Here is a 140,207-nt window from a genome sequence, read left to right on the forward strand (position 1 = left end):
TACATGATGATAAGTAGCTTTTATACTGATTGTTTGTAGTGTTTGAGAGAGTAGTTCATTTCACAAGGCACCCTAAATCCTATGGAAGTAGAACCTTAGATGAGTCTTCTCTGAGTTATATTGGATGAGAGTTTAAAACGTCATGTCTCGTGGACAGCTGTGGCTGGGGCAGTCACCGGCACAAGGGCTCCATGGCTCAGAACAGTCCCATTGCTATTTCCACTTTACGAAGGAGCAAACCAAGGTACAAAGAGGTTGAATGGCCTGCCGAGGTTACACACGTAGTAAGTTGATGAAGCTGGTATTTCAATTTTCATATGTATCTGTACTTAAAGTATAGGGAAAAAACTAGTAATTCTGTCTCTTACAATAACCAACCCTTGCATATTACTGTGTGTGTGCGCGCGCAAAGGGCTATTTTGAGTGCTTTACGTATCATTTCATTTGTCTGTACGATAGCCCCATGAGACTGGCACTACTACTTAATCTCATCTCACCGAAGAGAGAACAAGGCCCCAGATCACTTGCCCTTGGTTATGCAGGTTCCAGTGGGTGGACACAGCCCCAGACCCAAGCATTGTGGAATGGTGCCCTGCCCCGCCTCTGTGCCACGGCCTCTGAGATCATGGTATCTCTTGTGTTTCCCATAGATGTAGTGATAATACAGCTATAATGTAGCATTTTTTTCTTAAATGGTCAAGTATTTCATTGTTGCTAACAGTCTTCCTAACCATGGCTGTGTAACAGGCCTTTGAGTAGTTCAGCGTTGGTTACCTAACCTGTCTTCTGGATTTATGGAATATTCTCATTTTCTTGGGGGCAGATTCCCAGGGTGGGAGTTATTCTATTAGAGGTACAGGGATTTTCATGCCATTTGACATGTAATGGGGCCCCCGCTCTGTCTAGTTAGGGTGGGGGGATGAAAAAAGACCCCCAGGATGACCACCAGATCCAGGGCTTTGCTCTAACACTCAGCTGAGACCAGCTACACGGGGTCCCCCAGAGGAAAGTACGGCACAGGACTGGGCCTTGCGAGGTGAGGTTCAAGAGTAGAGACTGGGGAAGAGCTGGTGTTAGGGAAAGCACTGAGTGGTATAAAGTTTCTGTATCGAAACAGAGCAAGACGAGCTCCAAGGGTGTGTGGGTCCTCATGGCTAGCCAGTGTCCCCACAGCCCACGTCCTGCCCTGTCGTGCCCCAGCTGGACCCCTCCGTGTGGGCCTGTTCAACAAATCTATGGAGACAGAAAGTAGAGGACTGATTCCTAGGCCTGGAAGCAGAGGGAGGGAATGAGGAATGGCAGTAGGTACAAGGTTTTCAGGGGGAGATGAAACTTTCTAAAATTAGACTGTGATGGTTGTTTAACACTATGAATGTACTAAAGAACACTGAATTGTATACTTCATTTTATATTTTTAAAGGTTTCTTTTACTTATTTTTAGAGAGAGGGGAAGGGAGGGAGAAAGAAGGACACAAACATTTGTCAGTTGTCTCCGATACGCCCCCAACTGGGGACCTGGCCAGCAAGCCAGGCCTGTGTCCCGACCGGAATTGAACCTGCAACTTTTCACTTTGTGAAGGACAGTCAACCAACTGAGCCATGCCAATCAGGGATGAATTGTACACTTTAAACAGGCAGGTTACATGGTATGTGAATTATATCTCAATAGAGCTGTCGGAGGTGGCCACACGTAACCAGGTTCTTGGTGATCGGGATAAAGATTTGAACCGAACACCCAGAGTTTATTGCAGAGGCCACGCGGTTTCAGCAGAGTGAGGACCCCCTGTTGGTGAGGTGAAAGAGGGAGCCACGTGGTTTTGGCAGGGTGCGGACCCCCTCTTTCCCAGGTGAAAGGGAAAAGCCACACAGCTTTGCCAGAATGGAGATCCCTGCAGCCAGGTGAAGAAGAAAGACACATGCTTTTGGTGGAGTGCGGACTCCTGCAGCTTTGGTAGAAGAGGCCCACGAGGCTTTGGGGTGCCCCCTTTGGCTGCATGGCCTAGAAAGCAGGAGAGACTTTGACTGGAACTGGGTACAAAGGACTCTTGCCAGTGGACCATGAGAGGGTGCCACAGTACTTTGGATTAACTCGAGATCCTGCACAGTGACACAGCTGACGGTGCCAGCAGCCTGCAACACAGACGTGTGCTCTTTTCCTGATTTACGGTACCCGGAGTTGGGACAGTGGGAGAAGGGAGCGCTGTGTGGGTGTAGGTGTATACCCTAAAGGACTTTGCTATTTTAGTGGTGGCATTAGGCCTGAATAGCATTAAATAAACATTTTGTTTCCTTTTCACAAATCTCTGGCTTTAAGAGATGTCTTTCCAATTGGCGGTGGACAGAAGAGCCCAGTAGATTTTAGTATTTTGTTTTTGGGAGGGGCCCCTGTTGTATAGCAGTTTTCAGCATCCCTAGGTGGGCCAAATATTGTATTGCCCCTCCCTCGGACCTCTTGTTCGGTAACAGTTTCACAGGCCTCACACCTATCCGTTCATTTTCCAGTTCCCTATTTTCTTTAAGAAACTGTTTTTCTTTAAATTTATTAATGAGGAAGAGAAACATCAATGTGTGCTTGCCTCTCCTGCACCCCCTACTGGGGACTTGGCCCAAAACCCAGGCTTGTGCCCTGAGTGGGAATTGAACCGTGACCCTTTGCGTCACAGGTCAGCATTTAGTCCACTGAGACACACCAGCCAGGGCTCAGTTCTTACTTTAAAAAGCAAGTATGTGCATTTTTTTAAAATATTTTTTTAAGATTAAAAAAATTTTATTTATCTTTAGAGGGGAAGGGAAGGAGGGAGAGAAATACCAATGTATGTTTGCCTCTCATGTGTCCCCTGCTGGGAACTGGCCTGCAACCCAGACATGTGCCCTGACTGGGAATCAAATCTCGATCAATGCACTGAGCTACACCAGCCAGGGCAAGTGTGCATTTTTCATGATCTTAAACACTCAAGGTAAATATTGGAAATACAACCTTTAATTCCACCCCTAGTCTCTATCCACCTAAGGCAGAAAAACTATGGCATCTGAGATAAATGCCTTGAGACTGGTGGCATTTGGTTAGGGTCTCCAGTGAGATTCCTCCCTGAGTTTTCAAGTGGGCAAAAAGTGGGTTTGGGCTGTAAGTTTTAGTTTTAGGCTACTTTGAGGCCAAAAGGCTTTATTTTTTCCAAGTCTATATGAGAAGTAAAACTGCCAGTAACTAAGTTGAACTCACATGGCCTCATCCTTAAAAAAAAATGTATTGTTATATCCACTGCAAAACGGCTTATATTATAAATTTGCTTATTTAGTTAAGAAAACCCCACGTTTTCTTAACTAAAAACCACTGAATTTCATACTTTAAAGGGTGAATTTTGTTAAATGTGAATTACATCTCAAAACGACAAAAGGCAAAAAAAGATTATGTAGCAAATATAGATGAAGCAACTTGCCCCAGGGCCTTGGCAGCTAAGGAAGCACAAAGCAAGCTCAAATTTGAACCTAAGGCGCCGTAACCTATACGAGCCCCTGACCTGAATCAGGAAGGTTCGCTGGCCCCCCACGAACACTGGAGTGGTTCCCAGGCACCCACCCGCAGCTCATCTCTTCCTTCCCCTGCCCCCCACATGCCCCTGCCGACTGGACTGTTCGCCCCACCAACCTGGAGGGAGCCCAGCACCATCAGACGGTCCACGAGTGTCAACCCTAAGCGCCAAGGAAAGCCAACCGCCCCGGGGGTCGCTCACCTTCCACGCATAAGTGGGGCACCTCAGCACCCGGGCAAGAGAGACGCAGAAAACGGAGCAGAGCGGCCTCTGCGAGCGCGGGGCCTGCGGGGGGCCTGCAGGGCCGCGCCCCCTCGCTGCCCACAGACCTGGCCTCAAAGCTCCGGGGATCTTCCAGGGCCAGGCGCGCCTGGGCCTGCGCAGTGGGGCCGGGCTGTGCTGGCGGCCTGGTCCGCCGCCGAGAGCTGCCTGTGAACCGGGGCCGGGGTGGCGGGCGGCGGGCAGGCAGTGCGCCGGGCAGCTCTCGGCGGACCGCCATGGCGGTGGCTCTGGGGGCGCGGGGACTGACGCGGGGCTGGTTGGTGGCGCTGCGCAGTTGGGGTCCCGGCCTCGCGGCCATGGTGAGTGGGTGCCGAGGGCAGAGGGAGGTCCAGGCTTCGTGGTGCTGGCCGAGGGATGGGAGGGACCCGCCCCGAGCCGCCCAGGCCCAGGCCCAGGCCCGGGCCCCGGCCAGAAGTGGGACTTTGGCAGCCGCGCTGGTCGGACGAGCTGATCCGGGACTAGCGTGGCCACAGCATCCTCCAGTTTCCCTTGGCTTAAAAATCCTTTCGCAGTCTATGCAATTTCCAACAGAAAACGAACGGGGACGATTAAAAAAAATATATGTAGATGTAAAAATATTTGATGTTTAGGTCACTTGAAGTGACTGAAGGTACAGTTCGGTCCTCTAGGCTGTACACTCGGTGAGAGCAGGGACTGTCTTGGCCGCGGCGCGCTTGCTGTAAATGGGGTGACCGAATGTTAAGTTAACTAATTTGTTTTGGTGTTATTTTTGAGAAGTTAATAAGTTTTGCTTTTGGTGACACATGCATTCTTTCCGCTTACGAGGGGCGTCTGTCAGCTATCCTGCCTGAGAAGTTAAAGTTTTGGTGGTAAATGAACGAGTGAAAGTTTTAACGTGCAGCACCACCTAGTGGGAAAGTGTTGCATTAAGCTGATTTTATTTTAAGTTGCTTGTTGGAGTCCGTTTGGCAGTTTGCAGTTTTTTGATAGGGATGGAGGAAGATAATATATAAAAATATCTCAGGGATGGAGGAAGATAAGCCACTTGCTTTGGGGACGGTAAGGTGAGAACAGAAGCCGAGTGCTTACTTCCCCCTAGGCACGTCTCTAGGTGGAACTCTCATCCAGGGCTGGTGATTAAAATTCGGGTGTTGGGGAGAAATGACTAAACAGATACGATTTGAGGGGCAAACAGATACTATTTGAGGGGCTTCCCTGTGCCAGGCTCTATACTGGGTGCCTTTGCATTCAAGACCTCTTTAATGGAAGCCTTTCAAAAATCTCGTCAGGTCGCTACTGTAATGTCTCCCACGTAGACACGAGGATGCTGGTGTGCGGAGAGGCTCAGTGATTTGTTCAGGGTCCCACAGCTGAAAGTAACAGAGCGAGGCCTTAAATCAAGTTTATGCTCTTCAGAGGCTATTCTTTGCCCTGTCCCTACCCCTAATTCCTACAGAAAAAAATTCAGCCCACCACAAAGGGTTCTGCGTGGGACGTGTCTCCAGGGGGGGCCACTTCTGTGTGTAGACGAAGGGGTTGTGGCGGGCAGAGGAGAGAGCTGTGCTTGTTCCGCAGACTGACTGCAGGTGACCGGTGCGTTACCTACAATGCGCTCAGTCGTTTTCTTTGCGGCCACTCAGGGTGAGTGCAGATAGTTGTGTTTCTTTTCCAAAATACTCTGAGTTGACTTAAAATATTGAAGTGTTCAATAAGAATTTTATGTTATTATTTGTAGTGGGTCTTTGTGAAAAGTTTCAGAAACTGTCATTTTAAAGAATGAACAGATTTTGGTTCTTTGTAGCAAATGTTTTTTATAACAAGCCTTTGAATGTTTTTATCTAATTAGAGATATTTTCATTTTTCTTTTTTGTTATAGGTGAGGGTATCTGACCTAATAAAGAAGGGAAACTAGAAAATTGGCTCATTAGCATATTTTTTCCTCTTCATAGACTGTTGTTTTTTTTTATCTTTTTATCCTTTTATTATTTTTTAAATATTTCAGTTAGAGTCAATGTTCAATTTTATAGTAGTTTCAGGTGTACAGCATAGTGGTTAGACATTAATATAATTTACGCAGTGACCTACTCACTTGACACTGCTCATAGTTATTACAGCATTATTGACTACATATTCCCTTTGCTGTACCCTACATCCCTGTGACTGTTCTGTAACTACCAATTTGTACTTAATCCCTTCACCTTGTCACCCAGCCCCCCATCTCCCCTCCTATCTGGTAGCCGTCAGTTTGTTCTTTGTTATCTATGAGGCTGTTTCTGTTTTGTTTGCTTGCTCATTTTGTTCTTTAGATGCCAACACAAGTGAAATCATATGATATTTGCCTTTACATGTCTGACTTGTTTCACTCAGTGTAAAATACCCCCGGAGGTTCTTCCATGCTGCCATGAATGGTAAGATTTCATTTTTTATGGCTGAATAATATTCCATTGTATGTACCATATTTTGCCATGTATAATGTGCACTCATGTTTTTGGCCCAAACTTTCAGGAAAAAAAGCCCTTTTGTTTTAGTTTTTAATTCAATTTTTTATTTCTTTATACTTAGAAACAAAATTGATTATCATATTCCAGGGTATTATTTTGCGTACAGATATCATCATTGCTTTCTAGAGTTACACTTTTGATGCATAAGCATAAATAAAAGAATTAAAACCATTTATATAGATACTGAATTAGTACTAGCCACAAATAATACACATCCTTATTTTTCCCTCAAAAGTTTTGAGCAAAAAAGTGCACGTTATACATGGCAAAATACGGTATGTACCACAGCTTCTTAATCTAATTGTATATTGATGGGCACTTTGGTTGCTCCCATATCTTGGCTATTGTAAAGTAATGCTGCAGTGAAATAGGGGTGTGTATACCTTTTCAAATGTGTTTTGGATTTTTTGGATGAATATATCCAGAAGTTGAATTGAGGGTCATTAGTTAGTTCTGTTTTTAATGGTTTTCTACCGTGGCTGCACCAATTTGTAGTCCTACCAATCCCACCAGCAGTGCACGAGGGTGCCTTTCCTCCACAGCCTTGTTTGCACCTGTTGATTTATTGATGGTGGCCATTCTGACAGGTGTGAGGTGATAGCTCATTGTGGTTTTAATGTGCATTGTTGAGGATTTTTTGCATCTGTGTTCTTCAGGAATGTTGGCCTATAATTTTCTTTTTTGAAATGTCTTTGGTTTTGGAATCAGGGTAATGGTGTCCATGTAAAATGAGCTTTGGAGCCTTCCCTCCTTTTGAACTTTTTGGAATAATTTGAGGACAGATGTTAATTCTTCTTTGAATGTTTGGTAAAATTCACCTGTGAAACCATCTGATCCAGGACTTTTGTTTATTGGGACTGTGTTAATTACTGATTTAATTGGCAGTTATCAAGTCTGTTCAGAATTTCTTTTTCTCCTTGATTCGGTCTTGGAATATTGTATGTTTCTAGGAACTTGTCTGTTTCATCCAGGTTGTCCAATCTGTTGCCATGTGATTGTTCATAGTATTTTCTTAAAATCCTTTGTATTTCTTTGGTGTCAGTTTTCACTTCTCTTCTTTTATTTCTGATTTTATTTATTTGAGTCCTCTCTTTTTTTCTTGATGAGTCTGGTTAAAGGTTTATCAATTTTGTTTATCTTTTAAAAGAACGAGCTCTTGGTTTCATTGATCTATTTATTGTTTTTTTTTTTAGATTATTTCATTTAAGTCCATTTCCATCTTTATTATTTCCTTCCTTCTACTCACTTTGGGCTTTGTTGTTCTTTTTCTAGTTCTTTAGGTGTAACTTTAGGTTGTTTATTTGAGATTGTTCTGGTTCCCTGAGGCAGGCCTGTATTGCTATGAATTTCCCTCTTTGAACTGCTCTCACTGTGTCCCACAGATTTGGGGTGGTTGTGTTTTTATTTTCATTTGTCTCAGTGTATCTTTCGATTTCTTCTTTGTTCTCATTGTTGACCCATTCATTGTTTAGTAACGTATTGTTTAGCTTCCATGTGTGTGTTTTTTCATGAAACTTTTTCTAATTTTATACCATTAAAACTTGTTTTGTGACCTATATGTGTTCTATCCTGGAAATTTTTTAAAAGATTTTATTTATTTATCTTTAGAGGGGACGGGAAGGAGGGAGAGAGAGAAACATCAATGTGTGGTTGCCTCTCATGTGACCCTGCTGGGAACTGGCCTGTAACCCAGGCATGTGCCCTGACTCGGAATTGAACTGCGATCCTCTGGTTCTCAGGCCCTCGCTCAATCCACTGAGCTACACCAGCCAGAGCTGACTGTGTTACTGTTGAGCTCTCTGTTTTTGTTCATCAATATTTGCTTTATATATTTAGGTTCTCCTATTTTGGGTGCATGAATGTTAACAAGGGTTAAATCCTCTTCTTTGATTGATCTTGTATCATTATGAAATGCCTTTCTTTGTCTCTTATTACAGCTTTTGTTTTCAAGTCTACTCTTGTCTTGGTGATGTGGGCATAAGCATGTTTCCCAAGCTTGGGGTGAGCGATGTAGGCAAGGTGATTGAGCTTGTGGCTGCTGCCCTCCACGATCTTGGGCCTGACCTCCTTGGGCTTTACAAGGGCCTTGAGAGCCGCAGCGTGTGTGCTCATGACCTCAGTCTCTTGGGCCTGCATCTTCTTCAGGCCCTTCTTGAGCTTCTTGGCAAAGCACGTGTTACTCAGGAACTTGAGGTCTACCCTCTGAAGAGATGTGTGGTTTTGTGATTGGAGTTTCTCGATGCCCTTTCTGGACCATTTTTGAGATTCATTGTATGTGCTGTGGTTCTTGGACTTGGCCATGTCTCCACCGAAGCCTGTGGCTCCCGAAGCACCGTGGACCAGCAGAGAGAGTATAGTTGAGTCTGGATCACTGTTGGCACACCAGTGGGTGGGATCGACCCTCAGGTGCCCTGGCTGTGAGGATTGGTCACAACCACAGCGAATGAGCTGCTGTGCTGGGGGCTGACCCCATGGAGTGGGATTCACTCCAGGGTGCTCTTTTGCCTGCTGAGATCTTCCTTTGGGTGTGCCACACTCGCGGAGCTTTCTGGGTGGTGGTCTGTTGTGATCTGAAGCTGGCCACCAGGTGTGTTGTTGCCAAGGTCTCTTGGGAAGCGCTCCAGTGCAGACCCAGGTCAGCAGTTGCCTGTGACTGGCCTGGGCTACCTGGCAGGGGCTACAGAGCTCTCTGTGGTTGTTAGCTGCCTGTGCTGGACACTGCAGACTGAGGCTGGCTTCCACTGGCTCCAGACCCAGGGCAGCTCAGCAAAAGGCACAGGGCACTGTGAGGCTTGCCACTCCCTGCCAGCTGCTCAGTCACTGACGGAGCCTCGGGCAGTATGCAAGTTGTGTGAGGTGGGGTCTCAGGGAGTCAGCAGGGTGGGAAGAGTGGTGTTCACCAGGTTAATGCGAATTCTGAATGGCACCAGTGCCAAACTTGGGTCCATTCAGCTAGGGGCACACTGAGGCCAGAAGCCAGCCCCGGGGCCTGCAGACCTATGAGGACTTTTTCTTTGAGATTTTATGTATTTATTTTTAGAGAGGGGAAGAGAGGGAGAAGGGGCGGGAGAGAAACACTGCTTGGCTGCCTCTCCTCCTGAGGACCTGGCCTGCAACCCAGGCATGTGCCCGCACTGGGAACTGAACCAGCGAGCGACCTTTGGTTTGCAGGCCAGTGGCCAAACCACAGAGCCGCAGCAGCTAGGGCCCTTGGAGGCTTTTTAAGAAAATTGCAGCACGGTCTGGCTGCCACTGCGAAGTAGCCTCCGTTGGTCCTTGACGTGGGTGTGGTGCCGCCTCAGGCAGTCGTCTGCGGGGAGGGAGTGCAGTTCCCTAGGCCACTACAGAGTCACTTTTGGCTGTGTCGGGGGAGGGCTCGGCAAAGTGATGATGGTGCCCTTCAGCTGTGCAGGAGGAGAGCTCAACTTGGGCAAGGGTGGCAGTCCCTCTGGCCCTTACCCCGACGCCACACAACTCAGTTTCTTCCTGTATGTCTCTGGTGCCTCCCAAGCCACTGTCCCTTTGCAGGAGCCTGGGGTGAGGGCCTGTGAGCAAGTGAGTCTGTGCGTGGGCCCTTTAAGAGGAGGCCTGGGTCTCCAGCAGCCTTCAGCACCACCCAGGTGGACAGAATCCCCACTGATTTTCACAGCCAGGTTTTGTGGGGGGTCCTCTTTTTGACACTGCTGTGGGGCTGGGGAGGCCACTGTGAGGCTGGGACCCCTTGCTTCTTAGCGGGGGGCCTCTATAGCCAAGATATCCTCCCGATTCTCAACGGACACACGTGGGTGTGGGGTCAGCTTGGTTTGCGTCTTCACCTCTCTTACCAGTCTCATCGTGGCTTCTCTATATCCTTAGTTACAGGGCTTCTGTTTTGCTAGGTTGCAGATGGTTCTCTAGGTTGGTCGTTCTGTGATTTACTTATAATTTTCTTTTTTAATTTATTTACTTGTACTTTTATAGAGAGGGGAATGGAAGGAGAGAGGGAGAGAAATAGCAACGCGTGGTTGTGTCTCACATGTCCCCTGTTGGGGACCTGGCCTACAACCCGGGCATGTGCCCTGACTAGGACTCGAACCATCAACCCTTTGGTTTGCAAGCCCGAGCTCAATCCACTGAGCCACACCAGCCAGGGCAACTTGTAATTTTGATGTGATTGTGGGAGGAAGGGAACACAGTGCTCACCTACCCCGCCATCTTGACCGGAATTTCTAGAATAAGTTGTCTCAGAGAAAGTCTCCTGCCTGTCCTCTTACATTAATGCCAGTGATAAAGGTTTTAGGATTTCTGAAACGGGAATGAGTTGCAGGTTCATGGTGGAGCATCCGGCTCAGCCCCCTGTTGCCCTTGGATGGAGAACTCTCACGTTAGCTTATTCTTTCTGGGTGACTGTCCCACTGTCACCTGAGCCTACAGTAGCCCTGCAGATTACAGGTAGGGCAGGAGGTTTGGGATGGCGCTTACGCCAGAATGAGAACAAAATTCTTCTGACTTTTACTGGAGTGCCTTCTCTTCTCTCTCTGGCCATGGTGCTTGGAGTTCTTTCAGTTGAAAAACAAGTAGTACGGGAGGCGCGGGCCTCTAAACGAGCAGCACGCTGGCTTTGGGAACTTCCTGGGCAGTGGGAGCAGGAGCGAGGCGGACAGTGCACACCGGTGCTTGGGACTGGGCAGCGCTCTGGCCAGACTGGGGGGAGGGCTTACTGGGGCCCCGAGGAAACGCACTCGGCTGAAGTAAAGGCTTTTTACCTGTAGTCCAGAGGGTGTGTGGACCCCCCAGAAGTTATTATCAAAATCCCATGTAAATATGCATTCGGCTTTTTTCCTCTCTGGGGTTAGTTTTCATCATACCTGAAAGGGATAGTGAACCCAGATAATTAAGTCCCACGTCAGCAAGCCGTGAAGGCTACGAGGTTTTGTGGGACCATCTGAAGAGCACTAGACCAGGAGTTTAGAGCCCTGGGTCCTAATCCTGGTCCCGCCAGTGGACTTGGCAGGGTTCCTTGGGTAGGCATGTCCCCTTCAGTTGCTGAGGAACTGGAATGCTGGCCATCGTTAGTGGGTATCGGCCAGGTGGCCAGTGGTCATGGCCAACCTCAGTTGTGGCTGTAAGACACCAGAGAAGCGTGAGACAGCGGCCAGCGTCAGTGAGACACTGCCCCGTGCAGGCAGCTAATGTGTGTAGAGCCAGCCTTGTTTTTGTTTGTGTCTTGAGAACTTTGTATTTTGAGACCAAAGGAACCAAAGAAGGTTAGAAATTGTTGCCTTTACGACTTTTTGTACATCTTTAATAAGGAAAAGAATTATGAGTAAATTTAGCTAATCCTCTATATTTCACATATTGAATGTGTTATTTTCACAGTCAGCAGATGCTCACTTGTTGACAGCAGAGGAGAAGAGCCAAGCTATACTTGACCTTAAAGCAGCAGGATGGATGAAATTACAAGAGAGAGATGCCATCTACAAAGAGTTCTCCTTCAAAAACTTCAATCAGGTAACCGTTGTATACTCTTGCTAGTACCGTGGTCTGTTTTCGTCCCCTTAGGTGGTGACTTCCTAATACTGCTGGTTGTCTGATCTCACGTGGATCGAAACCCTCTTCTGTGAGGATTCAGCCCTTGTTGACATTTGATATCACCCAGCCCAGGGAGTGACTCTCACTTAGCTCTAGTGGAAGAGGGTGTTTTATCATTTGGAAAATCAAATTCTGAAACCACTCTTGCTTTGATTTGGTGCTGGTGAGGCGATTTGGTTTCCTTTTAAATTTTAAGTAACGTGATAAGAGAGAGTGAGTTTATGTTTATCAGAAGGGAGCATGAATAACAACAGTTGAGAAACACACACCGACTTGACTGATTTCTCCTGATCTTCTTGGACAGTTGTCAAATTTTCTTTCTCTAGTTGTATTTCTGTCTCAGTCATCTCCTAAGCTGCACCCTGGTCTCTGATTGGCTCCTCTCCCCCAAGCCCATAGCCAGCCCTGGCAGCTTTTCTTAAAAGCCGATCTCCAGGTGGAGACTCAGCCTTAACAAGGTAACTGTTCCATTAGGGCGCCACCCTGTTTAGAGAGTCATCTCCCATGACTTCCTTGCAGTTCTTACTCCATTACGTGTGTATAAGGTGAGTGCTTTTGACTCTTTTGTGTTTGTTCAGTCAGTTTGGTAATCCTCTGGACAGATTTGTTGTTTTATTTATATTAGGTGTCAGCATCTAGAAGGCAGAGGCCATGTTTGCCTAAATAACTCTCTATTGTACCTAACGCAGTTCTGCATACAAACAGGCATTTGATAAATGCAGACACTGATCGTAGTGTTTGCTTATTTCTGGAAGGGTGTGTGAGGACCAGATTTCCACCCAAGAAAGCTCCGACATGTTTTCCCAGTAAATGCCATTGGCTCCACTGAGCTGCGTGCCTTGTTCTGCTCTCCGTCCATCTGGCTGCCCGCCTTCGGCTGTGAGTCTCCAACTCCCCTGGAAACCTGGACCAAGCCGACGGCCTGTCACTGCTGCCCCATGTGCTCAGAAGCTCTTGTCAGGGGCTTAGCGCTCTGTGGCTGGTGGCAGGGAATCCCATTGGTACAGTAAGTTCACGCATAAGCTGTAGGTAGCGTTTTCCAAGCTTATTAAAATTCTTACATGCATACAGCCTGACTTCTTTAAGCCTGGGCTAATTTATTGGGCTTGAACATGTGGCTTAAAGTACTTGGGTAGCGTTGCCTTGGGCTCTGCCCATGAGTCAGTCGTCCGGCCACACTCTAACTTGGTGCCATGGTGACTTCGGAAATGGGAGGGAAGGGAAGATGTCCAGGACAGCATCGGATTAGCTAGTCTTTTTCTCGTCACTTCAGCCAGTTTATAAGAGAAAGAGGCAGGTGACAGGAAAATCAGCTGATGTGTTTGGAGAACCAGCGCTGAGTTTATGCCCTAGAGTTGTGTTTCCAGCCGGGCTCCTGCGACCTCTGCGCGCGTAGTGGCCTATCATGGCAGTTGATGCCCTGACAGCTGTCACTTCCCACCAGGCAAAGACTATCAGGAACATACCGTCGGTTGAACAAGTTGGGCTCACTGCTTGGCGAGACGAGGGAGAACACACACCGTGGGGAGCTGCGAGGCATCTCAGGGCGATGCCGCAGGCTTAGTGCAGGGTCGGGGCTGGTGTTAGTGGTTCGGGAGAGTGTAGGGGCTTCGCTGTCAACATCAGAAACATTAAAACCTGTAGAGAATTTTTGTGAGTTTACTTCAGCCAAACTGAGGACAATTGCTGGGAAGCAAGAACTCAAGCGATTGAGAAAATGCTCTAGAGAATGGCAGTTCTGCCCCTGCTTTGTACATTCTATCAAAAGGGAGGAAGTAGGTGGGTCGCATGAAATCCCGTGAGAATAGATTAGGGAGTCGGGAGGAAGCGAAGCAGGGAAACTTCTGGGATTGGATACAAGGAAAGATGATAGACAAAAAGTTTTTTTACATTGCTGGGTTCAGAATAGTCAGCAGTCAACAGTTAACCAATAACAATGAGGGGATTTGTCCTCTGTGCTCTGGTGCAGAGTCTGTGCTTTGAGGGGCCCAGAACAAAGAAGTTACTTTGACAGTCCAAAGGTGTGTTATCATAGATACAAAGAGACAGTAGACAGGCTTAATTAAGGTAAAGATTGACTTTTGTTAGGGAAGATTCTAGCCTAGGACTTAAACTGCTTTCAGTCAGTTAGTTTTCATTTTAGACCAGCCTTTGTGCTTACTGCAGGTCTCTGAGTTAATAAGGCCGCTGTGCGGGCCTCCCCTGGGCTTGGCAGGCTGAGCATGTAGCCAGCCCCCTTTTTGTCCGCAGATGGATGCTGTCAAAATGTGGGCAACTCTATAATTCAGTATGTTTTCCCCTTAAATTGGGGAAGTGCTTTTATAAAGAATTTTAAAATTTAAGTATAGTTGGTATGCAATATTATCTTAGTTATATTAAGTTCAGGTATACATATAACTCAGTGTTTTAATAAATTTTACCTATAGGAAGAAGGGACTAAAGTGGAAATGAGTAAAAACCGTAGTTACTCGTGAGCTGGGGGTGGGTGGGTCATCGTTTGTCCATGCTCAGATGTCACTACAGGTCTTATTTTTGTCTTAATTTGCTAGAGGCGATCTGGTCACCTCCAGTGTAGTGTAGGACTTGACCAGGCAGATGCAGAAGTTGGAGGTGACACGTGGCCCAGCACCCCACTCGGGACTCCTGCAGCTTTCTCTGAGGGGTCTGCTGGGTCCTGGTGGCATCGGGAAAAGCGGTGTGTGCTCCGCAGAGTGGTGTTGCCTCACATTAATGTTTACAGTCAACGCCAAGGCCCAGGGGACGGCCCAGGCCAGCTCCTGGGGGTCAGGGCTGTTTTTCTCAGAATCAGTGTTTAGAGTGGTGACCCTCTGCACTGGCAGATCCTCCCTTATGTTGCACTTAGGGTAGAAACTCTGTTTTTTAAAATTATAAAACAGTAACATAAAACATTAAAGTAGGCTGATAAATAAAAAGATTTCCCATTGTAACTACTTTCACCTTTTTTACTATTCTCTTTTCTTCATAGGTCCAGTTGTTTACAATGTGGCAATTGTACATGCAGTTAAATTTTTAAAAAATTAGTTTTTTACTGTAAAAGTAATATTCATGAACTCAGTGGGTATTTATTAAGCATTTTCCCTGTGCCAGGCACTACAAGCTCATGTCTACAGCTCCCATCCGAGGGGAAAGGGGGACAGAGCGCAAGTGAGTAGACAGCATGGTTTTGGGCAGTGATGAGTGTCATGAAGGAGATTACAGTTGGCTTTGCCGTGGAGTGGATGGAGTGGTCTGGCAAGGCCCCTTTAGGGAGGGGACATCTGAGGCCTGAATAACGTGATGGCGCTCAGCATGTGAAGACCCAGAGAAAGAGCCTTCCGGCAAGTCCGGAAGTACAAGATTCCTGAAGCAGGCATGATCTTGGCATGACCGAGGGAGAGCCGGGAGGCTGGTGTTCTTGAGGACAGGAAGGGGACGGGGCTGGTGGGAGATGAGGCTGTGGAGAGGGAGAGGCGAGCGCACTGAAGCCTTGTAAACGTGGTGAGGAGTTTGGATTTTCTTCTGTGCAAGAAAGCGATTGGAGGATTTCCAGCAGAGAAGTACTGTGATTTGTGTATGTTTAAAAAGATCACTCTGGGGGCTCTGCTGAGAATAGACAGTCAGAGGGCCATATTGCATGGGTTGCCATTGCAGCAGGCTAGGCAAGAGGTGATGGGAGACTGGAGGGAGCAGTTCCCCACGTATTCTGGAGTTGGAACAATTGTGACTTCCTGTTAGAGCGCATGTGGGGAGGGTCAAAGGTGACCCTAAGGTTTTAGATCAAGCTGTAGGGTGGAGGGTGGTCCCGTTGGTGTTACTCACTGAGCTGGGGAAGACGGTGTGGAGGGCAGGGCAGGGAGTTGAGAACCCCGTTTTGTACACATTAGGTTTGAGGTACGTGTCAGTCACCCAGGTAGCTCTCGGGTCAGCAGGTGGAGACTGTGAGGTTGGCGTGCAGGCTGGAGGCACCAGTCTGAGAGTTGTCGAGGGGATGGTTGTGAGAGCACAGTCCTGGACCAGCAGGGGGTGGGCAGGTGGAGGTGTGGGGCACGGTGTGTCCCTTGGAGTCGGAGAGAAGGCAAAGTGGGTGTGCGTGGCTGGAGTGGGTTGCTGTGTTTGCCTCCAGAAGGAGAGAGAATTCTCTCCTGATTTTCCAGTGAGGTCATCAGTTGAGAACGAGCAGGCGTGAGAGGGAGCGTTGGAGAGCTGGAAAGGCAGGGAGAGGAGCGGAAAAGTTCTCTCGGACGTGGAGATGGTGACAGTGAACCGACTGAGGAAATGTGGCCATTTGCTGGTGGTTCTCAGTGTCATTGGAGGTATGGTCAGACATTTATTTTTTAAGATTTTATTTATTCTTTAGAAGGAAAGGGAAGGAGAGAGGGAGAGACATATCAGTGTATGGTTGCCTCTCATGCGACCCTCACCTGCTGGGAACTGGCCTGCAACCCAGGCATGTGCCCTGACTGGGACTCCAACTGCCATCCTTTGGTTCGAAGGCCCTCACTCAATCTGCTGAGCTACACCAGCCAGGGCTGTGGTCAGACATTTAAAGTGAAGGTTTTGAGTGTTTTGTCTAGCCGTGTTCAGCTGCTTGGGCACAGGCCTGGAGCAGGTACTGAGCTGGGCTTAACAAGAGGCTGAACTTTTGCCAGATGAGTGCAGTGGAGGAACACAGGGCAAGAGAGGTTGAAACGTTGGACCATGGAGTCTAACCTGCTGAGGAGGGCGGGGCAGCTGTGATTTGGAGACAGGCCCTGGAAGGGTGGGAGTGTCATTTCCTGTAACCTTTTTGGAGGGCAGTTGGCAAAGTCTGTCAGCTTTTATAATGCACATACCCATTGTCCTAATCTAGAAATTGATCTAAATTTAGTCCTGCATGAGTGACAAACGGATATGTGAGGACATCTGTTACAGCTCTGGGGGCCTGTAATTTTGCGTTGGGGCAGGCATTTCCATGTGCACACACACCCCTGGGGACACCATGCCTCCCTCGCTGCAGCTCCAACCCTGGCCACGGGCAGGCGGCCGGGAGGCCCACTGTGCTCTGTGTACTCCTGGCTGCACGGCACCCGTTCTGGCCTCAGCTCTGTAAACCAGAGGGAGCCGCTGTCAGAACTGGTCCCCACCCTTGAGAAAGTTCAGCCCACACTGGGTGGTGGTAGCATATATATTTTTAAATCTTTGCAGAACATATAGATAAAAAACATGTTGTGTTTCATTTGTTCCCTAGATCATGAACACTTTTCAGTTCTTTAGTAGTCTTTTCATCTTACCTACAGTAAATCTGCAGGAGTAATCTACACTTGGTTGGGTGTTACGGTATTTAAATGGTTTGCTTATGTCGTGTGTGTAAAATGGTATCACAAGTTTGCTTTAGAATTCATTTCTTTTATTACTGTAGAAAATGAACCATACATTTTAGAAACATTTTCAGTGATCATGGATGAAAAACCTGTTGCTCAAAGCTTTTGGGTTATTTTAGATTTACCAGCAAAGTACATATGAACTTTTTTCTCTTTGAGGTTTTATTCCAGGCTATAATTAGTTCCAAATAGTCCACATGCATTTGATAGCTCAGGTGGGTGCATATACCGGGAGAATATAAATGCAAAAGTTCCCCAGGAATTCTAACTGTGTGGGTGGCTGAAGTGGCCGTGGGCTTCGTCCCCTGCCTCCCCTCGGCGGGCAGTGCGGTGGTGACGCGGAGGCTCTGCAGACAGTCAGAACCTGGCAGCGCCAGCACGCCAGGCAGGAAGTTCCGTCCTGGGGGCGCTTGGACTCGGGTGGGGTTGGTATTTGTAAAGGAGTTGTGCACTGTGCGTGTGTGCGTGAGTGTGGACATAGGGAGTGGTTTCTGAGTGACATACAAACTTACTCTTAGGTGTTTGGCGACTGCAGGTATTTGTCTGCATTGAAAGAAGAAAATGTCAGAAGTGCGAGTGTCCCATAAAGACAAATATTACGCGTTTTCATGTGTGGGAACAAGTGGGAAGCTTACCAAATCAGAGGAAACTTTAAGCTATTCAGTGAGTGCACAAGGGGAGGCTTTGGAACCCAGGAGGCAGCAACTGCAGGTGCCAGCAGGTGGAGCCCTCCAGGGCAGGAGTCCAGACCCACCCGAGGCAACACCACCTTCCCTGGAAGGCTGGCCCCATTCTCGCTCTGGATGCCTGGCCCACCCTTGTTCAGCATGGAAATATTAGCTTAATATGAGGAATAGGTGAGCAGTCGTGGCGGGGCACCTGGCCTGGTTTGCTGCTTTTTGGGTAAATGAAGAACTCTGGGTGGAGGATGTGAGTTTCCAGGTGGTAACGGAGAACACTTGCGATTCAGAAGCGGACTGAGCTTCGTGAGAAAGAACCGAGACGCCCTGCCCTCCTTCCTGGAGGCTCCTGGCTCTTGTCCGTCCTTTCTCAGGCGGGCCTGCCTGCAGGGCATGCAGTGTTGTTAGATGGAATGGTATGAAATGGCTGATATTCGGCCAGTTTTGACTTGCTGTGTGTGGTTTAGTCTGATAGCCCGTCAAAGTGCAGTGTCTGTTGCAGAGCAAGGCCCAAGCTTTATTTAGCACATACCTTCTTCATCACATTTTGGCTGTTGTAACTGCTGGGGTGGGAGGAGAGTTTTAGAGCTGGTGGGGGGAAGGGGCCTTCTGAAGGCCAAGGCCGTGGTGGTGGTGGCAGTGATGGTGGTGGGGTGGTCTGTGCATCCAGCAGCGGGAGCACCGTATGCGAGTTGGGGGTTTGTACAATGTTTTTCTGCCTGTGCCCAGAGCTGCTGCTGTGGAGCAGTTGGAAGTTGCTGCTGCTGACTTTCTTTGTAAATGTGTTTTAGTGAGGAAGTTGATAGTAGGCTACAGTTAGCACCTTGAAACCCCAAGTGAGGTCAGAGGCTTGATGATACTAGGAGATAACTGCTGAGGGAAACATCAGTCCCCTGCAGGACGTGGTGGAGGTCTCAACAGCTCTTACTAGGAATGAATCAGTTCAGGTTTTATTGTGTATTGCTGTGCACCAAAGCTGCCAAGCACATCCGAATTATGAATCAGAAATGCAATAATATAAGTGTCACATCTGAGCACTCTTGAAAGCAAAAACTCACTCTGCCTGGTGAGGGAAGGGATGTGCTCCCTGAGAGGATGGTCCCCAGGCTTAGGCAGTGCATAGGTCAGAAGGTGTCTGTGTTTTGCTTTGAAAGTATAGGCTGATGTCTGTGTTGGGAGCCAGGAAAAGTGAGAACTTGGATTGTTATCACACACAGTAACCTGCGCTTAGCACATGTCCACTGTAACCACAGCAACCTAGAAACCTGAGAAAGTGTCCGCAGTGGTTGTCATGTATGGAGACTGGAGACACTCAGCATTTTAGCAAACTTTACCTGAGGTATGAGAAGCAATTAGAAAGGCCTGGGTGGTGTGTCCATGTTGGCGTTCACTTTGGAGTTACTCTAGTGTCCCTGTCTGGCTGGGGCCCCACATCTATGCCAGACCTGCCTGTTGGGTTGCCCAGCACTAGTGGGGGCCCACTCTCCTTGGCATTGCCTGGAAATAGGTTGTACCCAAGTGAAACAAAACAGGGTGAGAGGTGGGGACAGGCCCATGCTCACCTCATCGATGGGGGCGGGGACATCAGTGTTGGTGTTCACCTCCATGGAGGAATTAGAGTCAGAAATGCTGTTGTGGGAGCCTTGCTTCTGCCATTTAGGTTACAGAGCGGGTTTGGACCTGATGTGTGTTTGTGAAAACACGTGCATTAGATAGATGAGGGGAAATGTAAAACAGGTGTCAAAAATGCAAATAGGACACCGCACGGCAGTGGGGAAATGCTGCGGTCGTTACACCGCCTTTAATAAAAATGGACTTTTAACTGCATCGTTTTTTCTTAGTCATATAGTAAATCTTCTGTTTACAGAACTTAGCCTGAGTATTTTGTAAAAGTCAAACAGCCAAGAAATATAATTTCCTCAACAGTCTTTGTCTTGCCCTTTTACAGATGGTGTAAAATCGGGTGTGTAAAAAATAGAATGCAGTTTGAGCTGACGTGAAAGGTATTTCAGATTTATGCTTTGCAGATGATATTGGTATGATTAATGCATTCGTTGCTTTTTTTATTACTTTTCACAGATAATGCACATGATGCATGAAAAATGTGGGTTTAAATCTTTGCCAGGTTTAGACTGTGAATATCAACAGATGTTATCATATAAGTACTATAATCATTATAAAATAAAAAATTTGTCATGAAATGCATTGACATAAATTTCGTTTATGTAAATTGCCTTCATTAGCGTAAAACCTTAGTGTGGCTGTTAGGGTTTGTGAAGCACTTTAGATGAGATTAACTTGGTATAATGTGGTCACAAATGGGTTGCTTTAAATTCAACTGACAAGAAAATAACACTCAGAAGTGAGGAAATTGCCGAGGCGTTTGTTTTCAGCCTGCGTTGCTGGTACTGCTTAAACAGGTTGGACGTGAATGAACAACAATGGACTGGCTGGCTCAGTAATTACAGACAATAATTTAAAGGAGACTTTAAATAACTTAAAAGTGTTTTGGTCCTGTGCTTTTCTGCTCTGTGTCTGGTTTTCCTTGGTGTGCCGGCCCCTTGCTTCAGCGCGGCCACTGTCAAGAGTGTTCAGGTTTGCACAGCAAGTGCTGTTGGTGGGGTTTTGGTGCGTTACGGCTGTGACATAGAGACTTGCACTGGCTGTTTTAAATTATTGATGTTGCCCTGGCTGGGTAGTCGGTTAGAGTGTTGTGCTGATAAGCCAAAGGGTGTGTGTTTCACCCCAGGTCAAGGCCCAAACAAAAATCAACTGATGAATATGTAAATAAGCAGAACAACAAATCAATGTTTCTCTTTCTCTCTCCCTCCCTCTCTGTCTCTAGAAATCAATTAAAAAAATTGAGTATTGGGTCCTGATGGAGTGGCCTTATCAGCTTCAACTCCTCCCAGCAGCCAATGCAGTGTGGCACTACGTTTCTGTGGCAGGGTCATGACCAGTTGCCCTCTGTCCGCAGGAATGACTCGGCGCCCCTGCCCCCAGGGTGGACAGGCTGGCGAGGGTCTTCTTCCCCGTCGCAGAGCTCCCCGTGTCCCGCTCTCTTTTCTACATCCTTTAAAACAAAACAAAGCAGTACATCCTCTCCCCTGGTTTGCAGACAATTTACCATCACATTGCTCTTCCGATCTGGACTGGAACGGGCCATTCTGACTAATTCACTGAATTTTACAGGACACCCAACCAGACTGAGATCATGGGATTGCCCGAGGTTGCCCTGGGGCGCGTCACACTCCGTAGGTGCCAGACTCACATCTGTGGTTCCTACGGCAACTTTTCAATAGTCTGCTGCGATGAAAGGTATTTTTGGTTTTTTCCTAGGAGGTATCTTACTTTCCAAGGGCTACCTGTTGGATTACTCTTCTGTTGTAAATGGGTTTGAGAAAGGGATTAGTCACCAGCTAAAATGAAGCCGTACTTGTTTAGGAGTAACCCAGGCATCATTGCTGAGCACTCAGAAGTCATTTAATTGTATCATTAAAATCAATCCCATCGTACGGGGTGGGGTGGGCTGGGATGGGAGAAACAGACAGAAAACTGTACTTGAAAAATAATTAAATTAAAAAAATCAATCCCATCAAAACAACAAACACCACTAATGTATTTGTTTGCTTCTGGGCTTTCAGTTGGCAAGGCAGGATTGTGGCCTTCTCCCATATTGTTCATCAAACTGACTTCTTGTGACCTGTTCTTGTCATTGAATCCCTGGCTGCGGACAAGTACTGGGCGCCTGGAGCAGAACCAGTCAGGGCTGAGCTGGGGGCCTTGTGGTCTCTCCACTGAGAGCTGGTAATCCCGGTTCTGCAGGATCAGTAGGCAGTGAGATCCCGGAGCTGACAGCCACTGAGGGGCTAGCACTGCTCTGGGCCCCACGCGCAGAATGAGGAAGATGCAGAAGAAGGGTGTGATTCCGTTTCTGCCCAGAAGGGCTCCCAGTGTTGTTGGGGAGGTGGCGCGTCTGAATTGTACGGGATAGTTGATTTTTAAAATTGCTCTCTTAGCCAGGTGCTAATGTGCGAAATAGTAACAAGCTGAGGGAAGTGTGTTTCCAGGATGGCTGCCTGGACAAAGGGGGGTTTTGAGTTGGTCCTTGAAGGTCTGGTAAGTTGTGTTTTGTTTTTTTTTTAGGAAAAGAACTAAGGGAGAGGTCAGCAGGTGGCATAGGTCACAGGCAGGGAAGAAGAGGGCACGTTGGGCTGGTAATTAACGTGTTGGGGATGTGAGGCTGCTCAGACTGGTTCGGTGACCGGGCTGAAGCCTGGCAGCCAGGGCCCCTGTGCTCTCTCTGGGTTCGGTGTCGCCTCGAGTTTAGAGTCTAAGAGCCAGCTCTGGTGTTTCTGTCCTGCCTCCAACTTGCCTGCTTCTCTCAGCAGTACCACTGTCCTCTCAAGTACCCAGACCTGAAACTGAAGACACCTTGGTCACCAGTCACCAAGAACTGGTCAGTCTTTGTTTTTTTTTTTTTTTTTAAATTTATTTTTTTAAATTGATTATGCTGTTACAGTTGTTCTATTCCCCCCTTCATTCCCCTCCACCCTGCCCCCCCATCCCCACCATCACCCCCCTTTAGTTTATGTCCATGTGTCTCAAGTCCTTTAGGTTCTATATTTCCCATGCTATTCTTGCCCCCCCCCATCTATTTTCTATCTACTGTCTATGCTACTTATTTTCTGTACCTTCTCCCCCCATCTCCTCCTCCCACTCCCCTGTTGCTAACCCTCCTTGAGATCTTCATTTCTATGTTTCCACTCCTGATCTAGCTGTCCTTTTAGTTTGCTTTCATTTTAGGTATGGTTGTTAATAACTGTGAGCTTGTTGTTCTTTCACTGTTCATGTTTCTTTAACTTCTTTTTTTTAGATAAGTCCCTTTAACATTTCATATAATAAAGGCTTGGTGATGATGAACTCCTTGAATTTGATCTTATCTGAGAAGCACCTTATCTGTCCTTCCATTCTAAATGAAAGTTTTGCTGGATAGAGCAATCTTGGTTGTAGGTCTTTGGATTTCATGACTTGGAATATTTCTTTCCAGCCCCTTCTTGCCTGTAAGGTCTCTTTTGAGAAATCTGCTGACAGTCTGATGGGGACTCCTTTGTAGGTGACTGTCCCCTTAGCTCTTGCTGCTTCTAGGATTCTCTCCTTCATTTTAATTTTGGCTAATGTAATTATGATATGCCTTGGTGTGTTTCTTCTTGAGTCCAAATTTTTTGGTACTCTCTGAGCTTCTTGGATTTCTTGGAAGTCTATTTCCTTTGCCAGATTGGGGAAATTTTCTTTTATTATTTGTTCAAATAATTTTTCCACTGGTGGTTGTGTCTTTCCCCCTTCTGGTACCCCTATAATTTGGATATTGGAGCGTTTAAAGATGTCCTGGAGGTTCCTAAGACTCTCCTCATTTCTTTGAATTCTTGCTCCTTGACTCTTTTCTGTTTGGCCATTATTTGCTTTCTTCTGGTCCACTCCATTGATTTGAGTCCCAGTTTCCTTTTCATCTCTATGGGTTTCCTGTGGAATTCCATTCATTTCCCTTAATTTAGCCTTCATATGTTTCTCTAATTTGTGGCTATAATCAACTAGATCTGTGAGGATCCTGATGACCAGTGTTTTAAACTGTGCGTCTGAGAGTTTTGCTATTTCTTCGTTGCTTAGATTTATCTCTGGGGCTTTGAGGTCTTCCTGCGACATTTTTGGTCTGTTCTGGCCCTTTAAATGTGAGAGCGGCGCCTTGGACTCCCAGGTCGCTGGGTTGTGACGCTGTAGGTGGGGGCGTGGTCAGAGCGGGGAAATGGCGGCGCCCTCTACTGCCGCACGCCACGGGGACCGCCGGGCCGGTCCAACCGCCCACTCCCTCGCCTGTCCGCTCACCTGCAGACAGGTGACCGCAGTCAACACGCAGCACCGCCTCCCCACTGTCTCCTCAGCAGTCGCTCACCCGGTGGGTTGCTCGGTCGCTCGCTAGGTCCAATCCTGCGTTTGAAACCTGTGCGTCTGGATTCGCGCGTCTGGATTCCGCGCCTGGGTTCGTCCGAACGGAGTCCTCCTGTGCAACCCCTCACGAGATGCCGGTTTAGCCCCTTACCGGTCGGGCTGAAGAATTTGTTGTTAACGGACTTCCGAAAAGTTCAATTTTCCGTGTTCTGGTTGTGTTTTCTGATGCTAATATTTAGTTGTCCCTAAACTTGGTTGTGTGAGAAGGCACGGCACACCCACCTATACCTCCATCTTGGCAGAAGTCTCAGTCTTTGTTTAGTGTCTTTCACCAAGACTGCTTCCAGTCTGGTGCACCGCTCGCCCCAGAATTGCTGTAGGAGTTTCCCACCAGCTTTTCACCTGTGGGTCCTGTCTGCTGCCAGTGGCCTGCAGGCTGCTTTGTAGTGACTAAGTTGGTCTCCGCTCAGAAAAATCCCACTTCTTTCTTATTACGTCTTGTGAGATACGTCTTCTCAGGGATTTTCAAAGCTGCCCACAACATGGCCCTAATTCTGCTTCTTGTTACTTCCCTACAAGAGGCCTCTTTACTCTGAGAGATCAGAACTGTAAGATGCCTGAGGGGGGTCACCCAGTCCTTCCCTCACTGGAGAAGTGGGGCAACCAAGGCTCAGACAGGGGAAGCCCAGAACATTGGTGACCACCATGTTGGAGCTGCACCCCAGGCACCCAGCATCTCGAGTCTGCTCTTTTCTACCTTTAATGCCAGCTGCTCCTCCCCTTCCTGTGCTGCATCCCTTCTGTCCTGCCCCCAGCTTTCCACATCCCACTCACTTCTAGAAAGTGTTTCCTGGCTCTTACACACTCAACACTAATAAATAATTATTGCACACTTACTGTAGGCTTGGCACTCTGGTAGACATTGGGGTGCAGTGGTGGGCAAAGCAGGTATTGCCCCCATTTTCACAGAGCTCGGAGTATAGTACGGGAGGGAGAACATAAACAAAGAAAACAATGACTATATAATTGCAAAGTGTGATAAGTGCCATGAAGGAAATTCCTAATAGCTAATCTTTAAAGAACACTTATGGGGGAGATTCAAGGTGGTGGCACAGTAGGTGGAAGCTTCACTAACCTCCTCCCAGGACCAAACTGGAATTATAACCAAATTATAGAACAATCATCCCGAATGACCAACTGAAGACTAGCTGAAGAGACCAGGGATTTACAGAAGAAGCCACATCAAGATTGGTAGGAAGGGCAGAGCCACGAAAAGGGCTGGCCCCACTCCTGTGAGCAGCAGCTGAGGTTTCAGAGTGATATCTCAGCTGTGGGGGTTCTCCCTGAGAAGCGTGGGGTCTAATCCCCAAGCCAGCTCCCCAGCCCAGAGCCCCAGAGCCAGGAAGAGGCACTCACGTAACATCTGACTCTGAAAAGCAGCAGGGTTTCTGTTTGCCAGGGAGAGGTGAGAGTCTCCTGGAGACTCGGGCACCATGTTAAAGGGCCAACACACAAAATTTTGCTCACAGCCGCTTTCCCTGGGCTCCTGCAGAGGCAGGGAGGAGTGGACTAGAGTCTTGTGAGGAGAGTCTGCAGTTTGTGGCTCTGGGGCGGGAGCTGACATCACAGCAGGCATCTTTTCTGCCCATAATGACAGGAAACTAGAATCAATCACAAGGAAAAAAAATGGAAAAACACACAAAGGCAAGGAGGATAAATAACGTATTACTAAACAGTGAATGAGTTAACAATGACATCAAGGAAGAAATCAAAAGATACCTCGAACAAATGAAAATGAGAACACAACAATCTAAAACTCTATGGGACACAGCAAAAGCAGTCCTAAGAGGGAAATTTATAACATTATAGGTGTATCTCAAAAAACAAGGAAAATCCCGATCTATCTTTAAACTGGAAGGAACTTGAAAAAAAGGACAACACAGCCTAAAGCAAAATTATAAAAATCAAAGGAAAGAATAAAGATCAAGAAGAGGAAAAAAAACAAAAATCAGAACAAAAGGAAACAGATTGACATTTCTTTAACCAGACTCATCAAAAAAAAAAAAAAAAAAAAAAGAGAGGACTCAAATAAATAAAATCAGAAATAAAAAAGGAGAAGTAACAACTGACACCAAAAGAAATTCAAAGAAAAAAAACAAGACCAGCAAATTGGACAATCGACAATCTAAAACATACAATATTCGAAAACTGAATCAGGAAGAATCAGAGAATCTGAACAGACAGATTACAGCTAGTGAAATTGAAGCAGTTATAAAAAAACTTCCAACAAACAAAAGTCCTAGCCTGAATGGCTTTCTAGGTGAGTTTACCAAACATTCAAAGGAGAACTAACACCTATTCTTCTCAAAGTATTACAAAAAATTCAAAACGATAGAAGGCTCTCAAGCTCATTTTACAAGGCCAGCATTATCCTAATTCTAAAACCAGATAAAGACACTATGAAGAAAGAAAATTATTGGCCAATATCTCTGATGAACACAGATGCTAAAATCCTCAACAAAATATTAGGAAACCAGATCCAGCAATAGTTTAAAAAGATCACACACCATGATCAAGTGGGATTTATTCTGAGGATGCAAGGTCGGTACAATATCTGCCAACCCATAAGTGTGATACATCTCATCAACAAAATGAAGAATGAAAACTACATGGTCCTATCAATAAGGAAAAGCATTTGATAAAATTCAGCACCGATTTATGATAAAAACTCTCGGGAAAGTGGAAATAGAGGGAACACACCTCAACGGAATAAAGGCCAATAGGAGAAACCCACGGCCGACATCATACTCAGTGGGCATTCCCCTTAAGATCAGAAACCAGACAGGGATGTCTGCCGTCACCACTCTTATTCCACTTAGTACCAGAAGTCCTAGCCACAGCAGTCAGATAAGAAGAAATAAAAGGCATCCACATTGGAAAGGAAGAAGGAAAATTGTCATTACTCGAAGATGACATAACACTGTATATAAAGAAACCTAAAAATTCCACCAAAAAACTGTTAGAACCAATAAATGAATTTAGTGAAGTAGCAGGACACAAAATAAACATCCAGAAATCAGTTGCATTTTTATACATAAATAATGAACTATCAGATATGTAAGCAAGCAATTCTACTTACAGTTGCCTCAAAAAGAGCAAAGTACCTAGGAATAAATTTAATCAAGGAAGTAAAAGATCTATACTTGGAAAATTATAAGACGTTGAAGAAATTGAAGAAGATACAAAGGAGTGGAAGGACTTACCACATTCATGATTAGGAGTAGTTAACATAATTAAAATGTCCGTGCTACCCAAAGCCATCTATAGCTTCAGTGCAATTCCTACCAAGATCCCAATGGTTTATTCCACAGAACTAGAACAAATATTCTGAAAATTTATATGGAACCACAAAAGATCCTGAATAGCAACAGCAGTCTTGAGAAGATCAAAGTTGGAGGAATCATGCTACCTGATACCAAGCCATATTATAAAACTATAGTAATCAAAACAGCATGGTGCTGGCATGAAAACAGACATTATAGATCAATGGAACAGAATAGAGAGCCCAGAAACAAACCCACACTTTTATAGTCAATTAAATTTGGCAAAATGGGGAAAAATATATGATGGGTTAAGACAGTCTGTTCAATAAATAATGTTGAGTATATTGGACAGGTGTGTGCAAAAATATGAAACTAGACCGCCTTACACCATTCACAAGAAGAAACACAAAGTGGATTAAAGACTTAAATATTAGATGCAAAACCATACAGATCTGAAAAGAAAAACATAGGCAGTAAAATCTCAGACATTTCTCATAGCAATATTTTTCTGATATATCTCTTCAGGCAAAGGAAACTAAAGAAAAAAATAAACAAATTGGATTACATCAAACTAAAAAGTTTTTGCGCAGCAAAACAAATGATCAACAAAATGAAAAGACATCCCACTGAATGGGAGAATACCCAAAATTTATAAAGAACATGACACTCAACACCAAAAAACCCCAAACAATCCAATTCAAAAATGGGCAAAGGACCTGAGTAGACAATTCTCCAAAGAGGACACCCAGATGGCCCTCTTTGGAGTTGAAAAGTTGCTCAGCATCACTCATCATCAAAGAAATGCAGCAAAACCATAATGAGATATCACCTCACACTGGCCAGCATGGTTATTACCAATAGATCAGCAAACAACAAGTGCTGGCCAGAATGTGGAGAAAAGGGAACCCTGGTGCACTGCTGGCAGGAATGTGGATTGGTGCAGCCACTGTGGAAAGCAGTATGGAGGTACCTCAAAGAGTTAAAAATGGAACTGCCTTTTGACCCGGTGATTCCGCTTCTGGGACTAAATCTGAAGAAACATGAAACACTAACTCAACATAATGTGTTCTATGTTCATTGCAGCATTATTCGCAATAGCCAAGATTTGGAAGCAGCCCAAGTGCCCATCAGTAGATTAGTGGGTAAAAAAGCTATGGTCCATTTACACAGTGGAATACTACTCAGTAGTAAAAATGAAGGAAATCTTACCCTTTGCTACAGCATGGATGGGCCTGGTAAGCATTATTCTAAGTGAATAAGCCAGTCAGAGAAAGACAAATACCGTATGATTTCACTCATATGTGGACTCTAGAGAACAAACTGAACTAATAAGCAAAATAGTGACAGACTCATAGAGAGCGGGCTGACAGCTGTCAGGGCAGGACTGCATAGTGGGATTGAGCAAAAAGAAAAGAGAAAAAAACTCACGGACACAGATAACACTATGGTGATTGGCAGGGTGAGGGTGGGGAGGAAGGTGGTCAGGGGAATGGGGGAACAAATAGTGATGGACTGAGACTTGATTTGGGTGGTAAACACGCAGAGCTTATGGGTCAGACCATTATAGGAGTTTACGTGTATTTATTCACTTAATCCTTACGAAATCCTGTGAAATAGATAATATTTTCTTCAGTGTACAGATGAGGAAGCTGAGTTTTAGATCTAGTGACTTGCCCAAGGCCCCACTGCTGGTAAGCCTCAGGAAGCAATAGCTGATGCAAGTTTTCTTTTTGCCTGTTGAGGCGTTTTATTTGTGTATAGGTATTACATTCTAGGGAAAGAATCCCAGGGTTTTCTGTCCTGTGTGTGTTTGCCTCCTTTCTTCCTGGTCTGTGATGCCAGCTGAGGTTGACAGTATAATGGGTGGGGCAGGTTATTCTGTGTTTTTCTAGATCTTTGAACTGCTCATCAAATCTGGAACTGTTCACTGCACACTTGTTCAACCTGCCCGTGAGGTTCACAGCAATTTCCCCAGCTCTGTGGTCATCAGTGATTTCAAATTCGCCAGTGTAACTGGGCTTCATCATCACAGTTGGAAACCGGACAGTGACTTTGGAACGTGGTCTACCAGGCACCTGGCATTTGCCTCTCCTTTTGGCATTGTTGATGCTCTTGAGAGCATCAGCCAGGACATTCACATGCATCGTCATGGAGGCATGGCGGGATGGAGGGAAGAGTATGCAATGACACGGGAGGGCTGTTGCCAGACTTTCAACAGAGCAGTCCCTCCAAGAAAAAGACTGCCTAGTGGAAGGAGGCGGGTGTAGGGCTGATGCATTTTCTTAAAAAGACCAGTCAGAGGACTCAGGAGGAGTGGGCGGGTAAGGGGTAAAAGTCACGTGGAGAGAATAGTAAGGATCCTGTTTCACTCATCCAGATGAGGTGTCATCGCTAGGAAATTGTGGAATGGCACAGTGACAGAAGGGAAGCAAAGAGGCGTACAGGTTGGAGCTATATTTTGGGGTTTACATGAGCAGGAACCAGAGGAACAATAAAAAATGCAAATATTAGGAGAAAACCCAAGTTTCTCTAGGGAGGAGTGGTGAAGGGTTATGAGGAAAGAGAGGGGTTTTAAAAGAATGACTCCCAGATTCAGGACCTGGAGGAACTGGGTGACTGGGAGTGACATTTACTGAACTGGAGAATTGTGGGAGAGGGACTGGATGGGGTGCAGGGATAAAGATTTCTGGTGTGGACCTGCTAAGTGTGATTGGCCGTGAGACATCTAAACGTGAACTTCAGAGGGTAGTTTCATGTCTGAGTTGGGGGCTCAGGGTAGGGATCTGGGACGAAGATATCTGGGGAGTCACAGGTGTGTGTCGAAGAAGGCAAGACAATGGATGTTGTCACTTGGGCTCAGCTTGTGTGAGAGGAGGAGGGCTCAGGCCTCTGTGCATTCAGGGGTTGGACAGAAAAGGAGTTACTGGCAGAAGATTGAGAAACACCTGTTAGTGACATGGGGTGAAAACCAGGCCAGCGTTGTAATACCACGGAATTCAAAAGAACATGCTGTTTTAAAAAGGGAGGAATCGGTTCTGCTGAGACTTAACTAAGGTGAGCACCGAAAGACGACCGCTGGATTAGGCAGCGCACAGGCTGTCGGTGACCATAGCAAGGATGGTTGCAGGGTGGGGTGCAGGGCGGCCTGGAGAGGAAGTGGGGCTCATGTGCCGTCAACAGATCTGATAGCCACAGGCTTTAGTTTGTTGTCTCTTTCCCATTTAGAATTCAGCCTGTGGATTATCTTGTTTGTGACGTTCTCCCAGCCTTGTTTTGATAATGCTCCTGTGAACATTAGGACTAGAAGGGGTGAGGCAGCCGAGGTCTAGGGGTGAAGGGATTCGCCTAAGTTGGCAATGAAGCAGTGGCAGAGTCCGGATGTCACTAAGTGCAGTTTCAATCATGCAGTGGAGAAACGTAACACTACTCTCCTGTGTTTTCTCCACAGCGAGGGTGGGAGCTCCTCGAGGGCAGAGACTTGGGTTGTGCTGGCGCACATCTCCTGCACCTGGCCCAGTGTTGCCCGGGTGCATTTTAGTACACAGGTCCCTCGATCGTGTTCACGGTAGGTGATCCTACTCAGTGTCCTTGGCCCCAGAGGGGACATAGTGGTTTTTGTCTTTTTGTCTTCTGTGGGTAACTACCTAAAACCCATTCTCACCAGGGGACTTTTCCTCACCCTCATTTCTTCACCGCTAGACACAGATGGTTCCTGATGGTGACCAGGTTACTTGGCCGCTTAGGTTGCGCGATGTGACGGGGTGATCAGCAGTGTGATGGCGCACTTCCCAGAAGAGCAGCAGTGGCCGTGCCTTTGTTCTGCGGGCAGATTTGAAGTATCGGAGAAAGGAGCCACTTAGGGCATCTCCAGGAAATTGCCTCCGATAATGAGAGCCTGAGGTTGGCACTTAGCACCTTGGCTGCACAGCTTCAGCTACCCACAGCCAGTCTCTCGTGAATCTTGGTGTCCTGACGGCCCGTGGCACAGTCTTCTAAGACTCCCCACAGTCTCACCTTGGGAGACGGCCACAGACCCCTTCGATTAGGCACTCACATGTTTCCAGACAGTTCTGTTCACCTTGGATCCTGTTTTTCCTTCCCTTCCCTTTTCTCTGACCGTGGCCCAGCACTCTTGGCTGATGTTTTTTTTTTTTTTTTTTAAATCATAACTTGGTGCATTCTAACTAGAAAAGTTTAACAATCTATTGGATACATTTTTTGGACTACTTTAGGAAATTTTGATGTAAAAATGTTGCTTTAAGGCCACTCTGTGTACAGGTAACTCTTAATGTTGCTTCATTTACCTGAAGTGCAGCCAAGTCAGTTTTCTCCCATCTGAGTACTAACCAGGCCCGACCCTGCTTAGCTTCGGGATCAGATGAGATCGAGCACGTTCAGGGTGGTATGGCTGTAGACCCAAATCAGTTTTCTTCGTGACAGTTTGGACAGTCACAAAGTATTTTTTGAACTAATGGTGAGTATCTATGAGGCATTAGTAGCTCTTTGTTAGGTGATCTGTGAAATGATAGAAGCTTTGCAAGGAAGGGTTAGTAACCCCACTTTGCTAATGGGACGTTAAAAACTTTCTTAGACTTACAGGACAGGCAGTGGCCGTCCTTCCGATGCCTTGCTACCCCAGGCCACAGCTCTTCTCCTCTAACCCAGCTCTGTGTTTTGAAGGGTTGCGGGGGTACTTCAGGACGTGGATTGCAGTTGTTTTGGAATGTCCCAAACCTTTGAATGAACAATTCTGTTCATGGATTTTGAACTCTTCTTTGTGCTGTTAGGAAAAAATGTTGACTTTGGAGGTCTTAAAGGGGGCCGTGTGTCCTTTGCATACTTCGAAGGAAAGAGTAGCCAGCTGCTGATAGGAATTCGACTTGTAAATTGCTGCATTCATTTTTAATACTTGGATGATCACTTATTTGTCTAAAGTTGATTACAGATTGGAGTTCAACTTCAATCTGGAGTGGAAATTCACTTCCAGATTGGCCTGCAGAGAACAGCTGAAAACTTTACTCTGCAAGTCAGAACTCTGTAGAGAGAAGATAAACTTGTCATGTATTGAGAGACCCCAGCTTTCTGAGGTATGGCTATGGGTGCAGATGTGTGGGGGAGAGGGCCACTATAATTCTGAGTGTCCGAAAGTACGATTCTGTTATGTGAGCTTGAGAGTGAGTCTTCTCCACCTTCCCATTTGTTTGAACCTGCAGGCGTCACGCATAGGGTTGAATGTTTATGGATTAACATACGCCACAGAGACCAGGCCGGCCCCGCAATCTCACAGGAACGGTATCACCATGTTACGTTTATATGGTATGTTTAGCTTGTTAATAAATAGAACATTTTTCCCCTGATTGCATAGTATGTTTTATGGTATGGAAAACAGAAAAGTGCAAAGAAGAAAAATATAGTGCCTGTAATTCTTCTGTTCACTTAAAAAACATCATGTGTGAATGTGTGTTTTGTGACTATTCATGTATATGTGTATATAACAGATATTTGGGGTCATATTGTAGATTTTTTTGGCTCGGTTGCATTTTCACTTAACGTATGGTGAACATTTTTCCCTGTCAGTGAAATATCTTGCTTGACGATATTTAATGGTGGGATATAAACCATATTCTGTTGAAGGGAAAGGCCATCTTTAATTTAGCCAATGCCTTTCTACAGCAATGAACCGTCTTCACAGATTGGGCTTTGGGAGCCCACTCTTCCTCAATGCTCCGTGTAAATGCCGTTAATCAGAGAGGGAGTCACACCAGGTTCTTGCTAAAAACACTCAGGGCCTTGGTGCCTACTGAGACTGTGCAGAGATCCCATTTACTCGTTTGAAAACAATTAAATAGAAGTCATTGCCTAGATCGAATTGATCCGCTGAAGCTAAAAAAAAAAAATCAAGCCCTTCCAGTTCCTTGAGAAGGTCAGAAGAAAAATGTTAGCATCATAGGGCTTTGTAGCCGCTGTTCTCACAGCTTAGTGGAGTGACGAAGAGAGTGTTTTCATGGAAATGTTTCTCTGTTTTAGAGATTTTTACTTTTCAGATAAAGAAGGCTGGTTTAATTCGGGAAGAGTTATTTCATAGGAAATTACATCTCTTCAAATCCTCTACCACATTTCCTCGTGTGCCGGTTCTCTGGCCAGTGATGGCCTGAACGAACAGTTCGGGAAGGGCTTCTTAAAAGGAAGCTGCTCTGGGTTTTATGCATAGTTACCTTTTTATTTCGATTGGGTAGGTAAGAGAAACTTGTATTTTCCCTTCGTATTTGTCTCTGGGTGATATTGCTGGTTCTCAAACTCAGAATGGTAATTACTTGTAGTGATCCTTTCAAATTTCACCCTGCGAGAATGTTTTCTTGGGTGTGATGAATGACTCCAAAGAACTTCAAAACATAACCAGTGATGCTGGCCAGGCGCTGGAGAGCGGCTGCCACTTAGACGTGGGTAATCGTTGCGTCTTGGTGTGGTAATGCTCGGCAGTGTCTAATCATGTCGTGTGCTTGGGAACCATGAAATAATTTTCTTTTCAAGTCTTAGTGCATCATTTTTTCCAACCTTGATCAAAGGTCGGAACACTAGTATTATATACGCAGCCAGGGCATTCATAACTGTCTTACATGCTTAATCTTTTGGATATTTGGTTGAAATATATCTACGCCTCTTAAATATTGAAAACATAATATTCTTTAATCTACAACTGCAGAGTTAAAGTGAATTTCATGTGAAGTATTTAGCTGTAGACCACATCTTCAGGTCTTTCTGTGCCACAGCGATCTTGTTTTTCCCCTTCCATTGTCTGATAGTGAGGTCATTTTCAGTCCTCTGAGAAATTCTATTCCCAGCCAGATGCAGCTCATATATTAAAAGTAGCACCTGTGGCTAATATCACAGCAGCTTACCATAAATTTACATGGTAACTAGGATTATATCTGTCAAGACGGTTAAAAAACATCTAGATTTAATTTGATTTCCAGTATTGTAGAAGCTCTCCAACATTTTGCTTCATAACTATATTTTAAAAGTTAAAAATCACTCCATTGTTAAGTTTTATAGCACTCCTAGTGCCCATTAAGTTGATTTGTTCAATGGAGGTCAGAGTAAAGCAACTTGGTTACATTAAGATCGGAAACCAACCCATTTGTGACAAATTTAGTCCTCTCGTGTGAATCTTCTCAGCGTCTCTGTGCTGATTGGATTCAGGTGTAGCTTATGTCAGTAGCGTTTAACCTCAAGAGAAGGAGCAGTGTGATTGGGTTGTCGTAAATTATGGAGCGTTTTGCCTTTGCTTGTTTAAACGCGACTGATGACTGCCGCCCATGCCTGCCTGCTGTGCCGCATCTGCTGTGGACGACGGGCGGGTTGAAAGGCCTCCTGGACAATGGGGTGTGTGTCCTCATCCCTCTCCCCCTCCATGTGACCCTTTCTAAATGGCTTTATTCCCCATTATCCTTTGAGTTGTCTTCCACATGTTATGATGGTGCACACCTGCAGTTATAAAATTATTTGGGGGTGTCATTATATCATGTTGTTCACCGATTTTCCAGCATTTATGAATACAATAGTGATTTGCCATAAATCAAGATAATTTACAAGTTACGGGGAATCTGCTCCTACAAGTAAGATTTGAATGATTAACTTCTTTGGTGTCCTCCCATCTGAACATGGGCCCTTAAAATGAAACCGGTAACATTTTTCTTTGTATTTGTGAAAAGTAACTCACAGTCCAGAACTGAATTAAAGTATAAGTTCAATCTTCAAGACACTTAGTATTTTAAGGCATGTGAACAAAAATAAGCCAATTAAGAAGCAAGCAGCATCTTTTTCTTAATCGGTAGTTGTGACTGCCTCAGCAATGATCTTGCTCCTGAGAGAGACCGTGATGTGTCGGCACCGAGGGTGGGGCAGCGTCTTGGCGCAGGGCCCGTGCCCCCGAGTGTGCATGTCGGCTGGGCGCCGGGACTCAGAGTGGCCGTCGTTCTGCAGGTGAGTTTATCGTCTTCTCTGAGCCCAGGCTCACCAAGTCAGTGGAATGGCAGCGAAGAGTTACTGTGTAGAAAGGGTTGTGGTGACGGGAAAACCAAGTAAGAGTGAGACTGGAATTACAGTTATGTATGCTTAGTGGGCTACCAGGTGTAATTAACCACTTAAAGGAATAAGGAAATACCTATTAATGACCAATTTGGAAGCTTGTAAAGTATTTTTTGGGGTGAATTGTGACATTTCTCTTGTATTTGTGTCCCTAGGGTCAAGTCAGCTCCTAGGGGAACTTAGGTGCCCTCCGTGAACCTGCTGCAGTTTCTACTCTGTGGAAGGGAAGGCTGAAAGTACGTGCCCAGCACCAGTCTGTCACACCACCTTTCTGATCACTTCCTCCTCTACCTCCCTTACTTCTTAACTCACCTCCACGGTTGGCCTTTCTGCCCTCCCCTCTCCCACCACACTGTAAGCTCCTCGAGGGGCAGACACTGTGCCCCAGGGCCTGGAGCCCAGGCAGGGCAGCAGATGGGTAAATGTATCCCACACCTTCAGGCACAGACTGTTAGGAAGATTCTGAATCTTCTATATACGTTAAAGGTTTGAGATCTTGTATGGTGGGCAGAAACAGGAAATTGGTAACTTGTTGAGTTGACCAGGTTCTTGTTCTCAGTCTTCCATTCCAGCTGGTGGCATGTGCGATTCTGTTTCCAAAGGTGTCAGTTGGCTTTGTGAAGGGAACAGGAGCCATGAGTGTGCTGGTGGTACGGCTCTCCTTGCCGGGTAGCCGCCTTCAGCCTCTGCAGGGGTCAGCCTCTGCAGGGGTCAGCCTCCGCAGGGGTCAGCCTCCACAGGGGTCAGCCTCCACAGGGGTCAGCCTCCGCAGGGCCCAGGAGTGGTGTCTCTCAGTGGCCCAAGACACAACCTTAGGAATAAAACTTATTTTAGAAGACCTCATTTTCAGAGAAGTATTATTTCTACTCAATTCAGAAATGTGTTAACCCTAAAATAATCATTGACTTGAAATACCCAATGCCAGCTTTTATCACTCATTAATACTATATTACTTTAAGTGGTTTATATATAGGAGAAGTGGCTAATTGAAAGCCAAGTGGACCAGTTTTTTAGCACTAAGTGAGTGTAAGGTATTTTTGCATGCATTTGCTTATAAGATAATATTTAGCTTGGTTCTTTCATAAGCAACATCTGATTGAAAAATGGAAACTGGTATTAACTGCATTTTTATTTAAAATTTTGTTTTAAACCATGTAACATAGTATTATATAATTGGTTTTTCATGTGATAGTATATGAGTAAAAGTATTCTAATGAATTGCTCATTTGACAAATTTTGGCTGTTATAGTTGCCATTTGATAAACAGATACATTAATTTTACATGAAAATTTTTTTCATTCATTATATCAACACAAACTTATTTTTAAAAATACATGTAACTTTTTATTCACTGCATTTTTAAAAATAAGAAACTGTTACAATGAGGCCATGCTGTAACTCTAAGACTGTGTATATATTCTGGACTGTAATTAAGAATGGGCGCTGCTGGTGCATGTTGGGAAGAGGCAGAGAAGAAAGTTAGAATCCATTGCCTATTTACAAATTAACCATTACCTGCCAAAAGCACATCAGACCCACACAGCGGACATCCGCTAATCCAGCGGTTCGCCGTTCCGGGCTCTAATGCACACTGTTTTACACGTTAACGGTTTTGAAGTCCCAGCCAGGGCTGACCTTTCACATGTGCGCCATTCACAGTAGGGATCTCCACTCACTGCTTCCTGTCAGGATGGATTATGGTGACACAGCCCAGGGCTCACTTTGGCTGCAATTAAGTTTTTGATCAGAATTATTTCGTTCACAAACAATCACATTTGTTAAAATGTTACATCTGCCCTGAAAGCCACTGGCAGCCTCTCAGTTTATCAGTGTGATGGGAGTGTAATTCTTCATTTGTTTTTCATAAAATGGCAAACCATCTTATATATGTTTTTAAATTTTTTCTTTTGCTGGTTTCTGCCTTTCATTTCATTGGGTTTGGAAGGAAACTATGTCTCAATAGTAGTACAAATCTGCTCGTAGACTTTGGGAATTTGAATGGAATGGTTTTTGGTGCAGAACAAAATTATCCAGTTGAGCCAAGACTCAAATATTATTTCCAAAAGTTGTTACTGGTGGTTTTGTTTCTCACACGAGGAAACGTTTTAGCTTTGTGAGTGTGGGGGCTCGAGGTTTGGGACTTTGGTCTGCAGTTCCTGCAGCGTCCGTGCCTGTGATGTGGCTGTCTAGTTCTTGTCATAACGCACATCTCAGGGTCCATCACCACTGCCATCGGCTTTGGGCATCGGCACTGAAACCGGCAGGAGTGTTATTAGCCTTGCCTCTCGTGGTTCTTTGACAAGCTTTTAAAAGTCATTTTCTCACTAAGACATGGCAGCAGAGATATATAAAACAGCTTTTTGGCTAACTGACCATTTTGTCTACAACATGGTGTGGGGATCAGTGGGACTTTTGAGTTTCGTGACTGACTTTCATCGTCTGTCCAGTGTCGTCATCCTTTTGTGAACCCTCCCACTCTGGAGAAGAAGAGACTGTTGGCGTGGTAGTTGCGTACAGTGGGTGGGGTGCTTTGGGAGCACAGGACCAGAGTGTGACTTCCAGTAGAAGTTAACCTTTGACCCGATTTTTTGTGAGAGCAGAGGCTGAGGTAGTGCTGGGGGTGGGGGGAGAACACGGGGGGTTGTGAAGTTAGCAACGCTTGAATGCTGCCTGAAATTCACGCATTAAACAGGGAAATTTTAATTGCTTTTAAAATACATATGTACATTTAGAATGCTATTAAAGGAATTTATAACCACCTTTTTAAAAATTATGTTAAAACCCAAACCATTTCCCATTTATTTTGATGTAACCAAAGTCATTTATAATTAACTCATGGAATTACAAGTGGTCAAAGAAAGGTGCCACACCAAAAACATCCCTTTATTTAGCCACGATTTTTAAAACTTTTAAAATAAACTAGGGCTTACCTATACTTCTGAAATCCAGAGGCTTTACTTAAATGAATAATATAAATACTGGCTATATTAATTTACCCTTCATTTTCTCTACTGTCAGATTTGTGAGCAGATTTTTCATAAATCCATCACCATAATTGTGTTTTTAGTTTTAAGAATATCATATTTGGCCCTGGCTGGGGTAGCTCAGTGGATTGAGCGCGGGCCTGTGAACCAAACAACCATGGTTCAATTCCCAGTCAGGGCACATGCCTGAGTTGCAGGCCGGTTCCCAGCAGGGACACACAAGAGGCAACCATACATTGATATTTCTCTCCCTTTCTCCTTCCCTTCCCCTCTAAAGATAAATAAATAAAAAATCTTAAAAAAAGAATATCATATTTGGAATATACCTGATTATCTTTACCACCACTTAAAGGAAATGCACTTAAAGAAAATACCAAACAGTATTGAGTTTTGAGAGGAGACACCAACCTGGAGCCTTCTCCAGTCGGGCTCATGTGTGCGTTCCTTTCAGCTGTGACAGTTCGGGACCACCCTGCCTTGTTATGGAAAGGGGCGCACGCACAGAGGTGGCTGCACAGGACGCATACCTGTTTTACAAGTGTGCGTGAGTGGAGTTGTTGATTTTCTTATGTTCGGATTTTATTGTCTGTTGGGTTTTGAGATTCTGAAATCTTTAGAACTATATCTGTAACCTGTGATGCCCATGTTGTGCGCAGGGGGCGCTGCTGGGTGGTGAGAGCCTCCGTCAGCATCGACGGGTCCCACGGCAACCTGAGGCAGCCAAGACCCAGGGACTCAGAGCGCCCAGTCTGTATAGTATGTCGGAGGCACCGAGTCCTGGGCAGCGTCCACCGCGTGTGTGGGCGCATGGGCTCCAGGCTTGCACTGTTGGTGCATCGAAGGAAGGCAACAGGTGAAACATGGACGAAGGTTCAAAAGTGCTCTTTCCGGGCGGCTGAGACAGACGTTTGTGCCTTGGGGTCCGAAAGTTAAATCGGTCACTTCACTCCTTAAAGTTGCAGTAGAATTTGTAAAAACACATCTGAGGTGCCAACTAGGTCATTCATGTCAGAGGGAGAACTCTAGATTCTCCCCTACCAGGGAAACCAACACCCGTACTTTTAACAGCAATCTGATTGCTGGTTTAGGGAGACCCAGTCTGTGCTCTGAGAATAATCTAAAAAACAAAACAAAACAAAAACACCAGAGTTAGCAGTGTTCACGACTTAGCGCTGGTCACGTGGCACAGTGGGCGGGGCCCTGCTGTTGCGGAGGAAGCCCAGGCCGAGGGAGGAGTCCCCGTGCTGGGCAGGGGTGCTTGGTCCTGCGTCCCAAGTACACTCTCCCTCCCGGGACTTTCTTTGTCTCTAGACTATTCAGCACTTCTGTATAACATTCTTTGTGAGCCCAGAGAGATTTAATGTTAAGGCAGAACACCTTTTGTACAGAAAATTTAGACGAAAAAATCGTTAAGGCCTGCTTTTCAGAGCCTTGGGGGTTTGGACCAGCACGTGCTACAGCCCCCGCCGGTGCCAGCTCTGTTGGTGCCAGGAAGCTGGGCCGTCTGGGTTATGCATTTCTTTCAAAAACACCCCAATTTATTTCTGACCTCATGACCACTTCCTATATTCACAGCTCAACGTATTTTTTGTTTTATTTTAACCCTAGATTTGCAACTGGTCATAATTCTCAAGGTTGCAATGAAGAATCCATCTCAGAATGCCAGGGAGTGTGTGGCCCCCAGGTTTGCACTGGGTGTTCCAGGCAGAGATTAGGCAGCATAAGAGGGTAATGGGGCCTTTGACCTCATTGTGAACCGCTACCAGTATCACAGTTTGGAAAAGGTAGGATGGAGATTGTTTCAGAGCAGTCAGTTGTCACTTGGCACTACTGCTGGGGGTCGCTTCCAGGACCCTCAGAGATACCGAAATCCGTGGGGTTCCTTATACAAAATGGCCTGTGCATTAGACATGAGGCGAACAGTGCTCGCGGGAGTCCTGGAGAAAGACTGAGTGTCTGGCGCGGCGGAGGGCTGCGGCAGGACATGCCTGCACCTCGCTTGCCTGGGGTCAGGGCGGTGCCTGGGGTGTGGCACACTCCGATTTTGCCTTTTGGAGCTTGGGGGGATTGGTTTTGTTCTGTTTTTTGACCTGTGGGTGATTGACTTGGTGGATATAGACTCTGTGGGTATGGAGGGCTGACTGTGCTCTGTTGTCTAAGCACTAAGGACAGAAATACATGAAGCTCTTTTTTAAAAAAATATTAACTTTATTGGGGCGATACTGTTTAATAAGATTATATAGGTTTCAAGTGTCCAGTTTCTCTGATACATCTTCTGTATGTTGCGTTGTGTGTTCACTACCCAAAGTTAATCTCCTTCCGTTACCATAAATTTGACCCCTTTGCCCTCCTCTTACTTGCTCTCACTCTCTTTTCCTCTGGTAGCCACCATGCTGTTTCTGTTTGTTTGTTGCTTTCTGTTTTCTATCCGACACATGAGTAAAATCACATGGTTCTGGCCTTTTTTGGTCTGACTTAGGTTGTTTAACGTATAGTCTCAAGATCTGTCTGTGTTGTTGTCAACAGCAGCATTTTACCTTACGGCTAAGCAGTCACGCACTGTACACACATGTACGGCATCTTCTTTGTCCAGTCTTCTCTCTGCCGGCACTTCGGTCGTTTCCGGGCCTTGGCGCCGTGAATAATACTGCGGCGAGTGTAGGGGGACATGTATCTTTATGAGGAAATGTTTTCAAAGTTTTCAGGTAGGTACCTGGAAGAGGGATTGCTAGGTCATAAGGTGGCTCTATTCTTGATATTTTGAGGAACCTCCGTACTGTTTCCTGCAGTGGCCGTACCAGTTTACATTGCCATCAGCAGTGAATGAGAGTCCCTTTTACACGTAGCTAGCCTCATCCTGACTCACTGACATGTCCTCACCACCTCTCATTGGTCCTTTCCTGGACCAATGGAGGAGCTGGGTGTGGAAGTTGCCCACAGCTTGTGGGTGGCATGCCCACAGTCACATGTGTGGCCGGAAGAAGTATTTGAGGATAAGAACTTGGGTCTCGGAGAAACGTACTTGGGGGATCTTTCTCCAGGACACACTGCCTGCAGGTGGGAGAATTTGATGACAATGCCCCTGTCGTTTCAAATGTGGTGGGTGGAGGTTCTACCAGGTTCAATTGTTAGGGTTTGTCATAGCAGATTGTTAATACCTGAACTAACTGATTGCTTTAATAGGTGCTGAGCTAAAGAGGGTTTTTTTTAAAAAAAATATTTTATTTACTTATTTTTAGAGGGGAAGGGAAGGAGATAGGGAGAGAAACATCAATGTGTGGTTTCCCACATCAATGTGTGGGACCCCCCCTGCTAGGAACTGGCCTGCAGGGAGCTGGTCTGCAACCCAGGCATGTGCCCTGGCTGGGAATCGAACCGCGATTGTCTGGTTCGCAGGCCCGCGCTCAATCCACTGAGCTACACCAGCCAGGGCTATAGAGGGTTTTTATCATATTATCAAATGTTTTCACTGGACATTAAAAGATTAAAAAACAACTTCTAACTTATTCCATAAACCCCCAATTAAGTAGTTGCTCTTTTAATTTTACCCCTGAAGCTCCCAATATGTATTGGTAGAGAATTCAAAGAATCTTTATGTTTGGAAGACTTGGCTTAAAAGATGTATTTGGTATACATGTCTCTCTCCTACATGATTTAACTATTTACATAAAATATTTGTAAAAGAGAAAATGACCCTTTCTGTGTGAGACTGTGCAGCTTCTAAAGAATAAGTAAGGAAGACCAGGAGCCACACGGAAAATGAGTAGGATGTTTTCACACTGAAAGAAGGCTCAGGATACACAATAGATAAATATTATCATGACAGTTGTGAAAAAAGGGCATTAGGAAAAAATAAAAACAAAATATGTAATAGCTTTTTGTAAGCCTCTGTAATGTTTTGTTTTCTCTTGCAATCAAAATTTTAAAATCACAATTACAGGAAACTTATTTTTGCTATAATTAGCATTGAGGTAAAAGAAATAAATAAAAAATGTATATTCTGATGCCAGGGATTTGTCCTAAATGCACACGTGGGGACTTTGGAGTTGGACACACTCGTATTAGAACCCCAGCCTCACTTTTCACGAGGGCATGACTCTGGGCAAGTGACTCGTCCTGGCAGAGACCCAGTTCTCTCCTCTGTAGGGCAGGCATGACAGTCTGTGCACAGGGCGGCGTGAGTGCCTGCCTTGGACTCATTACTTAGCAAACACCCGTCGTGTTTCCCCCTTTCCTTCTTCGTCCATAGAGCTGAACAGTGAGAATCAGTGGTATCTCAGGCCTTGAGATACACTAAGATCATAGTTAGAAAGAATCAGTTAATTCAGAAGGTGCTACCTGATCAGAAAAGTCTACTCAGGTGTTTCTATGTTATTGATAAAATAACTTACGGTTGATGCTGAAATAATCCGAAGGTAATCAGAGGTATCCTGTTCCTTGTGCCTACTAGATGCTGCTGCAAGTATTATTACCTAATATTCTTTTTTCTTGAACATTACTGTGTGTGTAAAGACACTTTGCTGTGCGATTGGTGCACATCACCTCCTTGTGCCCAGATGGGAATTTAAACCCAGCCAAGTCATATATAATGGCTTGTTCAACATCTGGGTTTAGAGCCCAGGTTTTAGATTTGTACGCTGGATAGCCTTTCTGTCTCATTGCACTGCTTCCGATACAATTGATGTGTTTTTAAAATGCTCTAGTCCTCAACACCATTTATTGAATAAACTGTCTTTAGTCTGTTGTATGTGCTTGTTTCTTCTGTCAAATATTAATTGACTATAAAGATGTGGATTTATTTCTGGATTCTCTGTTCTGTTCCATTGATCTATGTGTCTTTTTTATGCCAGTACCATGCTGTTTTGATTACTGTGGCCTTGTAGTATAGTTTCATATAGGTGCCGGGATTCCTTCAACTTCATTATTCTTTCTCAAGATTGCTCTTTGCTGTTTGGGGCCTTTTGTGGTTCCATATAAATTTTTGAAATATTTGATCTAGTTCGGTGAGATAACATCATTGGTATCTTGAAAGGAATTGAGTTGAATCTATAGATTGCTTTGGGTAGTATGGGAAAATTGGACAGATATGTGCAGAGAAGTGAAACTAGACCATCTTCTTATGCCACACATAATAATAAATTAAAAAATGGATTCAAGTCTTGAAACTTAGACCTGAAACTATAAAATCCTAGAAGAAAACATAGGGAGTAAAATCTCAGACATTGCTTATAGCAATATTTTTTCTGATATATCTCCTTAGGCAAGGGAGACAAATAAAAAAATAAACGGGACTACATCAAACTAAAAAGTTGTTGCACAGCAGAGGAAACCATCAACAAAATAAAAAAGCAACCCACAGAATGGGAGAACATGTTTGCTGACACATCTGATAAGGGGTTCATATCCAAAATTTATAAAGAACTTAAAAAACTCAGCACCAAAAAAATAAACAATCCAATTTAAAAAATGGGCAAAGGACCTGAATAGATACTTCTCCAAGGAGGACATACAAGTGGCCCATAGACATATGAAAAAATGCTCAGCCTCACTAATCATCAGAGAAATGCAAATTAAAACCTCAATAAGATACTACCTCAGACTTGTCAGAATGGCTATCATCAATAAATAAACAACAAGTGCTGGCGAGAATATGGAGAAAGGGGAGCCCTTTTGCACTGTTGGTGGGAATGCAGACTGGTGCAGCCACTGTGGACAGCAGCCTGGAGATACCTTAAAAAATTAGAAATGGAACTGCCTTATGACCCAGCAACCCCACTTCTGGGAATTTAGCTGAAGAAACCTGAAACACTAATATGGAAGAACATAAGCACCCCTATATTCATTGCAGCATTATTTATAGTAGCCAAGATTTGGAAGCAGCCCAAGTGCCCATCAGTAGATTAGTGGATAAAAAAAGCTATGGTCCATTCACACAATGGAATACTACTCAGTAGTAAAAATGAAGTAAATCTTACCATTTGCTACAGCATGGATGGACCCGGTAAGCATTATTCTAAGTGAAATAAGCCAGTCAGAGAAAGACAAATACCGTATGATTTCACTCATATGTGGAATCTAATGAACAAGCTGAACTAACAGGCAAAATAGTGACAGACTCATAGACAGAGAGCAGGCTGACAGCCGTTGGGGTTGGAGGGCTGGGTGGGGGTGTGGAGGAGAAAGGACTCGACATGGACAACAGTGTGGTGACTGCAGAGGGGAGAGGGTTTAAGGGGGATAAATGGTAATGAAAAAATATAATAAAAATCAAATCAAATAAAAAATGTTCTAATCCTGTGCAAATCAAGTAAAAATTAAAATATGTTAACCACAGTTTAGCCATTGCCTTATTGATGGACACTTGGATTCTTTAAGATGTTCATTATTTTTTTTATAATATATATTTTTGATTATTCCATTACAGTTATCCCATTTCCCGCCTTCATTCCCCTCTACCCTGCACATACCCTCCCACCCATATTCCCTGCCTTTAGTTCATGTCCATGTGTCATAAGTTCTTTAGCTTCTACATTTCTCACAGTACTCTTGCCCTCCCCATCTATTTTCTCCCCACCGTCTGTGCTACTTATTCTCTGTACCTTCTCCCCCCTTCTCCTCCTCCCACTCCCCTGTTGCTAACCCTCCATGAGATCTTCATTTCTATGGTTCTGCTCCTGATCTAGCTGTCCACTTAGTTTGCTTTTGTTTTAGGTGTGGTTGTTAATAACTGTGAGTTTGCTGTCCTTTCACTGTTCATGTTTTTTTAACTTCTTTTTCTTAGATAAGTCCCTTTAACATTTCATATAATAAGGGCTTGGTGATGATGAACTCCTTGAATTTGACCTTATCTGAGAAGCACTTTATCTGCCCTTCCATTCTAAATGAAAGTTTTGCTGGATAGATCAATCTTGGTTGTAGATCTTTGGATTTCATGACTTGGAATACCTCTTTCCAGCCCCTTCTTGCCTGCAAGGTCTCTTTTGAAAAATCCACTGACAGTCTGATGGGAACTCCTTTATATGTGACTGTCCCCTTATCTCTTGCTGCTTCTAGAATTCTCTCCTTCATTTTAATCTTGGCTAACATAATTATGATGTGCCTTGGTGTGTACCTTCTTGGGTCCAACTTCTTTGGTACTCTCTGAGCTTCCTGGACTTCCTGGAAGTCTATTTCCTTTGTCAGATTGGGGAAGTTCTCCTTTATTATTTGGTCAAATAAGTTTTCCTCTTGTTGCTCTTCCTCCTCCCCTTCTGGTACCCCTATAATTCAGATGTTAGAACATTTAAAGATGTCCTGGAGTTTCCTAAGCTTCTCCTCATTTTTTTGAATTCTTGTTTCTTCTTTCTTTTCTGTTTGGTTGTTTCTTTCTTCCTTCTGGTCCACTTCATTGATTTGAGGCCCAGTTTTCTGGTTCCCTGTGCATTTTGCTTCATTTCACTTAGTGTAGCCTTCATTTTTTCATCTAATTTGTGACTGAAATCAACTAGTTCTGTGCGCATCTTGATCACCAGTGTTTTGAACTGTGTCTGATAAGTTGGCTATCTCTTAGTTGCTTAAAAGTATTGGCTCTGGGGCTTTGATCTGTTCTTCTGTTTGAGCCGTAATTTTTTGGTCAGATCACACCTGTTACGGATGGGGGGGTGGAGCCTTAGGTGTTCACCAGGGCGGGGCAACCCATGTCACTGGGTTGTGATGCTGTATGTGGGAGCTGGGTCTGAGAGGGAATAATGGCACTTTTTCCATGCTCTCTTGAATTTCAGTCACCTCTGCTGCTTCTCACAAGCAAATTGGGCCCTTCTGGTGCTGGTTCCTGGGTGGGTGGGCTTGTGTACATTTTAGGACCCTGTCGGTCTCTCCCACAAACTCTCTTGCGAGGCTGGGAATCTCTCCCAGAACCTTTTCAGTCAGTGCTTTTAGGCTTTATTTCCTGTTGCTGGGACCCTGGGTTGCTCGGTCTGTCTCGCTGCCCGTTTTTGCCTAGTTTACCTGTGCATGAATGTGTGTCTGCGGTCAGCCAACCACCTTGCGCACCTCACTGGGTTTGCTTGTTTCCTCCTCTCACCTGGGTCCACAAGCTACCACCTTTTCCTGCTGCGACCCCTCTCGGCCGGCTGCTGTCCCTCTTCTTGGTCTGGATGAGTGGTTGTCGGACAACCTTACAGTTCAATTTTCGGTATGTTCTGGTTGTGTTTTTGTTTCTAAATCTTTGTTGTCCTTAATTTTGGTTATGTGAGGAGCACAGTGTTTCCACCTGCGCCTCCATCTTGGCCAGAAGTCAGATGTTCATTATTACATCAGTTCTGTAACAAGCATCCTCAGGTCTCCCTGAGTACAGGTGTCAGCATTTGCTTAAATCCAAAACTGAAGTTGTGGGATAACCTGCTGGTACACAATTAATAAAAAAAAGTGAAGGTTCAGGATTGTGAGAAGGTCAGGGCTTTGGGACAGTCCCATTGCAGCCCAGTGATGACAAGGCTCTTTGCCATCAGACAGTCCCTGCCCTTGTGTGAGGCCAGTGTGACTCAGGGTTACCTAAGCTCTTATGACTTCAGAGCACCGGGAGCCGATTTCGAAGTGGTTCCAGAAATCTAGGAAGGCATGCATAAAGTGCAAAGATGATGGGAACAGGAATAGCCTGTGGCCAGGAATAACCTTGGGCCAGGTTGTGAGTGCCTTAGGGCAAAAACAGCCCTCTTACATTCTTTACTAAGGTCACTGTTGACAGCACTGACTGGGGAGGTTACCAACAATACTGCAGATTCGTACTCTGTTACCTTGAACTTTTATAGTTGTGCTTAGTGTTATGTTCAAACCCAAGTTACTGAATGTTGATAGGAAAAAATACTTGAAAATAATATTTTCCCTTTAATTTCCCAATTGAAAAGGGTCCAAGTTGTGACAGAAATGTAACTACTTGTCTCCTTTCCTGTGAGACTGAACAATGGGGCTGGCTGAGTGGGCTTGGGTTCTGTACATGCTGGAATTGAGTTGGGATGTTGCGGTGGGGACTTCAGTGGGGCTGGAGGCAGGTTGCAGACGCCTGGTCCCTGCTAGGCCTGCGTCTTTTAATCGTTTTCGAAGAATCTCACTGCTTTCAGTGGAGGAATCCTGTTTTACACTGGTCTTTATGGGCAAAGATAATTACGTATATTTGCCTGAGTAAGCAAATCAATAAGCTTGTAATAAGGTGTATCAGACCATTTCTTTGGCAGGACTGACCAGAACAGCTTGTGAAGCAGAGCCGTTTCCAATGGAGCATGGAGAGCTTTGAAAATGCTCAGGAATAGCAGAAAGCGGTATTGGAAACCACTCTTAAACAATTGTTTGTTTTCCTCTTCCCCAACCAAGTTTATAAAAATTTGGTCAGACAGGCATTTTGTTTTGATTTAAAATATTTTCAGTGAATTGTTATCTGCCGAATGCACATGTGTTTCTGCACTTTTTCTTTCACGATTGAAACTTTAAACCCTTCCCTTAAGTCCCCCCAAAAACCTCCCTGCCCAGTAAGGTTTGCCTATATGAGGAGGGAGAAGCGGTTTGGACCCTGGACAACCTCGCAGTTCGAAATCTGCCTGGGCAGTTGTGTCCCAGAAAGGGCCACGGTTACTGCCATGTGGACTCTCTGTCTTTCTCTTCTACCAAGATTCCTTGTCCCCCAAAGACATGGTTCATTTGGGCGTTTCAGCTTGGTTAACCAGACCAGGAGTGCCTGTGACCACGGCCTGAGACATGATTGAAGCATTTACAAAAATTTGGCTCGTAGTAAGCCCCATAATTTGTTTTAAAGAATTACCTCTTCAGTGACATTCTAAAAAATCTCCAGAAGATTGTGGTTTATAACACCACACCTGGTCCAGATTGTACTGGACGAATCCATATTTGCTTCGTTGTAAATGACTTCGAGGGTGGAATTCTTGGATTGTTTTCTGGCTTGTAAGCCCTTGACATTGTCCTGGTACCTGTGTGCACACAGGCCTCCTGACATGGGAAAGGCCAGCCCAGCCTCCTGCTGAAATGCAGGTTGGCTACGTTGATTCCGCATGTTCCTAGAACGAGGAAATGATATGACAATAAACAGAAATGCCCTTGCTGAAGAGAGAAGGGAAGCTGGTGTTTATCTGGTCAGGTGGTTTAGATTAGCCGTGATGCGGCTCTGTATTATGTTACTTTAAATCATTGTGTCCCAACAGGACATAAATTACGAAGATTGTTACAGTATGTTTCATCCTATGTAAGATCAACAAATTGGAATAATTTTTTTATAGGAAAATCACAGTGCTTTTGGCAAGGCTATTGAAGCCTTTAATTTGACTTGAGTATTTTTTAAATATTATTGCCTAATAGATAAAGTATGATTTGCATAAGGTATGAAATAATAAATTTAGAAACAAAGGGGAAGAATTTCTCTTTAGTAACCGCATCAAATGGCTGCGCACTTCCACTTTGCCGGTACCTGTGCTTCTTTGTCCTTGTGCATTAGTGCCGGTCGGGTGTGTACCTTCCCTCTGGTGGGTCGTGAACGAGTAGGCAGTGCCTGGTGTGGAGCCGGAGCCCTCAGCCCTCACCTGCAGAGAGGGTGCCCACCCTGTCCCGGGCGGGGGGCGGGGGAGGCCGAATTGGAGCCTGCTCTGAGGAGGACAGAAACAAATGGTCCCACTTCTGTCCATTCGGGAAAACAAACCATTTTTTCCTTTCAGGATTTTGTAAATTATTTAAAAAACAAAATAAAACCCTAACCCCCCAAACTCTACTTGATTAATAGCTCAAGTTAATTTATATTAGACAATTGCAAAAAGAATCGACTTAAGTAAGCATTTATTCTTTTAAATGTTTCTTTTGTTTATTACTATTTTCTGAGTTATTGGTCTCATTTGTGAATTTTTAACACAGAGACTTATATATTCGTATTCAGGATGCAACTAAGTTTATTTGACCACACAGAGTAATTTTCTAGATTAAAAAAAAAGGCGTGAAATTACTGTGTGTAGGACTCAGGCAAATTGGAACCCGTTCAGGTTCCACAGTAGCGCCTCTCTGTGCAGCGCACTCCGCTCACACAGTGAAGTTAGAGTAGTAGAGCTTCCAATTTCCAGAGATGAGGAGAGGGGAGAGGTTTAGGATGTGGGCAAGGCTATAGCATGAGACGGAGGCAGGATTAGAACTTTTCTGGCAGGTGATACCGCTCATTAAACCTTGTGAGTCTTTGATACCAAAAACAGGGTAACTGCCAAGCTTATTTTACTCTCTGTGTGTCTCAAGCCCTGAGAGTTTTCTTTTTTTCTGTAGTAATACTGTTTGAAATGCAAAAACGAAGAAGCACCTCGCTTCAGTCTATAAGGGTGGCAATAGATCTCTCCTTAAGCCTCATCATAGCAGGTTGGGGATAAATTCTGAATATATTGTGGTTTGCTTCACCTCAGTGTCTGAAGACTGACAGGTTCAGGGACCTTTCCAAGTTCACAACCTGGGTGTGCACTTTGAAGCAAATAAATACAGACACCTTATGAGATGGTCTCTTTCCTCACCGGCTTCTTCTGGATTGGCGCCTTGCAGCCCCTCTCCCTAGAGGTCCTCTGTGGCAATGCCAGCTGTCGGTCAGGCTCGTGCATTTGGGTGATGTGTTTTTCTGGCAGAAAATATCGGCAGTGTTGCCAAAACTGTACGTAAGAACTCTTCATAGTGAAATTGATTCCTTTTAAAAAATAAGTAAAAGAAAAGGTAAGTATGTATTTGTTGATGTTGTGTGTGCAGACCTTTTTATACCATCTGATGTTTTGTGCAGTGGGATGAGACTGTTTTACAAAATGCGCACTGCTCGTAGAACTGTATTTACCTTTGAGCCAAGTTAGGTGTTGGCTCATCTCATTAAAATGTTTCTGCGTGTCCCCCTGAGCCCTCATTCACCGCTGCCACCCTTTTGGTTATTGTTGTAGGGTCTTGACTTGCAGTTTAATTTTACAGGTTCCAGTTTGAGCAGGAGCCTTTTTGCCTTTTCTCTCTCTTTATGTAAAGTTAGGTGCATATAGATTCTTTTTATTACAATAATAAGGCAAGACAGTTTTATGTCGGACATAAACTGGAATTATGTAGTGTAAGTAGCAGTTGCATCTCTTAGCAGGAGCCAATTGATTATAAAGAAGACAAAGCAAGAGTAGAGGGCTATTTTGCATATTCAATTTTTAAAATGCATTTGTCCTTATACTCCATATATCTTAGTGGTTTGGGTGCATGAAGTTGAAGAGATATTTTTCTATATAAACTTGAATTTTATATAAATTTTATAATGATGATAATACCAAGGAGTGTAAATTCTAATTCTTAAAAGGTTGCTAAAACAAAACAAAGAACTTTGGCGGTCTTTGCAATACCTCTCACCTCATAAGACTCCTGAAGGGCAACAACTACAGGTGGGTTATCAGTTGGTCAGGAATGAAGACCTCCAACAGGGCTTTGCTGAGGCAGCTGGTTGGCATGAATGAACAGTGAGTCTTTAGGAGTTATTTTGATGTTGGGGAGCTCTGGGTAAATGGTTTTTCTCGGTGTGAATTTTGAAACCAGTGTGTCAGTCTGCTTTAGGGGGAAAGGATGGATAGAAAACTGGTGAAATGTGTCGATCGAGAGAGCGCAACTGGATTCTGAGAGATCCTAGCAGGAGCTATCGGACTAAGCTGTTGGTCTGCCCAAGAGTAGCTGGCTGATGGCAGTACAGGGAGCTATAATTTCAGCTTACGGGCAGACAGATTCGGAAATGAGTAGTGTCTTCTCAGGGAACTGATATTCTCACCTTGTGACCATCTGGGCCAGAATGCCCTGTTGGCGCACCTCAGCTGTGTGGAATCTGTCTGGAGAACTTGCACTAAAAATGGAACAGAAGTGAAGAGCCCTTAGGTAAAGTTGTGTGTGAAGGTGTTCACGTTGGTTGGATGGCTGCCTGGAGAAGAGAAGACCTCACCCAAAGGGCAGTCTTCCTAGCCTAGGAGCTCAGGAGCAGTTTGGTAGTGTAATTAGAAATTGTAATTCTGCAAAGGAACACTGGGTTTGCACCTTGCCTTTTCATTGAACAGCTTATCTTGAAGGTGCTACTGTGTAGTTAGCTAAAAGAACTGCCTTATTTTTCTATGTATGGTAATTTCCAAATATGGTGACTTAAGAACTTTTTTTTTTAAGGCTCTAAAATGTTTTGGTGTTGTGAGTGCAGCTTTTGAGTGTAATGTTGAGAGGTGAGCATGCTCTTTCGTAGGTGGTGCACTTCCCACCAGCTGAAGGGGCACTAATTTAGCTGAGGGCACAGTAGAGCAGGCTGCTCTTCCAGGAACTTATGGAAATTGTCTCAATACCTGGGGAAGCCAGTTTCAATTTTAGAGTTGGATACTCTTGGCCTGAGTCATTGGAAATGTGTTCTAAGTGGGTCAAGTAGAAGGCAGGTGAGACTAGTGGCCCGAAGTTGGTGGGGGCTGTGCCTTCCCCTCCCCCGAGTACCGGACTGCCCAGGTCATGGTCATCATATGACCTTTAGTCTGGCTTCTCAGGGACACGAGTCACCTGCTTGGCCGAGTGCTCACTGACAGATCGCCAGTTGCACCGGAAATCTTCCTGTGAGGATACCCACTTACAGAAACAGTTTTAAGTATGATTCTGGGTTTCGCAGCCCTGCAAAGGTGAATTTCTTTGGCCTTCCAATTGTTGTAATAGGTTTGGAAAGGAATCCTTTCTCTCCAGGGCATAGAGTGAGTGTGTGTCCGGAAAAAGTCCAGCTATTGTTAATATCATGAGAACAGTTTGTGTGACATTGATGTAATCTGGCAGCCAAGGAGAGTGGACTGGAATGCATACGGTGAACAATGACAACTTCACTGTACTATAGTCAGTAGGGAAGTAGACGCCATTGAGTGAGCAAGTGTACTGTGTGGCCGTCACATTCAAAGTGACTGAGCAAGTAGACCATCACATTTTGCATTAAGCTTCAATGTTCCTCTGTGGAAATGATCTAGATGATTCAGAAGGCCACACCTATGGGCACCTGGTGACTGGCAGCTTCATCACGACAATGTGCACCCATTCATGTATCACGTCTTGGGAAGTTTTTTGTTGAAACATCAAATCTCCCAGATGACTCAGCACCCTACAGCTCAGATTCGTGCCTTGTGACTTCTGACTTTCCCCAAACTAAACTCACCTTTGAAAGGTAAGAGATTTCACACCATCGATGAGATTCATGAACATACGATGGGGCAGCTGATAGCGACTGGGAGAACCATCTGAGGTCCCAAGGTGCCTACTTGGAAGGGGACTGAGGCCTCTTGTCCTATGTACCATGTTTCTTGTATCTCTTATCTTCTTCAATAAATGTCTCTATTTTTCATAGTATGTGGCTGGATACTTTCTGGACAGACCTCATGTATGTTAAATGTTAAAGTGTTGGTGATGATAATAATCACTAGCATTGACTGAGTGCCTCATAGAATGACTGGCATACTATAAAACATGTTACATGAATTAGCAGCCCCTTTTTACATGTGAGGAAACTGAGGCTCATTTCAAAGGTGAAGTAATTCCTCTGAGGTCACATAGCTAGTGAATAGCAGAGCTAGGACTTGAACCTAGGTCTCAGATGCTATTGGTCTTTGACTGTTGTGTTCGAAATATGGGTAACAGTTTGGAGAAGCAGCATGGATCAAATGCATCTTTGGTTGGGTCTGTTTCTGACAATTCTCATGTTGCTAGTCGAGAGTATTTTTTTTTTTGCCCACAAATTAAGATCTGATGTTCCCGTTGCAGTGGCCAGGACAGTTAACAGGGTTTTGCATGAGAAAGTCATGTTGAGACACGTAATCATATTCTGGGGCAAAGACCGCCTGTCCTCGGTGCACCCGGCAACCTCTGTGTGATGGATCGGACACCCACACCCGGGGAAGGTCCCGTCCTGTGACATGTGCGTGCTTGGCAATGATCTTGCCGTGTATTTTGCTTAATAATTTTCATTATTTTTAATTAAAGTTGAAGAAGTACAGACTCTAGCCAAAATTAAGGTAGGTTGTGTTGCCGGAATCTGGTAATTACTTTAATTGATCACAAGATAGTTTCCTTGATCACCAATTAGACTAAATTGCCGATCATGTTTCAAGACGTGAAGAAATGCCCAAACTGATTTATGTAATAGTGTTTTCATTTCTAATCAGACATAAATATCATTTCCTTCCATAGCAATTGTGTTTTATAAAAGAAGGGTTATGGGCCCACAAACATAAAGGTGATTCATAAACAATGGAGTTCTAATTCATTGAATTAGTAAAGGAAGTATTTAGAGGCTTAATGGAGATTGTACTGGGGAATTACGTTGGAGTTGCTGGTGCTCATTTTCTTAGTGGGAGATATGTTCTTTTTTAGTGCATAATTAAAATAGTCTACAATCAAAATATAAAAGGCAGCTGATTTAAAGGACATATCAAAGAGGACTGCTCTGAGTAATGAAAGATTCATATTGTAAATATGTGCAAAGTTAAGTCTTAGAACTTTAATAAATCATACATGGGATTTGGCTGAAGCTGCGTTTTAAATTCAGGGTGCTGTTAAACATTTCACAGATTGATACAGGATTTTTGTTTTGGTTTTCTGCATCTGATAGTCTTTCATATTTTCATGGAATAAAGTGAAACAAAAGGAACTTTAAGAAAAATTAAAGTTCCCAAAGAATACTTGATTTGAGGTTCATGGAAAAATCTTTTAATTGCTGATGGTTTGGAGATTTCCAAATGACAAACTTCATTGGCCCGATTTGCTGTGATTGTAATGCTTACATTCCCTAAAATGGCAGAGTGACTTACAGAGTCATACTTCATCAGGCATTCATTGACTTGCTCATAAAATGTTTGTAATTTGCAATAGAGGAAAGACTGAAACTATTATCAGCCATTATATGTTATTTGTTGGCCATATGTTTGTTTGAAATGGCCGTGGCTCAACAGAATGTGGCTCATAGACAAACTATGCTGTAAATTGGCACTAAAAACCCACCTAAACAGGTAGGCATATGTTAAGAAGTTACCATGAGCCAAAATATTTTAATATGAACCAGGTTACATAGACTGCAGGATCCCAGCTGCCTTTAGAGTAAGACCTTCATTTGCATGGCTTCTTCATTTTCTTCCCCAAACTAAATTTTGAACATAGATCAGGTATATATGTGGTACAAAATTCAAAAGGTTCCGGAGAGTATAGAAGCCTTTTCCTGTTCTGTTCTCAACCACCCAGTTCCCTCCCCTGCCATCATTTACACTATTACTTGTTCCAGAGATATGAATGCCTATAGTTTTCTTTCTTTCCTTTTTATACAATTCATAAGCTGTTTATTTAGTTATGTATCTTGGAGGTCTTTTCATGTCAGGATAAACAGTTTCCTCCTCCTTTTTAGTGGCTGCATGGTATTCCAGTGTAAAAATGTACCATAATATGTGTATTTAATCAGGTCCCTCTTGATGCGCATTTGGCTCTCTCAAGTCCATGGCTAGTAGCAGCTGTGCTGCAGCGGCCATTCTTGTAACTTATGTTTGAGTATGTTTGCATACAAATTCCCAGAGGTGGGATCGTTGGGCCGAAAGGCATGGGCATTTTTTTCCCCTAAGGGCATGGTCATTTAAAATTTTGACAGATATTGTCAAATTCTCTTCCATAGCGACCATTAGTAATTTGTATTCACCAACAATGCACAAGAGTGCCGTTTTTCCTATGTCTTCACCAATAGGATGTCATCAAACTCTTTGATCCTTACCAAACTGATAGGTTTAACTTAGTTCCCCCCAGCTTTATTGAGATATAATTGACCTACAACTTAGTTTTAATTTGCAAATACAGTTTGTTGTGTGTCTTTTAATTTGTTGTTTGCTTTTTATTACCATACAGAAAAAAATTTAATGTAATAAGAGTTATCTATTTTTTAGTAGTGGTTTAAAGTTTTCTGCATATGGAATTTGTTTATATATTTCTTATTAAGTTTACTACTAAATAATCTTTGGTACCATTTTAGGTGGGGTCTTTTCTTCCAGTGTACTTTCTAATTAGTAGTTTACATTAAGAGGATGTTGAATATTTTTGGCTTTGTTTTATTCTTCGCTTTAATGGGAATTCTTCTGGTGTTTTCCTATTAAGAATGATACTGAGGATATATTCTAATTATTTAAGGAGGGGTTCATGTAATCTTACCTCATTAATAATTTTAATACATAATAAATATTGAATTTATAATATATCTTTTCAGAATTTATAGAAATTATGAATTCTTGATTAATGTGATGTTATATCAATATATTCCCTAATATTGAACCATCCTTGCATTCTCATAGTAAATCCTATTTACTCGCCTTGGCTGGTGTGGCTTAGTGGACTGAGTGCTGACTTGTGAACCAAAGGGTCACCAGTTTGATTCCCAGTCAGGGCACATGCCTGGATTGCAGGCCAGGGCTCCAGTAGGGGGCATTCAAGAGGCAACCACACATGGATGTTTCTCTCCCATTTTCTCCCTCCCTTCCCTTCTCTCTAAAAATAAATAAATCTTAAAAAAAACACAAATTCTCTCTGCTCATGGCATTTTGTCCTTTCAGTGTATTGCTAGGTTTTGTTTATTAATATTTCAATAAGTATGAGATTAATTTATAGTTTTATAATTGTAGGTTATCTCTGTGAGAATTTGGAGACAGTGTTATGATTGTTTATAAGTAGAACTTGGAAATGGTCTTCTTTTTCTGTGCTTTGAAACAGTTCCGTTAGTGTTGGAGTTAACTTACTAAAAGGTTCGGCAGAACCCTCTGTGAGATGACTGGGGACTGCCGCCTTCTGCTGTCACCTTCAGACACCCTTCTCTTTCATAATGTGCAGTTGTTCGGATGTTTTTCTCGTCTGCGGTCAGTTTTGATAATTTTTATTTCTCAGGGGACTATTTTACCTAAGTTTTACAATTCGAGTAAACTTTTTATTTGCTTAAAATTTCTTTTATCTCTAGTACTTCCCTATTCTTATTTCTTCTTTTGTTTAGTCTTTGTTTTTTTAGATGAAGTAACCAGTTTTCTACTGTATAATTTTTTCAGATACAGCCTTTGATTTATTCTACTATTTTTTCTAACTGATTTACATCTGCTTTTCTCATATATTCTTTCCTGTTCTCCTCCTTAAGTTTATTTTGTTGTTATTTATTTACCTTCTTGATTGAGTCCTTCCTTCCTCCTTCCCTCCCTCCCTTTTGATATATTCACTGATCTTTAGAGGGGAAAGGGAAGAAAGAAAAAGACAGAGATAGAGACATCAGTGTGAGTGAGAAACTTCGAACGGTAGCCTCCTGTCCTTGCCCTGACCGGGGATCAAACCTGCAACCTAGGTATGTGCTCTGAGGTGGGAATTGAACCTGCGACGTTTTTGTGCATGGGACCGTGCTCCAACCAAGTGAGCCACACAGGCCATGGCTTAATTTATTTATTTTTATTTTCTCGTGTTCATTAATTTAAGGTAATTTAAGTATTTAAAGTATTTACTCTAATTATTGCTATTTAGATGTATCCTATATATAGTACTTATTACATTATTAATTTCTTTTTCAGTTTTGGTGTCTTCTTTGATTCAAGATTTTTGGGGTTTTATTTTGACTCCAGATTTTTAAAAGAAAGATTAAAAAAAATTCCCGTGTAATATTTTGCTGCTTTTGGGACCTAGTTTTGCTTTTAATTTTATCAGAGAATGTTGTCAGTACTATTTCTACTTTTTGGAATGTATTCAGATTTTCTTTGTGGGCTCATATATGATCACTCTCTGTGAATGTTTGATAAATATTTTTAAAGATATATTCTCAGTTTTTAGAGCATTATATATATATGTGTGTGTGTATATATATATATATATATATATATATATATATATAAATTTTATTTATTTATCTTTAGAGGAGAAGGGAAAGAGAGAGAGAGAGAAATATCAATGTATGGTTGTCTCTTGTGCGTCCCCGGCTGGGAACTGGCCTGCAACCCAGGCATGTGCCCTGACTGGGAATCAAACCACAATCCCTTAGTTCTCAGGCCTGTGCTCAATCCAGCCAGGACTGGAGTATAAAATATATTGATTAGGTCTACCTTTTAAACTATGTGTTTAAGTAGTCCATAGTTCGCTTAATCGGCCCTGGATTAAGAGATGTGAATTAAAGTTTCTAAATCTGCATGTTTCTATTTGTCCTTATTTTCTGTCATTTCATCAATTTTCATCAATTTTGGCATTTTGTTATTTGTAGTATAAATACTCAACAATGATTTAATCTTTATTGTGGATATGCTTTATAATTGTAAATTACCCTTATGATTTCTTTTAAAAAATGTTTTTTACATTGGCTGTGCCCTTTTATTTTTTAGTGGTTGGGTTTTGCTTTGTGATGCATTGTAAAGTTTGCTGTTTTAATTGGTTGGATTTAGGCTCTTTAGTTGAAAAGATGTTTGGTTTTATAAAATATTACAGAGCCAATATTCTCCTTTAAATCATGGTTTGGATTGTGTTTTCTTTGCTTCATTTTAAGTGTGTTTTTCTTCACTTAGTTGTAAATGTTTTTATTTTCATTTTGGTTCTTCTAGTGGATACTATTATACCTATGATTTTACATAGCAAACTTAATTCTTTATTTGTTTAGATGGCATTTCTTCATATAGTAGTCTCTCCACTAAGCAATATCAGAATTATACTTCTATTTTCCCTTTATCATACAATTTTAGTTCGTATTATTTTAGTTTTGTTACTTATATTTTATACCTTTATACTTATATCTGTAACATTTGATATTTCAGCTTTCAGGACTTTTTAAAACTTTCATCTACCTTCTCCATTTCTTTCCCTTTTTCCTTCAGTCCCTTTAATAGTTTAGAACTCTTATATTTTATTCTGTGATTATAATCCCCACAGTTTTTTTTGTGTTTTCCTAGAGCTGAGTGAATTTATTGCTTACTGTCAGTACCTTTGGTATGGTTTCTCCATGCATCTCTTAGCTACTTATATTTCATTCTTTTTTTAATTTAAACATTTTTTAATTTTATTATTTATTTTTGGAGAGGGGAAAAGGGAGAGAAAGAGTGGGAGAGGAACATTAATGTGTGGTTGCCTTTCAAGTGCCTCCAACTGGGGACCTGGCCCACAATCCAGGCATGTGCCCTGACTGGGGATTGAACCTGTGACCCTTTGGTTCACAGGCTGGCACCCAACCCAGTGAGCCATACCAGCCAGCGCTATTTCATTCTTTTTAAATAAAAATTTACTTAATAAGGATGAATGGGAATTATTCCCCGAATTATTGCATTAAAAATTTTCTCTCTTGCATTAATTTTGAACAACAGTTTAGCTAGGTATAAAATTTTCTGCACTTTCCTAAATTGTTTTTTTTAAACTTTTATTTATTTATTTTCAGAGAGGGGAAGGGAGGAAGAAAGAGAGGGAGAGAAACATCAGTGTGCAAGAGAAACATCAGTTGGTTGCCTCTCACATGCCCCGAACTGGGTGCCTAGCTCTCAACCCATGCCTGTGCCCTGACAGGGAATTGACCTGGTGACCTTTCGGTTTGCAGGCTGGTGCTCATTCCACTGAGCCACACTAGCCAGAGCACATTTCCTAAATTCTTGATAAGTGTTGCTTCTCTGACTTCTGTGTTGAATATCGCTGTGTGGAAGGTTGAAGTCAATTGGATTCTTTTCATCCCTATAGGTGAATAGATCTTTTTTTTTCTTCAAAGGATTTTTGTTTCCTTCAATGGTTGTATGTACATGATTGAATTCTTACCATCTGGAGATTTAAGTCTTATATTTCTGAACATTTTTCTTGAATTACATTTCTAATTTTTCTGGTTTTCTTGTTCTCAATAATAATCATCTATATGTTAAATCTACTTTGTCTTCTGAATTGTTTTCTAATCTTATAAACTTCTGTTGATTTCTGCTTTATTTAGCCCTTTTTCTCATTTCTGTTTTTCTTACTGGGTAGTTAGTGGTGTCTCTTTGGCCTTGGGCCATTTGCAGCCTTATTTTTAAAAATAATTTTTATTTTTGATTACAGTTGCTATACAACATGGTGACTAGATCTTTATGGAATGATTTTAGAAAGTCTGTGCTTTTAGCTAGTTCAGGCCCTTTAAATTCCAACTGGCATCCTGGGAAACAAGTAGGTGGGGCTGTAAAAAGTCTTAGAAAGGAGGGACAGATGCTCTTCATCATCTGCCAAGTTTGCTGTTGAGTCATATTCCTTCTTTATTATGTTTCAGATAATTAGAATTCCCTTTTGAGGTTTTACTTTTTTCTTCTCTTATCCACTCATATAACTTTTTTTGCAGAAATTCTACTTTAATTTGAATGTGTATTGTTACGGATGTTTTTAATTTGTGGATTCAAAGATAAATATTTTGGGGATTATTTGGTTTGTTCTGTGGAAGGAGGGCTGTGGAATTGCCCCCTTGTCCCCAGAGCAGTTCGTGTGTTCTCTCCCTAAGGGGGAGGTAGGAGTAAATCTTGTGTAAATGGTTTATTAGGCTTGGTGATATTTTATTAAATGCGAACATCAGGTGACAGTTGAGGGAAATGTATAAAGCCGAGGAAAACACCAACTTAGAGGGCCTTTGGATGAGCCCTCCTGTTTACGGTGTATATAGATGTGGTAGATGCTTTCCTTTGGTCAGCGTGCCTCTTCGGGTGTGGGTGTTCTGTTGCATCACATCTCTGATGACACAGGTTTCGCCGTCCTGCTGACACTTAGCGCGCATGCAGTTGGAGACTGGAGGAGCGCGTGAGCCCATGTTCAGGTCACCCATTTGGTCCATGCAGCTCTTGGGAAATGGTAAGGGATTCTAAGCACCACTTGGACCTTTTAGGATAACATGGTTCAAAGACATTTTGGCCACAGGGCTTAAGAGCTTGGGCAGTGACGGACTGGCTGCCTCGTTTGTGGTCATTAAACTCTTCCCCCAGTAAGTGTGCACCACAGCGCTATCCCACAGTGTGTCATCTGTGTGTCAGCCTCTCGTTCTGGCACACGGGGAGAGGAGCGGCTGCTTTCTGGGATCACAGCCGCTGGAATCTGGGATTCTCGGGGCTCCGGGAGGGCTCGTCACCTGTCATTGTTTTGTGAGGTTTGACGGGAAGCAGGAGCAATAGCAGTGCTGCCACTATGGTTCTCTCACTCTGTGCCTAGTGCTGTTCCTCGTGCTTTTCTATGCCCCGTCTCATTGTCTCGTAGAATGGTTGCATGAGTGTTTTATTATCATCCCCATCTTACCAATGAGAAAACTGAGGCTTGGAATTAAATTATGTGACATTTCAGTAGTAGAGTTAGGGTTTGAATCCAGGACTCAGAACACATGCCCTTGACAACTGGACTACTGTCTCAGAGGTGAAGATTAGTCTTGTAAGTCTTCTAGAGCTAAACAAGAATAAGGCATCATAGACAGACAGTAAAAATTCTCACTATACACCATGTAATATAGGTTAACTCTGTGTTTGAATAGTTAAAACAGACCTTCCATTAGACTTGTCCCTTCCCCTCACACAGTCTAGAGAGTCAGACTGCAGCGTCCCCCTTATCTGTGGGCAGCACGTGCCAGGACCCCAGCGGGTGTCTGGAGCTGCAGGTAGGACTGAACCCCACGTATGCTATTTTTTCCTGCACACATGTACCTCTGTAGCGTTTAGTTTAGAAAGTTTAATCAGTAAGAGGCTAACAACATAACTGCCAGTAAAACAGAACGATTGTAACAATATGCTGTCATGGAGGCGATGTGAATGTGGCCTCTCCCTCACTCTGGTAACCCATCTGACGGCCCGACGGCTGCTAGGGGACCAAGGGCGGGAAGTGTGCACAGTGGGGATGTGCTGGACAAAGAGACAGTTTGTGTCCTGGGCAGGAAGGAGGGAGACAGTGTGAGATTTCATCACGGCAGTCCGAGTGGTGCACAATTTAAAACTTATGAATTGTTTATTTCTGGAATTTTCCATTTAATATTTTCAGACTGTGGTGGACCGCTGGGGACGGAAGGCTAAACTGTGGGGATAATGGGGGGAACTGTGTGCAGCGAAAGGGGCTGGAGAGTGAATATTGCCTTCCCACTGATGGCTTTGTGCGTGGTTAAATGGTTCTGCTCGAATTTCCTTCCTTTTTCTAACAGGGAAAAGCCTTTAGGCCTTAAATGTCAAGATGGACATTTTTATCTTTAATAAAGTGGATTCGGAGATAGGAACCATTGTGGATGACAAAAATTATTTCAAGTAGCATCTTCCATATTTATTCCCCACCGTTAACTTGGAAATGAGCTCTGCTCTCATTTGTTGGTCCAGAAACAACACAACTCACATTAGATTGATTTTTCTGGATGTTGTGATAAAATAAAGTATTTATTTCTGTGGCTGCAGTGAGGACTGCCCTGTGAATTCTGCTGTAACCGTGATCGATGTGACCTCACCTTGGAGTCTCACCCACTGTTTCTGCCTTCGGGGCACAACAGAGTCAGACTCTCCTATTGTTCGCAGTAGCCCTCAGAAAAATTTGAAAGCAGGCAAAAAAGTCTTTTTTCTGCTCAGGACAAATTTGCCTTCTGCTTAACAAAATTAGGTCTGCAGTTCCCTGTGGTACGAAGACAGCGCTCCGTGCCCCCCTACACCCTGAGCCCTCTGCCGAGAGGCGGGGCCCTTTCTCCTCCGAGCGGCAATGCTGGGCGATGGCAAAAGGACCCGGAGCGGGCAAGCCAGTCTTCCTGCTCATCCTGGGTTTCCATACGAGTAGCCCTTCATCCCCTCCTGTCCTGCCTGAGAGATGGAGCAGGGAAGTGGTTCATTTCTACCAGCGCTTTGGCTTAGGACACACTCAGAAGACATTCCAACGTTGACGCCTTCAGGAGCAGCCCCGTCGCTGAAAACAAAAGGAGCAGTGCTGGGAGAGAAGGGGCTGCTGAGATCTGGGCCCGGCACTGGGGTGGAGGGAAATTATTCCCGGGCTATTTTGGAGAGTCTAGTCCTGAGGACAATTAAACAGTCCAGACAGGTCACTGGGTGAGACCAATTTCCTGCTTTGTTTATTTGAGCCTGATTGTTTTCACCACGGAGCAGCAGGTCACGGTCCTGCTACGCCGCTACCCAGGCTCTGCAGAGAGCAGTCCCTTTCGGATTCGGTTTCTCCAGGCTTCCCTAAGGGTCCTGGCCGCGCCTTTATCTGGTTGGAGTGCTCTGGGGTCTCTCTCGGGTCCAGGGCAGAGGGCAGCGTCAGGAATCACTTTCGACTTCGTCTTCTGCAGGCATTTGGCTTCATGTCCCGAGTTGCTCTACAAGCCGAGAAGATGAATCATCACCCGGAATGGTTCAATGCATACAACAAGGTAATGAAATTGCCTTATTTTGGGATCACCTTAATTAAGGAGTTCAAGAAACTTCTTTGCCCCATGTCATCCTGTGCAGCGAAGTGTCATTGTGCTTAGGAAAGTATTCTTTTTTTCCTCAGAATCTCTGTATTATTGCAATTTAGTAACAGAATTTTGGACCTGCTTGAGAACAGTGACTAAACCCTGTATTTTCATATTTGTCTTCTATTGAAACTAATATGAAAGTTGGGCTATATTAGGCTCCTGAATTAAACTTAAATATCAGCCATGCAGAATAAATTTTAAACCCTCTTAAATTAAATTATTGAGACAAAAGGTAGCAAATAAGAAAGCTATGGCCTTATTTATTTGCATTGATATAAATATGCTCAAGAACCGCACTTTGAATAATGATGATTCATAATGGTTTATTCAGTGCAGTATCCCCAGCGGGAACCGACCTTCTCGTCTGGGACAAAGAGCAAGGTGAGAAGACTTCCTCAAGCAGTTTTAAGGGGACACAATGAGAAGAATCAGCCCCCCCTGAATGTCCTTGCCTTTATGGTCATACATTTAGAATGTCTTATAATCTAGATTTCTGGGTTCTTTTTTCTCTTTGAAAGTCTTCTGTGAATAAAAAGAACATTTCATATTTTTGTGATTTATTGGGGTAATTCGGATCATGCAGGTATCAGCATAAACTTTTCTTTCACAGTTGCCTCTCTTTGCCCATAACTTTGCTTTTGCCTTTTAATTGATTTGTCAAGGACCAAGAACCTGTTCCTTCATCCCACCCCCACCTCACTTCCCTAATTCAGAAATGAGCTTTTTTAACCTTGCTGAGATACTACATTTGATAGCTTGGTTTTTCTCAGTGGCTTGAAAATAGTGGGTGTAATTAAAGTAATGGGAGTTCAACGGGAACCTCAGTCTCTTCTTTTGTTCCCAAGAGACAAGATTTGAGATTCTGGCAGCTCAGTGGCCCTTCGTATGAGGGAACCTTTTTATGCCTGGACAGCCTCTGGGCCCAGCCTGAAGCAGGCTGCGCCCCCAGAGTTTGCTGGGCTTTGGAAATGCTATGCTTATTCATGTTTTCTAAACCATTTAATCTCTTCAGTTCTTAAATATGAACATTGGAATATAGATTGATTTCTGAACCCCCAAAAGAGAAAACTGTAAATCACAGGTCAGGGGTTTAAAAACTGCTTCTCTCTCTTTCTTAGGTCCAGATAACTCTCACCTCGCACGACTGCGGTCAGCTGACCAAGAGAGACGTGAAACTGGCCAAGTTTATTGAAAAAGCAGCTACTTCTATGTGATATCTTTCAAAATGCATGTAAAAATCTTATATACCTCTCAGGTGCATTATATTTTGGAGGTGATTAATGAACAAATTAAGCTGTAAATTTAAGTTCAACTTTATAGACCATGTTTTGTCAAATCAATGCTAAATACAAAAGGATTTACATTTGAGTCTGAGGTATTTTTCATTATATCTAAATCACCTATATAACACAGACCGACCTACGTAATTACATTAATAATGCCATCTGAGAGAGAGAGCGAGAGAGCGCTCATTCATAAAGACCAGAAATTGAGATGTGGGAGCATTTATACATTTGCTGACCCAGAAGTTCAGGTGAACCTGGTGACTTTACCCATATGTTGTGTTGGGAAATAGTTGTGAGACAGAAAAATAATGAAGAACTCTGTAGATAGAGGGTTTTAACCATCTGTAACAATTCTTACGAATTTGACCTTTAGCTGCTGTTATTACGCAGTTAATTAGATTACAAAGTCGCAAAAATTGGCTGAGCTATCTCGCTGAAGGGAGTTGAAGGGAGAGAACAAGTGTGTTGTCCCTGGTTTCTAGAAAGGTGGGAGAAAGGTGGGACAATAGAAGGATTCGCAATCATAAGTGACCAACTTACCAGGTCATTATTTGAGTTTCAGAGTTAAGGAGCAACCAAGGGTCATTTTTTTTCACCATTTGCTTGTTGTGACCTCTGAACTGAAGCTCCACAGCCACTGAGCTACAAGCTACTTGGGTGTTATTCAGTAATGAGCTCTATTACTGTGTGCGTCACGGACAGGAGTGAAATGGAATAGAAAGTTGTCTGTTATTTAAAAATTGTAGCCCTGGCTTGTGTGGCACTTTGGGCCTTCAGACTGAAAGGTCTCCAGGCACATTCCTGGTTGCTGGCCAGGTCCCCTGCTGGGCATGTGCAAGAAGCAGTGAATTGGTGTTTCTCTCACACACGGATGTTTCTCTCATTCTCTTTGTCCTTCCCTTCGCCTCTCTAAAAATAAATAAAGTCTAGCCCTGGCTGCTGTGGCTCAGCTGAGTGCCAGCCTGTGAACCAAGGGGTCGCTGGTTCAATTCCTGGTCAGGGCACATGCCCGGTTCCCCAGTGGGCGAGGGGGGGGGTGTCTGAGAGGCAGCTACACATTGATGTTACTCTCCCTCTCTTCCCATCTCTCTAAAAATAAATAAATAAAATCTTTTAAAAAATAAAATATTTAAAAAATAAAAAAATTAAAATTGTGATAACAGCATCCTGTGAAGGAACTCAGGAATGTACTTATTAATGAGCTTAGAATGCAAATTAAAAATGTATACAGGGTGGGCAGAGGGAGGTTTATAGTTATTCGTGGGGAAATAATACAAATGAGAACAGTAAGTGATAAATAAATATAATACAAGAATAAACTCCGTGTTTCGTGTTCTCAAAACTGTAGACCTACTTTTGCCCACCCCTGTTTATATTTATCCAAGGAACATGTGTTAATCCCTTGAAGGGTTATTGTGGTAGGATTTAATGGGGGTCATCTTTGTAACCCCCCTCACTTCAGAGGCCAGAAAGTTCACGCCCCACCCCACCCCAGCGTCCAGTCCGAGGAACCCTGTGGGCACGTTTGTTACAAGGTGAACTCTCTGAAACTGGTTCCTGGCTGGCCCTGTGGGCCCGGGAAAGGCAGACACGGTCGATTTGCCCTGTGGGGGTGGAGTGTGCAAGGGGCCGAGGGGGGGTGGCCCAGGCGCTGTGGCTGCTGGGAGAGCAGAGCCAGGTGCCCTGGCTCGTGCTGCTCAGTACTTTTTTTAGAGGAAAAGGCAAATCTATGTGATTTTATAAACTCTTATTTATAGATTTTTGAGGGACTTACATATTTTATTACCAAATATTTGTAGTTCAGTGCTTCAGTTTTTTTACATGAGCTGTTAAACATGGGAAAAATACACATTTTAAAAGTGTGAATAGTACACCGAATCCAGGATTTTACCCCAGTTACTTCATGTAATGCCCCGTTTCCTTTTTCTTTGCTAAAGTATTTAAAAGCAACCCTGACAGCATTTCATCTTACCCCTGCATTCTTCAGCAAATATCTCTAGAAAATACAGTCATTTTCTTGTGTAAACCTGACTGCCATTATCACAGCTAACAGCATAAACCATGATTTCTTGGTGTCACTTAACACCCAGGCTAAATCAAATTGCCCTGAAGGTCAAGAATGTGTTTGGACAGTAATTTTGTTCTAATCGGGATCCACATGAAGTGCACCCATCACATCTGGTTGTTGTGTCTTTTTAATTTTTCAGTCTAATAGAACAAACACTTCAAAAATTTATATGGAATCATAAACGAGCCTGAATAGCAGCTGCTCTTTTGAGAAAGAAGAACAAAGTAGGAGGGATCACAATACCTGATATCAAACTGTATTACAAGGCCACTGTAATCAAAACAGCCTGGTACTGCCATAAAAACAGGCACATAGACCAATGGAACAGAACAGAGAGCCCAGAAATCAACCCAACTCTCTACAGTCAATTAATATTTGACAAAGGGGGCAGTAACATAAAATGGTGTAAAGATAGTCTCTTCAGCAAATGGTGTTGGGAGAACTGGACAGCTACGTGCAAAAAAAATGAAACTTGAGCACCAACTTACACCATACACCAAAATAAATTCAAGGTGGATAAAAGACTTAAATGTAAGTCATGACACCATTAAAGTCCTAGAGGAGAACATTGGCAAGAAAATCTCAGATATTCCACGCAGCAACATTTTTACGGATATGTCCCCTAGAGCAAGGAATATAAAGGAAAGAATAAACAAATGGGATCTCATCAAAATAAAAAGCTTCTGCATGGTTAAAGAAAACAGTATTAAATTAAAAAGACAAGCAACTGTATGGGAAAACATATTTGCCAATGATACCTCAGACAAAGGTTTAATCTCCAAAATATACAAAGAACTTACACGACTCCACTCTAGGAAGACATCGAACCCAATTAAAAAATGGGAAAAGGACTTGAACAGACACTTCTCTAAAGAGGACATACAGAATATCCAGAGACACATGAAGAGATGCTCAATATCATTAGCTATCAGAGAGATGCTAATTAAAACCACAATGAGATACCACTTTATACTGGTCAGGATGGCTATCATAAACAAAGCAACAAACAACAAATGTTGGAGAGGGTGTGGGGAAAAGGGGTCCTTAGTTCACTGTTGGTGGGATTGCAGACTGGTACCACCATTATGGAAAACAGTATGGAATTTTCTCAGAAAAATAAAAATGGACCTGCCTTTTGACCCAGCAATTCCACTGCTGGGATTATATCCTAAGAATCCTAAAACATCAATATCAAAGAACCTATGCATCACAATGTTCATAGCAGCACAATTTACAATAGCCAAGAGTTGGAAGCAACCTAGGTGCCCATCAGTAAACGAATGGATCAAAAAATTGTGGTACATATACACAATGGAATTCTATGCAGCAGAGAGAAAGAAGGAGCTCCTACCCTTTGCAACAACATGGATGGAACTGGAAAGCATTATGCTGAGTGAAATAGGTCAGGCATTGAAGGACAAATACCATATGATCTCACCTTTGACAGGAAGCTAAAGAATAAAACAAACAAGCAAACAGAATAAAAACAAAGACACTGAAATAGAGAACAAGTGGGCAGCGACCAGAGGGGGAGAGGGAAGGGAATTTAAGGGGAAAAAGGGGGGAGGGATTTTGAGGAACAAGTATGAAAGACACAGGGATGAGGACTGGGGGGGGGGGATTGGAGGGAGGGGGGAGACGGGGCGGGGGGGTGGGATGGGAGAAATAGATTAAAAAATGTACTTGAAAAGTAACTAAATAAAATTTATTATTAAAAAAAATTTTTTTTTCAGTCTAGAGCAAGTGAGCTCTGCTGCCTTCCCTCCACCTTCCCCATGTTGTTGACTTATTGAAAGAACTGAGTCAGGGGTATTCCGCCTTCTGGATTTGTTTGTTTACTCTCTGGTGGTACAGTTCAGCTTGTTTCACTGTACCTTGAATGGAAACCTTTCCCCCTGTTTAGAATGTATTCTAAGTCTGGGAGGCTCCACGCATTGGCCGTTAACATGTGTGGCATACAGCACACACTAGGGGAAGTGGGACATGGCCCATAATTGCAGTGGTGAAGACCCGAGGATGCAGCCGCTAATTAGCATCTGTCTGGGGGGTTCGACATCGGTTCACGGTCAGGGTGTCGCATCTGCTGGAACGCACACACTTGGGTCCCACACCAAGGAAATTCGCACTGGGGTCAATTCCAAAGGAAGAGTCCCGGACTTATTTCAGGTAACTGACATTTCATCCTAAAAGAGATGTTAGCAAGGTTAGAGGTCCCCAGGTTTCCTTCTGTGCCAAGTCTTTGTGTGATGGCACTGGTGTCTCTGATGTGGTAAGTTTTGGTTTTCCTCCATTTTCTTCCTAAATGATCACTGGAGTAGAGAGGAGTGAAGCAGACGTGACCTATGACCTCTTGCATGACCTCCATAGATAACACACCAGGGCCAGCAGGTTAACAAGTCTCCTTTTCTAAAATGAAGGTAATGAAAATTCTGAAAATAATTACTTTCTGACACTGATAAGTTAGGAAATCGTTGGGTTCATCAGATAGGCATGGTTTTTATGTTTTTGCTTCAGACAAAAAACAGCAGCACCTATGTTTTTTAATACAAACCTGACCCCTACTAGTGTACTGAAGTCTCGCACGACTCGCGTTGGTGTGAAGTGGTCTTTACCCTGATTTAGCATCAAATATGCCAGGTGAACTCTGTGACTCTCGGGTTTTTGAAATTTCCTGCAAAGGAAATGTTACAGGGTTTGGCTATAACATGTGAGCTTTGTGTCTCAGTGCCAGTGTCGTGGGACTACAAAGGGAGAACTTTCTGCCAGAAGACTGGCGTCGCCGAGCAGCCACGCCCGCTGACACTCCTGCCCAGTGCTGCTGAGCGCCTTGACCCCTGTTGGCGGTGTGTGAGTTGCTGCTGCCCGGCGGAATAGGTGCCCCTGTGGCTCCCTCTTCTGGGGTGCCCGAGTGTCCCTGAGAAGAACCGGACTCAGAAGACCCTGATGAGCTGGTTACCTCTGATGCGCTTCCCGGGCGACTGCAGAAACCACGTCGGCTGCCCCGAAGCAGTGCACTAGGAACAGCTGGGCTCTTCTCTGCCGCTCTCAGCTGGCCGCCTCTCCTTACCCTTCCAAGCATCGTGAAGAATTCTTCGTACGCTTATTCTCTTCTCCAGTTTTCCTTAAAAGCATTGCATTGGTGCTTAAAGAGGGCATAGAAGTGCACCGCTGCAGTTTCTGAAGGGGGAGTTCCACTGTGCGCAGCTACGTGAGTGAGCATAAGGACCCCATTCGTTTGTATATTCACATTGCACACACTTACCAAGGGCCTTCCATATGCCCCTCACGGAATCTGGCACATTGGTGCACTGGGGCAGGTGGAACCAGAACTGATCCAGGTGCTCCCCAAGCAGCTGCTCCAAGAGGCCTCCGTGGGGACGTTGAGCAGGAGCCCGGAGGGCGTAAGGAGGCACATGACCAAAGGAGGCAGTAGGAGGTGGAGGAGGAGCTGGTCCCTGAGGGAGAGAAGTCAGCTGAGCAGACAAGACTCAAGGATGCATCTTGGGGGTGTTAATTGAAGTGATTCTTAAAGCTTGACTGCTGATTTTAAATGGAGAAATTGAGTAAATAAGATGCTATTTCCCAGTTTAGTATATTGGTTGCCTACAAGACTCTTTTCATACAAGGAATGGTCATTTGCACTTGTGTTGGAATACCTGGGACAGCTGGGTGGTCACTTTTTTCCTAATGGCCCAAGAACTTAGGTTTCTAGGAATTTGACCAATTTAGCAATTAAAGATATTTAGTACAACACAGGGCTACCTAGATCCCTTTGTCTTGATTTGCCTTAAAAACCAAGGGATAGAAGAGCAAGGAGAATATAGTAATCCCAAGAAGCAAGCGAACAGGGTGAAAAATCCTATTGGCGCTTGTACCTAAAGCATTTCTGCCCCGTGGGCTCATTCCACTCCGGGTGGCTCACACATGTTCAGTCCGTATCCCCAGTTAGCCTGGTTTCTTATGTTCTGGCTCCAAACCCATCAAAACCTTTCCTCGCCCTTCTAGGTGTTTCCAAGGCTATGCCCTTGCTCTTAGGACCTCATAGAACTTTGCTTTCTCCTCTTCTATGAACCTTAACTTATTGTAACATATCATTAAGGGCCTGCGCTTGTCAAGACACTGTGAGAAGGCGTTTTCATGTGGCCCATCTCTGGTTTTCCTAACGTGAGCCTGCAGCTTCACAGTTGCGGGGCACTCATAACCCTTTCGCTGAACTGAGGTGCCTGTTCTTGGGGAGAGAGGAGCTCTGCCCAGATCGTCCAGGGAGGTTGGCCCTCCAGGGGTCTGCGGGCTAGTGACGTGCTAGAATGCCCAAGAGTGACCTCATAAAGCCAGAATTCTCCCCGTGGACCCTTCTCTGTGGCCTCTGGAATCTAGATGGCGAGGAAATCTCTAAGCAGAGATTTTCTGTGGAGTGATAAAAGTGAGGAATAAAAGGCGAGAGTTTGGAGAATGTTTCAACACTTGTACTACCAGTCCCACACCAGAGTCGTGTCTAATTCCCTGTTGGACACCACATTGGCGGTGTTCTGCGCGAGATGCCGGAAATTCCAGTAAACACTCCATTTCTGCTGCTTGTTAGGAAGGGGCCAGTGGCAGAGGGGACAGGGCGCCAGTGTTCTCCGCCTCCTCCCGAGGGCACTGTGGCACCCCCCAAACTGAGGGACAAGCCCTTGGTGGGCCGGTCTCTGAGCGGTGGGGTTGGGGAAGGCCATGTTACTTGTTCGGGTTTAGTGTCAGGACTGGCTAAGTCAGATATTCGGTCACACTCTTATTTGGCCTGTAGAGCGAGTTTGACTTCATTTCATCCTTTCTTGTTAACTGTTAGATAATTTAAAGGCTTTTGTGGGGGGTGGTAACCAACCCTATCAGATCATGAAAATTACACATTTTGCTTTCATGCATTGAAAAAGTATATTCATCTGCATTTTTTCTTTACTGTTGTGAGAATGTGCTCATTTGTTACATACAGTGGAAATAAGTTACACTCTTTGAGAAAAATTGCAAAGCACAGATAAATATGGACAAACGGAAAACAATCACCTACAACCTCACCACTATCAACATTTTGACATATTTTCTGTCAAGTTTTTCTATCCATTTTCGAACAGTTGAGATAATGAGTAGAGAATTCGTATCTTGTTTTGTTTTTATGTTTTGCTATTCAGCGGATCATAAACATTTTTGTAAATCATGAAAAATGCATAAATATTTTCATATCTGTATAATATTCCATGTGATGGATATGCTATAATTTACTTAACCAGTCTTTTTTGTTAAGAATTTTAAATTGTTTTGGTAAGTAACACTGGGATAAACACATTTGGCCCAAGTCACTGTTTTGCATTTCAGATTGTATTCTCTTGGGGTAGATCCCTTGGGTCGGAGGGTATGAACAGTTCTGAGGCCTTTCAGGAAAGTGTCAGTTTACATTCCTCCTTGCAGTTTTTGACAGCGCTCAATCACACCACACCATGGCCCACATTAAATATTATCACGATGGCGTCTTTGCTGATTTTACAAGCAGAAAGAATGGTTTTACTTAATTTCTATCTTCCAGATTAGTAGTACTGCTGACCATTTTGGGGAAAGTTTATTGCCATTGTATTTGTTTCATGAATTGATTGTCTTTGCCCATTTTCTTGTTCGAGTGTTTAGTTTTTTTTTTTTTTAATCATTGATTTGTAAGCACTTGTCTGGGTGATTATTTAATTGTTATTTGTTTTCCTTACTAGATCAACAATATTTAATTTGCTTCTGTTATATCAGCAGTGCCTGCTGTAACGCCTGGCATGTAGTAGTTACTCAATAAAAATTTGCTGACAGAGCAAATGAAGATGATGCTTTGTTTTGCTTGAGAAGGAGTGGTAGCCATTCTGCTTCAGAAGTCTAGAGAGAAAGACCCAAGAAAGTGAGTGAGGACAGAGACACTAGGCGAGCATCATACACATTTCAGGGGTCATTCAATCAGTATTTGGTTGCAGTTTGAAGGTATATATAAACTTTTCTCATGGAAGGGGGGAGGCAGACCTAGTCCCCACAAAAAAGGAGGCAGCGTTTGGGGATCCAGCTCAGTGGTGAGATAATTATAACTCTTACTCGGCTTTTTGACAGGAGGAAAGACACCCAGTTTCAGGCGTTTGTGAAGAGAATCATAACGAGCCCTGTGTTTAAGATAATCATGATCAGCATCATCTCAATGAACGCCTTCCTGGTGGTCTTGTGTACTGATTATGAAACAAGATACAACTTCTTCAGGCTTTTTGAGGTAAGTAGACAAAATGGACCCTCTCTTTTTTCTGTTTGACCTATTTTAATTCTGAAAATATTAGGCAATTTTTAAGACATTTTGTTTAAGAAAATTTTCTGTAAAAAAAATTCTAAGGGCTTTTGCAATACACTAAAGTCTGGGAATATGGGGGGTTCCGGCCAAGATGGAGGTGTAGGCAGAAACCCTTCGCTTCCTTGCGCAACCAAAAGGAGAATAACTACTAATCTAAAATCAACAAACAACCAAAATTGCCAGAAAAGTCAAACTGCATGGAACTCTGACAACCAAGGAATTAAAATATCAACCAGAACAACCAGACCTGTAAGGCAGACAGTGCGGGCTGACTCAGAAAAACTGAGGGGAGGTGGCTGAGGGGCGGGGCTGACTGCTGATCTGGGCAGAGCTGCCCAGGAGGGACTGACCTAAGGGGAAAACTGAGACTCAGCTGACTGTGGGCTACGGCTGGGGTTGCCCTGGTGGGAGACACTTCCAGTCTCACACCAGAGTCTGTTGGAAAGCGTGCTAGAGAGGAGCAGGCCAGCCCCACAGGTAGAGCAGCAAAGAGGGTTGCCCTGTCCAGGTGAATACTTAAGGCCCTGCCCCCTTATAACTTATCAGGTGCGCCAAGACAAAGAAATATGGCCCAAATGGAAGAACACAACAAAACCTCAAAACTAAGTGATGAGGAGATTGCCGACCTATCTGATGCAGAATCTAAAGCCCTGGTAATCAAAATGCTCACAGAACTGATTGAATTTCATTGAAAAATGAAAGAACAAATGAAAGATACCCAAAATGAAATAAAGCAAAATAAACAGGGAGCCAAGAGTGGCAAGAAGGAAACCAGGATTCAAAGCAATGATTTGAAACAAAAGGAAGAAATAAACATCCACTGGATCAGAAAAAAGAAACAAGAATCCAAGAAAATGAAGAGAGGCTGAGGATTCTCGGGGACAACCTGAAACGTTCCAATATCTGAATCATAGGGGTGCCAAAAAGAGAAGAGCAACAGGAAGAAATTGAAAACTTATTTGAACAAATAATGAAGGAAAACCTCTCCAATCTGGCAAAGGAAGTCCAGGAAGCCCAGAGAGTCCCAAAGAAGTTGTACCCAAAGAGGAACACACCAAGGCATATCACCATGGGCATATTACCCAAGATTAAAGATAAAGAGAAAATCCTTAAAGCAGCAAGAGATAAGGAGACTGGTTACTTACAAAGGAGTTCTATAAGGCTATCAGCTGATTTCTCAAAAGAAACCTAATGGGCAAGAAGGGGCTGGAAAGAAGTATTCAAAGTCATGAAAGACAAAGACCTACATCCAAAATTACTCTGTCCAGCAAAGCTTTCATTTAGAATGGAAGGGCAGATAAAGTGCTTCCCAGATAAGGTCAAGTTTAAGGAATTCATCATCACCAAGCCCTTATTATATGAAACGTTAAAGGGACTTATCTAAGAAAAAGAAGATAAAAAACATGAACAATAAAATGACAAAAAGCTCACAACTATCAACAAATCAACCTAAAAGAAAAGGAAAACAATGAAAACAAAAACTAAGCAAACAACCAGAACAGGAATGGAATCAGAGAAATGGACATCACATGGAGGGAGTTCAGTGGGGAGCAAGAGGGGGGAATGGGGGGAAAAGATACAGGGAAGAAGCATAATTGGTAGGCATAAAATAGATGGGGAGAGAGAAAAAATGGTGTAGGAAACAGAGGACTCAAAAAACTTATATGTACAACCTGTGGACATGAACTAAGGTGGGGGAGAATGCTGGGGGGTGGGAGGGGCAGGGTGGAGGGGAGATAAAGGGGGAAAATTGGGAAAACTGTAATAGCATAATCAATAAAAATACTTAAAAAAAATAAAATAAAATCTGGGAATATGGCCCAGCTGGGGAGCCCTAGCTGGGTTAGAGTGTTGTCCGGATGCACCGAGGTTGTGGGTTCATTGCCGGTCGGGGCACAGACAAGAATCTGTAACAAAACGCAGGTCCAGCTGACTGCCACTTCAAAAGCAGTACTTAGTGATGTAAAGGAATGTGGTTTTATTTGGGTGCCGGCACCCTGGAAAATGGGGGACCCTCCTCTCAAAGCATCACCATCCTAGCATCTCAGTTGTCATGACCAGTTATAATCCCAAAGGCAACCACCAAGAAAATAAAAATATACAGAAAAACAAATGCGAAGGGAATGAAAATGATGCACTACAGACACACACACACAACACACAACACACAAAGCCGTAATGGAGGAACCGACGAACAGACATGATGTGACCTATATGTAAGAAAATAGCAAAATGGCAGAATATCTTATCCTTAATTATTTTAAGTGTAAATGAATTCAACTCTACAATTAAGAAAGACTGGATCATCAAAAAACCCACGTGTATGTTGTCTATAGAGATTCACTTGAGATCTGAAGATATAAATAGGTAGAAGGTGAAAACTGAAAAAATATTTTATGCAAATAGAAACCAGAAGAGGGCTGGGTTGACTACACTAACATCGGACAAAATAGACATTGAGGCAAAAACTTAAAAAGAGGCAAAGAAGGACATTGTATATTGAAAGGGATCGATTAATTGGGAAGATAGAAAGTTTTCTCAAGTACGTGTAGGGTGTTCTTCAGTGTAGACCAAATGTTAGGTCACAAAACAAGTCTCACATTAAAAAATATTAAAATCACACAAAATATCTTCTCTGACAATGGAATGAAACTAAAACTCTATAACAATTTTTTTCTACTAGATGGGAATTAAACGACATATTTCACTAAAAAACCCAAAAACACACTTTTTGTTTTTTTTTTATCCAATAGGTCACCATTACATATATCCAATAGGTCAAAGAAGGTATCTCAAGGGAGAGTAGAAAAATACTTTAAGACAAGACAAAATGAAAACACACCGTAACAGAGCTTACGGGATGCCGCAGAAGCAGTGCTCCGAGGGAAATTTATACCTATAAAAGCCTACATAGGAAAGAAGAAAGGTCTCAAATGAATGACTAACTTTACACCTGAAGGAAGTACACAAAAAGGAGCAAACTAAACCCGAAGCCACCAAAAGGAAGGAAGGAAAAAGGGTTAGAGTGAGATGAACAAAATAGAGAATAAAGAAACAATAGAGAAAAATACAACTTCTGTCCCTCAAAACAATCAAACTGACAAGTCTTTAGCTAGATTGACTAAGAAAAATAACAAAGGACTCAAATTTCTAAAATACAAATGAAAGTTAGGACATTACTACTGACCATTTATTTCTGTACTACTTTGTTTCATTTCATACAGAAATGAAACAAGGTTATAGGAGAATACTGTAAGCAATTGTATGATAATCTAGGATGAAATAAACCAACTACCAAGCTGACTCAAGAAGAAATAGAAAACAGACATATTGGAATAGACCATATTAAGTAAAAAGATTAAGTCACTAATCAAAAACCTCCCCAACAGCAATGCCCAGGAGTGGATTCCGTGGATTCCTTCACTTGTTAATTCTGCCTTGCATTTAAAAAAGAATGAACACCAGTCCTTCTCAAACTCTTCCAGAACAGAGAAGAGGAGGGACTACTTTCGAACTCATCCCATGAGGCTAGCATTACCCTGACACTAAAGATAGGCAAATACATAATAATAAAAAAAATTACAGACCAATATAATGAATATAAATGCAAAAATCCTCAGTGCCATAATCACAAAATGAATCCAGCAGCAACTTGAAAGAATTATGCACCATGACCAAGTAGGATTTATGCCATAATGCAAGCAAGGTTCATTATGCAAAAATCAATGTAATGCACAAACGCAATGAAGGCAGAAATCCACATCACTACCTCAGTTGATGCTGAAGAAAATCTTACACCTTTTGATCCAAAGATACAAATAGGTTGAAAGTGAAAGAGTGAAAAGTTATTCCATGCAAATAGAAACAAACAAACAAACAAACAAAAAATAGCTTTGTTGGCTGTACTAAACAAGAAACAGAAGGGAAATTCCTTAACCTGAGAGTGGATATTTTTGAAAAAATTCACAGCTAACATCATATTCCGTAGTGAAAGACTGAAAGTTCCCCTAAGATCAGGAACAACACAAAACTCCCTGCTTTCACCATTCATCCAACATTGTACTGGAAGCTCTAACCTGAGTAGTTAGGCAATGACAAGAAATAAAAGGTATCCAAACTACAATGGAAGAGCTGAAATTACCTTTATTTGCAGATGACTCGATCTTATATATAGAAAGTCCTGAGGAATATTCACATGTGCCCTGGCTGGTGTGGCCCCGCTGGTTGGAGTGTCACTCTGTGTACTGAAAGGTCGTGCATTTGATTCCCAGTCACGGCACATGCCCAGGCTGGGGGTTCGGTCCCCTGGCTGGGTGCATTTGAGAAGACAGCGACTGGTGTTTCTCTCTCACATCAATGTTTGTCTCTCTGTCTCCCCCTCTCCCTCTCCACCTTTCTCTCTCTCTCTCAAAGAAATGGGGGGGGGGAATGTCCCTGGGTGAAGGTTTTTAAAAAATTAAAAGAAAATCCATGTACATGCACACACACAACTACTAGAGCTACCAAACAAATTCAGCAAAGTTGCCAAATACAGACCAACAAGAAAAATCAGTTGATTTTTCTACACTAACAATGAACAATCTGAATAGGAAATTACGAAAGTCCCATTTCCAGTAGCACCCCAAATAATAAAATACTCAGGAGTAAGTTTACCCAAGGAGATGAACAATGTGTATAATGAAAGTTATAAAACACTGCTGAGAGAAATTAAGTAAGACTTAGATAAATGGAAAGATGCCATATTCATGGATTAGAAGATTTAAGACTTAACTGTCCAACATGAACCACAGATTCATTGCAATCCTTATCAAAATTTTAACAGCCTTTAAAAAAAATGAAATTGGGGAGTAGGTCCTCAAATTCCTATGGAGGTGCCCACGGCCCTGAGTAACCAAAACAATATTGAAAATGAAGAACAAAGTTGGAAGACTTGGACTTTCTGACTTCAAAACTTACTACAAAGATGAAGTGATCAAAACAGTGCGCTACTGGCATGAGGATAAACATGCACATAGACCCAGGGACTAGGACTGAGGTTCTAGACCTAAGTCCAACTGTCTATGGCCAGTTGATTCACAAGGCTGCCAAGACCATTCGGTGGGAAGGAGAGTCTTCTCACCCAGTGGTGCTGGGTCAACTTGATATCCACATACCAAAGAGTCAAGTCAAGTTGAACCCCTTTGTCACACCAGATACAAAAATTAACTCAAAATGGATCAACATCCTAAATATAAAAGCTAGAACTCTTAAAAGAAAACATAGGGATAAGTCTTCATGACCTTGGATTTGTCAGTGTATTCTTAGATGTGACATCAAGAACATAGGTAACAAGCCCTGGCTGGTGTAGCTCAGTGGATTGAGTGTGGGTCTGCGAACCAAAAGATCACGGTTCGATTCCCAGTCAGGGCATAAGCCTGAGTTGCAGGCCAGTTCCCAGTGAGGGACACATGAGAGGCAACCATACATTAATATTTCTCTCCCTCTCTCCTTCCCTTCCCTTCTAAAGATAAATAAATACAAATTTTTTAAAAGAGTGAAAAAATACTTGTAAATCATATATCTGATAAGGGATTAATATTTAGTATATACATAATGAACTTGCACAACTCAAAAACCTAAACAACCCCACTCCAAAAAATGGGCAAAGGACTTAAATAGGCATTTCTTCAAAGGAAATACAGAAATGACCTATAAGCACATGAAAAGATGTTCAACATCACTAGGCATTAGAATGGGAAATGCAAATCAAAACCACAATGAGATACAACTTCATGCCCATTATTAAGAACTAGAATAAAAACAAAGAACCATAAATGGAAAGTAAGTGTTCGTGAGGGCATGAGAAAGTAGGACCCTGCCCATTTCTCATAGAAATAAAAGGTTTCATCCGCCATAAAAAAGTTTGGCAGTTCCTCAAGAAGTTAAACGTAGAATTACCGTATGATGCAGTGATTCCACTTCTAGGTATGTACCCAAAGGAACTGAAAACGGATATCTGTACACCAGTGTTCCTAGAAGCATTATTCACAATAGCTGGAAGGTAGAAGCAACCCCATTGTTCGTCAGCTGAGGAATGGGTAAAGGAAACGGAATACACTTCAGCCTTAAAAGGAATGAAATTGCCACATGCTACAATGTAGATGAATCTTGAAAGCATTGTGCTAAGAGAAATAAACCAGAAACAAAAGGGCAAATGATGTATGGCTCTACTTAACCGAAGTACCTAAAATAGGCAAATTCCTACAGACAGAAAGTAGAATAGAGTTTACCAGGAGTGGAGGGGAGAGGGGAATATTGTTTGTTGGGTTCAGAATTTCTGTTGAAGGTGATGAAATAATTCTGGAAACGGATCGTGGTGATAGTTGCACATTATTGTAAATATACATATTCCCACTGAATTTTAACCTTGAAAATGGTTAAAAAGAAAATTCATGGTATGTATATTTTTCCATAATCAAAAACAAAGGTAATAAATACTTAAAACTAACCCTCCACACACTCAATTTTACAGTTTAAAAAGATGAATTTTATGGTACAAGAAGTATATTTCAATTTTGAAAATTAAGGAGCAACAGAATAATATCAAAAAAGAAGGAAAAAGGCCTTGGCTGGTGTAGCTCAGTGGACTGAGCACCAGCCGGCAAACCAAAAGGTTGCCAGTTCGACTCTCAGTCAGGGCACAAGCCTGGGTTGCGGGCCAGGTCCAAATTTGGGGGTGCATGAGAGGCAACCACACATTGATGTTTCTCTCCCTCCCTTTCTCTTCCCCTTCCCCTCTCTCTAAAAATAAATAAATAATATCTTTATAAAAAAAGAAGGACAAAGGAAGACATCGAAGGGAAAAAAGGAATGTAAAGGAAATAATAAAGATAAGACAAAATGAATGAAATAGAAAACAGATTCAATAGAAAGTATCAATAAAACTAAAAGTCAGGTCTTCGAAAATAATTAAAATAACTTTCTTCATGAGACAAACAAGCTAAATAGAAGCCCTGAAATCTGTTAAGAATTACAAGAGGAAATTACAGATATAGTTGATATCAGAAATCTAATATTTTCATGCCAATAATAGTTGAAAACCTAGCTGAAATAAGACAATTATCAAGGAAAAATGTTACAAAACTCACTCAATAAAAAAGCAAAAACCTGACTTCCCCCAAGATGGAGGCATAGGTGGAGATGCCTTGCTTTCTCACATAACCAAGTTTAGAGACAACAAAATATTTGCAACAGAAAACATAGTCAGAACACAGAAAATTGAACTTTTCGGAAGTCTGGTAACAACGAATGCTTCAGCCTGACCGGTAAGAGGGGCGAAACCAGCAGCTGGCGGAGCAGGGTTGTACAGGAAAACTCAGTCAGACGGACTCGCGCAAATCCCAGGTGTGGGGTTGCAAAGGGCAGACCCAGTGAGTGACCCGGGGACCCAGCAAGGGCGCTGGGCAGCGCATTGACTCTGGTGCCGCATTCCTGCGCAGATAGACCAGCCAGGGAGTGGGCAGTGAGACGGGACTAAGCGGGCCCCAGCGGGCCCCAGTGGGCCCCAGTGGGCCCCAGTGGCAGGTGGGAGCAAAGAGGATAGCCATTTCCCCGCTCTGACCCCGCCCCCACATACAGCATCACAACCCAGCGACCTTGCCCTGGTGGCCACGCCCCGCCCCGCCCCACCCCTAAGGCTCCCCTCCTCATACTGAAGGGGCGCAAACAGACCAAAAATGGCTCAAGAAGATCTCAAAGTTATGGGCTCTAGCCCATAACTCTAAGTAATGAAGAAATAGCATAACTTTCAGATGCACAGTTCAAAACACTGGTAATCAGGATGCTTGCAGAACTGGTTGATTTTAGTCACAAATTAGAGGAACATATGAAGGCTAAACTCATTGAAATGAATGGAAATGTGCAGGAAACCAACAGTGATGAAAAGGAAACTGGGCCTCAAATCAAAGGAGTGAAACAGAAGGAAGGAAAAAATGACCGAACAGGAAAATATGAAGAAACAAAAATTCAAAAAATGAGGAGAGACTTAGGAACCTCTAGCACATCATTAAACGCTCCAACATCCAAATTATAGGGGTACAAGAAGGGGGAAAGGCACAGCCACCAGTGGAAAACTTATTTGAACAAATAATAAAGGAAAATTTCCCCAATCTGGCAAAGGAAATAGACTTCCAGGAAATCCAGGAAGCTCAGAGAGTCCCAAAGAAGTTGGACCCAAGAAGAAACACACAAAGGCACATCATCATTACATTAGCCAAGATTAAAATGAAGGAGAGAATCCTAGAAGCAGCAAGACATAAGGGGACAGTCACCTACAAAGGAGTTCCCAGCAGACTGTCAGCAGATTTCTCAAAAGAGACCTTTCAGGCAAGAAGGGGCTGGAAAGAGGTATTCCAAGTCATGAAATCCAAAGATCTACAACCAAGATTACTCTATCCAGCAAAACTTTCATTTAGAATGGAAGGACAGATAAAGTGCTTCTCAGATAAGATCAAATTCAAGGAGTTCATCATCACCAAGCTCTTATTATATGAAATGTTAAAGGGACTTATCTAAGAAAAAAAAGATAAAAAAGATGAACAGTGAAAGGACAGCAAACTCACAGTTATTAACAACCACATCTAAAACAAAAGCAAACTAAAAGGGCAGCTAGATCAGGAGTGGAAACATAGAAATGAAGATCTCAAGGAGGGTTAGCAACAGGGGAGTGGGAGGAGGAGAAGCGGGGAGAAGGTACAGAAAATAAGTAGCATAGACAGCAGGTAGAAAATAGATGAGGGGAGGGCAAGAATAGTAGGGGAAATATAGAATCTAAAGAACTTGAGACCCGTGGATATGAACTAAAGGGGGGGAATGGTGGGGGTGGGGGTGTGCAGGGTGGAGGGGAATGAAGGGGGGAATAGGACAACTGTAATAATGGCATAATCAATAAAATAAAAATTTAAGAAAAGCAAAAGCCTGCAATAATCTTACATGTTTATTGTGTCCTTTAATGGTGTTAAAGTGTTAAATTAGTAGTTAAAGTTTTTCATCTCCCAAAACAACTGGACTCAATGGTTTTATACCCATGGAACATATAATTCCAAACCTATCAGACACTTTAAGTAAATCAAATAAATAAGTGTCTGCCCTGCCCACAGGCAATTTGTTTTCTGAACCTTCATGCCAGAATCAGACCAGGATAGTACAAAGAAGAAAAATTGTACCCAGTGCTATGAAGTTGGACACAGAGTTTCCAGACAGAATATTAGGAAACTAAATTCTAAAAATGCATCCAAAAGGTAGTATACCATTTCCAAGGTGGTTTTTTTCAGGTATGTGCGTGTTAGAAAAATCTACACATTTTATTAACTAGCTTAAACTATTAAAAGGCAAAAAAATCCTGCAAGATCATTTCAAGAGATGCAGAAAAAAGTTTACTATGAATATCGTTCATGATAAAAACTTTGCAAACTGAATAAAAAAAACTGATCAAACTAGGAATGGGAGGGGTGTGTTTTTAAGCTGATTAAGGGTACCTATGAAAAATCTATATCAAAATTCACAGTGAATGGTAAAACTACCAGTATTCCAGTTACTACTGATGAATTTGTATTAGAGTCTTAGCTAATGTATAACACAGGAAAAAGAAAGCATTAAGGATTAGGAAGTGAGGAAAATAACTCATTATTCACAGGTGATGTGATTTCTGCACAGAAATCCCAAAAGAACCTGAAAGAATTATTAATAAAGTTAATAGATAAGAAGTCCAGCAAGTTTGCTGGGTATATGATTAATAAATACATTTAAATATATTTAATAAGTCAGCAACAAAAAGGTAATATTTGCAATAACAAAATATTAAAAAGTTTTAAAATATATTTCATTGATTATGCCATTAAAGTTGTTTCATTTTTTCTCCCCTTTTTTCCCCTTTACCCCCCTGTACAGGGAAATAAAGGGGAGAAAATAATGGGACATTTTTTTCACATCTCTGCCTTGTACCCCCCTCCCACCAGCATTTTCCCACCTTAGTTTATGTTCATGGGTCATACACATAAGTTCTTTGGCTTTTCCATTTCCCACATTATTTTTAACTGCCCCCTGTCTATTTTGTACCTAACATTTATGCTTATTCCCTGTACTTCCCCCCCCATTCTTCCCCCTCCCCCTCCTCACTGATAACCCTCCATGTGATTTCTTGTTCTGTGACTGTGTTCCTGTTCTAGTTGTTTGCTTAGTTTATTTTTGTTTGTTTGTTTTTTAGGTTTGGTTGTTGATAGATGTGAGTTTGTTGTCATTTTGCTGTTTGTATTTTTTATCTTCTTTTCCTTAGATAAGTCCCTTTTACATTTCATATAGTAAGAACTTGGTGATGAACTTTAACTTGACCTTATCTGAGAAGCACTTCATCTGCCCTTCTATTCTAAATGAAAGCTTTGCTGGATAGAGCAATCTTGGATGTAGGTCCTTGCCTTTCATGACTTTAAATACTTCATTTTAGCCTCTTCTTGCCTGTAAGGTTTCTTTTGAGAAATCAGCTGATCGTGTAATGGGAACTCCTTTGTAGGTAACTGTCTCTTTCTCTAGCTGCTTTTAAGATTCTCTCTTTATTTTTTATCTTGGGTAATATAATTATGATGTGCCTTGGTGTGTTCTTCCTTGGGTCCAACTTCTTTGGGACTCTCTGAGCTTCCTGGACTTCCTGGAAGTCTATTTCCTTTGCCAGATTGGGGAAGTTCTCCTTTATTATTTTTTCAAATAAGTTTTCAATTTTTTGCTCTTCTTCTGCTTCTGGCACCCCTATAATTTGGATATTGGAATGTTTAAAGTTGTTCCAGAGGTTCCTAGTCTTCTCATTTTTTTTTTTTTGAATTCTTATTTCTTCATTCTCTTGTTGTTGAATGTTTACTTCTTCCTTCTGGTCCACTGCATTGATTTGAGTCCCAGTTTCCTTCCCTTTACTTTTGATTCCCTGTACATTTCCCTTTATTTCACTTTTCATAGCCTTCACCTTTCCCCCTATTTTGTGACTATACTCAACCAATTCTGTGAGCACCCTGATTACCAGTGTTTTGAGTTCTATGTCTGATAGGTTGGCTATTTTTTCATTGCTTAGCTGTATTTTTCCTGGAGCTTTCATCTGTTCTTCCATTTGGGCCATATTTTTTTGTCTTGGTGCACCTATTACGTAGTAAGAGGTGGAGCCTTAGGTATTCTCCAGAGTGGGGCAACCATGTCACTGCACTGTGACGCTACATGTGGGGGAGGGCTCCAAGAGGGAACAGTGACACTTGCTTAGCTCTCTGCCAGCTTTCAGTCCCCTCTGCCACTTCCCACAAGCAAATCGGGCCCTTCTGGTGCTGATTCCCGGGAGGGTGGGTTTGTGTGCGTTCTAGGACATTGTGGGTCTCTCCAACAAACTCTCCTGTGAGGCTTGCAGTTTCTCCTGCCACTGCAACCCCCACAGGTTTTATCAGTCAGGTTTTGAGGCTTTATTTCCCTGTGCTAGAACCCTGGGTTGTGCGGTCTGTCTAGCTCCCTGGTTTTTCCTCTCGGTCTGTCCGCATCTATATATGGGACCGCCTACTCTGCCAGCTGCCACTTTGCCTTGAGTCCCCTCCACCCTGGCTGCCCGTCTCCGCCCCTCCTACTGGTCTGGATGAATGTTTCTTCTTTAACTCCTTGGTTGTTGGACTTCCATACAGTTTGATTTTTTTGTTAGTTCTGGTTGTTTTTTGTTTTTAAATTTGTTGTTGTCCTTCTTTTGGTTGTTTGAGGAGGCAAGGCGTACCTACCTACACCTCCATCTTGGCTGGAAGTCCTAGAAAAGTATTTAGAAGCCCTGGCCAGGTAGCTAAGTTGGCTAGAGTGTCATCCTGATACATCAAGGATGCAGGTTCAAGCCCAAGTCAGGGTACATAAAAGAATCACGCTATGAATGCATAAGTAAGTGGAATGACAAATCTCTCTTCCCCTACCCTCCCTCCCTCCCTTCCTCTCTCTCTCTCTAATAAATATATATATGTCTGACCCTCCAAACCTTGCCACTCTTGCAGATCTTGGAGATGATCTGTGTGACCATCTATACTGTCGAATTCTACCTGAAGGTTTACGTGGACCCCATCAACTACTGGAAGGATGGCTACAATCTTCTAGATGTGGTGATTATCATCACTATCTCGATCCCCTACTTTCTCCGCAAGGTCAAGGGCAAGCACTACCCCTACCTCAACATTGCTGATGGCATACAGTCCCTGCGCATCCTGAAGCTTATCACCTATAGCCGTGGCATCCGGGTGAGTCACCTGGGGCGCTATGGGTCTGGGGGTGCAGGTGTCAGGGCCTGTCTGCTCACCAGCGCCTGATGAGATGATAATTGTATTACTGTCATCCAGCCAGTGAGTCCTGCTATATGGCAGATTGATCTTTACGATATTATCTCGTGTAATCCTACATCAGTGGTGGGAAAGGTATTATTAGCTCCATATTACAGATGAAGAGATTGAGACCCAAGGTCATGCAGCAGTTAGAAGCCAGAGCTGAGATTTGAGAGGTGCAGCTGGCTCTAGAGTCACCTGAAGTTTTCCTTGGTGCCATGCCGCAAGGTGCACCATTTTTTTAGGCACAGACTCTTCAAACACCATGCCCGGGGGCGGGGGGGCCGGGCTACTTACTGCTTTCCCCAAACAGCTAGAAATCTGCTGCTGCTTGTGGTGGGAATAGTCTCATGACTTTGGAAGTGCTGCCCCTGCTGAGAAGTCGTGGGGTGACCGGCCTTTCCTCAGTCCTCAGAGCCAACCCACAGTGCTCTCGGGCATCAGCCTGGATGCAGGATGCTTGCCCCGGCTCCGCACCCTGTGTGTCCGTGCTTCTCCAGGAAGGGGCTGGTTTGGACCTATGTGACCAGTGAGAGTATGCCAGCCTCTCCGGCTGAGATTGCTCCTGGCCTAGCCCGGTGTCTGTCCAGGGCCTGGAACTGACACCCGGGGAGCCCCAGCCCTAGGGGGAGAGGATAAGGGCAGCGTGAAAGGACTCCTCCTGCCACAAAGCTGCCTTCATTCCTCGCTCTTACCTAGTCTCACGCCTGTGTGTCCCTCCCACACAATGTAGTCCAGCTGCCGCCTCCTGCCTGTGGCGAGGCTTTGGAAAGAGGTGTCTGTAGTCCCGGCCCCCACTGTCTTATCTGTCATTTGTGCCCTGGCTTCTTCCCTCCACTCCAAGTTACTAGTCCCTCTGAGGTTGCCAGCAACCTCCTGGTCACTGAGTCTACTGGTGGTTTCCCTTATCACTGCTCTCTCTGGGTTCACCTCCCGTCTCTCGGGCATGACTTCTGGGGTACAGTTCCTTTGCCTGGCTCCTAACTGTTGTTTTCTCAGAACTATGTCTTGAGTTCTCATCTCTGCACATTCTCTCTGGGTGATATTTTCTACTTTTTGGGAGTCTTCACCTGCCCATGCCTCTTTCTCTGACCTTCACACCCGGCCACCTCCTGGACATCTTGCAGGCTCCTCAAACTCAGCCTGTCTCAGCTGGGAGTCGACGCTTGTCCCCCACCCTACTCTCAACTCCCCGAGCCCTGACTCCTCCTCCTGTATTTGTCTTTTGCTGAAAGGCCCTCCCCTGAGCCTATTCAACTTCCAGGTAATACAGTGGAGTGTTGCTTTGACTCCTGTCTCCCAGAGTCCTCTTGCATGGCTTCCTGCATAGTTACCGAGTGTCCACTTCTCTTCATTTCCATAGCCATCGTTTCCCGCCCCTCACCACCCACCTTTACCTGGACTCCTGCAGTGGCTTCCCACACTACTGGGAGTTCTGGAATCAAAATGCCCCAGCGGCTGGGGGAATCTCCAGAGCGAGCATGAAATCATGACACCCTTCCTTTTGAAACCTGCCCCTGGCTGCCCTTGTCTGTGGCCTGGAGACAGACCCTGGAGTGTGACCTGGGAGTGGGAAAGCAGTGTCTGGGCTGCTGGGCACTGGAGTCAACATCGTGTAGGTTCGAGAGTAAGGCAAGGCGGTCAGGAGAGAACGCTGGAGGTCCCTGGGGAGTCAGTGCTAGGCAGTGGGCACCTCAGAGTGAGGAGGGATCAGACAGTGGGAGGTGAGGCCCGGTTCTTCCAGGTGTTGGGCACCCCGGGAGGAGGGGCCTCACATGGTGTGAGGGAGTCAAGGGACGGAGGAGCCTGGGTGTGGCGGGGAGCCGGAGGTCCCCGGTCAGCAGGATGGGGCGGGGCCTGACAGAGAGATTCTGAGACACTCGGTGAGGGGGAAGCCGGAAGGTCGGCCTTGCTCCGAAGCAGTGGCTTTGTCCACGGGGGTCAGGGCTCCGAGAATGAGGCAGTGGGCAGCTTCCTGAGTCATGTCCGTGGGGGACAGGCAGCCTCCCTCAGGCAAGAGAGGATTTTCAGGTGAGGCCAGGAGAGGGATCACCATGGAATGAAGGAACCAGAGACCTGCAAAGTCACACGAGGAAGGAGGTCGGTGGCACTGGGCTTCGAGAGGAGGGAAGCAGAAAGGCCTGGGGCAGGAGGGACTTCTGTCTTGGGGGTTGGGGGTAGGGCCAGGGCACTGACCTGTATTGGCACCTTGAGGGGCTGAGGGCAGCAGCTGCCTGCCGAGTGCATTGTCTTGGCCATGTCATGACGGCCTGGTCAGAGGTGAAGCCTGAGGCTGCCTGGGGCTTAGGTCCCGGCAGGGACAGCCCACCCTTCAAGCCCAGGGATCCAGTGAAGGGAGCACAGCCCACCCCGCTGGCCGAGGTTTATCGCAGAGCTGAACCTGGCTTGTCTGGTGACTACAGGCTTCTGCTCAGCCTTGGCCCTTGCACACTCTCTCGGAGACCTGTGGGCACGCAGGCACAACGTGCGCGCTGACGTACAGCCCGTATGACTGTTTGACCTTGGGTTTTCCATTAGTAAGCAGAGCCTTGACCCAAAAGTTGTTTCCCAGGGACCACTAGGCTTCCTGGCTGTGGTTCTCCTGTGACCTTGGGGATATGACTGGACTGCAGACCCTCAGGGCCTCAGAAGTGATTCTAACGTCTGTGCCCTGGCTACACTGCCCTGGCCCGCTCGCCAGGGTACCTGGAGGCACCAAAGGTGGAGACCTGCAGCTCTGTGCTATTTATATTCATTGACGTCTGAATGAAGCTTTAACAGGCCCCAGCCTCCGTGCCCAGAGCTGGCGCTTCCGCACATTCTTAGCCTCTGTCCCCTGATTAATTTAAACGGTTCTCTGCCTTCTGCCTTGTGGCACTAAACCTGCACCATGAGGGGAGTTTCTTGTTGCTTTTCCACAGAGAGAAGTTCTGTTAGCTGGGCACCTGAGGGCCACACACTGCCCATTTCTCTGCATTTCGGTCTGAAGAACAACCTTCAGAAGCTGGGCTGTGTGGGGAGCACCGGCCTCATCTTCCTCCCTGCCTCCTCCTTGGGGCTCATCACTTTCCCCACATCGAGCAGCCGGGTCTGGGCCTGTGCCCTGCCCGGAGGTCCTCTTCATTCCCAGAATGCCCCTGGGCTTGACCCAGAGCCCAGGAAGGCTGAACTGGGGGCTAGGTGTTGTTTGCTTAAAGAATTTGGGAATTCAAAGTCTCCTGACTTTGAACTTCCTGGGGGCTAGGCTGTAGGCCTCACAGCCTGGGGCTTCCTTAGGGAAGAAACCACTGGCCTTGGGGATCTGGGCCACCACCTGGGGACCACACTGCTGCACATTCCGGGTTGTGGACTAATAGGTTCTGCCTGGCTGTGCTCAAAGAACATGGCCAAGGCCTGTTGTCAGGTGTCAGTCCCATGGAGGCTTCTGGGGAGGGGGACCTTTTCTTCAAGGCTGTTCTTAAAGCTGCTTGGCCTTGACCTCAGGCGGCTGGCCTGGAGGTGGGAGACCCAGCCGGGGCCTCTCCCCCTCCTTTCCTCGGCGCTTCAGCTTCCACCACTTTGTGCTCCACCTTCCCCTCCTGGGCAGACCTCGTCTGCAGACGGCGTCCTGGGCGTTGCTCTGCCGACTCACCTCTTCAGTCGTGATGGCTCCTGGGAAGGAAGTTCTGTCTCCGGCTCACAGGGAGGGAGGCCATTTTTCGTATCTCGGCTCTTTCAGAATGACTCTCAAAGCCTTGATATGCTTCCTCCTCTGAGCCGGGAGGGAGGCATCTGACATGCGTTCCCCCGGCAGGCAGCTGCCCAACCAGCACCGGCGCAGGGCAGCCCTGGAGCTCCCGCGTGGTCTCTCTGCTTCCCAAATCACCCCAACTGCCCAGACATCACTCTTCTGTGTCCCAGCTCTATCAGGCGCCTCCTTTCCTAGCGTCAAGCTAATCAACAGTTTCCTGGCTTAGAAAAAGGGGTCTTAGTGGTTGCGGGTGGTGGCAGGAGGCAAAGGGCTTGAGAGCTGGGCCCAGTTATGCCCTGGGTGTGGGCCTGGCCAAGCCTCGTTCTTGCCGGAGCCTCTGCTCCCTCGTCCTGAAATGGGAAGATTGATAACACTTACCTACCTTGGCACGATGTGTGTGACAGCGTCTAGGTAGGTGAACATGTACTGAGCACCTACTAACGACATTCAGGACTCTGGGTCCTGAAGAATGAATGACGAGGAGCCCTGCAGTGTGCTCCCCAGCACTGGGCGGTGTAGTGGGGGGTCCGACTGAGGTCACAGGACAGAGACCTGCCTGTGAAGTGGGGCCCAGAAAGGATGGGAAGCCATGATCCTCTCAGCCCCCTCTTTTCCCCTCCCTGAGTGGCTCCCTTCTTCCTCTTAGTCCTGGAACAGCACCCAGGGCTGGGCCTCGGTGAGAAGCAGGAGCAGGCCACCTTGGCCTGACCGTGAGGCCAGACAGGGGTCCGAGTGGAACAGTGTGTGGTGCTGATGGGGAGGCCCCCCCAGACCTGAGACGGCTCACGCAGTCTGCCCACAGGTGACAGCAGGGCTTGCTGGACTGGACTGGCCCTCAGTCTGGGCAGGGTTCCCTTCCCTCCTTCCATCTCTCCGTCCAAGCATTTGTGGGCAGGCAGGGCACTGGATGCTGGGGACAGCTGTGGGCTGGGTGGGCTGGAGCCTGTCCCCTGCGCCCGCCCCGCAGGCAGGCTTGCCTAGCCCGGTGCCTCTGCCTTGCAGACACTCATCACCGCCATCGGGCAGACGGCCTACACCGTGGCCTCTGTGCTCGTCCTGTTCTTCATCCTGATGTACATCTTCGCCGTCCTGGGCTTCTGCCTGTTCGGAGGTCCCGAAGGGGGCGACCTGAATAACTGGGAGAACCTGGCTGTGGCCTTCTTCACCCTCTTTAGCTTGGCGACGGTACCGTGTTTGGGAGTGGTGGTGGTGGGGGTCCTGGAGGAGGGACCGCCAGCAGGCGCGGGTGTGTGGACGTGTTGGGCCTCCCGCGGGCCCTTCCCCATGCTCAGATACCTCCCTGGGTGGGGAAACTGAGGCAGCAGGGAGTGCTCTGGCCAGGGGTCCATCTCTGTCTCTAATCTTGTGACTCCCTGGAGCGTCCCCATTTGTCTCACAGAGTCGTAAAAATGTCACAGGGTTCGCAAAAGATGATCCACTTGGATTAAGTTTAATTTAGAAGTGAAGCCTGTGTTGCTTAGCCTTTTGGAACAGACTGTCACAGACCCACCCGGAATAAGCCCGCAAAGCCCAAGTCTAGAAGTCTGGACTCTGCTGGACTCTGCAGAGACTGCAGTCTTTTCCAAGGAGTTTCCTGGCAGAGAGGCAGAGTCTTTGGAAAAGGGTGGGAAGTCTTTTGGAGAAGAGCCCTCGGGGAGCCTTGGCCAGAAGCGCCCCCACCCAGTGGTGACCTGCACCCCCGAGCCACCGCCTATGCACTGGAGTCAGTGGACTAGGGGCTTCCAAGGGGCTTTTATGGAGGCAGAACCAGCTTCCTTCCGGTGGGGTGAGGGCTTCCATAAGGTAGGTGAGTGGGAAGCCCACCCCGCTGGGCCTTGGCACTCGGCATGCCCTCCCTTGCCCGAGTAGGTTGATGGCTGGACAGACCTGCAGGAGAAGCTGGACAACCGGAATTTCATGCTGAGCCGAGCGTTCACTATCACCTTCATCTTGCTTGCCTCCTTCATCTTCCTCAGCATGTTCGTGGGTGTGATGATCATCCACACTGAGGTGGGGCTGCGTGTGTGCAGGCCAGGAGTCGGCTCGGGTGTGGCAGGCAGGCTCAGGGGTGGGCCCAAGTCTTCAGGGAGGACCCTGCACTGGCCTCCTCCTAAAGTGGAGGGGCGGTGGCCCAGGGGGCCCTCTCCACCCAGCCCTACTCTTCTCCCTGAGCCAGTGCATTTCCCTGCCTCGTAGTGGTGGCCAGCGGGACAGGGGCATGGGAAGTCACTGCAGCTGCGCTGTCAGCTTGAGTTGGGGTCCTCCTGCTGAGGGGTCTGAGCCACCGTGCAAGGCTAGGTAGCAAGAAAGTCTGGGGGTGGGTGTGCAGCGAGGGCTCTCACCTCACCTCTGGCCCCACTCTCCAGGACTCCATCAAAAAGTTTGAGCGGGAGCTGATGCTGGAGAGGCACCTGACGCTCCTGAAGGAGAAGCAGGTGCTCCTGAAGCGGCAGCAGGAGGAGGTCAGCAGGCTGATGCAGATGCAGGTGGGTGTGCGGTCCCCCCAGCAGGCGGACACACAGCTACGTGGGCAGTCGGGCTGACCGAACGGCCAGGAAGAGGAGCCTTGAGGCCTGCGGAGAGGGCGGGCTTTATTCTTGGCACTTCTGTACTTCTCTGGCCCTGTGAGCACGTGGAATGCTGTGGTTATAACCTCTCCCTCCTTCCCGGGCCACGCTGTGCTGCTGGGCCCTCTGCCTGCAGCGCTCTTGTTACTGAGGGCTCACTGGGCCCCTGTCCTGAGTGGGTGAGGCCATGCAGAGGTGTTATGAACCTCGGTTTTTCTCAACTGAACATGAAGAGCACATCAGGCTGGAGAGTGTCCGTCGGGCACGATACAGCTGGAAGGGCTGGGCTGCGAGCTCCCCGTGCTGAGCCCTGGGTGCTCCGCCAGGTTCAGAAGTGCTGCCCCTTCTTCCCTCACGGGGTCAGTGCATCCCTCCTGAGCCTCCTCTCTGAGGCAGAGACATCTGCCGCTCTAGACTGTGCGTAAGGCTTGTTCAGGGCACGTGAGGCCAGGCTGTGCCACCCTCAGGCCCTCGCAGGTTCCTTCCTGTGTCATCTGTCCTCACCTCAGTGAGGGTGGCTCCTGAGGCCACCTCGGTCAGGGGGTCCCGACTCAGAAGGGGCCAGGTGACTGGAGTTAGGCTCAGGATTCACCCTGGGATCAGGGCCAGTGCTGCTGGGGCCCGTGTGGAGGGTCCCCAGGCCTCTGTGTGTCTGGGGTGTCACCCCTTCCTTATCATTGATATCTTTACGCTGCCCTCTCTAGAAAAATGTCGACTACAGAAGTTTCACTGAGCTGGTGGAGAACTTCAAGAGGACCCTGCGGCACACGGACCCCATGGTCTTGGACGATTTTGGCACGAGCCTGCCCTTCATCGATGTCTACTTGTCTACTCTGGACAACCAGGACACCACAATCTACAAGTCAGTCCCAGCCCCACTGACCTGGCCTAAGGAGACCAGCCGTCTCCTGGTCCCCTGCTTCCTGGAGGCAGGGCCATGTCCGGTGCCCGGGACAGCAAGGGGTGCGATGGCCAATGAGCAGGCTGGGTGGAGAGAGGCCCTTCTGGGGTGTGCAGGGTCCCATGTATGCAGGGGGCTGAGCTGAGGCGTGGGCAGGCCCGGGGCGGGTGACTCCGCTCCCCTGCCTCTCCCCAGCCTGCCCTGGACTGCATTTAAGTGCGGCTCCTTTGACTCTCCGGCCTGTCCTCGCCGACCCCTCTCCAGGGGCAGAGGGAAGAGCATGGCCAGTGAGTCGAGAGCTGAGGCTCCTGGCCTGCTTCTGCCACTACTTTCCTCTGTGACTCAGGGCCATCTCCGCCCCTTTCCCACCTGCCAATGAGGGGCTGTGGGGCCAATTCTGTGAAATTGTGAGTCTGGCCTGGCCCAGGGCTGTGCTCAGCGAAGTTAGCTGGGGTGGTAACTGGCCATTACTGCGGGAAGGGGACCTGGGTGTGTGTAGCCCTACGGAGCCACAGTGGGCTCTTGGAACAAGTAAGGATGCAATCAGCCTGGTTTCAGAACGGAAGTCTCCTGGAGGGCTTTGTGGACTGGAGGGACTGCAAGGAGGCCTCAGGGAGCACCTCCTGTGGGCCCAGAGGGGACCAGGCAGTGTCTGTCATCTCCGCCTGGTCACAGCACTCAGAGCTCAGGAGCATGTCATCTCTACCTTGACTCGTGTGATAAAATAACTCACATGGGGGCCACGGGTGGAGCGGCAGACCTGGGCTCCTGTGCAGCCGGGCTGGGCTCGGAGGACCTTGGTTTTTCCTGACCCCATACCTGCTAGGTGTGGTGGCTGCCCCGGTGTGACGGTGGGGCCCGGGTGGCACGGAGCCCTGTTGTACTCAGGCCCCTCCTGCCCCGCTTCCAGGCTTCAGGAGCTGTACTACGAGATCGTGCACGTGCTGAGCCTCATGCTGGAAGACTTACCCCAGAAGAAGCGGTCGCACTCCTCAGAAAAGGTGGACAACGTGTAGCTTGGTGTGGGCGCCCAGGCCCAGACGGGCTCGCAGCCTGTGAGGGGCCCCAGTAAACACAGGCTTTCGGAGCTGGCCTCTGCACAGTTGCTGCGTCACGGCGCTTCCCCACCCTGAGGGCTGGGTCTGGGCAGGTTCCATGATGCCTGATTCCCCAACACCCCCGCCTCACAACACAGCCAGATCTCGGGGGTGGACAGGAGCAGGCCCAAGACTCATCCTGGCCAGGGGGCACAGCCACAGGCTGTACTGGACCTCTCCTCCCTTGACCCCAGCAGCAGGGACCCACTGCGTTCCTGGGGAAGCTGCCTGAGGACCCCAGACCCAGAAGGGCCTTAGACCTAGCAGCCCCCAGAGAGTGTGGGGCTCCTTCAAGCTGGCGTGACCTACTTCCCTCTTGGAAGCTCTGCAGCCCACAGCTCTGGGCACCCTCTTTGGAGGTCGTCCCTGCTTTCTCCTAGGCTCACAGAGGCCGTGGTGCTCCGAGGGGGCGGCTGTGACTGGCAGGGCCCTGCCGTGTGGGCGTGGAGCTCGGGGTAGGCTGGTCTGGCTGACTAGTTTCAGGCACTTCGGGCTGCTTCCCCTCTTATGGTCAGTTAGGACTCTTCACCAAAAAGGTGGGCTTTTCTGCCACATTCCCAGCCAAGTGACTGCCAGAGCTGCCAGGGTCCTGGGACCTGCTGGTCCAGCCATGATGGAGCCATTCGAAGGCCCAGGTAGGGCAAGGGGCTGGCACCCTTCGCCCCCGAGTGGCCAGCCAGCAGTCTGGTGGTTTCCCCTCTGCTCCATGGCTGGGCAGTATTTCCAAGGCCTGTCACCTTGGCAGTGACATCTCAGACAGAAGGGGGTGGGTTCTGGGAGGAGCCAAGTGCAGAAAGACCCAGGACCCACACTGGAGAAACACACTGGGTTGAGGTGAGAGCGGCCGGACACAAGGGTGCCATGGGTGAGCCCATGGGCTCCGGGCCTGGGTGACAGCGCCCCTGAGGCCATAGAAAAGGGCAGGTAGAAACCTATATTTGTGGTTTTATTTCTGTGTTGACTGCCATTTACTGAGCTGTGCTGGGTGTTGGGGTTCAGTGAAGAGAGGCCCGCAGTCTGGTCCTGGCCCTCACGGTGCCCACGGTTGTGTAGGGGAGACAGAGGTCCAGTCAGACTGGACGAGGAGGTTTCCTGAGGAGGTGACAATGCTTGTTTGAGTGCAGAGAGCACACATCCACTAGGTACTCACATTGTGTCCATTTGCGGGTGTTCACCTCTCAGGACCAAACTGAGGATTATGTGAGCAGTGCCAAGGGTTGCTGGAGAGTGAGGCCTGTCCCCGCGCCGTGGGGGAGTCCTCTGAGGGCAGGGGAGGGAACCTGGCTGCCCCCTGGGGTGGGGAGGACGTCGTGCCACTGCCCAGGAGCTGGGCCTGAAGGGAGCAGGGTGCCCCTGCCCTCTGTGGTGGGGGAGAGGTGCAGGGCTGTATGCGTTCAGTGCCTCACCATGCCGGCGGGGGGCTCCCAGGGGTGCTGCTGGGGTGGGTGAGCGCAGTCAGCAGGGCAGCCAGGCCTCGGCAGAGCCCCCGCTCGGGGCGGGGACAGAGCAGGGGTGGCCAAGCACTCACAGCAGCTGTGCCAGCCTTGCTCCCACGAATAGAACACATCAGCTGCTCTCACTGGAACCCTGGGAACTGCCTCAGGAATCTGGGGGTGAGCAAAAGATTTAAAAAAGTGCCTCGGGGAGTTAGAAAGTACCCTGGTTCCCGAGTCAGGAGACCGGCCGGGATTCCTTCATCGGTGACCTTGGGCAAGGTGTCCAAGCCATGGAAATCTCAGCTGTTTCCTCCGAGAAGTGGGCTGATAAAACTGTAAGGACCAGATAAAACGGTGTGAAACAAGATGTGGTCAACTTAGTGGTGTGTGCTTTCTGGCTGTCAGCTCTGCCTCTGCTTGGCGGTCAGCTGCAGAGTGGGCTGTGCCCGCCAGGGCCAGAGAGGGACAGGGCCAATGTTGCAGTGGCGGGAGGAGGGTCAGGAGCTGAGCGCAGGGAGCAGAGGTCAGGAACCTGCGGGGGTGGGGCTGGTGCAGGGCCTGTGGCTGGCAAAGCAGACCTGGGTTGGGAGGTCTGGGTTCCAGGCCCAGCAGGGAGGCCTCGCGCCTGGCTTGTGGCAAGCTGCTTTTAAGGGCACAGGCTGTCAAGGAGCAGAGAATGTGAGAGGGCGACATGCAGGGGGCTGGCCCAGCACGGCTGGCAGAGCAAGCCAATGGGTATTTGGCGCAAACTCTGAAAGCAGCATTTCTGTTTGGCTCTGCTCGCCTGTAGAGCAAACACTGGTAGGTTGGAATTCCCACTTGGGCTCTCACCAACTCAAACAGGCTTGGCCAAACTTTGAATTCATTTGCTTGGGGCAGAAGTGGCTCTGCTTGTCCAGGCCTGGCAGCGGAAGCAGGACCCTCCTGCCCTCCCCCAGCCCTGGGATCCAGCAGAGCTGTCCCCAAATGGCCCTCTCATCTCCATTCTGCCAGCCGGGTGGTTAGGGGGCAGCTCTCAGAAGCAGGGGGCACCTGGGCCTGAATCTTCTAATCACACCCGGGCCCTCCACCAGCCCTGTAAGAAGGATCTGGAATCCAAGGCTGGAGGTGTTTGGAAGGTGGCCAGATTTTTTTTCAAACTGCTGTTGATTCCACCAGCAGGCAGCTGCTCCTCTGTCAGGGAGATCCAGGCAGTGCCTGCGAACGCAAGCTTCCTATTTGTTCCTGCAGATCCGCAGTCCAGCACCAAGATGCCAGGGACTGTGCACCTTCTGTTTTCTTCCAGTGTGGGTGAGACCAGACACCTCCTAAAACAAACTGCCCTTCACCGGGTCAGCCTTTGCTCTCAGGGGCCTCTCCCCCTGTTCTGGTCTCTGTCCCTAGCCCCAAATGGCCTGGGTCTGCTCCATTGTCCCACAGACTCAAGAGAGATGGCCCTGAATTCCTAATTAGGCGACTCAGCAAGGAGAGGGGGTGGTTGCTGATTCCAGTCACAGGATGGGAAGTGGGGACAAAGGAACAAGATGTGATGGAGTGCCCACTCTTCCCCATGCCCTGCCACCCAAGAATGGCATCTGTCCTTGGCCGGCCACGTGCCTCACCTTTCCCAGGTTCTAGCTTTGACTTTGCTTTCAGCCCGGTGCGACGCAGCACCTGGGGAACAGGGGAGAGCCAGGACGGGGCGCGGGCGGGAAAGGGAGCTCCGTGCCTTCTCGGTCCGCTCCTGGGTTCTCCTCCCTGGTGGAGGGTCAGGGAGGTGGGAGGAGCAGGGAGCCTGGATGCCAGTAAGGCCGCAGGGTCCTGTACGGTCGGGCCGGGACAAGGGGGAGGGAGCCAGGCTGAGGCCCGGGAGACAGACACTTGTGGACAGAGCCTCCGCTGTGGCCGGAGTGTGAGGCCTTGAGATCCTGGAAGGGGAGAAACGGGGGTGACAGGTGTCCTGGTGGGGCAAGACCTGGCCCCTCACTGACGTTCTCTGAGAGAGACAAATAATGGCTAGAACTATTTAAAGATGAGTTTTGATGGTTGAACTATACCTTAAAAAAATGGAGCCCCGTGAATAGATTTGACTGTGCAGCGTCTGCAGTGTATTTGGGGGACATCAAGATCACCCTGTGGAACAGAAGCCCATCAGGCTAAAACTGGGAAGTGTTAAGAGGGGCCAACAAACACCTAACAGAGCCCCAGGCTGAAATGGGAGACCCCTGAGTGAAGTGCTCCAGGGGGCGGTGGCACCGGGTGTGACCGGCTTTCTGAAGAACGAAACATGTGTTGAAGTGTGGACGAGGCCAGAGGGGGGTGAAGAATCTTGGGAAACTGGAGGTGACCCCCACATTTGTAAACTGGTGGAGGGCCAATGACATTCTCATAGCAGGGGCACCCCACAGCTCAGAATTCAGAGACCCCAACCGCCCCGTGACTCCCTCCTCCTCCAGGGGGACCCTGGTGCCTGGGACTGGGGCCTGAGATGCAGAGGCTTCTTCAACACTTGCCACGGGGCCAGAGACAGAGGGTCCACGCGGAGCTCAGGCCCAGCTCTGGAGGGACAGCCGTCGTTTCTGCTGGCTGTGCGGAGAACGCCTTCTGGGTGGTCGACGTTTCTGAGTACAAGGCACTTTCACATACCTGATCGGAATCTCCAACTGACACTTAGGGATCCTAATTATTCCCACTGAGCAGGTCGTACAACTGAGGTTCGAAGAGGTGATGTGACTTGAGACTACAACTAGGGGAGGAACCAGGACACACTACCCAGCATGCCTGGCCCTTGTTCTGCTCTGCCATGACACTGTGCATCCATCTTCCAGGGACTCGTCATCCCCTTTACAGGGGGACAGGCTCTGAGAGACTGTCACCTGGCCGAGACTGTCCTTAAAGGGCAGAGTCACTATTCGAATGCAGGCCACACACAAGGCCCTCTGCTCTGCTGCCTTGTAGCAAGCTTGTTCTCAAAGTGATTTTCTGTCTTTAGCTTTTAAATGATTTTATTTTTAGAGAGAGGGGAAGGGAGGGAGAAAGAGCTGGAGAAAAACATCGATGTGAGAAAGATCCATCCATTGGTTACCTTGCATTCCCCTAACTGGGAACCCGGCCCACAACCCAGGCAGGTGTCCTGACCGGGAATCAAACCGGCGACTTTTTGGTTCACAGGCTGGCACTCAGTCCACACCAGCCAGGTGAGGTGAGTTATTTTTTTTAATTGTTTTTAAAGAGACCAACTATTTTATTGACTTTTGTTTTTTCTTAGAGAGAAAAAGAGAGAGAGTAGAAAGAGGGAGAGAGAATTTTTTGTTTCCCTTAATTTGTAGTCATTGGTTGATTCCTATGTATGTCCTGACGGGGACAGCGCTCTAACCAACTTAACTACCTGGCCAGGGCTCAGAGCTGTTTTTCGGAACTTAAAGAATCCAGCCATAATTCCTTTCTGGGCAGGGCCTTGTTCTGGGAGGAGGGAGTGCGGTTGCTCAGATGGGCCTCCATCTGCCATTCTCCTGGCGCCTTCTCTCTGCCTGGCTGAGGCTGTGAGTTCTAAAGTCTGCCGGCCCAGGAGCCCGGGCAGCTCCAGGGATGTGGAGGCGGCAGGAAGCGATCAGTGCGCGCGGATGGGTGGCGGCTGTGGCCTCACATCAGGAAGTTACGGCCTGGGCAGCAGCGGGGCTTGGTTAGACGCTGCCCTTCCCTGCACGTCTGTAAAGCGGCCCAGCAGGTGGGAGGTGCCCAGCAGGCAGGGTAAGCCCACCTGCCAGTGCTCTGCAGGGCAGTCCCCGTGCCCAGAAAGTTGGCCTCTTAGTGGAGACTTTCCGGTTCATCTTTGCTGGCCCTCTGCCTGCTTGTGCACCCACTGATAACTCATCAGCAAGGGTGGAAGCTGTGGGCCTCCAGAGGGGGCGCTTTGGGGGGCTCTGGGCCCAGGCAGCTGGCTTTTACCTGACCCTCGAATGAGCGAGTGGAGAGGGCGCGAAAGGGTTGTCAGGAGGAAAAAACCAGTTGCATGCTGTACATAGGACATCTGTAATTTTTTTTTTTTTAAGGAGAAACACATAAAACCACACAGAAAGTGTTAGAACCTTTCTCTTTCAGGCAGCAAAGGTGATAGACTAACCTAGTGCCGGCCAGGGTGTGGCGAGTGGGCACCACGTCCACCCCGGGCAGTGCGAACAGGCAGCCCCGTGAGGCATGTGTTCCCCTGGCCCGCCGACAGCTCTGCTTTTCGAAACTGTCCTAAGGAGCCGAAGGACAAAGGCACAGACGCGTGGCCATGGATGTTCACGGGGGCCTGTTATAACCGACACCGCAAGAGCAAATGGGTCACCTAAATGCCCATGGTGAGAAGACTGGTTCAGTTACTACGAATCCGTAGTAAACATCGCACGTGAAAATGCACACTTGGAAAGTCGTCTGTGGATAAGAACAGGTGTTCCTGATCTCGTATTGAGGGAAAGAGGTGGCCTCCCGAGCACCGCGTGACGTGGCCTCCTCCTGTAACGGCGAGTGAGCACACGGGACGGACTGGTGTGCCCACAGGCCCACGGGCCGAGGGACGTCTGCGGGGACAGTCGCATTGACAGTGGTTCGAGCTGTCCTCACACCATTACAAACTTTTAAAGAAGATTTTATTTATTTTTAGGGGGAAGGGAAGGAAAAAGAATGGGAGAGTAACATCAATGCGTGGTTGCCTCTCATGTGTTCCCTGCTGGGAAGTGGCCTGCAACCCAGGCATGTGTCCTGACTGGGAATTGAACCTGTGACTCTGCTTCGCAGGCCCATGCTCAATCCACTGAGCTATACCAGCCAGGGCCAAACTTTTTAAATTTTAAGAATGAATATGTGCTTTATCGTCGGGAAAGAATCAGTTTTCACCTTGAAAGAAATGTGGGGCAGTGTGAGTGTGTGAGCGCTGCAGCCGTGGTGCGTGGAAGCGTGTTCCAGGCAGAGGGAACCACAGGCACTGGGGGGGGGGGCGCAGGGGGTGCGGAGAAGGTGGCCTGGCTGCAGCCTGGAGCACGGGGTGGGGGCGAGGATCTGGGGAAGCTGCGAGCAGGGCAGCGGCCCACCCAGGCCAGATTTGATTCCTGCTGCCTCCCGGAGGGTGGCCCTATCCCCCTCAACTGGCGTTTAAGGCTCCCCTATCTTGTCCCCCCTTCCTCTCTCTATAACTCCCAGGGCTCCCCTTTGCCTGGCTCAGTCTCGCCTCCACTCCTCCATGCCCATTCCAATTCCAATCCTGCCTGTCTTTCTACGCTCTGCGCCAGGCCCCCTCTCACAGGAAGCCTTTCTGGGTTGCAGCGGTTAGCCTGGATTTCTGCTCTCCCCCCTGACTTCAGACCCCACCTTAAATTATACCTCAGCTCCTCCACCCACAGTTGTTTCTTCTTCCAGCACCAGCTGGGGAGGGCCATCGACTAAGAAGTCACGCCCCGACACAGTGGCGGTGATGGGCTGCCTGAAACACATCAGCTTAGGGTCCCGATCGGGGAGGGGGAAGCGGGCAGAGAGACCCAGGAGTTATTTTGAGCCTATTAGGTCACAGGCACAGCGCCCAACACTGTACATACGTTTTCACACTTACCCCTGTGTCGTGGATGAGGAAACTGAGGCCTGGAGGGTCCCGTGGCAGTGAGCTGTAGCACTGAGTCCACCCCAGGTGCTACCCCCTAAGGCCATTCTCTTAACCTTGGTCTGCTTGTTACCCGATTGGAGGTTGGCTGGATTGGGCCCAAGGCGGGACCATCCTCTGCCATGCTGCCCCAGGCCCAGTGGGAATGGACTTTGGGGGTGGGAAGGTGATGCCATCTCACTCAGGTGACCCCCTGGAGGATGTGGGGGGCCAAACAGCCTCCCTGCGGGGAGCCTTGGGGGTGCCGTTCTCCTCAAGGAAGGAAAGTGCAATGATTCCCTGCAGGGCAAGCTGGCAGGGGCTGTGGAGGGATGTGGCGGGCGGAGCCTGGGTGCCCTGCCCGACCATGGGCTTCTGTACTTGGAGCTCCTCCAGATACAGGGGGTCAGTGAGTGATCAGGGCCAGTTTTGTCTCTGAAGTAACAGCCCACCTGAAAGCCTTACCTGCTGGTCACATCTGAGGTCTTCAAAGCCTGAGGGGAAACTTTGGCTTGGGGAGGGCCGGCTGTGCTCCAGGGAGGAGCCCAGTGCCGGGACTAGACCAGAGGGCCACCCCCGCTGGCCTCGCCCCTGCAGGCCAGGCAGTCTTTGTGAGCCTGGGGGATGCTGGCCCTGGCCTCTGTGGCCCCACTGTGGGCTCTGGACGGTGTGGGAGTCAAGAAGCTTTGGAGGAGTGGGTGCCAAGCTGGGGAGAAGCCAGGCGTTCACTACTAGAGGCAGGTGTCGGAACTCAGTACCAGCCTTGGTGACTGAATACGGGTGCCAGTCTGGGGGTGGAGGAGGGGTTCTCGGTGCCTGCGTGTCTGGTGTAAATGCGCCCTCGGTGAGGCTGGTCTACCCAAAGGCGGAGAGGTGTGTGCATGACAGGCTGCAGTAGGGGCGGGGACAAACCATCATCCTTGTGTGTTCTGGAAAGTGTCCAGAGAGGCCACAGGCGGGAGCAGTTTGGGGAAACCCTTGCCCGCCTGGCTACAGCCAGGCAAGTGACAAAGAGGCCGGTGCTTTATGACGGCAGTGTCTTGGGGGGGAGTTGCCAAGCACTTTCTGTGAAGTCACTGGGACATTAAGCCCTTGGTTCAATTAAGTGGGTTAATATACTCTGTCTGATTCTGATGAATAATCATGTAATGTGATAATAGCAATAATGGTGCTATTAGCTGTGGTTATCACACGTGCCCACACTGTCCCAGGCACGCAGGGGGGGTGCGGCCCACATTCTCACACGCCCAGGCCTCATTTTCCACTCGTAAAACCCCCCCTTCAAAGCCTTTCCAGCCCAACTCCCTATATCCATTTTCAGGACAAATTACCAACACTTAAAGAAATTGGCCCATTTTGCATGGAAGCCAAGTCCAAATTACTGTTACTTTCCCCTTTGTGTCTTGAAATTTAAAAAAGAGTAGGGGCGGGGAGGTGGTGGGGACAGGGGACGGAGAGAGGAGGAGAGGGGGAAGAAGGGGAAGAGGGAAAACACGTATGAACAAAGAGGAAAAGAACAAGCCTTCCTGTTTCAGTAAAAATGCGTTTCTGGAATGATGTTCCAGTGTACTCAGGCAGAAAAATTAGGAATGGTGTGCTTATTAAACCCTGAGTAAGGCTAAGTAAGCATGACTATTTTTAGTAGTGTAGTAAAACCTTGGTAATTTGGACTCTTTAATAAAGATTCCATGACCGGGCTGGCTGGCAGGCACACTGTGTGTGTGTGTGTGTGTGTGTGTGTGTGTGTGTGTGCGCGCGCGTGTGCGCTCGTGCACAAGGCAGGGGCACAGAGGGGCTGCTGCATTGTGGGATGTGGCGCACAGTGAGGGGAGAGGCGGACTCTCCACGCACGATAACTGTTCCTGAACTCTGAGCCCTCTTTGCTCCGCAGTGAAAGATCATGACAAGTTAATCTTTGAATATTCCTCTTGGCACCTACTGATTTGATATCTGCTTCAAGGAGAATGTATTTGAAAACAGCATTTCATTTCTGTAAAAATCTGTAAATGTTTCCTTGATGCTGGTCACACCGGCCTCTCCCCAACTGTGGCTGTGTCCCAGGGGTTGACACGCCACCCCAGGCAGGTGGTGACCGTCACCTCTGGGGTGAGGACTGGGACCTTGGGCAGAAGACCACCACCCGCCCTCCACATCGCAGGTCTTTCTGTGTTTAAAATAATATCGATGGTCTCAGTGTATCATTACAAAAGTGATATATATGCAGTGCAAAAAGCTTGGAGAAGACAAATGAAAATAAAACCCATTTCCCTCACAAAGGCAGCTGATGGTAACACACTGGGCACATCTAGGAATCCGTGTGTGTAGAAGAACCAAAACGGTGCTCTGCTCGGATGCGGTTTTGCAACCTGCCTTGTTTGGTTTTTTAGACAGGGGAGCTCAGTAAAAAATAATAAAAATTAAAATAAAAATTAAAATAAAAATTAAAATTAAAAAAAGGCATTGGCAAACCTATTATTTAATTTTATGCTCAATTTGTAGGAAGAAGCCACCCTCCCAGTTGCTCTCTCTTGCCCATGTTGTAGATACCCAGTGAGGCAAGTGTCCTTAATGAAGTCCCTCTGCACCCTGAACACAGGGGTGGACCGCCAGGTGAGGCCTGAGCAGGTCGGCGGTCTCTGGGGCCTCCCCAGGGCTTCCGGTGGAAGGGGCCACAAGGACAGGTGTCCTAACAAGCGGCAGCCAGCCCTGACAGTGGGCTCCACCCTGGGCGTCTGGGCCCCGGTCTCTGAGTGCCTCTCTGGATGAGGTAGGGGCAGAAACAGACTTTTTTTTAAGGATGTTGAGAGACTTCTGCCAAGATGGAGGCATAGGTGGAGACTCCGTGCTTTCTCACACAACCAAGTTTAGAGACAACTAAATATTAGCAACAGAAAACACAGCCAGAACACAGAAAATTGAACTTTTCGGAAGTCTGATAACAACAAATTCTTCAGCCTGACCGGTAAGAGGGGCGAAACCAGCAGCTGGCGGAGCGGGGTTGCACAGGCAACTCGGTCAGACAGACTCAGGCGCGTGGAATCCAGGCGCAGGGTTGGACCTGGTGGGCAACTCAGCAAGCAATCTCGGGGAAACAGCGAGGGAGCAGGGCTGCGGGTTGACTGTGGTCGCGCATTCGTGTGTGGATAGACAAGTGAGGGAGTGGGCGATTGGATGAGAGCCAGCAGTCCCAGCGGCGAGCGGCAGCAGAGGGCGTCGCCATTTCCCGCTCTGACCCCACCTCCACACCTCCGCTCTGACACCTCCAGCGTCATAACCCAGCGACCTAAGTGGCCCTGCCCTGGAGAACCACCTAAGGCTCTGCTCCTCAGCCAGCTGCGCGAAACAGCAGAGGGGGCCGCCATTTCCCTGCTCAGACCACGCCCCCACATATAGCGTCATAGCCCAGTGACCTGGGAGTCCAAGGTTCCGCTCCTCATACTTAATGAGTGTGAACAGACCAAAAATTGCTCAAGAAGATCTCAAAGCCCCAGAGCCTATAAATCTAAGCAATGAAGAAATAGCAAAACTCTCAGACACACAGTTTAAAACACTGGTCATCAGGATCCTCACAGAACTGGTTGATTATAGCCACAAATTAGACAAACATATGAAGGCGAAACTAATTGAAATGAATGGAATTGCACAGGAAACCAATAGCGATGAAAAGGAAACTGGGACTCAAATCAAAGGAGTGGACCAGAAGAAAGCAAATAATGGCCAAAAAGAAAAGAGTGAAGAAGAAAGAATTCAAAAAAATGAGGAGAGACTTAGGAACCTCCAGCACATCATTAAACGCTCCAACATCCAAATTATAGGGGTACCAGAGGGGGAAAGGAACAGCCACCAGTGGAAAACTTATTTGAACAAATAATAAAGGAGAATTTCCCCAATCTGGCAAAGGAAATAGACTTCCAGGAAATCCAGGAAGCTCAGAGAGTCCCAAAGAAGTTGGACCCAAGAAGGAACACACCAAGGCACATCATCATTACATTAGCCAAGATGAAAATGAAGGAGAGAATCCTAGAAGCAGCAAGAGATAAGGGGACAGTCACCTACAAAGGAGTTCCCATCAGACTGTCAGCAGATTTCTCAAAAGAGACCTTACAGGCAAGAAGAGGCTGGAAAGAGGTATTCCAAGTCATGAAATCCAAGGACCTACAACCAAGATTGCTCTATCCAGCAAAACTTTCATTTAGAATGGAAGGACAGATAAAGTGCTTCTCAGATAAGATCAAATTCAAGGAGTTCATCATCACCAAGCCCTTATTATATGAAATGTTAAAGGGACTTAGCTAAGAAAAAAGAAGATAAAAAAACATGAACAGTGAAAGGACAGCAAACTCACAGTTATTAACAACCACACCTAAAACAAAAGCAAACTAAAAGGACAGCTAGATCAGGAGTGGAAACATAGAAATGAAGATCTCAAGGAGGGTTAGCAACAGGGGAGTGGGAGGAGGAGATGGGGGAGAAGGTACAGAAAATAAGTAGCATAGACAGTAGATAGAAAATAGATGGGGGGCAAGAATAGTATGGGAAATATAGAATCTAAAGGACTTGAGACACATGGTCATAAACTAAAGGGGGGGTAATGGTGGGGACAGGGGGGTAGGGCGGAGGGGAATGAAGGGGGGAATAGAACAACTGTAATGGCATAATCAATAAAAAAATTTAAAAAAGATGTTGAAAAATACACACAATGTGAAATTTGCCCTTTTAATCTTTTAAAAGTATACAGTTTGGTGACGCTTAGTGGATTGCTGTGCAGTCTTCACCACCATCCGTCTCCAGAACCGTGTTTACCGCCCAGAACGAAGCTCTAAACGCGTGAAACAGTAGCTCCCCACCCCCTGTCCCCACTGCCGCCGGCGCCCCACCTATGTGCTTTCTGTCTGAGTTTTCCCGCCCCAGGTACCTCACCTAAGTGGAACCACAACCATTGACCTTCTGTGACTGGCTTATCTCACTTGGCACAGCGTTTCCAAGCCCCCCCCCCCCACGCTGCAGGGTGTGTTAGGACGCCCTCCTGCTTTATGGCTGAGCAGTGCCAATGCGCGGGGGGTCTCCTGGGTTTGTTCACTCGTCCCTTCACAGACACTGGGTGTGCTCTGACCTCTCGGCTGTCATGGATCATGCTGCTGTGAACGCAGGTGTGCAAAAGTCTGTTTGAGCCCCTGCTTGCTTCCGGGTCTCTATCCAGACGTGCATTTCTAGGTCGTGTAGTAATTCTATGTTTAATTTTTTAGGAGTTACCATACTGCTTTCCACAGTGGCTATACCATTTTACATTCCTACCAGCAAGACACAAGGGTTCCAGTTTCTCCACATCCTTGCCCACACTTCCTATTTTCTGGGGTTTTGTTTGTTTGTTTGGGGTTTTTTTCATTTTGTTTTTTCTTGTTTGGGCCGTAGCCACCCTCATGGATGTGAGGTGGCATCTCATTGTGACTTTGATTTTCATTTCCCTAATGACTAGGGATGTGGAGCATCTTTTCATCTGCTTATCAGCTATTGGTGTATCTCCTCTGGAGAACTTTCTGTTCAAGTCTTTTGCCCATTTTTGGATTGGGTTGTTGGTGTCTTTGGGTGGTGGTTGTTCAGACATAATTTTAAAAGCAGTGCCAAGAGCCAGCTGCGCTGAGAGGGAGGGGTGAGTGAAGGAAGGAAAGAAAGGAGTGCGGAAGAGGGAGAAAGGGCCAAAATATCTCTTGTGGAGTGAAGGGGGAGGGGAGGCAGCCCCTCAATACTTTATTCAGCCAATGTTTATTGAGCACCGACTGTGTGCAGATCCTTCTCCAAGTGTTGCTCTCTGCATCTGTTTGCCCCGCATCCTGGCTCTCCGGGCCTGCAGCAGCCCCCCACCCTTCCCCCGCCCCGCCATGGGCTCTGTGGGCAGGCAGGCTAGGACCTGAGTCCCCAAAGCTGCCTTTGGACAGGTTACCTGATGTCCCTGTCCCTCAGCTTCCTCGTCTATGAGATGAGGCTCACGAGACAAATTAAACCTGCCCAGTGCACAGCCAGGGAGGGAGCAGAGCGACATGGGCCACGTGCCTGGGACAGCCAGAGCAGCTTTGCTTCTGCGCTGAGGCCATCCTGCCCTCGGCCTCTGCCCCACTCCCAGTGCGGCTTCCTGCAGCCTGACCTGCTGCTCTGCAGCATCCTGATTCACAGGGTTGCAGCCCCTCCACCCTGGCTGGCTCGGGCTCCTGCAGCCACTTGACAGTGGGCAACGCCTGCCAACTGGGAGACAGACCCAGGGCCCTGCAGAGTCACCACGGGAACTGATGAGTGGGGTTCCCATGGAGAGAGGCGCAAGGGCTGGGAGGAGGCCTGGGGGCCTTCCAGGGGGAGACAAACGGCAAGCACCTGTCTTGGACATGAGAAACTGGTAACACCGAATGAGGTGGGAGTTTGGATTTAGTGCTGGCTATGCCAGGGCCCTGTCTGCCCCCCGGTTCTGCATCCCCTACGCCAGGGCCTCCTCCGTTCCTGTGGTCACCATGCCCTTACTGCTGTCTCTCACAGTCTGTGGAGTGAGCTAGGTGAAGGCCCATCTCAGGGCCCAGTGCCTTTTTGCTCTCCCCTGGGGCCCAGTTGAGCACAGCCTCTTGACATGAATTATCACCGTTTATCCCGGGCACCAGTCTCACCCGGGGACCAAGGGGATTCCCGTCTGGAGGCCGTGAAGTGCAGTGAGTGGGAGCGCAGGCCTGGCCGGAGGGCCTGACTCTTTCCCAAGTGTTTTACTCTATTTTATTGTTTTTGCCAGATGGCAGAATTTTACGGTTTTACTAACACAAACACAGTGTGCACACAAGCTGTCTATTCATTTTCTTCGCTGCGCAGCCTGGCATTGGGAATGGTGACCCTGACGGCCGGCTGGGCTGCTCTGTGCGCAGTGGCTGGGCAGCTGCAGGAGGAGGTGTTGTGAGCGGTCTCAGCACAGCGACATTTATTGCGCATCCGCAGCACTTCAAGCTCCGTGCGGTTATGGACCAGGAACCTCCGAAAGCCCCTGGGCAGCGTGGGCTCTGTTTTCCTGTTGCTCCCCTAGCCAGCGCCGGGCTCAAGGTCTGGCCCTTGAATCTACTGCGCACCCTTTTGTCAATGGCTCTGAGTCTCTGCCAGGCATGCTTAAGTCTGACCTACCGGTCTGACTGGTGCCGGACGAACTCCCTGGTCCTCTCTTTCACAATCTCAGGCTTCACAAGGGTCTGAGGGCAGCCCGAGGCCCAGTAGGGGACGGCTGCCACCTGTGTAGGCAGCACCAAAGAAGAGAGGAAGAGCAAGTCTCTCAATCAGCTGTGCTCCCTGAGCCTCCCTTGCTTACGGTGTAAGAATAACAAGCCCCTTCCTCCTGCGAGGAGCGAATGTTGGAATTCTTACAAAGTGCTTGCACGGAACCTGGCACTTGCTCAGTAAGGGCCTGATGTTGACTATTGATGAAATGATTGACACAGAAAGAAGTGCTCGGGCACCTTCATCCCGTGATGCAGAGCGCGTACCGGCTGCTGACCTGCCTTGCCCCCAGGCCGCCTGCCCAGCAGAGACTGGGCCTGGCTCCTCTGGGTCTCCCAGGTCGGGCTGCTGAGGGCCCACGTCGAGGGTGGATGGGCCCAGGACTGGGAGGAGGGGAAGGTTGGACGGAGTGGGCAAGTCAGCAGGCGGGGCTGTCAGTCATGACTCACATGGACGATACCCAGCAAAGCTGGAGTGAGGAAACCAGACTGACCCCAAATGACATTTAATAATAACACCACCACCATTAATAGTAACCATTTATTGAGCACTTACTATACCAGCACCCCAATTAACACGTTATGTGTATTATCTCATTTAATCCTTTAAACAACCGTGGGAAGTGATTGTTGTTATTCCCTTTTCTGGAAGAGGCAACAGAGGCTCAGAGACATTAAGTCTCTTGCCCAAGGGAACTCAGAGGTGGAGCCAGAACTTAAACTCTCTGTCTTGAAGACCCCAGCGGCAGTTCCTGTGGCTATCAGAGCCGAGTGACTGGCCCAGGAAATGGGAAGGTCAAGGGGCATAAAACCATCCTGATTCTCATTTCCCAGACTGGCCCTTTTGGTGACAAGGGACTGCCACTATCTCATGGGGACCTGAAGGGCACCACAGAACCCTCCGGGGCCTGGGCTCCCTGGGCATTGCTCCCCCCAAGGCAGGTCTTCCCGCTGTGACTTCCCCTTGGATGCTGTGGCCCCAGGGAGTCCTGCAGCCAAGCTGGGCCATGACGCTAGGGGAGGGATGTCAGTACCTGTCCCTGAGTGACCAGGCTGGGGGGTGTTGTGCAGTGGCGAGTCCAGCATTCCTGTGGTGCCCCCCCCCCCCCGTACCTGGGTGCCAGCCTCTTGCCCTCCTGCCCCTAACTCATGGCCTCGCTAAACCTGCAGCCGCCCTCTGGGAGTGGCTTTGCCAGAACCAGGTAGAAACAAACCTGTGCTTCTGTTTCCTGGGGGCCATCTCTTCAAAGTCACCCTCCACAGCCCATGTTGCCCACGGTGCCTGGCATGGGGCAGCCCAGTGCAGCACACAAACCGGGTTCGAATCCACTCCATCCCTTCTAGTTGTGTGACCCTGGGCAAGTGACCTACACTCTTTAAGTCTTGGGGCCTCATCAAGGAAAGGGGTTAATGGGGACCCTTCCTTACACAGTTGGTGTGCAGGCAAAGGGACTCATCAGTGAGGAGTGTACACTTAGCACAGGACCCTGGGCCGCAAACAGGCTCAGTGAGTGAGGGCGCTTGCCACTGGGGACAGAAGGAGTCTCCCCCTGGAACAGCCTTCCCCGGCCACCCTGCTGAAAGCAGGGCTCCCCTTTCTTCTTACTCACAGCACTCTTTCTTCAAGAGCACTCAGCCCAGTTTGTAATTATACACACGTTTGTTTACTTGTCCATGAGAGCAGGAACTGTGTCTGTTTTCCACCGCCGACCCCGGCACGGAGAACAGGAGCGCAGCGGATGCTGGCTGAATGGACGGCAGCCCTCCCGAGTCTTCCTCGGGCAGAGCCGGGGTCGGACTTTCCGCCTCCTGTCAGAGCACAGAGCCCTCTGTGTCCCTCCGCCGCTCCTCCAGAGACGACCCTGCAGCTGGTGCAGCTGGGAAGGGCTGGATTCTGTCTGCTGTGCCAGCCGCACAACAGCTGGGGCTGCGTCGCTGGGTGGGGCCCACGGCTGGGTCTCACACTCACCTTGTTGGCCGTGATCCCTGGCGAGTGATGGGCTCCTCCTGGGGCTGCTTCCACCTCTCCGCCCTTCTGCAGCTGTTCGGCCCGTGGACCCCACGGCCCCAACCACGGCCACAGCGGGTCTCCACCAGAGCCCGTCTTCATCCCTCTCCCACCTGGAGCTGGGCTTTTCTGGAGAAGCTTCTCTGCCTCCCACTTCCCTCCAGTCCCACCTCCTTCTAGGTCTCCCCTGCCTCCTGCCCTCAATTGAGACCAGGGCCCCTTGGCCTTGGCAGATGTGTGAGGCTGGGGAAGGCACTCGGAGTCCAGATGTGATTGTGTTTATGTTTCCAGAGAGTGAGGGGTCGGAGCTCTGGACTGGAGCCGCTGGGGGAGGGGCGGTCTGGTTCCAGGCCCCCGCCCGGCCCTCCCTCCCCCCCTCGCCCCTCCAGCCTGTGTATCTGGCCCTGCTCCTCTCAGAAGCCCACGCTCCAAGTCCTGTGGCACCAGGCCGGGCCATCCTCCAGGAAGGGCCCTGCCTGCTTCCTCACCTGCGGGTGAGAAGAGCAGCGAAGGGCGCCTGCCTGGCTTTGGGACCTAAAGACTTGACTCCTCCTGAGCTCGGGCCCAGTTACCTAGGTCAGGCGGCTCCTGCCGCGGAGCCTGCAGTTCGGCCCTGTCATCTGAGTAGCGGGGACAACACCCGACCTCAGAGGCGGTGCCGACCTGGTTTGAGAACATGCGCACGGGGCTCTCCAGCCGTTAGTTCGTGGCCAAGCCCACATGTGCCCACTCCCAGCTGGGCTAGCCGGCCTCCCTCTGTCCAGCTCCAGGGCAGCGCCACTCCCTGTCCCAAGGTGATCCCGAAGCAGAATTACCGACTCCTTTCCCTCTGCTGCAGCTGCAAATATTTTGTTTTGCCATTAGAAGTGACTGACTTAAGGAAAGCAGCATTTTACAGGCAGTTTACAGGCTGGTCTTGCTCAGTAGTTTCCAAATGCTGGGGGAAGGTGGAGGCAGCCCGGAGCCTCCAGTAAGTTAGGATGGAAGGGAAGTGAGAAATGAGTTCTGCGTGTTGGAGAATTTCTGTGGCAAGCTACACACCCCCGGATGGGACTGGGGGCAGATGAGGGGAGGAGGGGGACCCTGGCCAGAACGGCGCACCTGGCATTCACAGCCCCCCTTGAACAGAACAGCCGGGGCAGGGCTCCAAGGTGGGGATGCCGGGCCCGTAGGAGAAAAGGCAACCCCAGACCCAAAGAGGCTCTCGGCAGTCCCGCCCCTCCGTGCTGGGCGGGCAAGGGTCGCGCACACCCCGAGAGCCCGGAGGGTCACTGCAGAGCCAGCCTAGGAAAAGCCTGCAGAGCCCCGGCGGCCGGGGTTTGAGCGGGGCTGGGAGGCGGTCCGGGTTGGGGCGACCAGCGCCGGCAGCGCGAAGGCTGAGCAGCCCCGCGGGTGAGCACCCGGCGCAGCGGCGCGCGGACTGGAAGCTCCGGGTGCCCGGCAGCGCCCTCACGGGAGCCGGGCGGACAGGTGGTGCGGAAGCAGGGGCATGGGCTCCGGCGGGGTGCGCCTCCATCTTCCCTCCTGTCCTCGGGGCCCTCGGTGGCGAATTTCCCGTTCGGCCCGCCTCCCTCCTCGGATGAAAGAAGGACTCGGGGCTCAGCAGTGGTTAGCACGCTCGTACTATGGTTTTAATAGACGTACATGGACAAGTCGATATAGACAGATTTATAATTCTATACAGTCAGTCCGACATACACAGGGACGCTGTAAACAGGGGAGCGGGCCGGAGAGCGGGTGTGCAAAGTGGGCGCGGCGCGAGGCCCTGGCCGCGCCCCGAGCTCTCCCGGCTCGACTCTGGCACGGCGGGAGGTGAGGCGGCGCTGCGCCGGGACCAAGGGGCCACCTCCCAGTCTGGGAGCGGAGCAGAGGGCCTGGGCCTGCGGCGACGCTTGGGTACCCGAAGCCGAGCCCACCCCATCCTCTCACTGCCAGCTGCGGCGATGTAGCCTTAACATAGTTTTCCCGGGCGCGCCAGGGCCGCGCGAGGCTCCTCGGCGAGTCCTCGGTCCCGGGCTAGACACCGTCATCCCCGGCTGAACGCCCGCTCCAACTCGGATCCGGATCTAGCTAAGGTTCGTTCTGCCAGGCCCAGCTCGGAGAGGGTATCTTGGTTCGCACTGGGCCGGGGCCAGGATCCCGGGTCCCGGGAGCGTCCAGTTCACGGGCCCGGCGGCGCAGCCCGGGCCCAGCGCGGCAGGAACGCGGGCTTCACGGGCGTCCTCTCGGGCCTCCCGCCCCGCGCCCTCTGCGCGGAGGGGCCGCTGCGGCCCAGGGGAGCGCACACACACCATCCGCACCATCCCGAGGGAAATTGCAACTCATCCGTTTTTTTCGTGGCATTTCGCTCCGACGTCTTTTTTTTTTTTCTTTTTTGACTGGTTTTGGAGGGCAGAGTGGGGTCCAGAAAAGCAAACACAAAACCAACCCAGAGTGGGGTGAAGGAGGAAGGGGCGGTGCAGGCGCGCGGCCGGGAGCCGCGAGCTGGGCCCCGCGCGCGTCCTCCGCCCCTGCGCCCTGCGGCCCGCGTGGCCCGGCGGGGCGGTCAGCTGTTGTACTGGCAGGCGTTGAGGCCCGAGGCCGGGCCCTGCAGGCCGCCGTAGCCGAACGACGAGTGCTGCTTGGACTTGAGCCGCAGGCTAGCTAGGCTCGAGTTGCACGTGTCCCGGTAGACGCTGTAGGGCGAGGCGGGCGTGCCGTACGGGCAGGCGCCCGGGGACATGGCCGAGTTAAGCGAGGAGCCGGTGAGGTTGTTGATGTTGTTGAGGCCCGAGTTGGGCATGCCGGGCACGGCGGCCGGGCCCATGCTCGAGGGCATGGTCATGGAGGAGATGGAGCTGGGTGCCGAGAACATGGACTGCGACGACAGCGGGCTCATGGAGTTGAAGAAGGTGAAGCTCTTGGTGGAGAGCGGCGCTGGCGCCAGGCTCTTGGCGGCCCAGTTGTTGTAGGAGTAGCCGGCTGCATACACGTCCTCGTAGGGCTGCACCAAGCCGCTGAACTGCGGCACGTAGCCGCCCTTGCACAGGTCCAGCTGCTGGTTACGCTCACGCTTCCGCCACTTGGCTCGCCGGTTCTTGAACCAGACCTGGAGGAACCGGGCAGGACAGGGGTCAGGGCGGCGCGGGGCGGGAAGGCGCCCCCCGCCCCCCACTCGCTTCCTTCGCTCTGAACGTAGTTTCTTCGACATTTCCGCCCCTGCCTTTTCTCCATAATGGTCGCTTTCCTGTCCCCAGAAAATACTAGTGTTTCTCTATTCCTGATCTCTATCCCCTTCCCCAAATTAAATCCGTTTTCTTCTTACTACGGATCCTCTAGTTTTAACAAACATTCGTTTTTTCCTTCCTCTCTCAACCCGGCCATTTTCTGCTTTCTCTCCCTAACCGGCCCCTAGCTGCCTCCTGAACAGCCCGTCCTTTTTCTTCTCCCTCGAACACAAAAGGTGTTTTTCTTCCCTGAAACGTAGGATCTTCCTGCTCCCCCCACCCCCAACTCTCCAATCTGCTTTTCATTCCTCATGTGGTCTGTTTCCATCTTTATTTGCAATACTTCATATTCTCATTTCTTTCTCAAATGTTTTGTTTTTTCGTTTGCTAGCCGAACAGCTTTCTTCTCTTTTAAACCATCCATTTTCTTCGTTACCCCCCATTTTGATTCCTCGCCAAATATTTAGTGTTTTCCTTGCTTCCAGGTATCTGACCTTCATTGATTTCTCTTAATAGTTGATTCTTTATTTTCTCAAATACTTGATTCTTTTGCTTCTCTCTTAAATGTTTAATTTTATCTCTGCCACCTAAGTATATGCTAAATATGTTTCTCTGCAAATATTTAATTTCCTTTCACTTACTAGTTCCTCTCGAATGTCCCCTCCACTTCCTCCCACGAGGTTGATGCTGGACCCCTTGTTTCCACACCTGTCTTTCCCACCCGCGTCCACCTTCCCCCTGCATGCCCTCTGCCGTCCCTCGCAACCTCCAGCCCTGGGCTGTGTTTCAGCAGCTGCTTGACTGACCCCGTAGCTCAGCCTTCCTCAGTCTTCAGCATTTAGCTGCCTGATTCCCCTGTCCCCCCCACCATAAACGGGCAGAATTGCGGAGTGCGTTTCTCCAGGCTGGCCGGCTTGCCGGAGTGAGAGTTGGGGTTGTAGCAGGGAGTCCGGGTGGGACTTTGGTCTGTCTGGCTTGAGACATGCTCCCAATATGATTAAATATTTGTGCACGGGAGACGAAATGATTCCCTTGCTGCTTTGGTAGGAGAGCCCTACTCCTACTGGGAGAAGCAGGGTGCAGTCTGGTGTTGGTAGGAAACCTTGTGTCTCCAAGGGAACTTGACCTGACAGTCACTCCCCTACCAGAGCTACCCCCCCCAACCTGACCCCATCCCTACAGGAAATGGAATTAGGGAAAAGGCCCAGCTACCCACGGACTGAATAGTGAGGGACGAGTCAGGGAGACAAGTCCAGCAATTTTGGAAAAGCTGGGATAGATGGGGCCACTGGTCCAGAAATTTTTGAGACCCCGAAACTAGGCACCTTTCAGGCCTCTGGCAGGCCACCAGGCAGGACCCGCCTCTCCCTTTTTGGGGAGGTGGGGTGGGGCACCAGCAGCTCTGAGGTCCCCAGCAGTGGGGAACCCTAGGCGCTGTCTAGGGTGGCCCCAACGGGGCAGGCCCTGGGCCATACAGGGCACAGAAAGTTTCCTGGGGCCGCAGGTCTTCGGGCTGGGGCTGCAGTAGAGCCAGAGGGTCGGTTGGATGCGCGTCAGAGGGATCCGAGACGGCAGCAGCCGAGGGTGCTAGCGGCCAAAGGGCCCGGCAGTGGCAGGGCAGACGCGGCCTAGGGTGGAATCTGCCACCGTGGGAAGAGGGGCAGGTCTGCGTGGTGGGAAACAGTGAAAGCCTGAGCACGGCTCTAGCTTTCGAGTGCTGCGGCCGAGGCGCCGGCAGCCGTGTGTGTGTGTGTGTGTGTGTGTGTGTGTGTGTGTGTGTGTGTGCGCGCGCTCGCGCGCTCCGGCTCACCCTCACGCGCGGCTCCGTGAGGTTGGTCCACACGGCGATCTCCTCCCGCATGCTCATGTCGGGGTAGCGGTTCCTTTGGAAGGTGGCCTCCAGCTCTTGCAGCTGCTGGCTCGTGAAGTGTGTGCGCTGCCGCCGCTGCTTTTTCTTCTTGGCGGGGTCCTCCGCACCTCCGCAGCCCGCACCGCCGGCACCGCCGTCCTCCGGCCCCTTGGGCTCCCCGCTGCGCTCCTTCTCTGAGGCAGGCAGGACGGGGCTCCGGTCACCTTGTGCCTAAGCCCTTGTGTATCCCATCCCGGCTCCATCGAAGGACCCGCCGTCAGCGCCCTCCCTCCTGGTGGGGGCTCTGGAATTGTCTCCACCAGGAAGAGCCCACCAGACGCCTTCTAGCCAGTAGCCGCCTCTGGTCTGGGGTGCCTGGAGAGGAGCCCAGTCCAGCAGCCCCGCAGCCCCGCCGCCCCGCCGCCCTGCCGCCCCGCCGCGGGCCTGGGCTCCTGGCAGGGCAGGGCCCGCTCTCCCAGCTTGGCTCAGGCTTAGGCTTCAGCCCTACTTCTAAAGTCACCGCAAATGTACCATTTTCAAGAGTGGGTCTAAATTTGAAGGAAGTCTCTGCTTTCCTGAGCTAGGATTAAATTTTTGTAGCCCGAAGCTAGTGGGTCTGTGAGCCCGAGCCAGGCGGCGTGACACGCAGCCCCTCCACTCTCTTCTCTCCAGGGCTATGTGGGAGCCGCGAGGGGCAGGCCCACACAGCCCCGTTCTGGGCCTCAGCTGCAGGCCTCCCGTCCCCGGAAAGGGAGAGAGAAAGAGAGAGGCCCTGGAAATTTCTCAGGCTGCAGCCCAGGCCGACAGACTGTCTAGGAGACCCAGGACTGTTCTGGCCTCTCTCCTTTGTAACGACACAAAACGCAAGCAGTCGTAGAAACATCGATCGAAACATACAAAAAGAACTTATTAGTAAAACAGAAGCCTCGAAAAGTTCACAGCTCTCTGCCTAAAAGCACAGAAAGAGACACAAACTCAAAACCAGTCAGGTGGGAACACAGAGCAGATGCAAACTAAGGCGCCAGAAACACACCCCTAACTCAGTACAGTGCGTGGTGCACAAACGCCAGGCGGATGGCGTTGCCTTCTCTGGGATTTAAAAATCAGTGCCCTGTTGGAGAGAGCTTTTTAACCCCTTCTCAATAATGTCCTTCCAAAGGTAACATTCAAGTCCCAGGGAAATAGAACACTATAGTTAGACAACTTCAATTCCCCCAATTAACACCGGATTTTGAAAAGCTACCGAGAAACGCGCCATTTTGGGTTGACTTTTAAAATTCTCTTGAAGAGCAATGTTGCATGTAGATATTTTAAATTCCAGAGAAATATACCTATCAGAGTAATTCTTTATGTACAGAAGAATAGAGTCAAAAATTTAAATCTACCCTCACACATTTGTATTTAAAAAAACAACCTGCGACTATGTTTCTCTGGGTTTTAAAAATAAAAACTAAGCAAAGGCCACGCTTAAAACTTTTGAAAACAAAAGCACAGCCCGGCGTTGATTAGTTTTCAAAACCAAGCGAACAGAACCTCTCGGAGAAAGTCACTTAGGGACGCAATAGAGAAACAGGCGGAGATTAAAACCCCGTAGAGAAGCCCACTGCGCGGCGGGGACGCAGAGAGCGCGGAGCGGCGGGCGACTCGGGGAGCGGAGCCGGCGGGGATCGGCCGCACGTCTCCTCGCACCGCCCGCCGCGGGCCGGGGAAGAGCTGGACTTCCAGCCGCGGGGCGGTGGCGAGGAGACGCGGCCGAGCGGAGTCGGGGCCCGGCTCCCGCGACCCCTCGGGTAGGGGTCCTGCCCCGAGCCCCGCAGCACCCGCCGGCCCTCGCTGTCCCTCGTTTTCCTTTTCCTCGGGGTCGTCGCCCCCGAGCCCCGGTTTGCTTCCCTGACTCTTCCCGCCGCCCCCTCGCTTCGGCGTCCTCTTCTCGGCCGGGGAGCCCGTCCGCGGGGCCGCGCCGCTCTGGGCACTTTTCTCTCGCCCGCCGCCCGGCTGCGCGAACCCCACTTCCCCCCCGTCTCTGCTCCCGGCCTCGGGGGGCTGTCAGTTCGCCTCCAGGGCCGTGTGTCGGCGCACCGGTCGGTCTCGGGGCGAGTGGGCACCGCGTGGAAACGCCTTCGTGCGGCACTAAATGTCCGCTTCGCGGAGCGATTGAATCGGAGAGGGAAGCGCCCCAACCCGGGGCGTGGAAGCCCGGCCCGCGCCCCGCGCCCCGCGCCGGGGCGGGTTCCGTGCGCGCCGCCCGGGCGCTGCGCTTACCTGGCAGCTCCGTGTCCGACGACTCGCTGGCGGAGTTCTCGAGCGGCTCGCGGGGGTCGGCGGCGCGGGCCAGGTGGAAGGCGGGCCCCATGTCGTGCGGCGGTGGCTGCGGCGGCCGCAGACCCTCCGGCAGCCGCTCCAGGCTCATGCCCCCCTTGAAGGCGTCCATGGAGGCGGGGACCGCAGCGGGCGCTCCCGGGGCCGGAGCTGGGCCGCCCGGCCGCCCTGGCTGCGACCTGAGGGGACAAGAGCGCAGCGCCTAAGCGGCCACCCCCCAGGGCTGCCCGCGCCCGCAGCGTCCCCGCGCCCGCCCCATGGGCCGCCTGGGGCTGCGGGGCCCGGCGGGCGGCAGCAGCGGCGGTTCCTTCCGACCCGGCGCCCGGCTTCGCGCTCCGCTCCCGCCGCTCGGGCCTCAGCCGCCCGCCCGGCCCCGGCTCCGCCTCCCGATCCGGGGCCGGTTTCTGAGGCTCCGGCCGGCGCCGGCAGAATCCGTCTTAAAGCGACAGCGCGAACCGCCAGGTTCCAGCAGTCCCCGCGCCGGGGGCGGTGGGTGGGGTGGGCCCGGTGGGAGGGGGCGGGGAGGCGGGAGCGAGAGGGCGAGGGAGCGCGGGCGGGATCCGGCCCCGAGCCGCCCGCCCTCCCCGCCTCGCCCGCGCCCTCCTCCGGGCACCTTCCCTCGCCTCCCCGCCCCCGCTCCCCACCCCCCGCGGCCTCTCCCTCCTTCCCCGGTGACACACCGAGTGTTCCCCGGGCCGCACAAAAGAAACGCGTCGGGCCTGCAAGTCCCGCGCCCACCGCGAGCCCCGAAAGGCTCGTTTCGCTCAGAAGCGACTCCTATCTGGGCCGAGAAGTCCCCAGCCCCCGGGCGAGAACCGCTCAGGAGGAGTGAACGCTCCCTAACCAGGATCGCACCGAGCGGGCGCCTCCGCGCCGGGGCCGGGGCCGGGCAGGGGCAGAGCCCGGGCCCGTCCCGCCAGCTCCCAGCAGCGTCCTCGTCGAGGGGCCACCGGCCCCTCCTTCCTCAGCCTCTTCTCCGGGGACCGGAGCCCAGCTGAGTGACAGCAGCCTGCGCTCTAATGGGCCCCCGGATGCTGCCTCCTAATTAGCTTGGACCCTCTCCCCCCAAGGCTGCTTCTTAGGCCCCCGCCTTTGCACCGCAGTCAGTTTTCCGGGATTGGGATAGAACCGGTGGCTTCTAATCAGATGAGACGTTTCTGTTGGCTCCAGGCCGTTGGCGAGTGCCGCCGGAGACCCCAAGAGCCCCGCCGAGCCCCTCTTCTGTGGGGCTCTTTCCCCTCGCTCTGCACCTTTACCCAGGCAGTTAACCGGCGAAATCTACCAAGCACAGGGCGGGCCTCTGCCCCCTTCAGGGCAGGTTCGTTGCCGCCTGGGGCCTCCACTGGGGTTTCGCAGGGCTGCAAGCGGGGGCCTGGGAGGCCAGGTGAGGGCACTTCCCCAACAGCGGGCCGCAGCCCAGGAGCCCTACAGTGGAGCTTCTCTTGGACACGTTCCCCTCCCTGCTCCCGGGAATGATCCCCTCCTTGAGTCCTCCTCCTTCAGTGGAGTTTGTTGAAGGATTTTGCCCAGCAATTGTTAACTGGCCCTGAGACCTCAGAGTCTTGAGTAAACAGGTGACAGCTGGGGCGGCAGGGTGCAACCCTGACCTGTTTTCCCGGCCACAGCTGGACCCTGGGCCGCCCTCGGCTCCTCACCTGCTTACCCGTCCCTCCAGACAGGAGCGGTGCAGGGCTGGACAGTGGCCTGGGGAGAAACACAGTCCTACTTCCAGGCCCGGTGCCTTCCCCCAGGGCCCAGTGCATTCTCATCTCCCCCTGGGGAGGGGATGTCTCTACTTGGGAGGGAACATGCAAGCTGTCAGCCTTTGGGGTGCTCTGCAGGCACTGCCTTGAGCCCTCACTCTGGCTCCCCTCAGAGGATGACCCCAAACCGAGCTCCCTGGTGAGGACGGCAGGGGCAGGGGCAGGGGCAGGGGCTGGGGCAGGGTGGAAACAGTCCTGCCTCTGACTCCCTCAGCCTCACCCTGAGACCTGCAGCTCTGGGCCCCGGGGAGAAGGCACAGTTCCTCGAGGCCTGGCCAGCGCTCACTGGGTGCTCGTGAGCACAGGGGGCAGGGTCTGAGGCAGAGGCCAGAAGCATCTCGGAGTTGGGGTTGGGGAGTCTCAGCTAATCTTGCCCTTTCCTCCCGAAGGGACGTTTCTCTAAATTGAGCACCCCCTCTCCAGCATGTGTGGGGGCATGGTAGGAGCGGGACTTGGTGAGGTATGGTTGCCCAGCATTTGCCATCAGCTCCATCTTTTACCACAGTTCTCGGCTGAGTCTCCAAGGCAGCAGGTACCTCGGAAGTCCCTAGGTGCTGTCCCACGCCCGCCCGGGAGTGCCCCTTCACCTACTATGCCGTGGCTGCCTTTACTTGGACTGGACAGCTTGCCACAGGCAGGGCACAGGAGCGGGCACACACACCCAGGTGTGCACATGCACACAACTGTGCTGTGTACCCACAGACACTCATACTCACTGCATCCTCACACAGAGTGCCAAGTACGGTCACATAGGTGTGTGCACCGCCAGGCCTCGGGTCCCAGAATGCTGGTGATGTTTGGCACAGAACCTGGCCAGTAGGGGAAAGGAGGTGTGTTCAGGCCAAGGGGGGAAGCACAGTGCCTTCTGGGTGGGGACAAGGGATAAACTGTCTGCCTGTGGGTATCACGGGGTTGAGGGTCGCAGCCCGTTTACTCCCCAGAGGGTCTTAAGAATCAGGCCTTCCATGGATGGGGACTGTTTTGTGACTCTACAGCTTTATTCAGTCTGGGGGCTTGCATCACTCACTCTTAATGGGTTTAATGCAATTATTGAGCACCTGCCGTGTGCCACTCTGGACCCAAGCCTCTGGCAGCAGTCTAGGCAGCCAAAGTACTCCCTAAACTTGGGGATATCGATGCCTGCTCTGTGGACGGAAAGGCCCTCGAGCTACTGTGGGCAATGCTTCATATGTCCCGGGCCCTGAGCCCCAGAGAGGGGCTGAGCTTCTTGGGGGCTGAGCCTCTCAGGGACTGCGCCTCTCGGGGACTGCCCTGGCAAATCTGCTCTGCTGGATCCGGTCAGTGCCGAAGGAGCAGGGGCCCCTAGCCTGCTCCCGGGTGTTGCGGAGAGGGACCTGGGCGAGCTCTCTCTTTCCCCAGCCACACCCTCCACCAGCCACTACCCCAGGCAGGATAGGGGCTTCTTTCTTTCACTGTCACAGATCTCTCTCTCTCTCTCTCTCTCACACACACACACACACATACACAAATGGGACAGAAGGCAGCTGTCTTTCAGGAGTAAAAGTAGGGGTCCAGTGTTCCCTGGCTTTGCTGTGTGACCTTGGACAAGGTTTGGCCTGCGCTGTGCCTCAGTTCCCCTGTCTGAATGGGACACGGCCATTCCCGTCTGCTGCTTCAGTCTCCAGCTCACTGGACAATGGGACAGGAGGAGAGGGGGCTCTCTGGTGTCGGAATCAGGTGCCCTGTTGTGCGCCCTCCAGGCCACACAGTGTTAACAGTGATTTTGTGACTTTCAGGGAAGTCGGGACTTAGAGTCCTGCCTGGGCTGAGCAGAGAGGGGCCTGGCTGCCGAGGGGTTGAAGTACACGCTCGGGGACTCCTCCTGAGGCTGGGCTCCCTCATGACGGGCTCTGCTCCCAGGAATGGTTTGGGACTTTTATTTGGGAAGGGTGGTTGGAGGGTCCTCATGGAGGGCATCCTTCCACCCATGAATGGGTGGAAAGATACCTTCCACCCTGACCTAATCTTCAAATACGAATGGAGGGATTTCAGGAAAAGGGAAGGAATGTGCCATGGCTTGCCCCCAGGGCCATCCACAGCTCTCCGGGACATTCCAGCCCTAAGCCTCTTAGGCCCGTGGAGAAGTTCAAACTAGAAAACCCAGTTTTGGGAGTGCAGACGGGACCACCTACGGCCTTCCGCCTGGTCTAAGACCCCCTCCCCAATAAAAGCTTTTATTTCTTTGAATGTAATTGCTGGGTGAGGGGGCAAAGGGGCGCTCAGGTAGGCGCTGGGAGCTATCTCACGGGGTTATCAAGGCTTCAGGGGTCCTCAGCCTGAAGCTTCTTGTCAACTGGGTTCCCCCCACCCCCGCCTGACCTGGTGGGGAGAGCGCTGGGGTGTATTCAGGCAGGATGACTAGGTAGGGTGCCCGTGGGACCCTGGAACTCAGAGCTCTTGCCAGAAGCTGGTGAGGGCCCATTGGTGTCCTTGCTCATGGCTCGCCCGACTCCACGGTGGGTATCTGATTCCTGAGAACGGCTGAGCAGAGCAGGAGAGAAGCCTAGGAAAGTGGCAGTGGCTGGTCGAGTAACTGGGGAGCAGAGGGTCGGTTTGGGCAGTATCACAGTCTCCTCTTCCCAGGAGCTGTTGCAGAGAGAAGGGCACTCTGAGCCTGGCTGGAAGGTCAGCGGATGCCGCCTCTACGTCCTACAGTGCAGGAGGCCAGTCTCCATGTCCCAGTCTGCTTTCTTTCCTTCTCCCGGTGAAGATCAGGAGTCCCCAAGCATTCTGGAGAAGGGGCAGGGGCCCAGCAAGCCCCTTCCTGTGCCGCCCCTGCTGCCCGCAGCTTTTGCCGTTCCCCAGAGCCCGCGGCCTCCACCCAGTCAGTGGACAGCAGCGCGGGTCGCCTCCCTCTGGCCCTCGTGGCTGTCAGAGGCCACTGGGATGCCAAGAGAATACTGAGCCTCCGTTTCTCAGAGAATTCGACTTAAATATTTTAAGATTAAGGGAATCCCTAGAAAGGAAAACCTCGGAACCAGGGTTCCAGCCTGGGGCTCCCATTTCTGCGGTGCCGGCCGCGGTGCTCTCGTCTGACCCGCGCTGAATCCGCGCGGATTCAGGAGGCTGGTCCAAGTGCGGGCTCCAGACCCGGGTCTGGAGAAGCGGCTGTGTGCTCGGGAGCGCTGCGCCAACAACTACGCCCTGAAAGAAGCCCCGGGAATGTCCTTACTGAATTTTGCGAAGAGCATCTGGGGCTTCTCTCAGGGTAAGAAAAAGCCCGACCCGCGCCGGCGAGGCAGGCAGCGGGGCCGGGAGCGCCTCCGGGTCGTCGGGGGCCGCGGCGAACAGCGCTGCAGCCGCGGCCGACGGCTGTGGCTTTTCTGCGGCGTAGCTTCCCCAACGAACAAGCGAATCAACGAAGCGGTTTCGTTTAGGGAAAATACCCTCTTGACACGAAGCTGGAGCCGAAGCCCCCGGCGCGCCGCCGAGGGGCCCTCGCTTCCCCTCGTGCCGGGACCCCGGTGCCGGAGCGCGGGCGGCCCTGACGCCCGCCCTTTCTCCAGAGGCCCCCAGCGGCCCTGCTGCCAGGAGGGGCTGCGGGAGCCGTCCAGGGCTGTGCCCTCGAAGCTTCTGCCCTTTCGGGGTGCCCTGGGCCGAAGCGTGGGGTGGGCCCGCCGATTAGGTGGGGGAGCACCGGCCGTGGCAGCCGTGACCCCGAGCTGGGCGCGACCCCAGCGGCTCGCGCTGCCCCGATGGGGCCTGGCCTTCCTAGCACTGCGCGCAGTCCCGCGCCGCCGGCCGGACCCCGCGTACGCCCGGAGCCACCGGCGGGGAACCCGCCCAGCGCCTCCCGGCGCTCCCACACCGCGGAGCCCGAAAGTCCGCGTCCCGGCGACTCTTACCCCACCCGGGCTGCGCTGTGTGTGCGGCTGGTGTGCTCCGCGCGCGGTCGTCAGGGACTCCGGCTCGGGTTTCCGCTCCGGCCGGCCCCGGCTCCGGCTGCGCCTCCAGCTCCACGCGCGCGTTCGCCCCCGCTGGTTCGCTACATCCCAGCATGCACGGTCCGGGCTGCCTCGGCGGGGCCCGCTCCTCCCGCTGCCGCCGCCCGTCGCCCGCGGGGAAGGCGGAGACACGGGCGGGGAGGCGGGAAGTGGGGAGGGGAAGCCAGGCGCTGGTCTGGACTAGCGGGGAGGGGGCAGCGTGCAGTCCTGCGGGCTAGGGGTCCGGGCCTCCCTCGGGGCGCAGGCAGGGGTCTGCGCGGCAGTGGCCGGGACCTGAGGCCGTGGAGCAAGCCTGGGAACTGGCTCTCGGAGGAGGGGCCCGGCCGCATGCGGACGAAGCCGGGACGGGTCCGGGCCTGGCCCTTTGCACGTTCTCTCCCTGGGGCTCAGTTTCCCACCTGGCCCCGAGCTCCCTTTAGTCGGGGTCTGGTCAGAATTCCCTTGGGTCCTGCCAGGTGACGGTCAGGACCATGTTCTGCGATTCGACCTTTTCTCCTTTCCGCTCAGCCTGCGGAAGGGAGCCGGTCTTGCGTGTTGGCAGGGAGAGTCGCTGGCACAGAGCTCGGCAGCCTAGGAGGTGTGAGGACAGACCCCAGGGCGTGTGTGTGTGTGTGTGTGTGTGTGTGTGTGTGATCGGGGAGGGGCACCCACTCGACTTGCCCTGCCCGGAGGATCCCCCTCCCCCACCCTCCTCTCAGGGGCTGGGCTGACGAGGAAAGGGGAGAAGCCCCAACAAGGACAGACGCCTCTGTGGCCCCTAGTCCAGCTCCTCGCCTGAGCGCCATCCAGCAGCGGCCCTTCTCGTCCCCTGCCCAGGGGACGACGCCAGCGTGAGGCCTTACTGGTTTTTTCCTGGCTGGTGGGCTTTGGGGAGATGGGCAGGACTTGAGGGAGACTGAGTGCATTTGCAGGTGACTGCTCGCCAGCGTTGCCCACGGCCAGGTAACCTGGAAGGGAAGCAGGATCCTGGGGGAAGCCAAGTGGCCGAACAGGCTCCTGCTTCCCCCAGGCGCCCAGTCTGAGCTTGCTGCTGCAGGGGCCTTGAAATGAGACACCAGTCGGTGGTCAGTCCTTTAGGGTCCCCCCTCTTGGTTAGGAGCTGGGGGCCTGCCCACAGACATGCAGCTGGCTGCAGGGCTCTGGGGCTGCGGCTTTGGCCCAAGGTGCCAGGAGATGGCAGTGCCGTGGCCAAGCGTCAGTGTTTCAGGAGGTGCTGTCAGTGGCGCGCCTTGTTTCTCCCTGACAGCTGCTGCGGCAGGCCGGGCACCCAGCAACCCAGCAAGTCCAGGGCCCACGACCTAAAACCTGGAGACCCAGGACCCCTCTCTGAACACCCAGATTTGGAAGCAGGCTTCACTCAAGCCTGAGAGGCTGCAGGGCTCAGACCCGGAGGGGTGGCCCCTTACCCTGTCCTGATGTTGGGGATGCTACAGCCTCCCTTCTGCTCTCAACAGCAGAACCGCCTCTCCAGTGTGTACGGCTGGGCGCACTCAGGACCAGGAGGGAGAAGGACCGAGTTCCCTAGGCTTGCGCGATTTTAGACCTGGACCTGGGCGGACCTGGGGGACCTGGGGCAGCGACGTGGGCTGGGACCCTGTGCTTTGGGAATTCTATCCTTTGCTCCTCCCGCTGCCACAGGGGCTGTTTTATGTGTAGGTGGAACTGGTCTGTAGGTGGGTCTGGCCCTGAGGGCTGCTAAGCTGAGCTGCTTCCGACCACCCCAGGTGCCCAGGCCAGTTCCTGCATAAAAACAACCGCTGAGCCCTTACTAAGTATGGAGGCCCCAGCAGGTTGCTCACTGGGGTGGCTTGCTTGAGGAAATTGCATCTTCCTACCTCAGCACACCAGTGATTTTTCTCACTTTTGTTCCCAACGGGAGCTGGGCATGTGCCGCCTGTGATTCTCCACATGCCCCTGTCCCCAGGCAGCCCCTGTGGTGCCACAGAGCTGCCTCTGAGACCCAACAGACAAAGTCAGAATCCCGCTGCCTGTGTCTTTTATTAGCTGTGTGGCCTTGGGCAAATTGAATGAGCTCACTCAGCCTTAGCTGCCCTGCCTGGGAAGTGGGAGAATAATGAAAGTTTCCCCGCATTGAGAAATCTGTGAGAGGATGGGTGGGCAGCCAGGCCGAATGTAGAATGTTCGTGGTAACACCTGTCGGCCTGCTTTGTTCTCTGAAACAGTTTGCTCTCATTTGCCTTTCCTTCTCTCCCCAGGGTGGTCAGGTGGTCTGGGCAGGCAGGAGCAGCCTCCTCCTCTGGTTTAGTAGACCTGCCCTCATCCCGTTAGCCAGCAGGAAGTGTTGGGCCAGGGAAGCTGGGCAGGCTGGTGGGGTGGGACCAGGGCCCGAAGGCCTGGAACTTCTTGGTGAATGGAGGCAGGCAAACAAGCTTTTTGTGATCTTATTTTTGCTTCTTTGGAAAATAATTTTTGTACTTTCCCTGTAGGTTCTGACAATCTTGGGCACGTGCATCTGCACTTTGAAGGCAGGGAGCTCAGGCAGCAGGAAGGGGAAGGATGGAGCTGGATCCACCAGGAGCAGAAGTGACTCAGTTCTGGACATCGTGTCAGCCTCTAGGTACCTAATCAAGAAAGGCCAGCGAGACTGGCGGGCACACTTGCTCTGTCTTTCCTCCCAGACCGACCTGCTTCCTCTCACCAGCAGCTTCTCTCCCTAGCACAGGGCTTCGAGGAGAATTGTGGTGTGGGCTCACATGAAACATAATGGGCAAATGTCCTCAGCCATAGATGACACAGAAAGGATAACAGTTCTTCAAGCAGCGTTTTTATCTCAATGTCCAGTAAAAGTAGAGAGATCGCCCTTTCCTTTCATGGCGCTCATTGCAATAGTATTGAAATCAGTATTTGTGTAGTGATCGATTAATTACTGTTACTCCTATCACTTGCAAGCTGGATAGCAGGGCCTGGAGCCTCTAGCCAACCACAAGACCCTCTCTAGGGCGGGCGAAGGGATTTTGTTGTGCTGATTGGCTGGATGCCGCTCACTACCTCCTGCCAACCAATCACTTTGTGGGGAAGAGTGGCTCAGGGCTATGGTTGGCCAGGCTGGGTCACAGGCTCCACCCAAGAAGGGTAAAGGGGAATTTCATCATCTTAAGTAATACTCATCACCTGCCCTCAGGAACACTGGCTGCTGTCCTGGAGCAAGGCCCCTGGGCTGCTGGTGGCAGGGGATAGGTTGGCTTGCAGGGAAGTTCCTGCTCCGTGAATGTTCTTGGGGAACTGATGGAAGCATTGGGAGGGAGTCCACTCCAAAGTGACGGGGAGGCATTGGCTCTGTTGGGAGAGTCTGAAATCATTTAGGATCAGTCCTGCACTCATCTGTGGGGGGGACGTGGAGGGCTACCCGCAAGTCTAGGCCGTGGCACAGGGACGATTGACCCCTGTGGAGATGGGTCCACAGAGCGGGAAAGGGCATCTATTTGAACTCCCTTTTTCATCGGTGGAGTTAGAGGCTCTAGAGTTAGAGAGGAACCCCTAGGATGAGGTAAGATATTAATTTACTTCATCATTTTTATATTGCACTCTGAGCTTCCTAAGAGGCACTCTGGCAGCCAAAGCAAAAATAGAAACCATTTGGGTATCTCAAGTTTTTTTTTTTTTCCCCCCTCATTGGAATAGTGGAAAGAGCCCTGGTCGGGGGCCTTTCTGGACTGGCCTCTATCAGGTCAGCAGAAGCTTGGAGGGAACATATTTTGTGCCTGTGATGGTGGAGATACAATGTTGGTTGGCCCCTGCTCTTTGGGTTGAATCAAGGGGGCAGACACACTGACCCATAAACATTGTGGGAGTGCAGTGCTGGAGAGGACATCGGCAGCCTGGTGATGAAGGGCCGTGAGTGACGTTCCCTGTGCTCAGGACAGTTTTTACCCCCAAGCCCCTCCCTGGGGCAGCGCTGTGACAGGTGGGAAGGCAGTAAACGGTGAAGAGGAAGTCGGTGAACTAGGTGGGACCCAGATCCCACAGGGCTTCAAGGTCCAAGTTCAGAGGGTGGGACGTCATCCTGAAGGCAGAGAGGAGCAGGCCAAAGGTTTAAACAGTGAGAGGTCTGGTCAGAGGTGCGTTTTAGAAAAGGCCGCTCTGTCTGGCCAGTGGAGGGTGGATTTGAGGAGGTGAGAGAGGAGCAGGGTATTGTCACCTCATTTGCTCAGCCACTCCATCCATCTGTTTGTCTGTCGGTCTGTCCATCCACCCTGAGCGCAGGAGGCCACAGCTTGTAACAGGAAATAGGAAAGTGAGAAGTTATGGCTCCCGACTTTCTAGAAGTGCTCCTCAGGGGGCCTCAGTTTACCCTTCCGGGAGCCCGGTCCGCCTCTCCCGTCCTCTCAGGTTCTGTGGCCGGTGCCGCAGCAGCCTTCCGGATGTCTGCTTGCTGGGTGCTCGGGGCGAAGGGGCGCAGCCACTACCGCAGACAGACAGTTTGGGCAGCCAGCGCAGTGAGCAGCCCCGTCGGAAGCTTTTAAAATAATTACTCCTGCCTGCTCTGGCTGCCTGGCTGACAGCAGCCTATTAGCCCCGAGTCGGAAACTCTGAATTGTTTCACGACAATTGAAAACAAAGTTGGAGGCCAGGAGGCGGCTGCCCATGAAATATTGATGTTCGCTTGGTGTCGTGGGGCTGCTCCCCCTCAGTCAGAACTGGGGGTGCGCAGAGCTGGTGGTTGCCCCCAGGGCTCTTCGGCTGGCTTCCCTGTGAAGAGATGGGACTGTGTTTTTGTGTCAAGTTGCCGGGGGGTTGGGGACCTGCACCACTGTCAAGGCTGCACAGACCGAACCCGGGGACTTGAGATGTGTGCTCACGTTTGGCTCCCAGCTTTTTTGGTGCTCAGGCTGGTCTGGATGAGACTGGGTGGGAATCCCAGCTCCACCCCCATCCTTGTGAACCTTGTGTTCTCAGCCATTCAGTGGGGGCCAGGGCGGGGCGGGGGGCAGCGGGGTGCAGTTGCCGAGAGTTCCTGCCCGGTAGGGCTGGGTGCCCAGCTGTGTCAGGCCTGGCTTCTGCCACAGGCTCAAGAGTTAATCAGGAGGAGCCCGTGGTAGGTCCTGGGCCAGCCCCGGGCCAGCTGTGGGACCTGGATGCCCTGTGCATCACGGTCCCTTCTGCTCTGTACAGTGCTTTGAAGTACGGATGTTGTTTTTCCTCCTTCCCCACAAATCCTAAATGAATGTCGCTGCTGGCCTGGAAGTGCCCTCTGAGGGCGAGGTGCCCTGGCGGCTCGGATAGGGGACCTGCATTGTGGGCCCCAGTCTCTGCTCATTGAGATGAGGCTCAAACACGGCTGAGGAAGCTGATGGGCCATGGCTGCTGGCTGCCTGGCTTCAGAACCTGCCCAGGACGGCTGCTGTGTGAGCCCTTGACTTGCCAGCCACTGTGAGGGGCTTACTTATTCCGGGGGGTAAGGGGTGGTGTTTACCCATTTTACAGAGAGGAACACGGAGGCTGTACTTTATTCCTTGTTTCCAGGTGCAGTTATTGGGCTCCTGCTCTGTGTTCTGGCACTGGTGGGGCCAGGGACTTGGGGATGATGGCCGTTCCAGGGTGACCCTTCCTGAGGGGCTGGATTTAAAGATGATGCATCTTATAGAAGTGGGGCAGCAAACTTAACCTGGGGGGGGGGGTCAGGACAAGCGTCCTGGAGGAAGTGACCTTCCTGAGCTGTGGGGATATTAGGAGTTTGCTCTGCAGCCAGGATGGGGGCAGAACCACGACAAAGTGAGTCAGAGGCAGGCTCAGTCTGGGTATCCTTGTCGCCTGAGGATGCTCCCCTCACCCCCCACCCTGTGTCCTCCTCACTGGGTGCCAGGAGGAGCACCCTAAGGGGAAGGGCTTCTGCAGCTCCCACCAGCTGGGTCCCTTGCCCAAGGGCCTCTTTGGGCTTTATATTTTTCATTTAAGAAACAAGAAATTGGATTACTTCTAGCAGCAGGGCACGTTTTTCAGATGGAACTTGTATCAGGGCCCGTACTAGCTAAATATAGTGCTGCTGTGATTGAGGGTGTAGATGTGAGCTCACCTGCCCCACCCCCACCCCCTTCTTGCCCTAAGGCACCCTGAGGAGCCCTGGGCTCCCTGGGTCACCATCTGCAAGCTGCAGGGTGAGGAGCCTTTCCCCAGTCCCTGGGGGTGCTGCACTCAGGTGGCCACGGTGCCCCCTTTCCATCCCAGTGGAAGGACCGCTATGGGCCTCCTATTTCTTGTTCCTTTTACACTTCCCAGGAGCCACTTGTGAGTCAAGTCGGCAAGCACATATTAAATACCTACTGGATGCATGCGGAGGGACAAAGGCCCTCTGAGCACCAGCTGTAGGTGAGGTCTGCGTGGGGCCCTTTATGTTGGGCCATTTCCTTGTCACAACCTGCTGCCAGGCCCAGGGTGACGGGCGAGGGAGAGGAGAGCTGGGAAGGGCTCTGGGACTTGCCCAGGATGACGAATAACAGTAACAACAGCACCTGCTCCGGTGGACTGAGCACCAGGCTGTGCCAGGCCTCAGCTGACATCTTCCTGCGCATTAGCTCCTTTAGTTCACAGAGCAAACCTCTGGAGCCGGTGCTGGGTCCCTCCCTGGGGGTCCGAGAAGTGCAGGCCCAGAGAGGCGAGGACCTGCCTGGACCCTGGACCTGTGCCCGCCTGGGCCTCTCCCTCTGTCCCGGCCCTGCCCAGTGCTGAGGGCCTGAGGCAGCTACAGGTGGATGAGCTCCCTCCCCTCTGTTCACACTGTGCATGTAGGGAAACTGAGGCCCAGAGACCCACTCCCCTCAGAACATCCTGCCTTCTGGGGCCTCCCTCTGGCACAGGCCTCTGTCTGCACCATGGTACTGACTTTGAGACCAGAGTAGCTCCCTTTCTGGGAGCTGTCTGCCCATCTGGTAGCTTGGACCAGGGCACACTGACCTCGGCGGGCCGGGCGGCACCGTCCTAAGGAGTTTAGGACGCATGAAGGGTAAATCTGGGGGGGGGGGGTGTGAGCCAGTGGCAGCTGCTCCTGCCCCCTGCTCCTCACTCTCAGCGCCCACCCTCACAAATCTTGAGTCCTTGTGGTTCCCCCGCCTCCCCTCTCCCAAACACCCCAAACTCACGGCCACAGAGGTGTGACCAGGGGTGACTGGCTGACTGACAGTGCCTGCACGGGCCTCTGGCCCTGGGGGCTTGCGTGATGCTGAGGTGGGCGGCATTTCAGTCAGGGTGGAGGGAGGGACTCCCACCTGGAGCACCTGTAGATGGGTGCTTGGGGCCGCAGAGGATGGGGGCTCCCACCAAGCCTTCGGGGCGAAGCTTGTCCGTGCACAGAGCCCAGGTCGCTGCTGAGCAGACAAACACAAAGCGAGGGACAAGTCTCGACACATGTCACAAGTCCCTCGCTGACTTGGAGGTTGGGAGTCGGCTGGTTTGATGAAGGGGAGGACAGACTCCAGAGGGCCATGAATAGCAAGGCAGGAGGGGCGGCCTCCCGAGGCTCCATGGGACCCAGTCTCAGGCTCGCGGCCCCGCTGAGGGTTCCTCCATCCTCTCCACAGGCTTTGGGCCTGATGGCAGAGGGCCTGGACCATGAGCCTCCCTCGTCTTCCTGGGAACCGCTGGGTGCTGGGCCATCGAGGGGCCTGGGTGTGCTGGGAGCCAGTGTGACCTGTTCATCCCAAGGTCCCTCTTCCTCTGGGGACAAGGAAGTTTGGCTCTAGTCCACTGTGACAGAGCTCCAGGGGAGGCAGAGCTGGGCTGGCACTAGACCCTGGACCTGTGGCACCTGCATGTACCCAGGCTGAGCCTCCCCCGCCCCTGCCCAAGGGTGCACTATGTCTCTGCCCACAGTCCAGACAGGCGTGGCTACCTGCTTTATGGGAAGGGGACAGAAGAAAGGACATAGAGGGTGGCAGGAGGAGATACTTTCTCTTTTCTTTCCTTTTTTAAAAGAGATTTTATTTATTTATTTTTAGAGAGAGGGGATGGGAGGGAGAAGGAAAAACATCAATGTGAGAGAAAAACATTGATTGATTGCCTCTTGTGTGTGACCCGACCAGGAATTGAATCTGTAACCCTGGGCGTGTGCCCTGAGGGGGAACCATACTGGTGACCCTTCATTTTGTGGGATGAGGCTCAGCTCTCTGAGCCACACCAGTCAGGGTGAGACATTTGCCCTCCTTGGGCCTCAGTTTCCTCAGCTTATCCCTGGCCAGCCCCTGCCCCAGTGCTCCTGTGGGCATTCGGGGGCTGAGCTGGCCTGGGGATTGGAGGGGCTCCTGGAGGGGCTGCCTCTTGCACTGAGTCTTGAGACACGGGCAAGACTTTCTTCCTATCAGATGGGGGGGAATCCATCTAGGACGGTGCACAGAACAGCTGAGCCCGCAGGGGAGCTCTGGGCATGTTCGAGTGCCTGCGAGTTCGGTTTGGTTTGGCTCAGTGTGGCTGAGCCTGGGTGCTCAGGGGGTGTGAGTGGGAGCTGGGCTGAGAGGATATCTGGGCTCCAAATGCCAAGGCAAAAGATTCGCCCAGGGAGATGGGGGTCGCTGGGAAGTAGCCTGAGCAGGGCTCTGCTTTGGATGGTGGGGAGGGTGCTAGAGGCCACTGAGGCGGGTCTGGGGGAGAGGCTGGAGGCGGACCGCAGAGGGCCCTGGCTTCCTCCTCTGCCCCTGCCTCCTCTGGGCTGGGGAGGGAGGCCCTGGACAGGGCGGGTGTGGGGCCGGGGGAGGACAGCCCCAGGCTTCCCTCCCTGACCCGGCCTGCTTCACTGGGTTGGGCTCCTTTCTTTCTGAGTGGGGGTAGCCTGCAGCCCTGGCCTCTGGACCCTTGGGCCCCGCACCAGGGCGCTGCCTCTCCCTGCTTGCCCACTGACTGTGCATCCAGTGTTCTGCAAGGAGGCCCAAGGAGGGCCAAGGGCCCTCGGGACGGGGAAGGTAGCCAGGAGGCTCCGCAGACGAACGCTAGGTGCCGTTTGCTTTCCTGGGCCCTGGCCTAGGCCCACCCAGAGTTACTGTCCAAGCTTCCCAGGCTGTGCACCTCACTTTAGGGTTGGGGTTGGGGCTGGGCCTCAGGGCTTAAGACAGGAAAGGACTCACCCAAGGTCATGTACTTGCCTTCATTCAGCAACTTCGGGGCCCCACCTGGCCAGGGGTCCACCAGTGGCAATGGTGAGGCAATAGATAAATCCCCTTCAGCCTTCAGGAGGGGAAGAAAGGACTTGGGTAGCATGTGAGCTGTACATATGCGGGGGACTGCTCCAGGGGAAGGGACAGGGGCCGCCAGAAGGCAGGTGGCTCACTCTGTTGTGGGGAGGGATGGGGGAATGCAGGGCCCTGGCCTTTGTGGAGCTGGGTTCTGGGCCCGCACGACTGGGTTCCCCACCGCCTCTTCATACCCTGTTTGCTCTTCATTCTCTGGTGGGCCCGGGGTGGGGCCGGGTGGTGGGAGGGTGGGAAGAGGGAAGCAGGCCCCCCCTACCGCCACTCAGGCATGGGGGCGGGTTGCCCAGTGTGCCTGATGCTACCTCTCTTGAGTTCAGTTTCCACCCTCTAACTGGATTTATTGATTTATTTTTAGCTTTATTGTTATACTTTAAAAAAAGGCCATCTCAAATACTGGGAGGATGGGACAGTTCAGTATCTTGATTTTGGTGGCGATTCCACGAATCTACACATGTGATAAAATGACAGAACTAACCATATGCTTTACACCCCGGCCAGCTTCCTGGGTGCTGTTCTCTAGTCAGGACACTGTAACCCTTGGGGGAGCTGGGGGAAGGGTGCCCAGGCCTGTCTGCACTATCTTAGCGACTTCCTGTCAAGCTGTATTATTTCAAAATAAATGTTAAAGATGTCGGTTTGGAGGTGGAGAGCATGTCCCCACAGAGGACAGTAGGAGCTGTTGGGGGACCCTGGAGAGGAAGGAGCTCGGGGGCCAGGGTGGTGGAAGGGAGACCCGGGGTTGTGGGCTAGGAGCTAGGAGCGTGTTCTCAGTGGATCACACTGGAGCCCATCCAGGCCTGAGGCTGCTGCCAGATCCCAGGGGAGCTGGGGAGCTGGGCTGAGCCGTGCCCGGGGATAGCAGGCAGGAGGAGGCGTGCACGTTTGCCTCCAAAGGCACCTCAAAGCCAGGGCTGTAGGTGTCATCCTTGCAGATGAGAGGCATGGGCGGGGCTTCTGCCTCTCACTGTGCCTGGGTCACCCAGTGGCAGGCAACAGCTGTGGGGCCTGGGGCGGTGCCTCTCAGAGTCCGCCTCTCCATCACCATGAGAGGCAGGTCGAGAAGCAGCTCTGCTGGAGGAAGCGCAGGCATCGGGTGCAGGGTCTCTTCTCGTGCAGTTCCCGAAGGGCCAGCTCCCTGGTCCCACTCAGGTGATGCTCCTGCTGGATTCCTGGGCATTCCTGCAGCTGGGGCCTCAGCATCACCTGCTTCCTCCTCTCTGCTCCCAGGATCCTCTCCTACCTGTCATCTACCACTCTGATCCAAGAGAAAAGTTCCCCCAAAGCCCTCTAAACTGATGTCTCCATCTTGCCCCACACCCTTCCCCTGCCCTGGACCCCAGTGCAGCAGGCTCAGCCCCAGGCAGGGGCTGCCCCACCTCCATTCCAGGCTCTTGCTAATTGGATGCCTGTCCACCCATTCCTCACACCCTCTCCTGCCAGTCCCAGCTGCCCGCACCTCCCCTCCGGGGGTTCACTGGCAGCCCACCACTACCAGCCTTTTTGCTAGACTGCAGGGAATTGCTTCTTCCTCCTCCTCTTCCTCTCGGCCAGCCCCCACTCAGTCTCCCAGGCCCGGCCCACAGACCCCTCCTCAGAGCAGCTTCCCCGTGCCCCTCCTTTGACCCCTAGTAATCTACTGGCACGCCCCCTAGGTGCAACCCAGAGTTTGGGCTTAGCATGTCCTGTGTTTGTGGGCTTAGTTTTGGTTGTAGACCGTGGCCTCCCCGGGGGTCGAGACTATGCCTTTCTCCTTTTCTGTCACACTGCCCCTTACCCTCGAGCACGGGGGCCCGTGTTGGGAGGCCAGGAAGGTTTGCTATACTTGTGAGGCTGGGGATGGGACCACCGTCCTGCGGGTGAGCCCCATATGAAGGTGTCAGGCTCCTGGGCATGGCCTGTCTGGGCAAATGACTGGTGAGACCTGGCATCTGCTGTTCTTTTGCTGCGTGGGGAGGCCTTGTCACCCATTTCAAAGCTGCTCCTATCTGTTGCACTCCTTCTGTGTGTCATACCCTGCCAGGGTAGGGACTGCCCACGGGCTACTTTCCTGATGAGAAAACCAAGGCCCAGAGGGTGTTACTGCCCCAGGCAGCAAGGGAGGAGCTGGGGTTCAGACCTGGCGCCTGCTGGAAGAGCTCCCCCGTCGCCCCTGCCCAGGTTTTTGACTGTTACAGAATCCTGGCAAACTCGGGGGTGGGGGTGGGGGGGTGCAGTAGAGTCCCAGCCCTAGCCTGGGTGTGACCCCCAGGCCCAGCAGGAAGCAGTAGGTCACACTGGGGGAGGGCACCCTGAGACACCCTGCCCGCTTCAGGGGTCCCAGAGTGTCCTGATGGGGGCCGCTTACCGGCCGGAGGAGAACCCCGTCCCAGCCCCGTTTCCATGTGGCTGTAGCCCACTCAGGGCTGCCAGGGCCTACTGCTGGGCTCAGGAATTCCTTGTCCGCCCAGAGCTGGGAGTCTGGGGCACAGCCGCCTGCACTGGCAGGAAAACTGGGGTTATCTCGATCTCCAGCTGAGGCGGCGTCTGCTGGTGCAGTTGCTGGGGAGGCTCTTTGCCTTGGATCTTGCTTCTTGTCTTCTTCCGGCCCCTGATAAAGAGCCCAAACACAGGGCCCTAAAGGTGGCCATAAAACCCAGAGAAACGCTGGCGCAGCGGCTTATCAAAGCGCATCTCGGACACCGGCCAGGTCTCCCTACTTCAAGTTTATTTCTCTTCTGCTTTCCCTCAGAAGGTGTCTCGTAAACAGCTAAGAGGGTCATTTATAAATGTCTTTGCCTTCCCCTCTCAGCACAGGCGCTGCCGCCTTGCTCTCCCAGGTCGGCCAGCGCTCCTTCCTTCCAGGTGCCAGCAGAGAGGAGCCCCGGACGTGGAGGGCTCCTGGCAGCCCCAGAGAGGTGAGTGATGGTGACAACTTTGACCCCGGTTCTGCCAACATCCTCCCCTCGACTCCCATGATACCGACGGGCAGGAGACACCTTGCCGTAGGCTGGCGTCGGTGACTGACCCACATCTCGGAGCTGAAAGGACTTTTGAAACTGCCTGTATGGTCTCTCCTAATTCCCCGAGGTCTGGCAGCAAGTTTGAGGCGGAACTGGGAGCAGAACGTAGGGATCTCTGCCTCAGCTTTCTAACGTCCCCCCACATCGGCGACGACCCCTTCTCCTCGCACAGCCCGTTTCTCGAGGCGAGGGGCTGGGGCGGCCCATTCTGTCTGATCTTTGCAGTGACTCTGGGCAGAGAACGGTATTTTCATTGCACAGGTAAGGGGACTGGGTGCTCACAGGTGCAGGCGAGGGCCTCTGCTCACGACCACGCAGCTGCGTCCTCTCTGTCCCCTTCCTTTCTTCGCAGAGGTTGCCTTGTTGAGTGTCTTCTCATCCATATTCAAGAGAGGTTCGCCGCAGATCATCTACAGACGGCCCGCAGCTTCCCAGACCTCCCGTCCTGGCCCTGGGCTGGTCCTGCCGCCAGCTTCAGAGCCACGAGAGGAAGCAGAGCGAGGTAGCCCTGGTCCTTCTCCCTTCTTCCCTGGGGGTGGTCCAGTGGCTTGTGGCTGGGGTTGGGCAAAGCCCTCCAAATGATGAGAGGCATTCCAGAGGACTTTGGGTCATGGCCGAGAGGGCCCCAGATTTCTAAGGCGGTGGGTGGGGGTGGTCCGAGGAGTGTGGGAGGGGCCCGGGCTTGGGCCCACAAACCTTGCAGGAGCTCCTGTTTGCCTGGCAGCTGCCCAGGGCTTAGCATACAGCAGGCGCTCAGGAAATGCTTATTGTGCAAATTAGCCCAGCCTGGTGTGGCCACGGTGACTGCACCTGCCTTGGCCAGGGCGGCTTCCTTTCTGTTCTGTTTCAGTTAGAAGGTATCTGTGTGTTCTATCATATCTGTGAAGAACACCCACCCTGCCCCGCGCCCCAGTCGGGTTACAGCCTTCCCACACTGGCTGCTCCTCAGCCCAGCAGGCCTGGGGGGCTTTGGTCTCCATGTGGGAGCCCCTGTGCATCTGTGCCTCCTGGGCTGTCCCTTTCCTTAGCTGATGCCTTGTGGTCTGAGTCAACACAGAAAAGTCCTCCAAAAGTAGGCACTGCTCGTTTCAGGACGGGGGCACTTGCTTCGCTCAAGAGGAAACAGGGTCTGTCCATGGCCAGGGGACTTTGCTGGGGTGGCCCAGAGGGCTGGCGGCAGAGCCAGGGTGACACTGTGACCTCGGCATCTCTTCTTGTCCCCTGTTTCTTGTTCTTCCATGGAGAAACCTGCTGAGGGTCGAGGGGGCCACACGGCATGCAGGCGGCCGTGGCGGAGACCCTCGGGAGGGAGTGAGGGGAGGACTCAGGCCTGCCTGCTGGCTGTAATATATTTGAATTATCTCCGCAGATGAGCCCTGATCTAGCGCACAGGCTAGAGTAAACTTCAGCTTGAAGACAAATGCAATTGACACTGGGCTTGAGTGGTTCAGAGGTTATTGGTGCAAAACTGTCGGCTGTGTTTAGCTGAGGGGCTGTATTTATGATGAGCGCGACAGCAGCGCCATCCATAACTCTCGGCCGAGAGCTGACATTGGGCCGAGACAGCCTATTTACACAGAGCCCACAGTTTAGTTTCTCTGCCGGGAAATGCAGAGGCAACTCGATTCTTGGCCAAGTTGCTCTATGGGCTCTGGCTCAGGTCTGGTGTCATAATTTGGGTCATCAGTTCACCTTGCCAGGGAAGGACAGCTCCACTCGGGGCCACCATTTACTGGGTGGGTGCTGCGGGGTCAGCTGGGGTGGCAGAGGTGCATGGCCTGTTCAAAGGACCTGTTCCACGGGTTTCCCTTTGACCCGTAAGTTAAAGCTCACATCTACAGGAGCAGCCACTCTGTGAGTTCCTGGTCTGCGGCCTGGTTGTTCCCCGTGTCTCCTGGATGGCGGTTGGTTTTGGGTGAGCATCGCGATGACGAGTTGCAGCAGTCGCCACACTGCACAGGCCTGCTGCTCCAGACACAGAATCTCCTTGGAGACAAATGGTGTCCGGGAGGAGCGAGCTGTGCCTGGAAGGAGCCAGGCCGGAGCCGCAGAGCTGCGTGTGGGCTGGCTTTTTGGAAACGACTAGGCAGCCTAAAGCAAGGACCTTACGTGGCTTCTCACGTGGCCCTTTACTCGGCTGCTGGGACCCATTCCGAGGAGGCCGTCACAGATGCGGACAGGGACGCAGGGCCTGGACCTTCACCGCAGCGTCATCCGTGAGAGCCTGGAGGGGAGGCAACTTCAGCACGGGGGTTCTGTTGCATTGGCTGTGGCGCGATCACACAGTGGGCTGGCCCACGTGACTGCAGCAGGACGTAATGTGTCTCGGGAGCATTCTGGAGAATTGTCTGTGGTTTTGTCAAAACGATTCTAAGTAGTGGAAGGGCACATTTTACAATAGTCTGTGAAGGGTGTTTTCTGCTTCTGAAACCATCTGCAGTGAAGGAGAATACATATACCAGCGTGTAAGTGGAGTTAGCTCAGGTGATGGGACTGAGGTGTTAAATTCTCTTATCTCCTCTCGGGATCTGTTGTGCATTTCTGTGAAAGGCTGTGCATTAATTCTCATCCTCGGGGGCGGTTACCAAGGGAAGACACAAAGCTCGAGTGTCTGCCCCTGTGGCGGTCCCTGCTCTTTCCCAGGCCCCAGCGTCCCTTCCTGCAGAGGGGCTGCCAGGCTGCTGCTGTGCAGCCCTGGCTTGAGTCCTGGCTGGGAGGAGTGACCCTCTGGGCAGCCCTGTGTCCCAGGTCTGACGGGTCGCCTAATTTTAGTGCCTGCTGGGGCAGCTGCCTCGGTGCAGCCCCCGCTGCCAGGCAGACGGACGGTCAGGGTGGTGCCGGCCATGTTGGTGGCACCTCTGCCAGGCTGGTAAGGTCAGAGCACGGCCTGGGACCTGCACTGCATGAGTCACAGAGTCCCTGGGGAGTCTCAAGTGTCCATGACTGAGAACATCACCACCTTCATTTGGGAAGAAATCCAGCAGCCAGGATCCCTGGGCTGAGCAGAGGGGAAGGGGCCGCCTTGGAGGGGTCAGGGAAGAGAAAGGCTGCAGGCCCGAGCGCCCGAAAGTCAGTCCTCCAAAATTCCAGAAGCCAGCCTGCCACCAGGGGCTTCCAACGTATGATGAGAACTTGTCTCTCAGCCCAGCACCATCTGTCAGCTGGGGATTTACCTGGAGACACGGACATCTCCCCAAAAGGTCTTGGCCAATGGCTGCTTCACAGAGCAGGCAGCCCTGGGCATGGTGTTCTTCACCAGAATAGCTGAGAGTGTGGGGTCTGTGGGGGTGTGAACTTGAGAACATCTCTACCAGGAAGGAAGTTCAAGGGCAAAGGGAGAGCAGAGTTCAGTTGGGGAAGACGGGGCTGCCATGACCTCCTCCCTGGTCTGCTGTCTTCAATCTTTCGTGTCACCCGCTTTGCGAGTCAAACCATCTTTCTAAACCCAGCTCTGACTTGTCCCCCTTCCTCTGAGTGGGCTCTGCAGAGCCTGTGCATAAAGCCAAGACCCCTGAGTACAGTGTTCAAGACCTTTCCCCAACTTGGCCTCGACCTACTTTTCTGCTTTTCTGCCCGCACACTGCCTGCGTTGGCCGAACCATGCCCTGACCCTGCGCGACCCTCGAACACACTGCAAATCCTCCTCTCCCTCCGGCTGGAACGCCCGTACTCTGCCCGGCCTCGTTTAATTACTCTGTGTCTAGGGAACACCTGCTCCGGGCTGGGACAGTCACCCGAGAAACTCCTACTCAACCCCCAGAGCCCAGATGTCTCCTGGCCTGACACTCCTGTACCAGCGTGACCTTCGGGCAGCTCTTTCTCCACCGATGATGATGTCTTGTGGCTTTGGATTCTCAGAGCATCCCGTCCACTTTTCCCACAGGGCCTTGGTGACTTTCCTTTGTGCTCCTGGCACAAGACATACTTCTCCAGAAATAGCTGCTGGGTGTTGTCATACGGAGAAGGGCCAACAAAACAAGTGGGAGGATCTACTCCCTGGAGGTGACGATAGCGAACCAGGTCAGTTTACACCCACTGAGCACGCACCACGTGCTAGGCGCCGTACGGCCCGCTTTCCAGGTGTTAGCCCCTCTAATACTCCCACGGCCCATGAGACAGAAGGGCTCATCCTCCCATGTTACTGATGAGAAAACTGAGGCACAGCAAAGGCTAGTCACTTTTCCAGGTCACACAGCAAGTAAGCAGATGAGGTGGGATTTGAACCTATACAGACAGGCTCCCAAGCTTCCACGTTATTGCTTCTTTCTTCCCAGGCAGGGAGGTGCTATTTGGCTGCTGGGGAGTGAAGGGCAGCTGCACGCCTGGTGGGTCCTGGGGCCGGAGGCTGTTGGCAGCCTCGCATGGCCGCATGGCCGGTGCGTGGGGGCTTTTCCAAGTCTGTCCTAGTGGTACATCCGGACATGTTTTTCTGTCTCCTTCTCCCTCCCGTGCTATTTTCCACGCAGGAGTACTGTCTTCTTTGACTCTCCTTCAGCAAATGCATTCATTTTCTTTACAATAAGGGAGCTGTTTTTGCTGGTTGAGCCTCTGATGGGCACTGGGGGTGGAGCAGCCCCTGCCCAGTGGGGCATGGCCCGGTCAGCTGGTGTGGGCTTGATCTCTTGTCCCATGTCACAGGCCTGGCACCTGCATTTCCCTTGAGCAGTGGGGTGGCCTGGGCATTTCTGAGGACACCAGGCCCTCCTCACCCTCCATCTGTCCGGGATTCTACCTGTTTGCATGGTGTCTCACAGCAAGCGAGCCTGTCTGTATAGGTTCAAATCTCACCTCATCTGCTTACTTGCTGTGTGACCTGGAACAAGTGGCTAGCCTTTGCTGTGCCTCAGTTTTCTCATCAGTAACATGGGAGGGTGAGCACTTCTGTCTCATGGCCGGACTGAGCAGGAGGCTGGATTGGTGACCTGCTCAGCACTAAGCCTCTGGAGAGCGTACTGTAGCCCCGTGGCGAAGGGCACCGAGGCGACGGCTGTTCCTTAGTGAGGTTACCCGAGTAGCTGAGAGCACGCTGGTGACAGGAGGGGCCTTTCCGGCCTTTGAGACCAAGCACGAGTTTCTCTGCGCTTGGTTCTCAGTGCCTACCCCCCGACTTGGCCGGATTGGGGGTGCTTAGAGGAAGGGGGTGGCAGTGGCTGTGAACTTGGCATTGGTCCCCTGGGGCTGCTGTTGCGAAGTGCCACAAATGGGGTGGCTTGAAATGACAGGAACATGTTCCCTCACAGTTCTGGAGGTCAGAAGTTTGACACTGGGCATCCCCGTGGTTGGCTCACTGTGAAGGCTTTGAGGGGACACTGCCATGTGCCGCTCTGTCCACTTGTGGTGACACCCAGCCCTCCTCAGCTTGCCTCCACATCGTGCAGGTCTGTGCTCCTGTCTGCACGTGGCGTTCTCCCTCCCGGGTCTGCGTCCAGGTTTCTTTCTTCTTCTACGGCCACCAGTCTCGGTGGGGTAAGGACCCCCCTCTTCAGTGGTACCTCATCTTAACTAATTACATTGGTGATGGCCCTGTTCCAAATAAGCTCATAGTCTGGGGTGCCAGGGGCTTCAGTATGTCTTTCTGGGGAACACGTTTAGATTTATAACAA

The 140,207-nt window shown here is 49.4% G+C and overlaps 4 protein-coding genes and 1 pseudogene across 9 annotated transcripts; 2 read left to right on the top strand and 3 right to left on the bottom strand.

The window, feature by feature from the left end:
- The first annotated feature begins 3,664 nt into the window (after positions 1-3,664).
- On the top strand, positions 3,665-64,048 carry PCBD2 (pterin-4 alpha-carbinolamine dehydratase 2). Of its 5 annotated transcripts, none has more exons than XM_053672737.1 (5): positions 3,665-4,111; positions 11,633-11,764; positions 62,513-62,593; positions 63,012-63,061; positions 63,799-63,892. In XM_053672737.1, the coding sequence occupies exons 1-5, from the start codon at positions 4,028-4,030 to the stop codon at positions 63,806-63,808; spliced, it is 357 nt and encodes a 118-aa protein (XP_053528712.1). In that variant the 5' UTR covers positions 3,665-4,027; the 3' UTR covers positions 63,809-63,892. The 5 variants fall into 5 exon arrangements, with proteins under 5 accessions (XP_053528712.1, XP_036994312.2, XP_036994313.1 ...); XM_037138419.2 differs by lacking the exons at positions 3,665-4,111; positions 11,633-11,764; positions 63,012-63,061 and adding exons at positions 30,608-30,719; positions 30,854-32,241; positions 32,368-32,470 and having other exon boundaries at positions 63,799-64,048; XM_037138417.2 differs by lacking the exon at positions 63,012-63,061 and having other exon boundaries at positions 3,858-4,111; positions 63,799-64,048.
- On the bottom strand, positions 8,147-8,575 carry LOC119044152 (60S ribosomal protein L29-like). Its single transcript, XM_037138385.2, has one exon. It carries the CDS (start codon positions 8,573-8,575, stop codon positions 8,147-8,149), a length of 429 nt encoding a protein of 142 aa, XP_036994280.2.
- On the bottom strand, positions 28,926-29,298 carry LOC119044173 (40S ribosomal protein S15a-like; annotated as a pseudogene).
- A 5,688-nt stretch (positions 64,049-69,736) lies between the features above and the next one.
- CATSPER3 (cation channel sperm associated 3) lies at positions 69,737-92,999 on the top strand. The gene is made up of 8 exons (XM_037138384.2): positions 69,737-70,587; positions 72,149-72,302; positions 84,413-84,652; positions 89,466-89,648; positions 90,333-90,473; positions 90,830-90,949; positions 91,735-91,892; positions 92,842-92,999. Exons 1-8 carry the CDS (start codon positions 70,487-70,489, stop codon positions 92,945-92,947), a joined length of 1,203 nt encoding a protein of 400 aa, XP_036994279.2. The 5' UTR covers positions 69,737-70,486; the 3' UTR covers positions 92,948-92,999.
- Positions 93,000-110,925: 17,926 nt separating this feature from the next.
- Positions 110,926-122,430, bottom strand: PITX1 (paired like homeodomain 1). 2 transcript variants are annotated; one of them, XM_037138416.2, is made up of 4 exons: positions 122,310-122,430; positions 116,624-116,859; positions 114,323-114,555; positions 110,926-112,394 (listed from the first exon to the last, which is right to left on the bottom strand). In XM_037138416.2, the coding sequence occupies exons 2-4, from the start codon at positions 116,790-116,792 to the stop codon at positions 111,852-111,854; spliced, it is 945 nt and encodes a 314-aa protein (XP_036994311.1). In that variant the 5' UTR covers positions 116,793-116,859; positions 122,310-122,430; the 3' UTR covers positions 110,926-111,851. The 2 variants fall into 2 exon arrangements, with proteins under 2 accessions (XP_036994311.1, XP_036994310.1); XM_037138415.2 differs by lacking the exon at positions 122,310-122,430 and having other exon boundaries at positions 116,624-117,089.
- Between the last annotated feature and the right edge of the window lie 17,777 nt (positions 122,431-140,207).

The sequence above is a fragment of the Artibeus jamaicensis genome, unplaced genomic scaffold (assembly GCF_021234435.1).
Source record: "Artibeus jamaicensis isolate MK-2021 breed Jamaican fruit bat unplaced genomic scaffold, CSHL_Jam_final contig_786, whole genome shotgun sequence".
Taxonomy (NCBI): domain Eukaryota; kingdom Metazoa; phylum Chordata; class Mammalia; order Chiroptera; family Phyllostomidae; genus Artibeus; species Artibeus jamaicensis.

What these genes read in the sequence shown, in the direction of transcription:
- PITX1 (XM_037138416.2), bottom strand. Translation starts at nt 116,792, where the DNA reads ATGGACGCCTTCAAGGGGGGCATGAGCCTGGAGCGGCTGCCGGAGGGT. An exon ending in GTCGGACACGGAGCTGCCAG is followed by an intron (nt 114,556 to 116,623) that starts GTAAGCGCAGCG and finishes TGCCTGCCTCAG; the next exon opens with AGAAGGAGCGCAGCGGGGAG. An exon ending in TCACGGAGCCGCGCGTGAGG is followed by an intron (nt 112,395 to 114,322) that starts GTGAGCCGGAGC and finishes CGGTTCCTCCAG; the next exon opens with GTCTGGTTCAAGAACCGGCG.
- CATSPER3 (XM_037138384.2), top strand. Translation starts at nt 70,487, where the DNA reads ATGTTTCAACACTTGTACTACCAGTCCCACACCAGAGTCGTGTCTAAT. An exon ending in GCAGGCTGATGCAGATGCAG is followed by an intron (nt 90,950 to 91,734) that starts GTGGGTGTGCGG and finishes TGCCCTCTCTAG; the next exon opens with AAAAATGTCGACTACAGAAG. An exon ending in CAGGACACCACAATCTACAA is followed by an intron (nt 91,893 to 92,841) that starts GTCAGTCCCAGC and finishes CCCCGCTTCCAG; the next exon opens with GCTTCAGGAGCTGTACTACG.
- LOC119044152 (XM_037138385.2), bottom strand. Translation starts at nt 8,575, where the DNA reads ATGGCCAAGTCCAAGAACCACAGCACATACAATGAATCTCAAAAATGG.
- PCBD2 (XM_037138417.2), top strand. Translation starts at nt 4,028, where the DNA reads ATGGCGGTGGCTCTGGGGGCGCGGGGACTGACGCGGGGCTGGTTGGTG. An exon ending in GTCCCGGCCTCGCGGCCATG is followed by an intron (nt 4,112 to 11,632) that starts GTGAGTGGGTGC and finishes TTATTTTCACAG; the next exon opens with TCAGCAGATGCTCACTTGTT. An exon ending in CCTTCAAAAACTTCAATCAG is followed by an intron (nt 11,765 to 62,512) that starts GTAACCGTTGTA and finishes CGTCTTCTGCAG; the next exon opens with GCATTTGGCTTCATGTCCCG.